This window comes from Myotis daubentonii, chromosome 1 (assembly GCF_963259705.1).
Source record: "Myotis daubentonii chromosome 1, mMyoDau2.1, whole genome shotgun sequence".
Lineage (NCBI taxonomy): Eukaryota > Metazoa > Chordata > Mammalia > Chiroptera > Vespertilionidae > Myotis > Myotis daubentonii.
In genome coordinates, this window is record NC_081840.1 from 202275780 (window position 1) to 202419958 (window position 144179).

The 144179-nt window shown below is 45.8% G+C and overlaps 1 protein-coding gene across 6 annotated transcripts; it reads left to right on the top strand.

Annotated features, from left to right (window-relative positions):
- The first annotated feature begins 16505 nt into the window (after window positions 1-16505).
- On the top strand, window positions 16506-76215 carry USP46 (ubiquitin specific peptidase 46). 6 transcript variants are annotated; one of them, XM_059671342.1, is made up of 10 exons: window positions 16506-16711; window positions 19764-19793; window positions 43802-43909; window positions 48145-48358; window positions 50360-50589; window positions 59868-59944; window positions 67140-67223; window positions 69536-69733; window positions 73210-73288; window positions 74121-76215. In XM_059671342.1, the coding sequence occupies exons 1-10, from the start codon at window positions 16676-16678 to the stop codon at window positions 74220-74222; spliced, it is 1158 nt and encodes a 385-aa protein (XP_059527325.1). In that variant the 5' UTR covers window positions 16506-16675; the 3' UTR covers window positions 74223-76215. The 6 variants fall into 6 exon arrangements, with proteins under 6 accessions (XP_059527325.1, XP_059527342.1, XP_059527351.1 ...); XM_059671359.1 differs by having other exon boundaries at window positions 16507-16711; window positions 43829-43909; XM_059671352.1 differs by lacking the exon at window positions 16506-16711 and adding an exon at window positions 19522-19554.
- Window positions 76216-144179: the final 67964 nt, after the last annotated feature.

Genomic DNA, 144179 nt, shown 5'->3' on the forward strand with positions numbered 1-144179 from the left:
GAACCCAAAGCCCCACAATGACCCCAATCAGCTTGAAGCAGCCAGAGCAGTCTGCCCAGAAGACCCCAAAGAATTGGGTTCCCATAACTTGTGGGGGAGGGATGTTAGGTAGGAAAGTAGACTACCAGTGGTAGTGGCTCAGCCTCCATCACCTATGTGTGGCCCTGAACAGGAAACCTTATATGCAACTTTTTGGCTACATGACCTGGAAAGTCATTTCTCTTGAGATGTAGTGTAACATACTGAAACAGGTTAGGCCAACTGGGGAGTGGGGGGAGGGGGGGGGGCGAGGACCACAGGGCAGCTATTAAGAATTAAGTTCTTCACAGCATTTACATTGACTCTACAAAAGCTCCAAAATTTGGCCCAAATGGAGCATATGTCAGCATTTTTTAAAATGAATATTGCATAATGTAAGAAGGGATATAAAAGACAGTGGTGCTAAATAGAATAGGAAAGTACTGGTGGCGATGGGGAAAGTTTTCATAAGGGAAGAAATGTGACTGCAGCGAGATGAAGACAGGCAGGTGTGTGCTAGAAGTCCTTCCTGGTGCCCAGCTTAATGTCAAACTGGTTTTCTTAAAATCTCTAATAAAGGTATATAATAATCCACTTTGGAGTCAGTGTTTGTTTCATAATGCCACGTTTTTGTTTTCTAAATTTCATTTTTTTGATTTTTCCATGTTCTATGAAATCCAGCCTTATAACTTTGTAATTTTTTGTTCGTTCATTGCTTGTACTACCCTATTTTAGTTCACAAAGAGTTTGAATGTAGTTTACAAGAATATATTCCAATGAAATTCTAAAAACAGGAAATTGTAGTATAGGGGAACTAAGGTAAAGTCCGGTGTGGCTCTGCTGGAGCGTTGTCCTGTAAACCAAAAGATAGTGGGGTGTATGAGGTGGGAGGCAACAAAATGATAAAGTCCAAAAGACCCCAAAGTACAGAAAATTATAGTGCATTAGGTTCTGTATATTGCTAGGAGGTCAAAAGATTTGCTGAGCTGCCCAACAGTCAATGCAAAAATCAGAAATAGAAATGAGACACCCAGCCCTAACCTGTTTGGCTCAGTGGATAGATCATTGGCCTGCGGACTGAAGGGGGTCCCAGGTTTGATTCTGGTCAAGGGCATGTACCTTGGTTGTGGGCACATCCCCAGTAGGGGGTGTGCAGAAGGCAGCTGATTGGTTTCTAACCCTTCCTCTCTGTAAAAAATCAATAAAATTTATTAAAAAAATGAGATACCCAAAAAAAGAAATCTTGAAATTTCCCCTGGATCTTCATAAAGAAGGTACTGACCAACCTCAGTGTCAGTAACCTAAAGAGTGCTTATAATCTTAAACTTCCATGTGTCCACGGTTTTTGATGCTCATGCAGAATACTTCCTAGCCAAGGTGATTTAGCATACTTAAACTCAATTTTTTCCAAAGTCCTAGTTATGTGGCAAGAGGATTATCAGTTTGCACATGTGACATTGGGGAGAAAAGGGTTCTGGTTATCAAGCAGACAGGCCACACTTGACTGATGCTGAAACTGACTGCACACAGACGGTATGCTCCAAGGATTGAGGGGGAAAGATGAACATTGAGCCCAGTGCTTTTCTACTCTGTCTATTAATTTCTCCAAGTCAATGGGAATATAAATTCTGACATTTTTCTGCTGATAGTTTAAGGACTTGCCTCTAGCACTTGCCCTTTAATCTCACCCTAACATTTCAGCTACAACAAATCTTTGGAATCTAAACAAATTAAGACAATCAAGAAACCTTAAATTTCTTTATTCTTAGAGCTTATGAAAATTACCAAATATGCATGAAGATATAATTCAATAAGGCCCTGTGTATTAAGTTTTCTAAAGAAAACCCAACATGTATTTCATCACTAAATATTTCAGTATTCATGTCAATAGAAAAGAATCATACCTGGCAACAATACCGGTAGGATTGCTAAGAAAATAATTTTAAATCCACACTCAGTTTCCTCCATTGTAAAAAATAAGAAAAATCATATTTTACAGTGTGAATCAAGATTCAAATAAGGTAAAATACTTTTATTGATTTCAGAGAGGAAGGGAAAGGGAGAGAAACCTCAATGATAAGAATCATTGATCAGCTGCCTCCTGCATTCCCCACATGGGATCCAGCCCACACCTGGGCATGTGCCCTTACTTGCATTTAAACAGCATAATATATATTTTTAAATTATTGATTAAGGTATTACATATGTGTCCTTATCCCCCCATTACTCCCCCACTCATGTCCTCACCCCCCTGTTGTCTGTGTCCATTGGTTAGGCTTATATGCATGCATTCAAGTCCTTTGGTTGATCTCCCCTTACCCCCACCCACCCCTACCTTCCCTCTGAGGTTTGACGGTCTGATGGATGCTTCTCTGTCTCTGGATCTAAACAGCATAATATTTTCAATGCCCAACAAACAAGAGCAGTACTATGCAGTGCTGGGGTGTCATTCCTCTTTGTGCCTGCAGAATATCCCATTGATTGGATGTCCTGAATTTGTTTATCCATTTATCAGTGGGTATGCCTTGGATTTTTTTAAAACCATGTTATGTCTGTTGTCCTAGAGCAGGGGTCCTCAAACTTTTTAAACGGGGCCAGTTCACTGTCCCTCAGACCGTTGGAGGGCCGGACTATAGTTTAAAAAAAAACTACGAACAAATTCCTATGCACACTGCACATATCTTATTTTGAAGTAAAAAAACAAAAGGGGAACAAATACAATATTTGTATTTGCATGTGGCCCGCGGGCCGTCGTTTGAGGACCCCTGTGGAGTTTCACATGCTGGCTGATTGCTTACTCCGTATACTGTTTCATTTGTTTATTATCACAGACTTGAGAGGAACCCCCTATTCTTGAAAAATTGGTTGTCAGACTTTAGGGTGTGGAAGAACTACCTGGCACGACTGCTAAGGGTGCAGGATTTTAGGCTCCATCAGTGGCGAGTTTGATGTAGACAAGAGCGGGCCCAGGAATCTTTTCAATAGGTGAGTCAATGTTGATGCAAGTATTCCGAGAAGGCGTTTGGAGAAGCTCTGACTTTAAACCTGGATTTTGCTGACATTTAACATTTCATAGGAAAGCCCAACAAGCAGCTGGTAGGTCATTGCCTAAGGCTTGTTAGAAATATTACTTACAGAATTATTGAAAGGGGTCTCAGTTAATGGGTGATGTCTTCTGGGTTGGAGGTAGACATTTGAAGGAATGATGGATTGCCCTTGCCGGGTAGCTCAGTTGGTTAGAGCATCGTCCAGAGATGCCAAGATTTCAGGTTCAGTTCCATGTCAGGGCACATATAAGAGTCAATCAATGAATGCAACAAACCGGTTTCTCTCGAATCAATACAAATTTTTAAAAAGAAGGAATGTTGGGCAAGAGAATTGTATGGTGGATGCCAGTCACCCTGGAGTGAGTGAAGTAGCCAAATGTAGCTTGAGAGGTAATGAAGCTAAATAGCTTCCACGAATTAAATTACTGCACAGATAGATCTTTTACAGTATTGACCTCAACATTCACAGATGCACTCAGATTAATTAATGACAGTACTTTTGAGTTCGGGAAATCTTAATTCTTAACCTGAAGCCATTTTCTTTTAGGCAACCAAGAACAAAGTAAGTTGCAGATATTCAAAGAGAGCAATCCTTTTACTCTAGAAATATGCTACAAGGAAGTACAACCATTTTTGCTTCAACACTTTTTCATTATATTTTCCATTATCTGAATAGAGTACTTTACAACACCAAGAACTCCTGAGTAGAAAGAGTTGTTTTCCCTTAATTTAATGACAAGAATTTGCTTTCACTTAATAGATGAGTGATGCTTTTAAGGGTCTTTTAATGGTGTCAGAGCAGCCGGAGCAGCAAATGGAGTTCCATTTACTCTGTGTGCCTCATTAAGCTATCACAGAAGAGGGTAATGTGGCCGAAGGAAAAAACCACCACCAGTGCTTTTCCAGGCTTTGAGGGAGAAAAGAAAGATTTTAAGATATGAAAACAGTTTTGACGTCCCTATGCCTTTCCAATGACGTTCATAGGAGAGCCATCAGGGGAAGGGAATCTTTAATTCTTGAGCAGTAACCTCAACTTCTTGAACTCATTAGCCTGACTTGTAAGGGGTGAGTGCTTACAGCAACAGTATATTTTAAAAAAACATTATTAGGTAACATTTCAAACATACCCCCAAATAAAGAGAAGGCTGAAGCTCCACGTACCCAGCATTGAGCTTCTTCAATTAGCAATAGCTTGCCCATCTCATTCATCTGACCACTTACCTTTTTTTGTGATCATTTTCAAGGAAATTTCAGACATTGTGTCATCATTTCACCTGTAAAAAGTTTTCGTTTGTATTTCTAATTGATAATATTTTAAAACATAACTATATGTCATCACACCTAATACATTTTTAAATTTTTTATTGAGAGGAACCATCCATTTGCGGTTCCACTTATTCATGTATTCACTGGTTGCTTCCGGTATGTGTCCAGACGAGATCAAACCCACAACCCGGCATATCAAGACGATACTCTAACCAACTGAACGACCCGACCAGGTTAACAATATATATTCTTTAATTATCATTCAAAACCTGGTCCATGGTCAGATTTTCCCGATGGTCTTCTAATCAGAATCCAAACAAGATCTACACATAGTATTTGGTTATGTCTTTAAGTCCCGTATTTTGTAATAATCCCCCTTTATCTGGCCACTGGTTTGTTGTAGAAATTGGGTGATTGTCCTGTAAAATGATGCACATTTTGTGTTTGTCTTTTTGCTTTCCCTTAGTGTATTTTATTTGTTTCTTTATTTCTTAGAAGCTGGCTTCCCAGTGCATCGTATCACCAGGCACAGAATGGCACAACCCTCCCATCTTTCTAGGCTGCACTAGGGGTTCAGGGGTGTTGGTCTGATTTCCCCATTTCAATGTTAGCCATCACCCTTTCACGGAGTGTCTGTCTTCCCTTTATGTTCATTCCTTACACTCTTTATCTCACTAGTAGCTGTAAAGAAGTAATTAAATTTAAGAATCATTCCTTCTGCATCTAATAGCTAGACTTCCACAAGGAACAACGTTCCCTCACAGACTATTTGGTTACTCCATAAATGTTTATACAGGGAAGGCTTCTTCCTTTCCTTTCCTTATCCAATTTCAGAGTAATATAATCTCCAGTAAGGATGGGGAAGTTCCATGTTATGAATTCAGGATTTTTATATGGCTTACATTTCATCAGAAGTATGTTTTTAAAATTGGTGCTGGAGATGGGATCATGAAATGTTGGCATCCGCTTTGTGAGACAGTTACTCAAAGTCTGACCACAAACCATGTTTATGTCAGAACCCCCTGGGGGCAATGGTTAGTGTGTAAATTCCTGGTCCCCACCAGGACCTGCTGGGTCAGTCTTTGGGAGTAAGCCCTGGGATGTGCATTTCTAACAAACTGCTGAAGGGATTTCTAAAATAGCTATGGAATGAACACTCTTATGGGGCAACCGTCTCAGAGCTTGGGGAGAAAGCACCAAGTGGGTACACACCTGAGCATTACTCCAAAGAAATTAACTCCCGGTAACTCCCAAGAAACGGGGGGCGGGGCGGGGGGGGGTGGATACACTAGCTCCTTTAAGAAGGCCTACGTGGCGCCATGCAGTGCTGGAATCTCTAGGTTCAGGCACAATCTAGGTTCTGACTACCCCCCATTGTCATTAAAACTCTGGGAAATTTTTACAACAGTAAATTCTGTACAAGGTTCTGCAGGGCATTGAACTGATCTCTCTTGTGGATTCCCACACCCATAGCTTCAGATCCTGCACAGCTGCTGTCTGCTGGGCCCAGAGGTTCCCACTGCACCACTATGTCACTTCAGATAACACAGCTCCACCTCCATTTAAGACGTGGAGAGCCATTTGCATTTGAAGGATCAATTAGCGCTGTTACTCCTTCTACTTTTGAATTGCTCATTACCTCTAGGGAACTCACTTTCAGTATTTTATTAAAAAATCCTCTAATGCTTGACATTTTGAGCAAAACATTTGTTTAGTTGATTTTCCATAAAAGTGATGATCCATTTTTGTAATTTCATTTGCCTTTATTTATTGAATTTTAAATAGCATTGTTGTATATACTGACTCAAGAAAAAATATAGATGCTTAAAAAAAGAGCCAAACTTGCAGATCTTGTCAATTGAATGTTTTGCAGATTAGGAAAAGCTAAACTACTTCTCTCAGTTTAAGAGAGAATGGGAATCAGGTTCCTGAGGTGTAACGGAGCCCCTGGTCTCTGGATGGATGCAGCCACATTATATGCCAGTCTCGTTCTGTGTAGTGCCAATATCCAGCCCATAGAAAGGGCATGGCAAGGACAGGGCTGGGCACTCCAGCAGAGCCCTCAGGGGACCAGAATTACATGCAGCCTGTTTTGAGATTCTTCAAGTTGCTGGGGAAGTCCTAACACTGTTGCCTTCAGCAGAAACCTGGCCTTCAGACTTCGGCTAGGGCAGGGGTCATGAACTCTGCCTGTGAGGCCAGGACGACAGCTCAGAGGAGTGAAGAGGCTGGTGAGTTAGGGAGACACATCCCCACCAAAGGAGGCCACCCCCACTCAGCTTCTGGCGTTTACCAGGACTGTGGACCCTGAATAGCTGGGGCTTTTGAAGTTTTACGAGATGCTAATAATCTGAACTTGATGTGAGTGCTCTAGACATCAGATGTTTACAGTAATTCAAACGGACTTTAAATACAGCCATGATTCCATTCAATGTCTGTGGGCCACTGTTTTGGGGCTTGTGATTTAGGGGATACAGTACTTTAATACCACGATGAAATAGAAGGGAACTTATATTTTCCAGGTCAAAAGGAGTGGAAGTTAGAGTCCACGGCTGGTTTGCTGATGCTGTTAACAGAGACTCAAACCATAAACCTTGCAGGGATAGACTAGCTATATTCTTTAGCCAGAGGTTAGATGTTTGCTGTTGTGTGCCATCTGTCACCTAGATGCTCTGGATGAATGCATACTGATCAGGGCAGAGTCATAACTCAGAGTCCACGCTCTAGTGATTGTGGATAGTGGTGACACCTTCCTCTAAGGATGCGATCACATTACAGAGCTAGGCCCCCCCCCACCCCACCCCAGACTCCTGCCCCCCCATCCTCAGAGGAAAACAAAGCAGAGTATTTCCATGGATCGCCTTATAAAACTCTAACCCTGACTTTATGGCAAAGAAGGTGGTTGGTGGGAATTGAGACGGACTGCTTTTGCCTTTCTGAAGAGCGATAGCCAGATAGCCTGCTCTGCTGGGGTTGGATTTCAGTGTCAAGTTGTCTTCTAATCAGTCAGAGGGAGGCTGGCTATATAATTACAGCACACGGTCGTGGTGACACTTCATGCTAAGTGCACCTGCAAAATTCACCTGAACTTTGGGAAACTAAATCGAGTTCAAGGAGAAAGTTTAGATGTAAGAAAGTACATTGAATAAAATTCTGTATCCTATAAAAGGCTAAGTGTGGGTGGACTACACTTCTGGTTCTGGCTCTGTCTGCATCTGGTATGGATCTTCATCATTTAACCCCTCCTGGCTCCAAGTTGGTTGAATTAGAGTAATCGTTATATTCCATTATTTTACAACTTACACTTTATTTTTTTTAAAGCTGGTTATTTTCCTGTTATTATCATCATTTACTCTTTGTTCATTTCTCTGTTTTGTATTGAGGCGATATTAGGGGAATTCTTCTGTTTGCTAGAAGTTTTAGAGGGACCTGTCACATGTCTGTGTTATTTTTTTTTATTTTATTAGTTGGGGCATGGACTGATTATAGATGATGCGGACTGATTACCAAAAATATTTTAGTGAGTATTATAAAGTCATATATGGTTGGTTCTCTCTGTTCTGCTATAAAAGGAAACACAATTAGTTGTTTATTAAAATACCACAGTGAAGTACCACTTATACATATAATGGCTAAAGTTGAAAAGCCCGATAATACTAAGAATGGGGAAGTCATAGAGCGGCGGGAACTCTGACGTTTTGCTAGTGGGAGCGTACATTAGTGTGGCCACCTAACCTGTTGGCATTATGTCCCCAGGTTGGACATATGCATACCCTGTGACCCAGCAAGTTATGCCTAAGTATATTCGCAACAGAAATGTGCCCACATGTCCACCAAAGGACATGTCACAAGAACGCTCATAAAAGCATTTTTGGCAATAGCCTCCCACTAGAAGCAATCCAAGTGCCTGTCAATGTTGAATGTGTAAATACATTGCGACAGCTTCTTACAATGGAATACTATACAGCAACAAGAACTAACAAACTACTGATTTTTATGAGCAACATGGCTGAATCTCATAAACATAATATTGAGAAGAAAAAAGGCAAAAAAGATTACATACTGCCTGATTTTATTTATGTAAACACACGCATACGAAATCCAGGCAAAACTGAGCTATGGTGTTAGAAATCAGGATGGGGTTACCCTTGGGGAAGAGGATAGAGAACAGGGATGCTGGCAACATTCTGTTTCTTCGCCTGGGTGGGGTTTATATGGGCGTGTCTGTTTTGTGACAAGTCACTTCAGATTTAGACACTTTTCCAAATGTATGTTTTCAAAATGCTAAAAACAGAGGGAAATTGATGCTTTATGTTTAGACATAACAATACCTCTTTTTAAAAAGTTATAATAATCTATAGGAATCAGCAATAGCTGTTGCTGAAACTCATCATTTTTTAACACTAACTCATAACTACCAACTCCCCTCCTAAAAGATAAGCTATCTTCTTGCCCTTTTGATTAAAAAAAAAAAAAAAAAAAAAGTCCAACAATCAAGTACAGGTGCCTAAAATGGCAACATCTTCAGTATTATTGTTTCAAAGGTTCCAGTTGAACCAGAATTCTACCAACAGTGCAGACCATTTGTATTCATTTGAATCAGCTAGAAACTTTTGAATCCGTTCACCTAGTTCATGTGGATCCTGAAAGGCTTATCAAGTGAGGATAGCATTCTGAGTCAGTTCCTCACAGCCTGCCTCTCTTTGGCCCCTGGTGACAGTAAGTGATGGCTGGCATGACGTGTGCAGTGCTTTATAAGATACATAGCACCACGGCCACCACTAGGAGGATGCTGCTCATGTGGCCTTGTCACTATCACCCTTCATCTGGCCATAGGATCTTATTTTCTGAGGAGAAATGAGGTAGAACCTTAACTGGGGACTAAGCTGTACAGGGAGATAGGCCAGTACTGTCTTATCTTTTAAAAAAAATATATTTCTTTTATTGATTCAGAGAGAGGAAGGGAGAAGGAGAGAGACAGAAACATCAATGATGAGAATCATTGATCAGCTACCTCCTGCATGCCCTATAGTGGGGACCAAGCCCGCAACCCAGGCACATGACCCTCCCAGGAATATAACCGTGACCTCCTGGTTCATAGGTCGACGCTCATTCACTGAGCCACATGGGCCAGGCTGTCTTGTTTTATTTTCAATGGACCATATGATTGCCAGCTTTCTAGAAGGGCAGGACCAAAGAGAATCATAGGTGCTTCCCCCTGAGGGAAGTCTCATTCCAGGTGCCACTTGTGAATCCTTGCCCTCCCACCAGGTGGCAGTGGTGGCAGTGTGGTTGGTAAAACTATGGAAGTAATCGCCCTGCGTTGGGAGCACACTAGTGTATTATCTGGCAAGAAATGTAATTCTTCCTTTATTGTACACTAGAAGTCCGGTGCACGAAATTTGTGCATGGGGCGGGGGGGGGGGGTAGGGTGGTGGGGAGGGGTTCCCTCAACCCGGCCTGCACCCTCTCGCAATCTGGGACTGCTGGCTCCTAATTGCTTGCCTGCCTGCCTGATCGCCCCTAACCGCCTCTGCCTCAGCCCCCGCTTTGTCTGGAAGGACATCCGGAATGATGTCCGGAAGGTCATTCGGCTGTCCGGTCTAATTAGCATACTATGCTTTTATTATTATTTGTGCACTCGGGGGGGGAGGGGGAATCCCTCAGCCCAGCCTGTGCCCTCTCACAGTCTGGGACCCCTCAGGAGATAACGACCTGCTGGCTTAGGCCTGCTCCCGGGGGGCAGAGGGCAGGCCCAATCCCTAGGTGCAGCCCCTGGTCGGGCTCAGAGCAGGGCTGATTGGGGAGTTGGGGCGCCGCCCCCTGTCATGCACAGAGCAGGGCGGATTGGGAGGTTGCGATGCCACCCTTAGTCACGCTCCCTTCCTCTCTCTGAATCAAGGCAGGGTCGATGGGGAGGTTGTGGCGCCACCCCCTGTCATGCACAGAGCAGGGCCAATCAGGGGGTTGGGGCGCTGCCCCCTGTCACTCACAGAGCAGGGCCCATGAGGGGGTTGGGGAGCTCCCCCCTGTCACTCACAGAGTAGGGCCAATCAGGGGGTTGGGGCGCCACACCCTGTCACACACAGAGCCACAGGGCGATCAGGGGGTTAGGGAGCTCCCCCCTATTAGGCACAGAGCAGGGCTGATCAGGGGTTTGGGGCGCCTTCCCCTGTCACAAACAGAGCAGGGCAGATAGGGAGGTTGTGGCCCCGCCCCCTGTCACACACAGAGCGCAGGGCGATCAGGGGGTTTGGGCGCTGCCCCCTGTCTCGCTGATCCCGGTGCCGGGAGGCCTCTCAGCTCCGCTGATCCCGGTGCTGGGAGGCCTCCCAGCTCCGCTGATCCCGGTGCTGGGAGGCATATTACCCTTTTACTATATAGGATAGAGGCCTGGTGCACGGGTGGGGGCTGGCTGGTTTGCCCTGAAGGGTGTCCTGGATCAGGGTGGGGGTCCCCACTGGGGTGCCTGGCCAGCCTGGGTGAGGGGATGATGGCTGTTTGCAGCTGGTCACACACCCTTCAGGGTGGGGGTCCCCACTGGGGTGCCTGGCCAGTCTGGGTGAGGGGCTGAGGGCTGTTTTCAGGCTGGCAGGTGACTGAAGCTCCCAACTGCTCCTTTTTTTCTTTTTTTTTTAATTCTGGGCCAGCTTTAGCTCTGGCTCCAGCTCTGAGGCCTCTGCTGCTGAAAGCAGGTATCTGGTTTGTTTGGGTTCTATAATCGAAACACTGTATCAACTCCAGCTCTGAGATCCCGGCGGGCTGAAAGCAGGTTTCTGGGGTTTTGTTTCGCTTCTATATTTGTAACAATGTTTCAAACTGCAAGCTCAGAGGCCGGCAAGGCAGGCGGGGAACGTTGCAAGCAAACCTCATGTTAGCTTCAAGCTGCCTGGCTGCCAGCTGCCATCTTGGCTGGCAGTTAATTTGCATTTCTCGCTGATTAGCCAATGGGAAGGGTAGCAGATGTACGCTAATTACCGTGTTTCTCTTTTATTAGATAGGATAGTGTTTATGGACATGGAAGGAATCTAAATGTCCCCAAAGAAGCCTGTTCTGAATCTGACCAGGCTATTAGAACCACTATCCCCCAGGGAGTCTCTACTTAGAGTTTGTCCAATACTCACAAAGAAGAACATTGATGAGCCAAATTGGCGGGCCGGGGGTGGGGGTGGGGGGGGGGCTTGCAAACCAAGCAAGAGCTCCTCACTGAAAATACTTTTGAGTTTTTTGTTTACTACCCAATCTCTGTTCCCTTTCAAAGCCAAACATCTTTAGTCTGTTTTATCACTTCCCTTTCACTTACAAGCCATTCCAATATGTATTCTACCTTAACCATTCCACACAAGCTGCCTTTGAGAGAATTCAAAGGAATCTTGAGTTAATAGGCTCTGGTGAGATAATACATGAACTGAAGCAAATTAAACTCTCTAAGCCTCAGTTACCTCTGCTCTAAAATGGGCATTATAATACCATTGTCTTCCTCATAGGGTTGTCAGGATGATTAAATGCATTTGAAAGCCTTGCTCAAGAATTGAATGTTGCTACTATTAGTATTTCTTTCTTGATGTCTTAGCTATGTGTGATACATTTGACTATTCACTCCATCTTGAAATACTGCGAAATACATCTTGGCCTTTGTGATGTTTCCTTGCTTCATGAGCTCTGCATTGTTCTTTGGCTCCTCATCTTCCACCTGATCCTTGCATGGTGGAACTCTTCATGACTATCCCCTTGTCAATTCTCATTCTATACACTCTCCCTAGGCAATTTCATCCATAAACGCATGCCCTCCATTGTCTTCTCTATCTTACTTACGCTTAGATTTATCACCAGACATTTCTTTTGAGCCCCAGACTTATACTCGATACAAGTATTCAGGTGCTTCATGTTAATCTCAACACCTCTGAAACCAAACTCACTTCTTTCCAAACACCTACACTGAATGTGCTCCTTCAGGATTCCCTATTGTTAAAAAAAAAAAAAAAAAAAAAAAAAAGACATTCTTTTTCATTCCAGTCGCAACCTTGGGACTTATCTTTGACTCACTCTTGTCCCTCATCCCAGTCAATCACCACATTCAGCTACCTCCAAAAGAAAGTCTTCAATTTGTCTTTGCCTCCTCCTCCTCTTCCATCTCCTCCTCTTCCTCCTCCTTCTTTGTGTTCTTTTTTTCATTGCCACTCCTTACTTAAAACTTAGGCTACTGCCCTAACCAGTTTGGCTCAGTGGATAGAGCGTCAGCCTGGGGACTAAAGGATCCCAGGTTCAATTCTGGTCAAAGGCATGTACCTTGGTTGTGGGTACATCCCCAGTAGAGGGTGTACAGGCCGGGCTGAGGGACCACCTCCCAGCGCATGAATGTCATGCACTGGACCTCTAGTTTATAAATATAAGGTCTATGAAGGGAAGATGAATGGTTCTATAAGAACACATAACAAGGGCATCTCATCTTGTTTTGCATCATTGGAAGGCTGAGCGGTGTTAACTAAGCAGAGAGAGGAAGTAGGAGGGAGCCAGACAGAAAACTGGTAACAACACAGGGGAGAGTATGAAACCACTGGGATATGGGAGTTCATTGGTTGTGGTGGTGGTAGGGGAGAACAACCTGGAAAGGCTTCATGGAAGAGACAGATCTGGAGGAAGAAGAATTCTCTCTCCCCATAGCCCCCCCTCCCTCCCCCCCGCCCCAAGATTGGTTTAGTGAGTAGAGAGGAAAAGGGAACATCATGAATTTGGAATGAACCTAATGAATTCTGGGGGACAGGGACACTGGTTATTAGGATTCTTTCAGTTGTGAATAACAGACACTCAATTTGAACTGGCCAAAGAAAAAGACGCTTAAGATTCCAGAATATAGATCCAGCGGCAAGTGGATCTATTCCATTCTTCAGCTTCATTTTTCTATGTTGGCTTCATGCTCAGGCAGTGGAAATACGGTAGCTCTGGATTTTATCCAATCAGCTCAGCAGACTCAGGAAGGGGTATACTTCCTTGCCCAAAAAACCCAGGTCTGACTCTCATTGCCTCAACTTGGATCATGTGCCTTACTCTGGAGCCAGGGGGCAGAGTCAAGCGCACCTGAACTTTAGGGTCTGAGAATGAGAGCGGGTAAGTTCCCCAAAGCAGAATCTGGGAGGCAGGCAGGGAAACACAGAGGACCCCACCACAAGTGGTTGGCTGGAGCAGTGCTCCTCATGTTTAATATGCACAATCTCATTGGCAGGTCTGACATGGGAACATCTGCACTTCCAACAGGCTCCCTGGTGAGGCCAATGCTGCTGGTTCACGGGCCACCTTTGGGTGGCACACTACCTGGAGTGACTGCCTCCCTCAAATTCATTTAGGCTGTTTAGTGTTAGCCTACAGTCCATCCTCCCATTTCCCTACTTTCCCGGGTCTAACTGTATACTTTCTTTTTCTTTCTTTTTTTAAAAATATATTTTATTGATGTTTTACAGAGAGGAAGGGAGAGAGACAGAGAGCTAGAAACATCGATGAGAGAGCCATCGATCAGCTGCCTCCTGCACATCTCCTACTGGGGATGTGCCCGCAACCCAGGTACATGCCCTTGACCAGAATCGAACCTGGGACCCTTCAGTCCGCAAGCCGACGCTCTATCCACTGAGCCAAACCGGTTTTGGCCTAACTGTATACTTTCACACCAGCTAGGTCCTATACATGAAAAATACTTTTCCTCTAAGTTCTCTCATTAGCTTGGCAACATTTTCATGAATTTACCTCTTATCTCTTGCAAATAACGTTTCCTTACTGAGTAAAGCTAAAGTTATGATAATTCTTCAACTGATGCCTTTTCCAATTTGCATCTGTGAATACCAACCTGGTAGTAGTGTAAAAATGTATTTAATTATTCATAAGCCTGACAAGATCTGCTGTGTTCAATTGATTTGTTGTGTATGTAATTCACTGCCCGAGTTTCAATCTGGATGTTGGTCTACATCGAACACTTCAGTTTTAGGCTCTATGCCAGCCGTGGGCAAACTACGGCCCACGGGCCGGATCCGGCCCGTTTGAAATGAATAAAATTAAAAAAAAAAAAAAAAAAAAAAGACCGTACCCTTTTATGTAATGATGTTTACTTTGAATTTATATTAGTTCACACAAACACTCCATCCATGCTTTTGTTCCGGCCCTCCGGTACAGTTTAAGAACCCATTGTGGCCCTCGAGTCAAAAAGTTTGCCCACCCCTGCTCTATGCTGTTAAAAAAGGATCCTTTTAAGTTGCTGATCTGCCGCTCAGTAATTCGATGATGCTCAGTTTTCATTATGCCAATGGTGTTTCAGTCCTGTGGACTTTGCAATCACTGCCGGCAGAAATACTGAACCCTATTATGGCACAAAACTTCCATTTCATTTAAGGCTTTGGGTTAATGCCTTCATGGTGGGATGTCTAGGAAATTGAGTCCCAGGGCTTGAGGGTTCGCCTTGAGGATGCTCCTGAACTGGTTTTGTGACTTTTCTCAAGTCTTTAAGCCTTTGTAGGCCTCAGTTACCCAACTGGCCATTGTTTGGGTGTTTTGATGTTTCCCTTTTTCAAGGTGTCAGCCAGGTTATGGCACCAGCTTCCTTGGTAATATCTGGGTAACATGATCTAGCCTTATTTTACTGACCTGCAAAAGGTGATACTTGCGTCTATTACCCGAGTTATATGGTGGTGGTGGAAGATCATGAAAGAACATCATGACTAACAATAAGATATCAAAGTTAGCAATCACCACAATAGGGATGTTTGGAAATAAGACGTGGGCAGAATGGCTTACCATAAGCGGGAATTTGCTTCTTAAATCCATTAAAATGTATGGAGCCAATATGACCCCACACAACTCGAGTCAGCAGTTGTCTTTAATTTCCACCCAGGTTCTTGGACTATTAGCAATCAATGGTTCTCAAATCTTGGGTGTATAACATGAAATAGTTAGCGGAGAATGGGAAGTGTGATATTTTCCCTTGGTTAGATAAAAACTACCTTCATGATATTAATTTCTCTTCTAACTCAATTGTCATTAAATGTATTGGCTTACGAATGACCACGTGTTTTCACTTGTGCAACTTTCCTGTTGAAAACATCGAGTTGCTACCGTGTATGCGGCATCGTTTCACACGTTTGAAAACGGGCTCCTACACTTCCCGTGAACATCTCTGCGAAGTGGTGCAGGTTTGCTCTTTGAGCCAGAAGCCACGACCTTCTGTGCAGGAAATGTGTCGAAGCCAGCACAGCACCAGCCTCAGCACCTGAAGACGGATGCCCCGGAGACGGGTGTGTTTTTCTCTGAGATGCGTGCATTTGGTCCTCCTTTTCGGACTCTCATTGCTCCTGAGACAGCCCCTACTCCTCGCCCAGAACCCAGACTCGTCCTTTGTACCGCTCGTATCACCCGCGGCCTGAGCGCTGGCCCGGCCTCCGCCCAGACCCAGACCGCTCTCCCCGCCCAGCGCCCCGCACCCGGCGGCCCGCGCTGGCCGGGGCTTGCGGACTCGCCCGAGTCCGGACCCCATTGACTCCTCGGGCCCCCGCCGGTGCCATCTGGCCGCAGCCCCGGGAAAAAGTAAACGTTGGCCTTAGTCACCCCTACCCCTCCGCGATCTCTGCTGGCCACAACATACAGACCCAGGGTCACTGGGGAACGCGGGGCAGGAAAGAAAAAGTGAAGACAGAAAAGGCCCCTCGGCGGCGTCGGTGCCCGGGACCGGGGCGCAACCCCCCAGCCTCCGCCCCAGCCCCAGCCTCACCCCGCCGACGGGCGGAGTGCGGCCCTTCCGCGGGGCGGTGCCCAGCGCCCGGCGCCGTCCCCGGGTCCCCAACGGCGCCAAGGGCCCCGAGGAGGCCGCCGCCGTCGCATCTGGGTCTGCCCGGGGGACCCGCGCGGTGCGGTGGCCGCAGCCGCGGGCCTGCCCCCGCGTTTCAGCCCAAATAGCGAAGCAGGAAAGAAAGGGGCCGAGCACGGGGCCGCGGCGCGGGCGGAGGAGGGCCGCGGAGCCGGGGCCGAGCCGGGCGCACGGCGGGGGCGCGGGGCGCGGGCAGCACGCGGCGCTCGGCCGCCCTTCCTCCCGCGCCGCCGCCCGCGGCCCAGGCTCCCGGCTCCGCCAATCCCCGCCCCGCGCCGTCCCTCCGCCCCCCGCGGCCCCGCCCTCCCGCCCCCGCCTCCGCCCTCCCGCCTCCCCCTCCCGGCCTCCTCGCAGCCAAACTGAAAGCCGGACCCAGGCCGCCTCCCGCCGCCGCCGCCGCCGCCGCCGCCGCCCGGCCTCCCTGCAGCGCTCCACCATGGACAGTCCTGTTTTCCCCTTGTAAAGATGGCGGTGCGGGGTCGCTGCAACCTTTAGACTCATGACTGTCCGAAACATCGCCTCCATCTGTAATATGGTGAGTGGCCGCCGCCGCCGCCGGGGGGTCGCGCCCGAGGCGCGGGCGGCGAAGAAAGGGAAACCCGAGCCGCTCGCTAGCCCGGCGGCGGGTGGGGGTGGGGGCGGGGGCGAGGGCGGCGGGTCCGCGGCGCCGCTGGAAGTTGCTGGCCCCGGGCTGGGCGGGCCAGCCGCGGCCCCCGGAGCCTCTGGGGAGGGGTCCCCAGCCCCCCGCCGCCCTCTCTGCCCGGGGACCTGGGCGCCCGCCCGCCGGCCCCCGGCCGCGCCGGTGCCTCCGCCCGCGGGTGGCGGTGGAATTGGCTGGGGGGCAGGCCGAACCCGGACGTCCCGGGGGAAGGGTTTGGGGGGCAAGCGGATGGGGGGTTGGGGGGGGCGCTACTCATCCTGCCCTTGAGGCAGAAGAAGCCCTCCCGGCCTCCCCGACCGCCCTCATCTCATTTCGAGTTCACTCCTGAAACTGTATTTAACATTCACTTTGCAAAGGCGAGCGGCGGATCTGGAGACATGTATGTCGTCAGTGTCATAAAGCTGTGAAAAAGTGCCAAATTGTGCTTAGAGAAGTGAACTTCACCTGGTTGGAGACAGCAGCGTCGTTTGTGTTGGGCGCCTCAGTGTCCCCGTCTGTGAAAGAGGCACAGGGTGGTCTGCATGATGGGCGGTGACATCGAAGGCCTGTGGCGGCGGGACTGGGGCGGGACTGGCCGTGCGGGCGGAGGTCTTCGGGGTTCTCCGGCCTGATGCACTGCAGACCCGCGGAGGCTGGTGGGCGTGGACGCAGCAAGGGGACATCCCTAGGCTCCCTGGTGTGGTGGTTGGTGGCTTTAACTTGGGTTTCTCCCGTTGCTTCCCCTTGCTTTTCAGTTTTTGCAGGAGCAGCTTCTAGCCCTTGGGTCCTCAGGGTGCACGTTGCCCACCCCCCCCCCCCCCCCCACACACACACACACACACTTGGGTGCACAGTTTGCTCGCTGGAGTAAGACATTGCCCTCCTGTGCAGGGTGAGAGAGTGTGTGCCTTGCCTTCCTCCTACAGGGTATCCCCCCCCCCAACCCCCCCACACACCACCATCAAAGCTGGAACCCCTGCTCTTTTAATGCCAGGTTGGGGGAAACCTCCCTTGTAGCTGGTAGTACAGGCCCCTACAGGGAATCTGAGGAGGCTGGATGAGAAGTCTGGAGGTAAGGTGATCTGACTGCCCTTCCCCCATCACACAGCCTTTTAAATCTTCTGTCCCACATTTTGTTGCAAGATTAACACATGGCAAAGGAGCATTAAGGAGCCATGTGGCAGCTCAGGAGTGGAATTGAGACCCGCTGGTGCTGGCTTCAGTTTTCAGCACTGTTGGATGTGGGCACTGCCCTGGTCAGCAGAACAAACGCCGGCACTTCCCGGGGTGATGGCTGCCAGGGGATGGGCGCAGGGCCCGTTGGAGGAGGTGGGTGGCTCCTGGAGCATCTCAGTGTCCTCTCCTTTCCTTCCTCTTCACGCAGAGACGGCCTCCCGCCCCTTCCCGTCGAGTGGCATTCGTGTTGCTCGGTGCAGTGAAGAGGTGATGCCAGTCCGCCCAGTGTCTCTCTAGGCCAAGCTGAGCTCCGAGGGGACCTTTGAAACCAGAGCAGCTGACCAGTACTCTTCTTTCAGGCTTGCTGGGGTGGCCTCCGGCCTACGGGGCAGCGAGGTGCAGTCCCAGCCCTGGGTGGTACTCCTGTCCTGCTTGTGTGTGGGGACACCTCTCTGAACTAAAGCAGCTTGGGGACTTGAGAGCTAGTGTGTCCCAAGAGGATGCCCACCTCCAGCTTTTTTTTTTTTCCACCCTCAGCGCAGCTGGGGCTCCTTGGCACTCCGGGGCGGAATGTCACTACCTGTTTCCAGTGAAACTCGGCCAGGGAGGCGGGCGGCAGGGAGGGCATGAAAGGAGCAGGCTAGAGCTGTGTCTGGAGAGTTGACAACCTCGTGTGGAATCTTTAAAGAGGCGCCACATTCGGGGTCATCGCCCCGGTGAGGTGAGGAACCAGTACTTTGTAAGTTGGGAGTTTTATGTTCCTCTTTGGACACTGTTGTCTTCAGCAAGCAATGAAGAGCTTGTGCTCTCAAGTTAGACTTCCTGGGTTCAAGGCCTGGACCTCACACAATCTAGCTTTTTGTCCGTGAACAGGTTGCGCTTTGTCTTTCCTTATCTGGAGAAATGGGACAATAGTGGTGCCCACTTCCTAGGACAGTGGTCAGCAAACTGCGGCTCGCGAGGCACAGGCGGCTCTTTGGCCCCTTGAGTGTGGCTCTTCCACAAAGTACCGCGTGCGGGCGCACATGTACAGTGCGATTGAAACTTCATGGCCCATGTGCAGAAGTTAGTATTTTGTGGAAGAGCCACACTCAAGGGGCCAAAGAGCTGCATGTGGCTCGCGAGCCGCAGTTTGCTGACCACTGTCTAGGACAGTGATGGCGAACCTGACATGCGTGTCAGAGGTGACACGTGTGTCAGAGGTGACACGCAAACTCATTTTTTTGGTTGATTTTTCTTTGTTCAATGGCATTTAAATATATAAAATAAATATCAAAAATATAAGTCTTTGTTTTACTATGGTTGCAAAGATCAAAAAATTTCTATATGTGACCCGGCACCAGAGTTAAGTTAGGGTTTTTCAAAATGCTGACACGCAGAGCTCAAAAGGTTCGCCATCACTGGTCTAGGATGTTGTATTGAGTGAGTTACTAGGCCTAGTACATAGAGGTGAGGTACTCAGTGAGTGCTAGCTCTCGTCCGTATCGCCTCATGTCACCTTCAGGTGCTCAAAGGACAAAGGAAATGATGCCTTCTTGGACCTGATGGAAGAAGCCACTAATGTAAACAGCTCACGTGTTCATTTATGTAAACCAAGCCGAATGGCAGTATACGAGGGCTGGGATGGGAATCCTTAACCCCGCCCCTTATAAAAGGCTGCTCGGGTCACCCTGTCCCTCCCAGCCTCACTTCCCACACGAGAAGGCTAGGTGCTGAGGAGACGGCTGTCTCCGCCTGATCTGACATACATTTTCATTGGACTCCTCTTTAGATTCCGCACGCGATGATGAATTGCTTCCAGGTAGGTCTTCTGGGGGTCTCCCCTCACTGTTCGGCTTCTCTCTGGGGCTCCTATTGGCCCTTCCTTCTCCTAACCCTATTTGGTGGGAACTGGTTGGAGTAGAGATAGAGAGAGCAAGTGAGGATTGCCTTTTTAAACACGGTGATGTTTTTCCAGAAAGGGTATTAATGTCATCCTTCTAGGTAGGGCTTGAACAAACCAAGACCTACCATTGAAAAGTGGATTTGTTTTGTCACCAGACAAGAAAGGACCCAGCAGAGTGGAAACAAAACATACCAAATCCTTCATGTGATTGAGAAATAAACACACACACCCTTTTTTTTTCTTCTCCTCAAACTTCTTGTGCCAGTTTTAGATATAGGGGCCTTGGGAAATATTCACATCCCTCCTCTGTCCCCGTCCCCACTGAAGTCTTATTGTGCACTGGAAATTTAATGCTGGCTCCCATTTGTTTTAATTTCACTTCCATGTGAATTCCTGCCATAATGATTCTTTTAAAAAATATATTTTATTGATTTTTTTACAGAGAGGGATAGAGAGTTAGAAACATCGATGAGAGAGAAACATTGATCAGCTGCCTCCTGCACAGTCCCTACTGGGGATGTGCCCGCAACCAACTTACATGCCCTTGGCCGGAATCGAACCTGGGACCCTTGAGTGCGCAGGCTGACGCTCTATCCATTGAGCCAAACCGGTTAGGGCCCATAATGATTCTTGATCAACTTGCTCAGGGCTTGTCAGCTTAGCCACACAGCGTGTCTGGGTCACAGATAATAAAGCTTGTTTGGCTGGTGTGTTGTAATTTTAAAAATGCACTAGCTGCTACCAAGTATGAGGAAACTTCCCTTGTTGATAATCCTCTGATTTTTGTCCAGACCAATGGACCTAACTTCCTATGTATTCTATGGCCCTACAAATGGAAGGCTTTTGTTTTGGGTACGTTTTCTGTTTGAAGAACTTGAGGAATTTTCTAAAGAGGAAGCATTTATTAGGAGAAAACAGAAGTGCCCTCTAGAAATTCGACTTGGACTGATGCAAATTGGTCTAAATCACCTCATCTTAATTTTACTTGTTAATGGTGCTGTGAGACGCACCACAGAGGAAATGTCATGTGGAAAGGAGATTACATTTCTGTTGCCATAAATGGCCATTTGCTGAGGACCTGCTGGGTCAGTGTTGGCACGTACTGGGTGCAGGTGCTAAATAAATGAAGGAGTTGAGTTCTTATCTCCAAGGAGCTCAGGAGTTTCTTATCTTGTGGGTATAACATTGATAAAGATGAAAATTTTAGTGTGTCCACGCAGAAAGGTTGAACAAAATCTCAGCGGCACTACAGTGGAAAGACTGATGAACACAGTAGAACTTTTTTTTAGTATATTCGCATTTGAGCAAAGTTTGACTATTTTTTTTTAATTTTTTAAAAAATATATTTTATTGATTTTTCACAGAGAGGAAGGGAGAGAGACAGAGAGTTAGAAACATCGATGAGAGAGAAACATCCATCAGCTGCCTCCTGCACACCCCCCACTGGGGATATGCCCGCAACCCAGGTACACGCCCTTGACCGGAATCTAACCTGGGACCCCTCAGTCCGCAGGCCGACGCTCTACCCACTGAGCCGAACCAGCCAGGGCCATCCCCAGTGTATTATTGGACACCTTTGTGAGTGCCAGATTTGAATTCTTTTAAATTAGTGAAATCACCTTGACAAGAAGGGAAAGTAAAATTGGTAAAAATTTGAAACAAAGCTAGAGGATTTTTTATAGAGATCATTTTATTTTGATAAGTCAGTTACTGACTTGAGGCACGTATATTGAGAATCATTGGAAGAAGTTTTATAAAACATTAAAAATCACATAATTTGGGAGAAGAGATAACTTGCCTCTTCCTCTGTTTCTCGTGCTTCCCATTCTCAGAGATAATTGGAGGCTTCTCAGCCGGGTGCTGTTACAATTTCATATGAGAGTCTACTCTGATAGTTGTCAGTTTTTAGAAATTGCTGGGTAAAATGGGTTAATACTTAAAGAAAAATTCTGTTCTGGCCTCTTGGGTGTAATGTAGGCACTTGTGTTGGGTCAGGTCCAAACAATTAAGTCTACTTATTTTTCAGTTTTTTCTTGGAATCCTAGGGTGCAAACAAAGTTGAATGTGAATAGTTAGTTAGAAATCAAGATTGTTATTTGCTGGAAATCAACTTTGTGTTCCAGTTCACTCCTACAGTAAAATCTATTTATTTTTTATTAATGTGGAATTTTGGTATGTTGGGGTTGTACTGAAAGTAATTTTCCATTTTGATTCTCTTAGCAATTAAGAGAAAATTTTCTTGTTCATATGTTCTCCCCTTTCTTCCCTCCAGCCTGCTCTAATTAGTTTGAATGAGTCGAGGTTTTAAGATGGTGTTTAGCCCTAGCCAGTTCGGCTCAGTGGACAGAGCGTTGGCCTGTGGACTGAAGGGTCCCAGGTGCCATTCTGGTCAAGGGCACATGCCCAGGTTGTGGGCTTGATCCCCAGTGGGCTTGATCCCCAGTAGGGGGAGTGCAGGAGGCAGCTGATCCATGATTCTCTCTCATCATTGATGTTTCAGTCTTCCCTCTTCCTTCCTCTCTGAAATCAATAAAAATATATTTTAAAAAATAAGATGGTGTTTAGTTCTGTGGTACCATCAGAAAGGTATATCTTGGTTTTATCTCTAGCCTACCCATGCAGCCAACCCAATGCAAACTGAAAGAGCTGTAAAAGATGGTGCCTTTTAGTTTAGTTAACCCTTCTGGCCTAAAATTTTAATGCAGTTTTACATAATAAACCTTCAGTTGTGCTGAAACCAAATGCTTGTCTAAGGGTTTGAAGAGCCTTGCTGATCTTTTAAGAGAGAAGGCCACCGAAAATGAACCAGCAAAGACTTTCTTAAGGCAAATAAATTCTATATTAGCAACCAACCTCAGCCAACATTTTGGAAAGTTTCTGTTCCGGGATTGCTGCTTAGAATTTTGGGGATGTCATAAGTCCTCTGCATGGAATTTTACTATAATTCCGAGGATTATTTGCTATGGATGGAGTGTGTGTGGGGAAACCCTGTTGGTTCCTAAAGCTTCACTTTCCACTTGTAGGTACAGCCTTCCTCCTGCCCACCAAGTTCTGATGTCTCTTTCAGAATCTGCAAATGCTTTATAGTAGCTCAGATTTGGGACTCTTTTTTCTTGGGACTCTTTCTGGTGGTAAATTTCAGGAAAAATATGGAGAATAACAGAGTGAATACCCATGTATCTACCTCCACATGAAGAAATAAAATATTATGAATACAAGTGAACCTTTCCCCACCTTATTCCCCTCCCCCCCCCAGACAGTGACCACTGTTCTGAATTTGGTACTTATCGTGTGTTTTTATACTTTTACTGGATCTGTATGTATTCATAAACCAGATATAGTATTGTTTCCTCATGTTTTAAACAAGCTCTGCAATACTGAACAACTCAGTTTGCTTTTGTTTACATTGCAATGTTAAGATTTATCCATTAAGGTACATGAATTCATCCAGCCGGCGTGGCTCATTGGTTGAGCATCAGCCTATGAACCAGGAGGTTACGGTTCGATTCCTGGCCAGGGCACATGTCTGGGTTGCGGGCTCGATCCCCAGTGTGGGGCGGGCAGGAAGCAGCCGATCAATGAAATCAATATTACTCTCTGAAATCAATAATAATGTATTTTTAAAAAAGATACATGAATTCTAGGCTGTTTTGACTGCTGTATAATATTTCATTTCATGAATGTGCTGCATTATATTTATTCATTTTATTGTTGATGAGCACTTGGGTTGACAGTGTCTTGTGTGTGCCCTTTTAGAGTGATGAACAGTTTTGAACTTGTTTCCCTGTGCATGTGTTTAGAGGTTCTTTGTGGTCTCTACCTAAAAGGGAAATGGCTGGGTCAAAGGAGCTGGGCATCTTTGCCCCTGACATACTGCCAGCTTCCTCTCCGAAGCAGTTGTGCCAATTTGCATTGCACCCAGCAGCGGTGGGGAGTTCCAGTTGCTCCACAGGCTTACAGACACACCCGGCATGGTCAGACTTGAGGTTTTGCCAGTCTCATGGGTGTGAAATGGTATCTTCGTGATTTAAAATGTGCACTTTCCTGTTGACAAGTGAGGCTGAACATCTTATATGTGTTGATGGCGCTGGGGTTGTTTTTAACCCAGAGGCTTTGGAGCAGTTTTTCAGGGTTTGTAAGTGAGGGTTGCAGGGGTGGTTTTGTGTGAAAATAGGGAAAAGGGTGATGAAGGGGAAGATCAGGAAGACAAAAAAACACCCAACAAAACAGTCAAGGAAGATAGGGACAGAACAGAAGATACAGGTGGGGGATGATAAGATGAAACAGGTGAGTCCTTGTAGCAAAAAGACTATCGACTAGAACAGTGGTTCTCAACCTGTGGGTCGCGACCCCTTTGGGGGTCAAACGACCCTTTCACAGGGATCGCCTAAGACCATCGGAAAACACATATATAATTACATATTTTTTTTATAATTACATATTGTTTTTGTGATTAATCACTATGCTTTAATTATGTTCAATTTGTAGCAATGAAATTGGGGGTCACCACAACATGAGGAACTGTATTAAAGGGTCGCGGCATTGGGAAGCGTTAGAACCACTGGACTAGAAGATACCGTGAGCCTTGAGAGTAAATTCCAGATACATTACTACCCTGGCCAGGCCTCTCAGTTCAAGTCGCGTGTTTTCACGTGTTGCTTCATTGAAGTTGGAGTTGGTGAAAATCATGTCTAGGGCCTTTTCCAGGGAGAACAACAGGAAGGCTGGACTTGTGGAGTTTTCCTGTTCACCCAGTTGCCTTTTGAAGTCCTGCTAGAAAGGCAGTGTGGGATTATGTTCTTCCTCCAGGACATTGTGTGTCCGTCAGGTGAGGTGGTACACTGTGCTGGAAACCAGCTCTTATCAGGATCTGATTGAGGTACTTGTGGAATTACTGTCTCAAATATTTAGAAAACAGTCCCCGCACTTTATTTTGATTTTTTAGAGAATGACAAATGCCATCTTATTGAACACAGGCATGTATGGTTTTAAAAATACGACTGACAGTAGCTTTAAAAATATATTATACTTCAGTGGTTTTTTTGGTGTACCAAGGAATTGTGCCCACATGCATTCTCTCCTTAAAAATTAGGACTCTGGCCAAGCTGGTTTGGCTCAGTGGATAGAGTGTCGGCCTGCGAACTGAAGGGTCCTGGGTTTGATTCCAGTCAAAGGCACATGCCTGGGTTGTGGGCTCGATCCCCAGTTAGGGGCGTGCAGGAGGCAGCCAATCAATGATTCTCATCATTGATGTTTCCATCTGTCTCTCTCTCTCCCTTCCTCTCTGAAATCAATAAAAATATATTAAAAAAATAAATTCAGACTCTGGGTGTCTGTCCCTGGCACCCACGAAGAAGCCTTGCGATGTGCATTCTAAAGTAAGTATTCCCTTCTCCCCACTCCCTCCTCATTCTCTTGCAGGTGAGCTGACAGCCACATTTTGAGAAATAATTGCTTTCCCTGGTTAATAACCTTGGCCTCCGAAAAACATATTGCGTGTAGGAATTATCTGCCATGTTAAAGTTTTTTTAAGTTTATGTAAAATTTTTAAGGTAGTAAACTTTCAAGAGCTATAGATCATTGCCATTCTGTAGATGTATTTCTTGATATTACATAGCCAGGGTTTTACTACTTTCTGCTCCTAGAACAGGGATTCCCAACCCTGGCTATGTGTCACTTCACATGAGAAACTTTTAAAAGAAACATAAAAAAACCGTAAAGTCTTAACACCCAAAGAATATGGGAAAAAACGAGTGTATTTTAATATATTTATATTCAAATACCTACCCTTCAGATTTAACAGATATTAAGATATTAAAATTTAGTCATACTTGGTTGAGATTTTTCTTAGGCATAAAATCTTTTAAAAAATCTGTTTCCTCTCCTTTCCTCCAGAACTAACCATTTTCCTGAAGTTGGTATGTTTACTCAGCATGTCTTTATAGTTCATATTTATGAGTCCATAAGCAGTATGTCAGCATTTGTGTGTAAATACATGCAATCTTTTGCAGCTTTTTCACTCAACAATTATATTTGAAATTATCTTGACACATATAGTTCTAGTATATTCATGCTCACTGCTCGGTAGCCATATTCTTTGACTTGATGATGGGTTACTTATTCATCACCTTATTTAGGGACAGTTGGGTAGGTTCCATAATATTCTCTCTCGAAACAGTGCCACAGTGAATGCTGCTGTTTCTGCTTTCCTTACGCATGTGCCTTCATTCCTCCAGGACATAGTCCTGGAAGTGGAAGTGCTGTTCCCAGATGTGCCTGTCGGCATTTCTTTTAGGTATTGCCAGGCTGCTCCCCAGAGTGGTTGCCACTCAGCTTTTTTGATATGAAGCTCCTAGGGCCCCACTCCCAGAGTTTCTGAGTGTACGTGGGTGTAGATCGGTCTGGGTGGATTTTTCAGGCACTTGCCCTTTTTTTTGTAAATTGCCGAAGTTTATTCTGATGAGCAGGCAAGGTTGAGAAACCTGTGCTAGACTGGCAGCTAACTCCACAGGCAGGAGCTGGACCGATCTTATTCGCTGTCGATTTCCAGCATTCAGCATAGTGCCTGGCACATGTGTGGTGGATGCTCAGTAAATAATTCTTGGATAATGACGGAAGAGGGGTAGCTCATCGAAGGGAAGAATTGCCGAAATTTCAGGAAAGCAGGGCCCAGGAATCGCCCGGGATCTTGTTAAAATGCAGATTCGGTGCAGAAGGTCTGCAGTGGGACTTGGCATTTCTAGCCCCCTCTCTGGTGACCAGGTGGTCCTGGTGTGGGGAGCACACTCACAGCAGCACAGCCCTAGGGAATGAGAGGAAAACAGCGTCCTTCTTCCTCCGGCTCTCGGCTCTCGAGAGGGGGAGTTGGGGGTTTGGGACCTCAGGGCTGGTAAATCTCGGGTGTGTCCCCTCATCTCTTTACAACAGAGCGGCAGAGGATGAGATACCTTCCTCACAGCTTTGTGGAGAATCTCAGGCGGTCCTGCCGACAGAAGCATTCTGTGAGCGGCGATGCCCTCCCGCATGTTACCTTTCAGTTATTCTCATTCTGCCCGTGAATTAATATTTTCCAAAGCACAGAGCTGTTGGTATCGTAGGATCCAGTGGAATTCTGCGTTTATCTTACCCTGCTGTCCACATTCAGTGGGCGTTGGGCAGGAGCAGAGGCAAAGGCACCAGATGGGGTGGTCTGACTGTGGTGCTGGGGAAATGGGGTTCCGTCTCCCTGTTTCTGTGGTACGGGGCGACTGGGGTTAGAGAGGCCCACAGCTCTCTCCTGGTCAGCTCTGCACTGGAGCAGGTCAGGATAGGATCGTAGGGAGACGCTCCGATTTATTCCCCAAGTGAGGCACTTCCTAAGTGAGAGGGGGTGGGTGCTCAAAATAACGATTCGGTACTAATTGCTATGATTTACCCTCTCAGAGACTCGGTTTCTCATCCATAGCCTGTAGGTGATGAGAGCACGTACATCCCTGAGGGATTGCAAGACTTAAAAGGAATCATTTATGTCTAGTGCTTAGCCCAGTGCCCGGCCATTTTATTACTGTTTTATTCTAGAGCTCCTCTTTTTACCACCAGCAAAGGAGTCTGAATGATGTCATTGGAAAGAACCCTGAACTGGGGACCCAGTTCCATCCTGACCCTGATACTTTGTGGCGTGTGGGACCCTGGGCAGTTGACTTAGGCCTCTCTGGGTCTATAGGACGTTAAGAACTGTTCCTCTGGTGAGCAGTGCTGAGAAGATGAGCAGGCGGACACCTTGTAATCTAGCTTCCAATCAAAGACCAGACCAGGGAGGGAAAGTGCTGGAGTGGACAGAAGGAGGAAGAAGCTGTGATTTCCAACTGAGAGGTCTCGGAAGACACGGCTCTGGTGGGAGGCACGGTGCTGGGGAAGGCGCAGCGCTGGTGGTGTGTGGCAAAGCTTTTGTATTCACTCAGGATACAATGTTTTTCCTTTTCCTGATAATGAGGGCACATCATATAGTAAAAGATTTTTAGCCCTGACTGGTTTGGCTCAGTGGATAGAGTGTCGGCCTACGGACTGAAGGGTCCCAGGTTCGATTCTGGTCAAGGGCATATACGTTGGTTGCGGGCACATCCCCAGTAGGGGGTGTGCAGGAGGCAGCTGATCAGTGTTTCTCTCTCATCAATGATTCTACTTGTCTATCCCTCTCCCTTCCTCTCTGTAAAAAAATCAATAAAATATATATTAAAAAAAGATTTTTAGTCATCTAATAAGCGAATAACATACCCTTTTTAAAATTTGGTATATACAGTTAGGTATTTCTACTGAGAAATACACAAAGTAGCTAAGCTCAGTTTCTATCTTTATTTTTTTCAATTACAGTTTATATTCAATACTAGGGGCCCGGTGCACGAAATTCGTGCACTGGGTGTGTGTGGGGGGGAGTGTCCCTCAGCCCAGCCTGCCCCCTCTCACATACTGGGAGCCCCCAGGCGTTGACCCCCATCACCCTCCGATCGCCTGATCGGCCCCTTGCCCAGGCCTGACGCCTCCGCCAGAGGTGTCAGGCTTGGACAGGGGACCCCCATCTCCCCCCGATCACTGGCTCTGACCCCCGCCCAGGCCTGAGGCCTCTGGCCCAGGAATCATGCCTGGGCAGGGACCCCCATCTCCCTCTGATCGCTTGCTCCACCCCCCACCCAAGCCTGACGCCTCTGACCCAGGCTTCAGGCCTGGGCAAGGGGACCATCATATCCCCCCAATCCCCGGCTCCGCCCCCCACCCAGGCCTGATGCCTTGGCCAGAGGAGTTGACCCTCATCACCCTCCGATCACCAATCACCGGATTGGCCCCTTGACCAGGCCTGAGGCCTCCGGCAGAGGTGTCAGGCCTGGGCAGGGGACCCCCAGCTCCCCGCGGTTGCAGGCTCCGCCCCTGCCCCTACAGGAAGCCTCGGGCTGAGGCGTCCGGCCCGGGCAGCGGGGACCCGCAGCTGCAGCGGCCCTGCGATCGTGGGCTCCGCTTTAGGCCCAGGCAAGGGACCCCTAGCTCCTGGGACTGCCAGCTTCTACCGTGTCCAGCTCCCATCGCTGGCTCCACCCCTACTTCCTGCTATCACTGCTAGGGCGGAAAAGGCGCCTGATTCTCTGATCATGGCTGGGGGGCAGGGCAAAGGCGGCCCTGGGGCCGCCTTTGCCCTGCCCCCCAGCTCTTAGCTCCCCCCTGGGTTTCCGATCACTGTCAGTGGCAGGGGGCTTCTTCCTGCTTTCCCTTTCGCCTCCCTGCATTGTGCCTACAGATGCAAATTAACCGCCATCTTGTTGGCAGTTAACTGCCAATCATAGTTGGTGGTTAATTTGCATATAGCCCTGATTAGCCAATGAAAAGGGTATCGTCGTACGCCAATTACCATTTTTCTCTTTTATTAGATAGGATTATTTTGTATTAGTTTCAGGTGTGCAGCATAGTGGTTAGACAATCGTATATTTTACAGAGTGATCTCCCGATATTTTCAGTATCTACCTGTCGCCATACATAGTTATTACATATTACTGACTATATTTCTTTTAACATCCATGTGACTATCTTGCAACTATAATTTGTACTTCTTAATCCTTTCACCTTTTCACCCAGTTCCCCAACCCCTCCTCCTTTCTGGCAACTATCGGTCTTTTCTCTGTCTATGAGTCTGTTTCAATTTTGTTTGTTCATTTATATTGTTTTTTAGATTCCACATATAAGTGAACTCATGATATTTGTCTTTCTCCAACTGACTTATTTTATTAGCATAATGCCCTCTAGGTCCATTCATGCTGTTGCAAATCAGTTTTATTTTTGTGAATAAAAATTTAAAGTTTTTGAAAATGTCATATGAGTTCACATGGTAGAAATTTAAAATTGTGTAAAAGGATGTTTGTTGAAACTATGCCCACTATCCAATTCTTGTCTCTGGCATCAGTCAATATTTGCAGTGTCTTCTGTTTCCACTCAATGGCATATGCATGTACTAGCATATTTGTTTATATTTCTCTCCTAGTTTTTTTTTTTTTTTTTTGAAAGAGAGAGAGAGAAAGAAACATCGATGTGAGAGAGACACATTGATTGGTTGCCTCCCGCATGCTCCCCTATCAGGGCTGGGGATTGAACCTGCAACTCAGGTACGTGCCCTCGACCAGAAATTGAACCCAGGACCCTTCGGTGTGCAGGCTGACGCTCTAACCACTTAGCACACTGGCCAGTTTTTGAAAACAGAACACTGACAGCATATTCTGATCTGTCCATATCTGCCCCTCGCTTTTTGTATCTTAGAGGTGGATCTGTGCTAGCATGTGAAGAGCCTCCTCATTCTTTTTTTATAGCTGCAGAGTATTCAGTTGCTCTAATGTATTGAATTCACTTAACCAGCCCCCCCCCCCCCCCCTTGCCAATGGGCACCACGGTAGTTTTCCAGTCCTTGGTTTTTTACAAACAAGGCTGCAGGGAACAACTTTATCCATACATCATTTTACGGGTGTGGGGGGATGCCTGTCAGCTGACTTCTTAGACATGGCTTTCCATTTGTAGCTGGTGGGTTGTGCCCATTGCCCTCCCTCCGCCGTATGTGGGACTTGTTGCCCACAGCCTTGCCAAGCAGCCAGCTCTCCAGGACCCTTTTGGTCTTTGCTAGGCAGGGGGAAATGGTGTCTTCGTGTATTTTTTAGTTTGCGTTTCTCTTCCTAGGAGTGAGTTTGAGCAGCTTATTCACACGTGTAAGAAACAAGCTCAATTTCATTTAACTGCTTTGCTGTTGGCAATTATTTTCCAAGTCTGTAGGGAAGGACCCGTTTTATTTTTATTTTCAATCTGTTGTAGACTGATATTTCTGTAAACTACAATAAAAAAGCATTATGAGCGAAGTGGAATAAAAACCCCAACGATACATAAAACACAAGCCCCAATTTTTTATTACTAATCTCAACAGATACAAAATTACTCATTCATTATACATGTTTTCAGTTTCCAGACGTAGCTGTAGCTCACGGTGGAGTGGTAACAGGGAGTGAGACTGCTCTGCAGAACTTGCTCCATCTCTTTTCCCTCGTTGCCACCCCGCTTGGGGATGGGAGCAGGGAGCGCAGAATTTTATGTTTTGTATTTTGCAATCAGTACATGACAGGATGTTTTTGTTACATTGGAGTAAAAGATCCCCGATGGTGCAGAGGGCTTGGTTCCCGAGGGGAGGGCGGTCCCATAAGCACCTTCGGGCAGTTCTCCCATCCGTGAGGCGGGGACACTGGTGTCCTGGTTTTTTGCGATGAAGACCTTGAGCTTGACCTAGAGAGAGAGGGTTGAGGAAGGAATGCTCGGCATACCCTGTTAGTCAGCTTGGCAGAGTTGGCCTCTGACTTGGGGCTTTGCCAGGATCCCGTGCCACCCATGCTGCTTCTCCGGGAAGTGACGGGGAGGGGAACGCAGGTGCTTACGAGACCTGTCATCAGGGTGGCCTCACGGTGCCTGCGCAGAACATGGGATTGGGAATGAGGTTCTTGTAGCTCACCGAGTGCGGTGAGCGGCCGTCACTATTTTTCCGTCCTCCACCTTCAGCTGGAAGACAGAGACAGACCCAGGGCCGTTGGTCCTGCTTTTGAGTTGAAATTTGATCTTTGCATGGGAACTGGGTTATGCTGCCTCTAGACACGCGGAGAGTTGTTTTACAAGCCAGAGTCCAGCTGCTCTGTGCTGTCCCTTCCTCATGACTTGGGATCACTCTGTGTCCCAGGGTCATCTGTCTTCATTAACAGATGTTTTTGCTTCTGTGTTATGATCATTTAATGAAGTCATGTCGAGGTCCTTTGCAGAGTTATTTCTCCCCACCCACTATCTAGATGGCATGGAAATGACATGCTATCATGGCGCAGAATGAAAAGGCTCGTTAACCGCCTTCTTGTGGATGCCTGGCTCCCGTGGAAGCCGGAAAAGGAAGGGGAGGCGATGAGCCCGGTGGAAGCAGGAAATGGGTTGTAGTGTAATGGTATTAAGATTGCGGGCTCACAACTGACCTCTGCTTCATACTGACACTTGACCTTGGCGAGTTACTTCACCTCTGCTAACCTTTCTCTCACCTGTGAGATGGGGCTAGTGAGTCCCTGTTGGTGACTTACGGGAGGGAGAGTGGGCCTGGGCGACGTGTCTACAGCCTAAGCAGGACGACATTCATAGCCACTCCGAGGGTGGCGCGCCTGGTGGTTGGCTAACGTGTGCCTGCCGGCAGCCCAGGAGGACATGCTGAGAAACAGCTGGCTCTCTGCCCAGTCGCTACATCTGCAGCTGAGGAATTACTAAAAATATGAATGAGAAGATCATCTTGCCTGGCCGTGGTCAGGAGCTCAGGCTCTGGAACAGAATGGCCGAGCATGGAGACCTGGCCCGGCCTTTACAGCCAGAATGAGCCTTGGCAGGCTCCCTCCAGTTCATGATTAAACAGGAATAGCAAGTGTCATCGACCTTGGGTTAGTGCACGAGATTAAATGAACATACAGATGTGGGGGTCTCTTGAACCAGGAGCACATACTACCTACCCTTCCCACTTCCCAGGTTTCTTCATCACTAAACTTATTAAATGCCTTTCACATGCCAGGTCGTCTGCTAGGTCCTGGCAAGCCAGTCAGAGGGAATCCCTGCCCTCACCAAGCTTTGTCTATTGTAGGGTTGGCTAGCTTTTGCTAAATGGCTAGATGGTACATATTTTAGGCTTTGTGAGCCGTAAACACTCACTTCTGCTATTGTATTGTGAAACTGGCTACAATACGTAAATGAATGATAGTGGCCGTGTTCCAATAAATCTTTATTTACAAAAACAGTCGGTGGGCCAGATTTGTCCCATAGACTCATCTGCCAACCCATGGTCCAGCAGGAAGACAGATGTTGAATAATCACAAATAAGTATGGGGTTACAAATGATGATTAAGTGCTATGAAGCTACCCATAGGATTCTGTGAGAGGGAAGGGTCAGGGAAGATAGCTTTGAAGAAGTGACATTGAAGCCAAATGATGATGAGGCGGAGCAGGAGGAGGAGAGGAGGGGGAGCCCTGTGAAGGGCCAGAGAACTGGCCGCATTAGGTCTGAGCCAAGAGGTTCAGAATTGCAACCTGCATTTCTGTCTTTTAGAGACACAATAGGTATTTTACAGCTTTCTTTGGATAAAAACACAATGGTGCTCTGGCCAGGTGGCTCGGTTGGAGTGTTGTCTTGTACACCAAAAGGTTGTGGGTTCGATCCCCGGTTAGGGTGGGTACGGGAGCAATGGATCGATGTTTCTCTCTCTCTCTCTCTCCCCCTTCCTTTTTCTGAAATCAGTAAAAAAACATCCTCAGATGAGGATTAAAAAAACACACACACACAACAAACCAAACTAACCAAACAAACAAATGAAAACGTAGTGGTAATTTTTTCCCTGATCGATAATTCATGCCAGTTCTCTACCCTCCCCCCCCCCCCCAATAATCCCAGCACTGAGATGAGCTGTGTTAATATATTAACACATTTTGTTCAGCATACTGATGATAGGCTCCTTTTCTCTCTGCCCATTGTTTTTATCATAATTTATACATGTCAGAAATTAGGGCAGCAAGATTGCATGTTCGTTATTCCATTATCCTGTATAACAGGGGTCCTCAAACTACGGCCCGTGGGCCACATGCAAGTACAAATATTGTATTTGTTCCCGTTTTGTTTTTTTACTTCAAAATAAGATATGTGCAGTGTGCATAGGAATTTGTTCATAGTTTTTTTTTTAAAACTATAGTCCGGCCCTCCAGCGGTCTGAGGGACAGTGAACTGGCCTCCTGTTTAAAAAGTTTGAGGGCCCCTGCTATATAATAATATGCAAATCGACGGAACTGCAGAATGACTGGCTGAATGACCAGTCGCTATGATGCGTACTGACCACCAGGGGGCAGACGCTCAGTGCAGATGCGGCCTGCGGGCCCCAGACCAGCCAAGGCAGTGCAAGTGCCCCCCCCACTCCCCCCTGTTGCCCCGCAGAGGGAGGCGGCCAGCGGAGGTAGCAGTGGGCAGGGCCGGTGAACGGGCAGTGCCAGGCTGGTCAAGGCGGGTGTAGGCAGGGGTCCCCAATCACCCTGCCAGTTGCCCCATAGATTGGCCCTGATCACTGGCCAGGCCTGTGGACCCTACCCATGCACGATTTCGTGCACCGGGCCTCTAGTTAGGTATAAAATGATTTACTTTTTAGAGCTCATGTCTACTTGATGCTGTTTTCTCTTTCTGGTTTTTTAAACAGTATGTTATTCTCTTTTTCTATCTGGCTCGCTAGACAAAGATCTGTAGTTCTTGAAACTATTTTGAAAAAGAAATTAGTTTTCACCGAAACCAGCTTGGCTCAGTGGATAGAGCGTTGGCCTGCGGACTGAAAGGTCCCAGGTTCGATTCCGGTCAAGGGCATGTACCTGGGTTGCGGCCACATCCCCGGTAGGAGATGTGCAGGAGGCAGCTGATCGATGTTACTCTCTTGTCGATGTTTCTAACTCTATCTCTCTCCCTTCCTCTCTGTAAAAAATCAATAAAATATATTTAAAAAAAGAAAAAAGAAATTCGTTTTCCTGTTTTCCCCTTGTGTTTCTCCTGACGTCCAACCTCAGTTTTACAATTCCTTTCACCAGGTCGCAGTATTCTGAGGAGATTGTACAGAAAAGGACATGTGTGTTCCCCATTCTAGAGTGTTTTGAGGCATGCCTCAGCGGTAGGGGGTCACCTGTAAAGTTGTGAGCCCCTTGAGTTCATCAGTTCTTCCGTCATGCAGTTCTGTGGCGCCGGTCCCGCCTCCCTGGGAGTCTGTGGTGGAGTGGTTGGGAGCACACACGCTGGAGGCACTGTGTGAGTGCAAACCCACTCCTACTGCCTGAGAGCTGTGTGAACTTAGAGTTACGTGCCCTCCTCGTGTCTCAGTTTTCTTATCTTTAAAGTGAGGAAAAGAATGGCATCCACCTCATAGGATGATTCTGAGGATGCACGTGAATAAAACACACATCAAGTCTTAGAGCAGTGGCTGGACACAGTAAATGCTATTTATGGATTATCTATTATTATTATTGCTAATTACATCTGGGAAACTAGTGTCTGTAATTCCTCTGTAACTGTCCTAAATTCAGGCCAGTGGCTTCTGACTCATCCTGAGTTCGTGGCCTGCATCAGTTCATCTTTGCTTTACTTTCTCTGTAAGGCTGCAGGAATGAACTTTTGTTACCAGAAGGCTGGGAGAGAAACATCAACGATGAAGGAGAATCATTGAGCGGCCGCCTCCTGCATGCCTCATACTGAGGATTGAGCCCGCAACCCAGACATATGCTCTGGCCAGGAATTAAGCAGTGACCTCCTGGTTCATTGGTCCATGCTCAATCACAGATTTTTTTTTTTTCATCTGTGAAATGATCTCCAAGGACCCCTCCTGGCCTCTGGGTTTGGTTTGGGCTCCCCATATGATGACAGTGTTGTCCTTGGTTTTAATAGACCTTGCAGTGCCATTGTCCTGATCATATCCTCCCTCTGTCTCACTTTTTCGCTCCCAAGGAAGACATTCTAACATCTTTTTCTCATACATTGCTTTTAGAATTGCTTTATCCTGGCCAGGTGGCTCAGTTGGTTGGAGTGTCGTCTGTACACCAAAAGGTTGCGGGTTTGATAACCTAGGTTTCAAGTTCGATCCCCATTCCGGCCTGTGCAGGAGGCAACCGATCAATGTTTCTCACATTGATGTTTCTCTGTCTCTCTCTCTCTTTTTTCCTTTCTAAAATCAACAAAAACATATCCTCGGGTGAGGGTAAAAACATTGCTTTAGGAAGAAATGCCTTTCTATACCTATCCCATGCATTTATGATTCATCCTTCCCGAGTTGTTGTTGTTTGTTTGTGTTTTTTAGCACCCCCAGGCAGTCGCAGAATTGCTTTCAGAAGTGCTTTGAAGAGCCAGCATTGCCGTCTTCTTGCTGGAACTTGTCCCAGCCCCGATTCTATTTTTAATAAAGTGTGGTGCATTGTTTTTCAAAGGTTACCAGGTTTTTTATTGATGGAAATGAGAACTCTGTTACTTAGATCGGCAGACCCTGTGATTTACTGCCATGGACAGTGTTTTGTTCAGCATCTGGTCATGTAACAGTTATTTTCAATGCCTCTCATTTGCCTTTTGTGTCATGGTGCTGGGTGCTAGCAGTGGAAGGTCAGGCTCTTGGATTTATAACGCATCTTACAGTTTACAATTTACATCATCCCTGTTTTGCTTGATTCTCTCTGCCACCCTGAGCAAGTAGGCAGGCTGGATATCAGCAGCCAGGCTTCAGCCAAGAAACGAAGAACAAGAGAGCAAGTGACCGAAATCAAAGGCAAATTCATACTGAGGAGAAAAAAGAAGAGGCCAGTCCAGATCTGAGGTGTTCTCTGTGGGCCTTAGATAACTGGTCTGTAGGATGTTAGTTTCCTAACTTTTTATTAAAAAAAGACCCCGAATAGCTGCAGCAATCCTGAGAAAGAAGAACAAAGTAGGTGGGATCTCAATACCAGATATCAAACTGTATTACAAAGCCACTGTTCTTAAAACAGCGTGGTACTGGCACAAGAACAGACATATAGATCAATGGAATAGAATAGAGACCCCAGAAATCGACCCAAACCACTATGCCCAATTAATATTTGACAAAGGAGGCAAGAGCATACAATGGAGTCAAGACAGTCTCTTCAATAAATGGTGTTGGGAAAATTGGACAAATATATGCAAAAAGATGAAACTAGACCACCAACTCACACCATACACAAAAATAAACTCAAAATGGATAAAAGACTTAATTTAAACGTAAGAGGGGAAACCATAAAAATACTAGAGGAATCCACACGCAGCGAAATTGCAAACATATGCCGAAGGAATTTCTTCTCTGATAATGCTCCTAGACCTAGGGCAATGGAAACTAAAGAGAAAATAAACAAATGGGACTACATCAAAATAAAAAGCTTTTGCACAGCAAAGGAAACCATCGACAAAACAACAAGAAGACCCGCTACATGGGAGGACATATTTGCCAATGATACCACCGATAAGGGTTTAATCTCCAACATTTACAGGGATCTCATGAAACTTAACAGAATGAAGATAAGCAATCCAATAAAAAAATGGGCAATGGAGCTAGATAGACATTTTTCGAAAGAGGACATACAGAAAGCCGAAAGACATATGAAAACATGCTCAAAGTCACTAATCATCTGAGAGATGCAAATCAAAACGACAATGCGTTATCATCTCACACCTGTCAGAATGGCTATCATCAACAAATCAGCAAACAACAAGTGTTGGAGAGGATGTGGAGAAAAAGGAACCCTTCTGCACTGCTGGTGGGAATGCAGACTGGTGCAGCCACTATGGAAGGCAGTATGGAGTTTCCTCAAAAAACTAAAAATGGAACTCCCATTTGACTCAGTGATCCCACTACTAGGAATATATCCCAAGAAACCAGAAATGTCTATCAGAAAGGATATATGCACCCCTATGTTCATAGGAGCACAATTCACCATAGCTAAGATTTGGAAACAGCCTAAGTGCCCATCAGCAGATGAGTGTATTAGAAAACTGTGGTACATCTACACAATGGAATACTATGCTGCGGTAAAAAAGAAGGAACTCTTGCCTTTTGCAACAGCATGGATGGAACTGGAGAGCATTATGCTAAGTGAAATAAGCCAGTCAGAGAAAGATAAATGCCACCTGATCTCACTTATTTGTGGATTATAGAGAACAACATAGACTGATGAAAAGGGACAGATCCAAAGACTGAGAAACAGCGGTCAAGCTATCAATCTGCAGAAGGAAAGTAGGGGAGGGCGGGGTAAGGGGAAGAGATCAACCGAAGGACTTGTATACATGTATATAAGCCAAACCAATGGACATGGACAACAGGGGCATGGGAGCATGAGTGGGGGGGGGGGTTGGGGTTAATGGGGGGGATGAGGACACATTTGTAATACCTTAACTAATAAAAAAAAAGTAAAAAAAAATATATATATATATGTATATATATATATGTATATATATAAAATGAAGTTCAGTAATATGTTTTCACAAATAATTCAGTAGGTAAACTTGAAGTAAACAGTGTGAAAGCCATGTGTCATATGGAAATGTTTAAATAAAGTATGAGATCGTCATACAGTGAAAAAAAAATTTTTCATGGCAAAAATAATGATGTATCCTCATAGTAGAAAAATGCAAACAGTTGAGAAAAAAAAAGGTGGTTGCCCTGCTAGCATGGCTCAGTGGTTGAGTGTTGAGCTATAAAAGAGGTCACGGTTCGATTCCCAGTCAGGGCACATGCCTGGGTTGTGGACTTGATTCCCAGTGTGGGATGTGCAGGAGGGCAGCTGATTAATGGTTCTCTCTCATCATTGATATTTCTCTCCCTTCCTCTCTGAAATCAATAAAATCATATTTAAAAATAATCCTGTCTAATAAAAGAGAAACATGGTAATTGGCGTACGACCGCTACCCTTCCCATTGGCTAATCAGGGAAATATGCAAATTAACTGCCAGCCAAGATGGTGGCCAGCAGCCAGGCAGCTTGAAACTAACATGAGGCTTGCTTGCTTCAGTGACGGAGGACTCCAATGTTCCCTGCCTGCCGCTGCAGGCCTCTGAGCTGCAACTCTAAGCAACTATGTAACAAATATAGAAGCTAAACGAAATCCCAGAAACCTGCTTTAGTCTGCCGGGCTTCAGCCAGCAGAATCGCAACATTGTAAGCAAAGGCCAGAAACCTACTTTCAGCAGCGGAGGCCTAAGAGCTGGAGCCAAGCCTCAAAGCTAAAGCTGGCCCAGAATAAAAAAAGAAAAAAAAAGAAAAAAAGGAGCGGTTGGGAGCTTCAGTCACCCCCAGCCTGAAAACAGCCCTCAGCCCCTCACCCAGACTGGCCAGGCACCCCAGTGGGGACCCCCACCCTGAAGGGTGTGTGACCAGCTGCAAACAGCCATCATCCCCTCACCCAGGCTGGCCAGGCACCCCAGTGGGGACCCCCACCCTGATCCAGGACACCCTTCAGGGCAAACCAGCCGGCACCCACCTGTGCACCAGGCCTCTACTCTATATAGTAAAAGGGTAATATGCCTCCCAGCACCGGGATCAGCGGAGCCGTGAGGCCTCCCGGCACCGGGATCAGCGTGACAGGGGGCAGCGCCCAACCCCCCTGATCGCCCTGCGGCTCTGTGTGTGACAGGGGGCGGGGCCACAACCTCCCTATCCGCCCTGCTCTGTTCGTGACAGGGGAAGGCGCCCCAACCCCCTGATCAGCCCTGCTCTGTGCCTGATAGGGGGGAGCTCCCCAAACCCCTGATCGCCCTGTGGCTCTGTGTGTGACAGGGTGCGGCGCCCAACCCCTCTTCCCCCCATGGGCCCTGCTCTGTGTGTGACGGGGTAGAGCCATAACCTCCCCATCGGCCCTGCCCTGAGTGTGAGAGTGGCGGCGCCCCAACCCCCTGATCGGCCCTGCTTTGTGGGTGATAGAGGGCGGCGCCCAACTCCCTGATGGGTCCTGCTCTGTGCGTGACATGGAGCAGCACCCCAACCCCCTGATTGGCCCTGCTCTGTGCGTGACAGGGTACAGAGCCCCAACCCCCCTGATGGGCCCTGCTCTGTGAGTGACAGGGGGCAGCAACCCAACCCCCTGATTGGCCCTGCTCTGTGCGTGACAGGGGGTGGTGCCGCAACCTCCCCATCAACCCTGCCTTGAGTGTGACAGGGGACGGTGCCCCAACCCCCCAATCGGCCCTACCCTGAGCGTGACTGAGGGTGGCATCACAACCTCCTGATCTCCCTGCTCTGTGCATGACGGGGCGGCGCCCCAACTCCCCAATCGGCCCTGCTCTGAGCCTGACCAGGGCTGCACCTAGGGATTGGGCCTGCCCTCTGCCACCCGGGAGCAGGCCTAAGCCAGCAGGTCGTTATCTCCCGAGGGGTCCCAGACTGCGAGAGGGCACAGGCTGGGCTGAGGGACCTCCCTCCCCCCCTGAGTGCACAAATTTTTGTGCACCGGGCCTCTAGTCTATAATAATAAAAGCGTAATATGCTAATTAGACAGGATGTCCTTCCATACGACCTCAGGACGAAGCTGGGGCTGTAAGGGAAGTCCGGGTGCCAGCAGCTGGGGGAAGGAAGGCCTACTCTTGCATGAATTTCGTGCATCGGGCCTCTAGTTATATAAATAACAGTTGGAATAAATACGATAAGGAAGACATGCAAGATGCTATGAGTGGGGAATAGATAGGGTGTGTGTGTGTGTGGGGGGGTGTGTGTATTAGTTTCCTGTTGCTGCTGTAAAAAATTACCACAAACTTGTAGCTTAAAATAAAACAGATTAGTTTTCTTAGCTCTGGAGGTCAGCAGGGTTGCACACCTTCGCCAGGCTCCAGGAGAGAATGTGTTTCCTTGTCTTTTCCAGTTTCTAGAGGCTGCCTGCATTCCTTGGTTCATGGCCCCTCACTCCATCTTCAGGTCCAGCAGTGTAATATTTTCAAATCTCTCCAGCTCTGCCTCAGATGTCCCATCTCCTCACTGACTGATACTTTTGCCTACCTCTCACAAGGACCTTGTGATAACACTGGGCCCACCCACATAATCCAGGACATTCTCCCCATCTCTAGATCCTTACATTAATCATACCTGCAAAGTCCCCTTTGCCATGAAAGGTAACATAGTCACAGGTTCCAGGGGTTAGGGTGTGGATGTTTTTGAGGGGCCATGATTCAGTCTGTCACAGGCGACCCTAATCTAGGATTGATCAGGGAAGAATTCCCAGAGGATGATAGGTACAGGCAACTGAGGAAGGAGGAAAGAGCCTCAGGTGATGGGTGGGAGGGAACTTGAGATATTTGAGGGACAGGATGAAGGCCATTGTGACAGGTCCAGTGTAGGAGGCAGTGACTGGCCAGCGAGAGACGCAAGAGATGTGGTGAAAGTCACTGGAGGATTGAAAGGCAGATTTGTATTTAAAAAGAGCACTTTTGCTGCTGTGTTGACAGCGAGGTTAGAGGTGAGTAAAGTGGATGTTGGAGGCCACTTAGGAAGCTATTGTAATTCAGAGGAGAGATGCTGGTAGCCTGGCCTCGCTGGTGGCTGGAGAGTGAAAAGCGAGTGGACTTGGGAGATTTAAGGAGAGTGAGTCAATAAGACAGTGTGAGGGATGGGTGCAGAGTGCAGAGGGGGATGTCGGGCACGACCCCAAGGTTTCTAGCCAGGAGGAGGGTGGCATTGTCATTTACTAAGTGGAGAAACACCGGGGAAAGATTGGATTTGGGGGGAAGGAAAAGTGCAAGTTCTAGTTTTGGGTAGATTGATTTTGACTGCTTGTGGAAATGTCAGTATTCATCCAGTCTGAATGAGCTTAGAAGGGAGGTTTCTGGGATGGAGGTACAGAGTTGGAAATGGTTGGCACTTGGCCACTAAATGAAGCTATGGAGGTGGTTAATGCCTAGACCAGGGGTGGGCAGACTTTTTGACTCGAGGGCCACAATGGGTTCTTAATGGAGTGTTTGTGTGAACTAATATAAATTCAAAGTAAACATCATTACATAAAAGGGTAGGGTCTTTTTTTTTTTATTCATTTCAAACGGGCCAGCTGGAAGGCCCATGGGCCGTAGTTTGCCCAGGGCTGTCTTATATGCATACTAGAGGCCTGGTGAATTCCTTCACCGGTGGGGTCCCTCCACCTGGCCTATGGAGATCCTGCGAAGAAACCGGCTCTCCAACATCCCCCGAGGGGTCCTGGATTGTGAGAGGGCCTCTAGTTATTTTATAAGTATTATTTTAAAAATTTAGCCTTGTATTTGGGGTTGCATTATTGTGAAGGCAGTTAAAACCCCGCATGTGCTCATGTGCGTGCACACAAGGCGGGAGTGAAACTGCTGTGCACAGAGATGACCAGACAATTCCATCCTAGTTGAAGGGACGGGAATGTGGATCATGGAGCAGCATGTGGACCTAAAAAACAAGGGAAAACAGAATGTTATGATAAGGGGCTGGCGTGTGCTATTTCTGCTGCTCTTCTTTGCATAGAATTGGGTTATTTTGCATTTAATGGTGTTTATTGACATGTGACCATTTTGACTGGTTCTCAGCCCACTTTTTGACCATTTCTTCCTGTGACCGGAGATGATAATTACATTAATCCAGAATAAGTAGCAGCAGCAGGTTTACTTTTTTAATAAAACATAACAGTCTCTTTTTCTCTTCCTTTTCAAAATATCTCCCTCCTAAGTCTGAGATTCTGTGAACCGGGGTCCTCATGACGCCTGAGAACATGAGAAGGTGGTAGGATGGAGCCGCCGTGCACAGGGCGCTGATCCTGCCCTCTGCCCTCAAACTCCTTACCTTGGTGGCGCTGAACTTTGCTTGAGTTTTCCTGAATCCCAGCACTCACCCAGGCCCCGGGAGGAATGATAATCAAGGTGGTAATGCTGGTGCCCCCTGCCGCTTAGTGGGGCTCAGTAAATGGTGGTGTTTATCAATAGGATTGCTCTGCGTAGCATTTGGTTAAGCTCTCGGGCTCCTAAGTCTGACTCCTGGTTCAAGTCCCAGCTCTGCCACTGTGGTCCTCGGATAGGTTTTTAACCCTTCTGAGCTATCTGGTCTATCTGTTAAATGCGGATTATAGTCGTACCTATAGGATTGTTGTGAGAATAAATAGCGCAATCCCTGGCACATGGTAAGACCTCCCAGGAACTGTTACTATCATTGTGTTGGAGAGTTGGTTGGGTTCATGTGGCTTACCAATTTGATGCATTTGGGAATTGTTAGTTTTTAAATCGTACTCCTCCATTATCCACAATATTCCTTGGACATTTCACTTTCTCAGTCAGGCCTTCCCTGACCACCCTACTTAAAGCTGCAACTGTCCACCTTCTGCCACCCACTTCACTATGCCTCCCCTTCACCCCATCCTCCCTGGCTCCCTATCCTCATTTCCTACTTTGTTTTTCTCCACTGCGCTTACCACCTCTGTCCAGTGTATTGGCTTTTTCTGTCTTCATCCACTGAAACGTGAGCTCCATGAGAGCAGGCACCCAAGTCCACTTTGTCCACTGTGCCATTGGGAGAGCCTGGAATGGTGCCCGATCTGTGGGTGTGTGACCCATTTATCAGAATGAAGACATTGACTTTTAAAGCGATGGCATGATTCTAACCCAGCCGTGGGCAAACTACGGCCCGCGGGCCGGATCCGGCCCGTTCGGCTGTTCTATCCGGCCCGCGGAGCCGAAAGAGCGGAGGGTTCTCTTGCTCTTCCCTCCGCTCCTTCACCAGCAGCAGTGTTAACATGGCAACGTCGGGAAACACGGCCGCAGCTCCTTCTTCTGAGTCCAATTTAAGAACCCACTGTGGCCCTCGAGTCAAAAAGTTTGCCCACCCCAAATCTAACCACTAAAGATTATTAAAGCGGCTGACGCTATCTGAGCTTAGAAGGTTCTCTTCAGCAGCCCTTTAAAAAAATGTCTATTGATTTCAGAGGAAGGAAGGGGAAGAGCTAGAAATATCAGTGATGAGAAAGAATCATCATTCGGCTGTCTCCTGCACGCCCTCCCCTGGGGGTCGAGCCCACAACCCCGGCATGTGCCTTAACCGGGAATCGAACCGTGTTCTCCTGCTTCATGGGTTGGCGCTCAACCACTGGGCCACACCAGCCAGGCTGTTCAGAAGCTCCTAGTGACAGTTTGCTCATTTGCTTGTCTCGAACCTCCTTTCTCAGTAGAAGAGAATTGAAGTCAGGAAGAACAGATCTGAGGGACGATTAAGTTAGACGAAGAGGATTTACGGCTGCTTTACTTCTGACCCCTTTTCTTTCCGCATGAACGTCGAACACCAGGGCAGCCAGGGGAGATGCTTGTCTCAAGTGGCCTCTCAAGCATCATTTTACTTTCTTGTCTCTTTTACATGCAGCAGAGCTCTCGGTGTTTTCTCTTGCAGGGCACCAATGCCTCTGCTCTGGAAAAAGACATCGGCCCAGAGCAGTTTCCCGTCAATGAGCACTACTTCGGATTGGTCAATGTAAGTATTTAAAAATGTATTATTATTTTATTGTTTAATTTATCTTCATTGTTGAAACTATTATTTTTATCAAATATTTTAAAATACTTGAAGCAATTTCACTGCCATTTTCGTTTTTAAAAATAATTCTTTATTATTGAAAGTATTACGTATGTCCCCCTTTCCCCCCCCTCCACTCACCCCCTCCAGCCCACCCCCACAACCCAGCCCCTCACCCCAGGCCTTCAGCACCCCATGGTCTGTGTCCATGGGTTATACATATACGCATACAAGGCCTTTGGTTGATTGTCTCTCACCCGCCCACCCTCTCCTGAATTCCCTCTGAGATTCTGCACTCTGTTCTGTGCGTCCATGTCTCTGGATCGCTCTGGATCTGCTTTGTTCATCAGTTTATTTTGTTACTTAGATTCCACATATGAGTGTGATCATGTGATACTTGTCTTTCTCTGATTCTTTTTTTTTTTTAATCCTCACCCCAGGAGTGTGGATATTTTTTTTAGAGAGCGAAAAGAAGGGCGGAGGGAGGGAGAGAGAGACTGTGAGCGCAAGCGCACGAGTGCGAAAAGCATCCATGTGAGAGACACATGGATTGACACATAGATTAGTTGCCTCCTGCTCATGCCCAATTGGGGCCAGGGATTGAATCTGCAACCAAGGTATGTTGGTTGCCCTTGACCAGGAATTGAACCCGAGACCTTTTGGTCTGAGGGCGGACGCTCTAACCACTGAGCAAACCAGCTAGGGCTCCACTGCCATTTTCATAAAAAATTTTTAGATAATTGTTCATGCTCTTTAGTTACCAGAAGTGGCAAATGTTGGGGAGGGGGAAATTTAGTCCAGATTTTGAAAATGTGAGTTATCTCAGAAAGAAGGGTTTTACTCAGTGGTTCTCAACCTGTGGGTCGCGACCCCTTTAGGGGTCCAACAACCCTTTCACAGGGGTCACCTAAGACCATCGGAAAACACATATATAATTACATATTGTTTACAGTAGCAAAATTACAGTTATGAAGTAGCAACAAAAATAATTTTATGGTTGGGGGTCACCACAACATGAGGAACTATATTAAAGGGTCGGGGCATTAGGAAGGTTGAGAACCACTGGTTTAACTACTGCATTATTGTGTCAGGTTCTCATTTTCCCCCACCCATATTTTAAAGCAGTGGTCGCCAACCTTTTGGACCTCATGGACCACCAGTGGTCCGTGGACCACCGGTTGACGACCACTGTTTTAAAGGATTTCCACTGTACACATACCTTTGTGAGGAGATTTTATTAACTTCTGTAGCGAAATCTGCTTTCATATGCTCTCTCTCTGTCCTCTGGATGTATAGACTCCTCAGGCAGTCTGTTTCAGATACATCAGTACAATTGGAGTTCGGAGTTTTCTTTTTTTAATATTTTTATTGATTTTTTACAGAGAGGAAGTGAGAGGAATAGAGAGTGAGAAACATCGATGAGAGAGAAACATCGATCAGCTGCCTCCTGCACACCTCCCTACTGGGGATGTCCCTGCAACCAAGGTACATGCCCTTGACCGGAATTGAACCTGAGACCCTTGAGTCCTCAGGCCGACGCTCTATCCACTGAGCCAAACCGGTCAGGGCACAATCGGAGTTTTAAAAGTGTTTCCAACTCATCACCAGTAAGTGTTTAACAATATAACTTGGTGGTGGTACCTGAAGCACGGGCAGGGGGTGGGGGACCAGTTTATCTCAAAATTCCTTGGCTTCGTTTCATCTGTGCTCAGCACTGCTCCCTTGTTTATGGCCCGACTTGCCAGGCTCTGCTTCCTTGAAAAGCTGATTATGACCCAGTAGTGAGGCAGTATCACCCACCACCCTCGTGAGCGTCCTTCTGAGGTGGAGCTGTAAGTGACACCAGGTGTTAACTCACAAGCACCCGATTTTCTGGAACAACTGCTCTGAGCACAGTCAGTCAGTACTCAGGTGGGATAGGCAGTCATTTCCACGGAGGAGGCTGGAAATATTCTCTGTAAGTGAATGCTACCTGTGATGATAATAGAATGGATATTGGCTTCAAAGTAATACAGGCCCAAGTCTGAGCTCTGCCTATGCCTTTCGCTAGCTGCCTGGTCTTGGGCAAGTCATCTGACCTCTCTGAGCCTCCTTTCTCCATCTGTAAAGTGGAAACCAATGGTTTATAGTGAAGGGTCAGTCAGAGCTCCCGTTGAAGACGTTGACATGAGGCTGCAGTACATTGTGGACACCTGGTGAATGTTAGTTCCTTTCTTCTCCAGGAGTTGTCCATTGGATCAAGACCAAGTGTTACGGAGGGTATTTGGGTAAAGGCAACACATTGCGTAAAAGAGAAAAGAATGGAAGGAGGAAGTACGGGGGTATAGGGCATTGTGCTGACGAAATGTTGACTTCTCATTTTAATACAATTTATTGTTTAGCCATTGTGCACAGGCCTCTGCTTATGCTCTCTGAAGATATCAAAGTTGTGGGAATTCTGCCCTGGCTAAGGAGAATACAAGTGCAGACTATGGGGAAGAAAGAAGTAAGGCCAGGTCAGTGATGGCGAACCTCTGACATGCGTGTCAGAAGTGACACGCAAACTCATTTTTTTGGTTGACTTTTCTTTGTTAAATGGCATTTAAATATATAAAATAAATATTAAAAGTATAAGTCTTTGTTTTACTATGGTTGCAAATATCAAAAAAGTTCTATATGTGACACGGCACCAGAGTTAAGTTAGGGTTTTTCAAAATGCTGACACACTGAGCTCAAAAGGTTCACCATCACTGGTCTAGGTTGTGGGAGCATTGTGAGACCTAAATTCATTAATAGCTGTATGTTCACTTAGAACGGTAATTCATGGGCAGTCCAGCTTTTCTTTAAAAAGAGGTTTGTCTCACTCTGGCTGGTGTTGCTCAGTGGTTGGAGCATCGGCCTGTGCACTGGAGGGTCGCAGGTTTGATTCCGGTTAAGGGCACGTTACCTGGGTTTGCAGGTTCCATCCCTGGCCTGGTCGGGGTGATTGTGAGAGGCAACCAATTGGTGTGTCTTTCCCACGGTGATATTTTCATTCTCTCTCCCCCCCCCCCCATATCCCCCCTCTCCACTCCTTTTCACTCTCTCTAAAACGCAATGGAAAAAATTTCCTTTGGTGAGGATTAACACACAAAAAAAGTTTGCCTCCTATTACATAATTGTGTCCAAGTAGATTAAAATATGTAAAAATAGGAGCTGTTCTATCTTAGCATACGTAGAAATGTCACGGTAAGCATGGCGGAGCATCTGTCTGGCTGCTGGGTAAACGGCACGCAAGCCAACAGCCAGTCCTGAGAAGATGCTCATGTTCTATTTCAGTCTTACACAGCATTTTGCTATCAAATGGTTTTAATCTTGTTATTTCCTTAGTTTTTTCCCTTTTCATTTTACGTGTAGGAAAAATTCTAAAGTGATCGTCTTTGCTGTGCTCTTATAGAGTTGGTTTTCCAGTCAGCAAAGCCAGCGAGATGACGACTTTTTCCCTCTTTAATCATCATCTGCGTGTCTGTGGGTTTTGAGAGGCACCACATACTCCTGCAGGGGCCCTGATCTGACTGCAGGAGACCAAGAGCTGAGGGCTATCGTATCGCCATCTTGGCAGAAGCAAGAGCGAGGGTGATTGAGGAGTTACGAGGGAGGAGGCTGTGGGATGACTGAAGGAGGCACCTCCTTGCGTATGTTGCTCTGGAGAAAGCGAGGAAATGTGGTCTGAAGCCAGTGGGCAGGCTGCTAGCATCTTGAGAGAGAAACTGAAATAAGTCCCATTCAGTTCAGGCTGTTTCATCTGAGGAAGTGGCTCCTGGTTCCTGGGTTTCTTTGTGATTGGGGTTTTTCTTTTTGCTGTCAGAGGAGTTTTGATGTGCTGCGGTGTAGTATCTCTTATTTAGCCAGCCGCCTTTCTGGGCCTCCGTGTTATGTTCAGTTTTTTTAAGCACCAGAAGGTCTCATTAGAGTTTTTTTATCCAGGCAGAGTGCTTCTGACCTTTTAAGAGATGGTAATGGGCTAGAGAGGCACCAGGCTATGCAGACTGTGTTCATTCCCTGCTGGTCAGCTGGTCCCCGGTGTTTACTCGTCCTCTGGCATGGCGAGCAGGACTCTGATGCAGGGACTCCAGGCTGGCTGGTTCCTGGAGGGGGGCCTTCTCCCTCTCCCGACCCCTTCCAGAGGTGGCGTGTCCTGGGCCGTGATCTGAACCAGACCTGTTGTCCTTTGGCAGTTCGGGAACACGTGCTACTGTAACTCTGTGCTTCAGGCCTTGTACTTCTGCCGGCCGTTCCGTGAGAATGTGCTGGCATACAAGGCCCAGCAAAAAAAGAAGGAAAACTTGTTGACGTGCCTGGCAGACCTTTTCCACAGCATCGCCACGCAGAAGAAGAAAGTCGGCGTGATCCCACCAAAGAAGTTCATTTCAAGGCTGAGGAAAGAGAATGGTGAGTAGTGTGCAGATGAGTGTGTGTCAGGGTCTGAAATGAGAATGGTGAGTAGCGTGCAGATGAGTGTGTGTCAGGGTCTGAAATAAGGAGAATGGTGAGTAGCATGCAGGTGAGTGTGTGTCAGGGTCTGAAATTGGAGAATGGTGAGTAGCGTGCAGATGAGTGTGTGTCAGGGTCTGAAATAGGAGAATGGTGAATAGCGTGCAGATGAGTGTGTGTCAAGGTCTGAAATAAGGAGAATGGTGAGTAGCGTGCAGATGAGTGTGTGTCAGGGTCTGAAATAAGGAGAATGGTGAGTAGCGTGCAGATGAGTGTGTGTCAAGGTCTGAAATAAGGAGAATGGTGAGTAGCGTGCAGATGAGTGTGTGTCAGGATCTGAAATAAGAGAATGGTGAGTAGCGTGCAGATGAGTGTGTGTCAGGGTCTGAAATAAGAGAATGGTGAGTAGCGTGCAGATGAGTGTGTGTCAGGGTCTGAAATAAGGAGAATGGTGAGTAGCGTGCAGATGAGTGTGTGTCAGGGTCTGAAATAGGAGAATGGTGAGTAGCGTGCAGATGAGTGTGTGCCAAGGTCTGAAATAAGGAGAATGGTGAGTAGCGTGCAGATGAGTGTGTGTCAAGGTCTGAAATAAGGAGAATGGTGAGTAGCGTGCAGATGAGTGTGTGTCAAGGTCTGAAATAGGAGAATGGGCAGTTCTCTGTGTATTCCCCCAGGGGGAAGTAGTATGGCCAACTACTCAAATAAAGTTTTTTAAAGAAAATATATTTTTCTTTTCTACCCAGTATACATAAAACAAAACTAGATTAAAAATATGCTTTAAAAATTCAGATTTGCCATTTCACTTTGGAATGGTCTTTTTATTTGCTTCATATTTGGAAGGTACGATCACTGTAAGAGGATAATTTGCCCCAAACAGCCTTCTAAGCAGGACACTGATTGGAAGAAATAGATTGATGCAATAATTGAATGAAATAGTACTATCTTATAGACTTGTTGTAAGTGATTAAAGTAATGCATATTTCCTAATCAGGGCCTCTGCTATTTAAAAATAATACCTCTCATTTTTATTTACCTAAGACAAAGGGTATTAAATTGATACCTTTCTATGATAAAAATGTCCTGCTGTCGCCTGATTTTTTTTCTGCCTTTTCTGTCATTTTGGCAGGGCGGGCAAGTGGTGGTAGAGACTAGGTTATTCCAGAAGTTTTGCATTGGTAATTTTTATGACTATAGAAATATTTGATATGGCAACTTGTGATTATCCTAGATTTCAGCCTTACTCCAACAGATTTGCAGAGTTAATCAGATGTTTGTTTTATAAAGTCTCATTTAATTTGATTGCTGCCTCTTAAAGGTGTTGTAGCTTATGTGCACCAGAATAAAAGTAACCTGAGGAGGCAGCAGAGCGTGCCTGCGTCTCGTTGTGAGCATGATTGATAATGAAGTCTCACAGCTGCACTCATCTCTAGATTGTGTGTCCGTACGGCAGGGACCAGCAGTTGGTTTCAGGACACTGTCAGGTAGACTCATTCTCACATACATCCCTCGTCTCCTGTATGTGCTCAATGAAGCTGCTTCCAGGCTGGTCCAGGGTTCAGTGTGATCTTTGGGAAGAGACTCCGGTTGCTCTGGATAAATTACAGAATGAATAATTGATCATTGGTGGTCACATCATATTAAATACTGATATTTTATCAGGAAACATCAAGTAATTTCTACTATTTTTTTTTTTTTTGTAGAGTAAGGAAATTTTGCTAGTTTTTTATTTACATGATGACTTTAAGGAAATACATGAAATTCAGTTCTTGGTGGGCAGTAAAAAATGAACATGACCAAAAATCCTTTCAAACTTACCTATTGAAGTTGCCAAAAGAGATGAATATATTGCATACCTGTTCCCCCTTTCAATATAAAAACTGAAGTGTCGCCTGTAAAATTGAGCATTTTTGTTTGCTTTTTAAGGACCAGAGACTGAAATAATGGCCCTCTCTTTTCCAGATCTCTTTGATAACTACATGCAGCAGGATGCTCACGAATTTTTAAACTATTTGCTAAACACTATTGCGGACATCCTGCAGGAAGAGAAGAAACAGGAGAAACAAAATGGGAAATTAAAAAATGGCAACATGAACGAACCTGCAGAGAACAACAAACCAGAACTCACCTGGGTCCATGAGATTTTTCAGGGAACGCTCACCAATGAAACTCGATGCTTGAACTGTGAAACTGTAAGCATTGATTGGGCTCGCATGTCGTAAGCTCGTATGTATTTGTAGAGGCCAGGTTGCGTGTGAATGCAATGTGGTATAGTGTCAACATTTGTCTTCAGTACATGCAGACACTTCTACCTATGTATATGAACCTCAGGTGCAAAGGTTTGTAAGCATATCTCCATCTAAGTCAGTGGTTCTCAACCTTCTGGCCCTTTAAATACAGTTCCTCATGTTGTGATCCAACCATAACATTATTTTTGTTGCTACTTCATAACTGTAATGTTGCTACTGTTATGAATCGTAATATAAATATCTGATATGCAGAATGGTCTTAGGCGACCCCTGTGAAAGGGTTGTTCGACGCCAAAGGGGTCGCGACCCACAGGTTGAGAACCGCTGATCTAAGTTGTCTCCACTGGCTAAAGTAGAGTGACTAGGGCACTTCTTAGCAACTGGATTGCTTTGCATCCTGGGCAAATTTTAGGGCCCACAGATTGAACTGTTGTACCAGACCTCCACCAGTTATCTTGAAAAGATTTTGGTTCCAAGGAGGCCATGTGTGACTTAGACCATCTCTCTGACTTTAAGGGAATCAGCTGTGTGGTATGGTGAGCTTGAAGTCAGGAGACTGCAATTCCCTTCCATTGCAGTTGTGAGGACCCAGTGAGCTTAGTGCTTGGATGAGTCTGGCACATGGTATGTAGGCACGTGGTGTTAGTTGGATCTGAAGATGTGATCTCCAGAATATGATTCAGGATGTTATGTTTGCTTGGTATACTTGATTTACGTCTGTATGTGGCTGCAAAATATGGTAGGTAGAACCCAGCTCTGCAGCCAGGTCGCCAAGTTGGAATGTTGGCTCAGCCACTCGGTAGCTGTGAGACCCTGTGCAAATTATTCCACCTCTCTGACCTCACTCTCCTCATCTGTAAATTGGGGATGATGACAGTGCCTATCTCATAGGGTTGCTGGGGGATTAAATGAGTTAACATTTGTAAAACACTTGGAACCATGCTTGGCACATAGGAAGTATGCAAAAAATGTTAGATATTATTAGTTATTATAATTACTAACAGCATAGGAAGTCTATGGGTTCCTCGGGGATCGTCGAGTTTCTTGACATTGCATGAAAAATTCTGTAGGATTGTGCATTTTCTCTGAGGAGATAATAGCTTTCATCAGATTTTGTAAAGGGGCTATAACCCCTGCCAAAACATTTTCTACACAGAAGTAGTCAAGAATGTGGATTTTAATGGAAGGCTCTTCGTTTTCAGACAGTCTTCCTTCTGTCCTTTTAAACAATTTTGGAATTAACATTCTGATTTGTTCATTGTAAAAAAAAGAAGAAGAAGAAGACATAGCTAAGCAAAAAGAGACTAAAGGTTACCAGTAATCTTCCCACTCAGAGATGCCCACATTAGCCCAGAGATAACAATGGGACATTTTGGAATACATCCTGCCAAAACATTTTCTACAGATACTTATCTATCTAGATAGCTGTCTTTCTTCCCTTTCTCCTTTCATTCCTTTGTATTTTGCATTCCAGTAAAATTCATATGAATACAGCATTAGAATAGTATAATAAGTCCCATGTGTGTATTACTTGGGATCAGTGATTGTTAACACATTGGCCCATCTTGTTCATCTCTTGTTCCATGCACCCTCCCTCATCATCAAATTGGTCTATTTTTAAGCAAATTTTAGATAACATATCATTTTACTTGTAGTTTCTTCATTATAGTAGGTCCTCGGGTTACGTCGGAGACCGTTCCTACGGCGCCACGTAACACGATTTTCGCCATAAGTTGGAACCCACCTACGTCACTCACATGGAGCACAGACACAGCAGTAATGAAGTGATGCAGTAAAAGAAATTTAAAAGAAAGATAACAATTCCTGACCTTTACTTGTGGTAAATCAATAATAAAAAACATAAAGCACAAATGTACATATGTCGAAATGACGGAACTTTTTTTTGTTTATAAATAGATGGGAGATGGCGACGTAACCACAAAACGACGTACGTCGAGTCCGACGTAACCCGAGGACTGTCTGTACTTTGTTCTGTATCTCTAAAAGGAAAGAAATCTTTTTATTTTAAACATAAGTACAATTACTTTTAAAATCATTTCTTTAAACCATTATTCACTCAGTTTCTCTGGAATTTTTTCATCTCCTATATATTTTTTTAGCAGTTGCTTAATTCAAATCAGGATTCATACATAGTCCACACATTGCATTTGGTTAGTCTCTGTCTTAATCTATAGGTTACCCCACCCCCCATTTTTTTTCCTTCCGGTTTATTTGTTGAAGAAATCAGGTTATTTGTCCCGTAGAATTTCCCACATTCTGGAAACATCTGTGGTGGTGTTTGAAATGCGTAGTAAATGGCAGTATGTTTTTACCATCCTACTCTTTGTTTTTATTTAACACACCTATTTTATATTTTGTTTTCTCTCTTGCCTGCTTTTGGATCAATGAAATGGTTTTATTTTATTTTATTTTTTTAAATCTTTGAAATAAACACATGACTAAATCCATCTTCCAGTGTCTGAATTTTCAGGAAGGCTCAGCTGGGAGGCTCAGTTTTATTTATAGTTTCTTTGTTGTCTGTGATCCCAGCAAATGCAAATATTGCATCTCAAATATTTGTATTGAAAAAGCTATCACCTAGTCTGTTATTTCTGCAGGGTCACCATAGAGGGGAAACCTGAGCCCAAAGATTTCTCTGTAGATTTTGGATGACCCTGTAGAGTTTGTGATAATGGGATTCCAGCCATTTATGTTTGGTTTGTGGGAGTGAATGAGAGTATGTGGGGATGTCTTTCTGGGGCAATCAGATTGATTCTTACATTAATTCCTCCCAAATGAGTACTAGATGATTTGAGGCAAGAGTGTTTTTCCCCTGGATTTTCTGGGATAATCACCTCCATTTTCTTAGGTCCTTTAACTGAACAGGATCCTAGGAGTCACCTAATCCGTTCTCGCCCTGTGCCCCAGTCCCTTCTGTGTCGTCCTGGCCAGTTGGTCATCTACTGGCCCCTGTCCAGAGACAGGGAACTCAATCTCCGGAGGAGATGCATTCCATTTTTAGAAAGCTCTCATTGTTAGAAAGCTCTCTACTTTCTAAGGAAATACATACCTGCAGGCTTTATTTTTTTGTCCTGTAAAATGTTGAGGACTTGGAGCGAAAGAACACTTAGGGTTTTAGCTTTCCTGCTCAGGATGAGAAACGCAGGCCCCCTTCCAGTAAGGTCCTCTGCTCAGGGCGGGCAGCCTGCAGAAGGCGCTTCCGTCAGAATTGCCAGGCCCCACATGTGTGAAATCTCGCAGTGGGAAGAAGCTGCACCAGATCCCGAGCAGCGAATTACCCCCCGGGGAAGCTCGCCATTGTAGCTGCCTGGCTGCTAGTTCCTCCAGTTGTGGAAAACTCTTTGTGGGAGCCTTCATGCTTTCAGAAAACAATCATTTTTTTTTTCTGGGTCTCACCCTTTGTAAATGTTGCTTGTGATTGCTGTACAAATGTCAACTGCCGATTTATGGAGACAAACAGTTTCATTCTGCAGTAGACCTGGAGAGACTTGTTTTAAGGGGGTAATTCAGTGCTGACTTCCCTGGGTAACCTGGAGCAAGGCTCTTCAGAACTGAGGCGTGGGGGTTTTACAGAGCAGCCTCAGCGCTGCCTTGGCGGTTCTTCGCTTGGTTCCTAAGATTTGCAGGGCCCGTTGGAGCTCAATTTTGTTGTTAATTTTCTTCCTTTCCATTAACATGGAGTCTCTGCTCTGCTAACTGGTGGTTTTCAGTGCTTCTCAGTGGCTTTAAGACACATTTCTGTCTGTTACTGGAGCCAAAGATTGTCTACAGAACCGCTTTATTAACTACCGATAGTACAGCTCCTTCTTGCTTTGTTTGCAGGGGTTAAAATTGATCCAGGAGCGGGGTCGGTGTTGCTCAGTGGTTAGCGTCGACTCGAGAACCAGGAGGTCACCATTTGCTTCTCTATCAGGGCTTGATCCCCAGTAGGGGGCATGCAGGAGGCAGCCAATCAGTGATTGTTTTTCGTCATTGATGTTTCTCTCTCTCTCCCTTTCCCTTCATCTCTCTGAAATCAATAAAAACATATATTTTTAAAAATTTCTTTTTTGGTTAAGTATTACAAATGTGTTCTCATTCCCCCGCCCCCCCCCCCCCCCGCCCCCTCAAACAGATTGTCAAACTGCAGCGGGAAGGCCGGGGAGGGTTGGGGGGCAGGAGGTAGGGGGGTAAGAGATCAACTAAAGGACTTGTATGCATGCATATAAGCATAACCAATGGACATAAGACACTGGGGAATAGGGGAGGCTAGGGGACTGTCTAGGGCAGGGGGATAAAATGGACACATATGTAATACCCTTTGTAATACTTTAAGCAATAAAAAAAGAAAAAAAAATTTCTTTATTGGTTAAGTATTACAAATGTGTTCTCATTCCCCCGCCCCCCCCCCCCCCCCCGCCCCGTTAACCCCTAACCTTCCCCCCTCCCCCCACTCATGCTCTCATCCCCCTGTTGTCCGTGTCCATTGGTTTGGCTTATATGCACGCATACAAGTCCTTCCCCTACTTTCCCTCTGGGGATTGATAGCCTGATCGCTGTTTCTCTGTCTTTGGATCTGTCCCTGTTTTTTGAAAAAGAAGTTGATCCAGTAGAGCTTCTGAGCTCTTCACAGAAGAGGAGTGGGGTGGGTGGTGTGGCCAGGTGTGATGGAGTCCCTGGGGTCCAGGTGGGTTGTCTTGCCACTTGTCCCAAGTCCACCGTATTGGCACTGCTCAAGGCCAGCGCATTTTCAGGTTCTGGCTGAACAGCATGGGGCTCCTGCCTGGAGTCTCTGGATTTAAAAGCACATTTGAATATGATTTTTATGACTCAGAAACTTAGCAAAGCTTGTGATTTATATGTCTACCCTATAAATTAATATGTTCTATTAATTTGTAATTATTACTTTGGAGAAGAGCAAGTAGGGTATCTTCCACCCTTCTTAAACTAGAGTTTTTAGGAACCCAGTCGGGGGAAGAAAGGAGAATAAGATGTAGCCTGTACTTGCTGAGAGTATTGGAGTCTTAGTGATATCTGTGTTTCCGTGGAGACAAGCTGTATTTTCATTTAGACCAGAATGAGATCCTTGTGCGTGGGAAGAAAAAGGTTTTCTTTTCTGGCAGCTTTCTGGGAAGAGAGAAAGGAAAAAAGATTGCTGATCACTCGTTGCTTTTGACTGTCAATCTGGGCAGGGAGAGAGAGAAACCCAAGTGGGAGGGTTTATGCGTGTTTTGATATTCCCAGCGGGGTTGATCCACCTGAGCAGTGCTTTCTCACAGTCTTAAATCCTGGGAGCAGTTCGCACTGGGAATTGAGAAAGTTACAGTAACTTTACCCAGTTAGTTAATTAAATTTTTACCCCCCCACCACCCCCCATCTCCTAAAATGAGTAGAGAAAAAGATTTCTGCCTAACAGGAGAAAACGTTTCTTTGTTTTTGCTCCCTTCCAGCTGTAACAGTTTTAGTAAAACCTGATCCTAGCTATCTAAATTATGTATGATTTCAGTTGGCTATACCCCTCTTTCTCCCCTCTCCTCCCCCCCACCCCCCCTGAGAAGGGCCATTTGGTTCTAGAAAAAGTTTTTGTTAATTAAAAAATATAATACCTTTGGATTATTTTAAGAAAACAGAATGTAGCCTGGCCAGATTGCTTAGTTGGTGGAATGTTATGCTGTATACCAAAAAGGTTGCCGGTTCGATTCCCACACAGGGCACATACCTAGGTTGCGGATTTGATCCCTGGTTGGAGTGTGTACAGGAGGCAACAGATCGATGTGTCCCTCTCTCTCCTTTACTATCTAAAATCAATAAAAAACAATATCCTCAGGTGAGGATTAAAAGAAAAAGAAAGAAAACAGAATTTATAAAAAGAAAATTATTCATAATTCTGTCACTTGATGTCTCTTGGAATTTAGATATCTTTTTACTTGTTCATTCTTTTGTTATTTATTCATTCATTTAGTAAATATTTATTGGGTACCTACTAAATGCTGAAAATTATTTTAGGTATTAGGGCTGTAGTAATTAGACCAACAGAAAAGATAGTCCCTGCTCTACAGTTTATTAATATATGCATTTTAAAGCTATAAAATTTCCTTTAAGCACTGCTTTAGCTACATCTCACAACTTTTGATATGTGTTGTCATTAGTTCAAAATATTTTCTAATTTTCTCTTGTGATTTTTTTTCTGTGATTCATACATTACTTAGCAATATGCTGTTTAATTTTTAAACATTTGGGATTTTCCTAGATATTTGAATATTATTGATTTAGAATTTAATTCCATTGTGGTTAGGGAATATCTTCTGTATGGTTTCAATCTTTCTAAATTTATTTTGACATATTTCAAATCCTAACACATGGTCCAATTTCTTAAATGTACTTGAAAACAGGTTCTCTCAACCTTGGAACTTAACAGTTAAGATCAGATAATTCTTTGTTGTGGATGCTGCCCTGTGCATTATTGGTTTTTTAGCAGCATCTCTGACTTCTGCCTGCTGGATGCCGGTAGCATCCCCCAAGATGAGACAACAAAAATGTCTCCTAACATTGCCTGAAAACCCCTGGAAGGCTGTTACCCTTGCTGAGTCGAAAAGAATGTATATTTTGCAGTTGTTGGACATCCTATATAATAAAAGGCTAATATGCTGCTGGGGTCTGGCCATAGGGACTGGGCGAGAGAGGCCAGACATGCTCTGGAGCCCTCCTGACTGGCCAACCTCCCACGGTCCCTCCCCGGCTGGCCGGCCCCGAACAGCCCCAACTGGGACTGGGCAGGACAGGCCGGACACGCCGTGGATGAATCCGTGCACCGGGCTGGTTTCGGCTGATTCCCGCAGGCCAGGACGAGGGACCCCACCGGTGCACGAATCCCTGCACTGGGCCTCTAGTGTATAATGAAACCAATTTTACCATTGGCTAATTGATACAAATAAGAGTTAAGTTCCTCTGGCATCTCATCAATGTCATAACAAAACCACATTATTCAAGGACCTGCTGTAGTTGTACTGGTTATCTGTTGCTTTGTTGTGAACCACCCTAAAAGTCTGACCTAAATCAATTATGATTTAGCATTATAATTCATGCATCTATGGACTTGGCTGAACTTGTGTGTTTGTATTTTATCTGGCTCACTCGTGTGTCTGCAGGCCAGCTGGGGTTTGGCTTGAGGTTGGGCCTGGCTGGGCACCGATGTGAGAACAGCTCTGCTCCCTGGGTCCCATCATCCTGGGAACAGTGGGCCAATCCTCATGGTGATGACAGAAGGGCAAGAGAGCAGTTTCACAAGTGCTTATTCAAGCCCCTGCTTATAACACATCTTCTAACATTCCACTGGCCAAAGCATATCACATGGTTGAATGCAGAATCAAGGGCTGGGGAACATACCCCTTGATAAGAGATCTGTAAAGTCATGTGGCAAAAAGGCTAGTTTAGGCAATGGTAAGGATTTGGGGCCTTTCATGCATTTTACCATGGCAGTAATAAGTGCCATAAAAAATTAAATTAGGATGATAGAGACGTGTGTGTGTGTGTGTGTGTGTGTGTGTGTATGTAAATATACAGGGGTGGGTAAAAGTAGGTTTACATTTGTTCATATGGAAAATAATACAATAATAAATAAATAATAATACAAGAATTAACCCTGTGTTTTGTGTATTAAAAATTATAAACCTGCTTTTGTCCACCACTATATATAGGCCTTTTAAATACAAAATTGGAATTAATTCACATAATTGGATAGTCAACTTTTTCATTTACTGTGATACCCATAATGTATGTAAACTGTTTCCAACTTCTTGACCATTTTAGGCCTTTTAACATTTTCTACTCCTCATGATTTGTTGAATGTTTATCTCTTAAGGCACTTAACATGTATTATTTATATCATCTTTAGAAACAGCCTTATGAAATAGATACTCTTACTGTCCCCACTTTACAGATGAGGAGCTGAGGTACAGAGAGGCTAAGTATCTGGCCATAAGTCATCCACTTTAGTAAGGGGCAGAGACAGGATATGGCGCTGGGCAGTCTGTCTCAATACTTCATCTTGTGTAGACTTACACAAGTATAAAAGATGTATTCACATCTCTGAATAATTCTCTAGGTAATTTCCTAGCAGTGGAGTATTGGGTCCCAAGGTAATTGTCACACGTAAACGAATATTATTTTCATTTTGTTGCCACTTGACTGATTACCGCAAGGTTGTTGCAGGAATAATTGGTCCCTCCCACTCCAAGATGGTAAAATGCTGGTGAACTGCTGGAATATACACACTTCCTCGGAGAGCTTCAATAAGTAGGCCCGGAATTGGATCTGTGGAGGGCTGAGAACTAGCCCGGGCCAATGAGCCGTCCTGCCTGAGAGCAGGCCAGAGTGGCAGGCAGGCCGGTGCGAGTCTCGGCTCCACGCCAGCTCCGGGTCCAGTTGTTATCACAGACAGTGCAGGGCTCTGCACATGGTGGCCACGTCTTGTATCAAAGGACAGCTGCACCTGGAGCCGGTGTGACTCTACCGCCCTCGCGCATTAGGCTCCCTGGTCCCTCATGCGGTTGGGGAATGAGCAGACATGGGAAGAAGGGGGTGATTTCAAGGGATTGGCAGAAAGTGCAGACAACTTAACGAAGGGCTGACCCTCAGAGTAGCAGGTTTTCTACGTGTCTCGTCCTTTCTCCATTTTTGTTTTTATCATCCTGCCAGTCTGAGCTATATGGCTACCTGTCTGATACTTCCTACTTTGGAACAGTGGAGGAAATGAATGGAGAGGAAGAGAAATCTGGTAGAGTTTTCATTATTAAGAGTTCTAGCCAGCCGGGTGGCTCAGTGGATCGAGCGTCATCCTATACACCAAGAGGTTGCTGGTTTGATTCCCGGTCAGGGCGTGTGCCTGGGTTATGGGCTCCATCCCCAGTAGGGGTGTGTAGGAGGCAGCCGATTGATGTTTCTCTCTCATCTATGTTTCTATCTCTCTCCCTCTCTCAATAAAAACATTAAAAAATAAAAAGTTCTGAATCAAAGCTGGGATAGAGATATGATTAAATTGAAAATTTGGGATTTTCTGTAGATTGGGTTTCCAAGGTTACTGATTGCCAGTGAATATGCAAAGCCACACACTACTTTTACTGCAGTTATGGTTCTTGGTTACCTCTAAGTGTTCAAGATAATATGTCTGTTGTGTATTTTGTGCCTAAGACTTTTTTTTTCTTTTTTTTTTTTTGCTTCAGGTTAGTAGCAAAGATGAAGATTTTCTTGATCTTTCTGTCGATGTGGAGCAGAATACATCCATTACCCACTGCCTAAGGTAACCTCATGAATTCTGAGTGTGGTCTGAGCTTTTGATCAGGCTAGTAAATAAGTGGGGGAAATATCCCATATTTCTTTAGGAAATAATCTTCCTTTCTGTTAAACCCATACAATACCATTTCCTATTTCTTTTTTTCCAAGAGAGATTGAAAATAAGGGTATGTGGTCTGGAGAAAAGTCCTATGGAGAAGAGGGAGGATCAAATGGAAGCTGTTAGTCATTAAGTTTTTAATCTTTATTACAGATGTATTAAAGGGCTTTCTTCTCTCTCTCTCTCTCTCTCTCTCTCTCTCTCTCTCTCTCTCTCTCTCTTTCTCTCTCTCTCTCACACACACACACATACACACATACACATACACACTCTTACACAATTAATTGCTATAGATGCCTGCCATTCCTTTATTTTTCTAAGCTAATCTATTCTGTTTTTTTAAAAAATCATGCACTTTTGAGCTGAGAACCAAGGAGGAAATTGCCTTTTCCTCCAACTTCCAGCATTGTATGGAGATCATTCATGGGGAAAATGGCCCCTCACTAGGGTTGAGTGGAGGTGAGGAGCCCGGAGTGTGAGAACAGTACGTGCGCAAGATCGCTACAGGTATTGCATGCTTGAGCTGTGCTCCAAGTTGCTGTAAAGACATGGCTTCCTTTTCCCCTCCTCACTCTCCTCTTTCTTCTCCTCTTTCCAACAAGAGGTCGTGAGTGCTCACAGTGAGCCAGGCCTTGTGTGGACACTGGAAAGAGAGGAATGAGCACCAGATACGCCTGTCGCAGCACTTACATGCGGTGGGATCTAAAGATGGTGATCGGTGCTTTGAAGGAAATGAAACAGGTCTGGAGAGTGAGGGAGCCAGTGTAGACTGTGTGGGCATTGCCCAGGTGCTGCAGCTCAGGCGCTTTAAGGTGTCATCACGCGGCAGTAGGAGTAGGGTGGCGGACTTGTTCTTTCAGGAGTGCGGGTGACTTGGAGACGCGGATTAAAGAGACTGCTGTGGCGGTTAACTGTCAGAAAGTCACCTTATGTGGAAGACCTTGATTCTTCTGGGGGTTAGGTATTGTGAGAGCTGGGGGTGGATTGCTCTCCCATCTCCCAGGAGCCTGATGCCACTGCACACACCGCCCTCCCCCCCCGCCGCCCCCCAACACTGCTGATGGGTACCTCAGCGCTTCCTGTTGGTTTGGCATGTCAGCCCTTGTCTGCAAATGCCTTAGGTCCTGGGGTCTAGGAAAAGTTTACCTCCTTGCAAAGAGAAGGATGGCCTCTTTTTCTTCCGAATGGTCCCATTTATGACATGGGTTCTTAATCTTCCTGTGAAAATAAGCCATTTTTTATTTTCCCAAGGTTTTATGACCTCAGGGAATATAGAAACAATTGAGGCTGTGCTAACATTAGTCGCAGATGAGGGGGATGGGAGAAAGGGTATTTGTCCATACCCTGTCTTTGAGAAGGGGAGTTAGGGAGGTTGACTACTCCCCTTCTTAGCATGATCTGGGCTGTTCAAAAAGGCAGACGGCGGTGGCCTTAGCTTTGAGGCCACCCAGGTAAAGGGCCAATGGTTAGTTAAAATTTCAACCTTTGGGAACCCAGATTTGTGTATTCATTTTTTTTTTTTTCTGGAGAAATGTACTTATTGGCCATGCATACCCGAGGAGAGCAGGCTAGAGGCATTCGGAAATATTAAAGCTGGGAAGGGTGAGTACGAAGTAGCCTGGGAAAACCTTTCATCCAACATGAGATTCTCATTTGATGGGACTGTGCAGGCTGATATTCCTGAAATGCCTGCCCGTCCTCATTTTACATCCTTAAACTAGACCGTGACTGACTTAGCTGCACCTGCCCTCACATACGCCTAAGACCTCACCTCCCAACACCTGCCAGGTGTTGTCATCACAGGGCTCTGCGATGGGCAGCAGATTCCCAACCTCCGCGAGAGGGACGTGCAGGAGGAAGGCCAGCTTTTTCCATCTGAGACAAAAGATGAGGAGTGATTCTGATCTATTTTTGGCCCTTTTCATGGTTTAATTTGGTTTGCATTCTTGAAGGCTTGTTTTTAAAATTAGAACTCTGAAGTTTTTTTTTTTAACATCATGACTCCATTTCTCTTCTGATGTGATATTTTTATCTTTCATTTGATGATGCAAAAGTAAAAAAAAAAAAAAATTCAAGCTAAAATTGTGGTATTTAAATGTCATATTTTTGCCACTTCCTTCCAGAATGGTTTTTGGTGATCAGTTACAAGGTGTGTTCAGTGAACTTTTGTCCCAGAGAAATGATGGTATAAAATGGAGTTAAGTTCAGGATACAGGATCCATATTGTCGCTGGGCTATAATTCTGATACTTCAAATCTCAGTACTGTGTCTTAGGCAAGGTGAGCCCTCTTTACCCTAGGAGGATACCAAGTAAGTTTTTTTTTTTTCCCTTTTGAAAAGTTAAGGGATGGCCTCAGGCAAAAACTTAAAATGCGTGAAGTTCATCTCAGTTAACCTCACGCGGCCTTTTCTACTTTTGTGCCTTAGCCCCTCCTGTGGCTCCTTCACAGAAACTTACCGTTGTCCTCAGAGTGCTCCCCGTTCTGAGGCCACCTTCCTCCTCCTCTGTCCTCCTCTCATTTAAATTCCCCTTCTCCCAGGGAGACCAGCCAGGAGGAAAGGAGCCTTTTAATACTCCTAAAACTCTATTTTAAAAATTAATCTTAGTTTTTAAAATTCCTTTTCTACTTATTTTGAGAAATTTCTTTCATGTACTAAGTTCATAGAAGTCCCACCTCACTTCCTTTGGCACACTCTTATCTCTGTTTTACTGTCCTGTGTTTCAGTTTTGGTTGTTGTTATATGGTGTTTTCTAATGTCTGACATACAACTTTTTCTCATGGATTTCTATTTTTCTTTTAAATATATTTTATTGATTTTCTACAGAGAGGAAGGGAGAGAGATAGAGAGTTAGAAACATCGATGAGAGAGAAACATCGATCAGCTGCCTCCTGCACACTCCCCACTGGGGATGTGCCCGCAACCCAGGTACATGCCCTTGGCCAGAATCGAACCTGGGACCCTTCAGTCCGCAGGCTGACGCTCTATCCACTGAGCCAAACCGGCTTCGGCATGGATTTCTATTTTTAATCTTTTTTTATATTCTAGTCAGTGGTTTTCAAACTTTATTGTGTCAGATTCACCTGGGCAGGTTGGTACAAATCAAGGCCCAGGCCATATTCAACTTCGGCGAGCCTGGGCCCCTATTTTTAATTAATTTCCTGGTGATTCTGATACCACCAAAGTTTAAGAACCACTGCTCTAGATCTTTGCCCCTCAAACAGGGGTTCGTGGGCTTGCACCACTGTTGTTACCTGGCATCTCATTAGAACCACAGCATCTCAGGTCTCCCCCAAGAATGAATGAATGAATCAGAATCTGCATTTGGACTAGATCGCCAAGAGATTCAAATGCATGTGAATGTTTGCAGAGCAGCACGTTGGAGCCACCTGGGTCGCTTTGAGAACAATGCCTGGGTTCTCCCTGGAGAGATTCTGACGTAATTGATGGGGGGCAAGTGAGGGGGCTGATATGGAGATTGAGATTGTTTTTAAAGTTCCCCAGGTGATTCTAAGGAACAGCCAGGAGAACCACTGCTCTCGGTTCCAGAACAAAGCTTCCCAGTTGGTGTGCATGGTAACTGGGTCGCAGGGGTGTCATGCCTCCGCTCCTAGCAGCCGAGCAGAGCCACAGGAGCAGCGCACCAGGCTCCCGCAGCTCCTTGCTGTGTAGTACCATTTCTCTGTGCGCCACGACGTGAGCACTATCCGGAAGCATTGCTTGAGAATTTTTTAAAAACCAATTTTTGAGCTATTGTGTTGAGTGGGAAAGTAGTTAAGATTTTAATGAAAAAAATGTGTTAAATATAGACATTGCCTTGGACACGATAGCCATCTTTACAAGTATATAACATTCTCATCCATGAACATAGTCTTTCTCCATTTTTTTTTCAAGTTTTTTTGTATACATTTCCATAAGATTGTATAGTTTTTTTATTTATAAAGGTGTGCATTTTATATTAGATTTGTTCCCAAATTGTGTGAGTGTGTGTATATATATTTAAATATATTTTTATTGATTTCAGAGAGAGGGAGAGAGACATCAATGATGAGAGAGAATCATTGATTGGCTGCCTCCTGCAGGCCCTCTGCTGGGAATCGAGCTTGCAACCCGGGCGTGTGCCCTGACCAGGAATCAAACTGTGACCTCCTGGTTTGTAGGTCGATGCTCAACCACTGAGACACACTGGCGGGTCCCCAAAGTATATTTTTAAATAGTGTTTTACTGCCACTATGACTCTTTTGAAAGAAATACAAAGAGTTTTGTGCTTTTTTTTCTAACCTTGTCTCTGCTTTAGTAATTGATCTGCTCTTGGAAAAAGGTCTCTGCTCTTTCCTTCCCCTCTGACTTTGTTATTGCGCAGTTTCCTCACCTTTGTTGCCTGCTTTTGTTCCAGCAGTTATACAATAGCAACTGACAGGCCTGGTCTGCCTCAGGGTTTCCTGCTGGTAACCTCCTTTCCTCGCCTAGCCTCACTTCTCACTTCTCAACTCACAGACCCCCTAAAAGCATGACCCTGTCCTCATGGCAGCAAGCTCCCAGCCAGCTGGTGGTCATTTGTAAAGTGGGCCCTTAAATTAGGTACTAACTTCTGCTGTATTTCTGCTATCTGGGCCTACACATATTTCAGGAAACTGCCTTCGAGAAATACAGTAAGCAGAAACCCCTGTCCATTGCTCTGCCTGCCTTGGTTTTCTGTTCTCTAGCTGGATACAGAGGTTTGTCTGTGGTGGATGTACCCAGGGTGTGCATCTCCACTGCCACCATTGACACCTCTCCCTCTCCCAGCCCCCGCCTCATCCACCCCGTAAGCCTGTGCAGGCCAAGCACTGCTTTCACATCCGCTCCTTCTCTGAAGAGTTGCCTGTATTCATTCAGCTGAATGTGAGACTGTATTATGCACCAAGCACTTGAAATCGGGATGGAGTGTAATTGCCTTCTAAATTGTTTCCTGGCCTTCGACCCCCTCCGGTTCTTCCTCCGTGGTGCTGCCAGAAGTGGTATTTGTAGAAAGCACCGCATGATTATGTCTTCTCTTTGCTGAGACTGGTTAGTGGGGCTCCAGAGCCGCAGGGTCCACGCCAACTTCTAAGCAGCGTACTCGCCGTGCCTCCATGCCTCTGTCAGCGTTCCCTCCATCTGCAATGCTTGACTCCTATCCCCCCAGCACTTTTTCCCTCCGACAGCCTGACTCGGGCATCGCCCCCGGGGAAATGTCCTGAATGACCCCAGTTCAAGTTCATGTCTCCTCCCGTGCTTTCCCTGGACTCGGTGCACACTCCTCTGCTTTTGTTCATCCGGCTGCATTATTGAGGGCCGTGAGCATTGTTCTCCGTGCTTGGCTACAGCAGTGAGGCAGACGGGGTCAGTGCCCACAAAGAGGAGAGACACGTACTAAATGAATGAGAGGATGATTTCAGAGAGCAGTGAGTGCTCCGAAGAAAACCAGACAGCAGCGGGCTAGGGCTGGGCTGGGTGGGTCTGGAGCAAGTGGACAGGGAAGTCTTCTGGCAAGAGGTGACATTTACATCGAGCTCCGAATGAGCGAAGTAGAATGGAAGCATCTGGAAAGGAGTACCTGCAAGTGCCAAGAGGCAGGGAGAGCGTGGAACGTGAGCTACAGGAGAAGGCTGGCCTGTGTGGCTGGAGCAGAGTGAAGGGTGTGGGCAAGGCCGGAGATGAGGTCAGAAGAGCTGTCAGATCTGAAAACGGCTGGCCTGTCCCATGGCAAGGAGTTTGGATCTTATTCACAAGTGCACTGAGGAGCTGTTGGAGGGTTTAGGGGAATCAGCGGTGTGAAGTGATTTATGTTGGACCTGCACTGAGCACCAAATGTCTGCGACTCACCTGTGCACGTCTCTGTAGGCTGAGCTGTGTGAGGGCAGGGACTCTGCGAATCTCTGGCACCTAGTCCCAAGCACTGTTGGTAAATATTTGGGAATTTAATGAACAAACAATCCATGTTTTCTTTTGATAAGCTCTGTTTAAGTGGTTGAGTCTTTCACTTGTGAATAATAGCATTTTCGATTTAAAAAATATATATTTTTACTGATTTCAGACAGGATGGGAGAGGGAGTGAGAGAGAGAATCATTAATGATGAGAGAGAATCATTAATGATGAGAGAGAATCATCAGTCTGCTGCCTCCTGCACACCCCCTACTGGGGATCGAGCCCGCAATCCGGGCATGTGCCCTGACTGGAAGTCGAACTGTGACCTCCTGGTTCATAGGTCGACACTCAACCATTGAGCCACACTGGCTCGGCTAACATTTCAGTTTAGTCAAATGTGACCGTTCTGGTTCTGGGACACTCCCCGTGCATAAGGAAATGTCACGGAGCTTTTCAAGACTCTGGGGTGTTATTATATTCTGGATGTTCTTTCTGCCTTTGAAGTAGTACCACAGGAATGTTAAATAGAATCTCAGGGACCAGAAAGAATGAAAAGCCATGACATTTAAAAAATGAATCTATCAGTAGGCTATAAGTCAAATGCAGACATAACATCACAATGGCATTTGTTCTCAAAAGGAGGGAGGCCAACGTTCATGTCATCCAGGGTGTGGGGCGACGGGGAGCAGGGCTGGGAGGAAGCCGTCACATGCTGATCATTGGGACTTTCTTGGTTCCATATAAGGACAGTTGTATATGGTTTCCATGCCCTTATCTTCACTTTTAAGCTCTTAGGAAATACAGACCTGAGATGTGCCATTTATCATTCCTGTACAATAGTCCCAGTAATTTTATGGGATTGACGTTTTTGGACTCAACTTTGCGGTGGGCATTTAATATAGTTAGTATTTTTCTATTATAATTTGTATCTCCAATTTACAGGTGTTCTTTGTTAAACACTGAGTTTTTTCCGAATCAGTTGGAAACATCTGTCTGTGTCCCATTAAATAAAGCTATAGTTGAACATCTCTCCTGGTGGAATCACAGTCCAACCCAGTAGACTTGCTCTAGTGGCATCATACTTGTAAGAAGGATTTTTTCTTCTACCTATGCTCAATTAAAGATTACCCTACAGGTGATAGAGCGTTTAAAACTCAGTACACCAAGCACAGTTTGGACTTCTTTTTAAGCTGTAAATATTTTTCTCTGCAGAGACTTCAGCAACACAGAAACACTGTGTAGTGAACAGAAATATTATTGTGAAACGTGCTGCAGCAAACAGGAGGCCCAGAAAAGGTGCGTAAAGGACTTAGCTCAAGAGGCTGGCTTTGTGTCTGGAGGGGGAGCCAGCTTGGGAAGCCTGCCAGATCTGATTTTGAATCCCAGTTCCGTAGGCTCATAGCCAAGGAGCTTTGGGGAAGTCATTTGCCTTTGTCACGGGTAAAAGTAGTATAAGAATGCCCACCGTGGAGAGTTGTCCATTCGTATGATTATTTGCTCATTTGGTCACTCATGCATTCCTTCCACAAATATTAATTGAGTGCTCCTGTGTGCCCTGGGTAAACAAGTGGTCATCAGATACAGTCACTGTCGTCTTGGGGTTAAAGGCAAACTATTAAAAGGACCTAGTAGAGCACATGATATATAGTTGTCACTCAGTAATGTTGTTAGTATTGCCCAAACATTGGAACTTCTTTTTGTTTTAATCCTCACCCGAGGATATGTTTATTGATTTCAGAGAGAGTGGAAGGGAGGGGGGGGGGGGGGAGAGATATCTGTGTGAGAGAGAATCATCCATCCGCTGCCTCCTGTACACACCTGACTGGGGATCGAACCTGCAACCGAAGTACGTGTGTTGACTGGGAATTGAAACCGCAACCTTTTTGGTGGACAGATGACGCTCCAATCAACTGAGCCACCCAGCGAGGGCAGAGCTTCTTATTTAGAAGATATGAGGTTAAAAAATTAATTATTTGATAAGGAGTCATGCGGAAATCAGTAACACATCAATTATATGGATAGCTGATAGGAAAGTTATCGCATTCTGAATTGATGTGGGACCCAAGGTTGCCCATCCTTTTCCCACCACCAGTTACAGCTCTTGGACAATCTGAGATAACCAGTGCTTCCCTGTTATTTTCCCCCAGAAGCCAAGAAACTTGACATTTTAATTATCCTGTGAAGTCTCCCTGTGAGTTAAATTTACCCGGCCCTGGTTGTGGAATGCTCTCAGTAACTCATAGATGCTCATTACTGCCATCTAAACCCTCAGAGGCCCGAGGCTGAGGATGAAATAATTCCTCTGCCCAGCCTCCCAGCCCTTCTCATCTTTCCTTGCTGCATCTAAACGTACAGAAGGTTAGTCACTGTGGCAGGTGGAGCGTGGGTGGTAGGCACTTCTCTCTCCTTAGTGGTCAGGGAAGCTCACCTCTGCTCCCATCCGTATACCTAGGCCAGCCCAGGTCTTCCGATGTGGCAGGAAGGTGATTTCTGTGCAGCCCTGGAGGTCTCGCACATTAGAATGTCATGTACTTCTATAAAATAGGAGGTTCCCCATAATTCATATGTTTCTGCTGATGTTATTTTGCTTACATTTTTATGAACAGGGTTTTACCTTAAAAGATTCCTGAATAGTATTCTCTTAAAATTTGTCCCTTTCTAATAATATGCATCAGATGTGTACACAAGCTGAGCAGGATGTACCCAAATTCAGGACATTCCTACACAGGGCCCTGGAAGGTGCCCGGAGGACACTCTGTCCTACCAGTGCTCACTACAGAGACTTGTCTTTGTGACTTTCTACCAAGGAATATTAACGGCCCTCGGGTGAGAAAAGCTTTCTGTGTTTATATAAGTTTGGGAAACGCTGCATCAAACAACAGAAAACCGTTCCTTGAGTGTGGATTTCTCAAAACCACTGTGCTAAGGTGCAGGGAGGAGCTTCAAAACAGTGGCATTGTCCAAACTGGGTCGCAGAAACCCCTCCCTGTTAGCGTCTCCAGGGCGCTGAGGAGCCCAGTGTGGGAGATGGAGCGCTGAGCCAACCCCTGAACGAGGACACTGAGCCAGAGAAGGGAAATGACGGGCCCAAGAGCACAGAGGGAGTGGGAGTGAGCCTGGCACATTTGGTTTCCTGATGCCAGTGGCTGGCAGTGGCTGTTCATCCCTCTGGTCCTTGGAACCTGGAAGTCCAGACCACACCCTTCTGCTTGTCCTTGCCCCAGCGTCCTCTCCCCAGAGCTGACACCCTTCTGTCCAGGATCTCAGGAAGGGACTGGGGAGGGGTACCCAGGTGCTGTTCCTCCCTCGCAGGCTGGGCAGTGACAGAGAGCGATCGCACTCCCTAATTTTATTGGTACAGAAGTTCTGGAATGTCTCCTCTCACTCCACAGCGCCCCAGGCTGCGTTTTTCTCTGGCTGACTGTGCTCAGTTAGCCGAGGATGTGGGAGAAGTCAGCTCTACACAAGTGAGCAGACTTTTTACTCTTATGAGTGGTTCGTCATTTGCAGTTGGTTAGACCCCTCCTGCTCTCCATCTGCAGGCAACAGTGGATTCTGTTTCCCTAACGGGTCGGGTACAACTGGGTTTCTATTTCACGGTTCCGTAGGATGAGAGTGAAAAAGCTGCCCATGATTTTGGCCCTGCACCTGAAGCGGTTCAAGTACATGGAGCAGCTGCACAGGTACACCAAGCTCTCCTACCGCGTGGTCTTCCCGCTGGAGCTGCGGCTCTTCAACACCTCCAGCGACGCTGTGAACCTGGACCGCATGTATGACCTGGTGGCCGTGGTGGTGCACTGTGGCAGGTACGGGCCAGCGGCAGCGGGGTGCACGCAGAAGTTGGGGGGTCATCCCTGTGCCAAAGCAGACCCAGCTGGGCCTTTCCTGGGCTGTGAGTCCCAGTAATAATGGGACTATTTGTGGAATCTCTTCCAAGCTCTTGTATATATATCATCTAAAACAAATATAAATGTGTCTACATGCACACATAAAGTGAAATCTGCATTATGATAAGATAATCTAAATGTTTTATCACAAGGGAAATAATAAATCTTTGGTTATAAATGATGCTTGGGAGGAGTTTGAAATAACTTGAAGGCATAAATGGTTATGCTATGATTTTAATTTTTAAAAAGTCAAGTTACAGGTTATGTGATTTCAAAAGTATTTTAAGATGTATGACTAAAGACGAAGCAGTAGATCAGAGTTCAGTTTTCTGGCATTTTGAATGATTGAAAATGTACTCTTAAAAAATATTTATGTATTTCTCAGTCTTTGCCCAACATTCCATGAGAAGTATATAATCAGGCCCTGGCTGTGTGACTTAGTTGGTTTAGGAGTCACCCCGTAAACCAAGAGGTTGCTGGCTCAGTCCCCGGTAAGGGGCGTGCAGGAGGCAGCCCATCAGTGTTGCGCTTTCACATCGATATTTCTCTTTCTCTCTCCCTCTCCTGTCCTCTCTCTCTAAAAATCAGTAAATTATTAAAAAAAAAAAAAACACCACAGCAAAGTCCATTTTTAAAAAGTACATAATCAGAAGAGAAAGAGAGAGAAGGCCCCTAGATAGAGAAGAGCAGTGTTTTGCTGAAACTCCTTTGATTAAATCTTTTTTATAATTAAATCTTTTCTGTAATTTGGAGATGTCTGAGCATGGAAAGGCTACTGAGGCCCTCTTGTTTTCCGTTGCTCAGCTGGGGTCGGTGTGTGCCCTCTTCCTGGGAGGGCACAGCTCTCCCTGCCCTCGCGGGTTCTGGATTGGGATGAGCCGCAGTGCGGGTGTCTCTTCCTCTGCATCTTGCCTCGGTCGGGCTGTGGTGCACGGACTATTCCGGGAGGTGCACACCTCCACGTGGAGGAGTGGATGGATGAGCTTTTAATCCTGTGTTGGGGTGGATGGTATCCTGAGCTGTCACGTCACATCTGAAGCACCCCTGTTTTGTCCTGCACATATTGACCAACTTCAGGTCACTGGATATTTTGTGTTCTCAGTTATATTTCTCAGGCAGTGATAAGCCGGCTTTGTGTTTTCGCTGAGGAATAGTTCTAACAGGTCCCTTTGAAGAACCCAGGGGCCCAGTGATCTGGAAGCTGGCCAGGGACACTAGGTGGGACCCCGGCAGGGCTTAGGAAGAGGAGGTTTTGGGGAGGCAGAGCCTGGTACCTGGAGGGCATCGTGCTGAGGCGGGCAGTGTGATGGGGAAACAAGCGCTCAGATTTGTAGGCTATGCATGGGTTTTCAGTGGGATCTCTGCGAGTGCCAACTGTGATCCTGGGAGCACTGGGGAGGGCACGGCGGAGACCCATTGAGGAGACAGGACGAGCGGGAGACCGGGCTCGGGACAGTCAGCCTCTGTGATGGGTGCACGAGGTCAGAGCAGCCCTGGCAGCAAGGGCGAGTGGGTGCTGAGCCACGCATGCTGCTCACTGGGATTCTTTACATTCTTCCCACCAGAGGCACATTGTTCCGATACGCAGAGCAGGGCTGGCTGGGGGCACCGGGAAGCTCTGAGGTTAGGGAGCTGAGCCCTTCTCTGTGCCAGGGCCTCCTGGCTCACCGTGGCAGTGGGTGCACAGCCTCACTCACTGATATCTGCTGCAAGCTCTTTTGAACCCTTGTTTCCTGGGTCCCCGGGCAGGATCTGAAGGTACAGAACACTTTATGATTTTGATTCATACTGTGAGGAATGAACCAAGCAGGTGGTGAAGCAAGGGGAGTGATCAGCAGAGATGTATCTGCCCAGGTGACCTTTTAGCTGAGGCCTCAGGATAACATGGGCCAAGAGTGCAAACACTGGGGGAGGATCGTTTCAGGCAGTTGCAGCGGGTGGAAGGCTCGCATGTGAAGGGTGATGTGTGTGAAAGCCGAGGAGAGCAGTGGGCTGGAGCTCAGGGAGGGGGCAGAGGGCTGGGTGAGGTTGGAGAAAGGCAGGAACAGTTTGTGTGGGTCATCTTGTATTTAAAGAAAGTAACCATAGGGAAATAGCACTTTTTAGCTTTAATGATGTATTGCACAAAACAAAACTCTAAATTCAGGATTAAAATCTCATTTGTGCAAATCTTAACTACAGAGTAATAGCTGTTTAGTTGTTCTTTCTACTATTTTTATCTTCTATACTAATAAAAGGGTAATATGCTAATTAGACCAGACATCTTCCAGACATCCATCCAGACAAAGCGAAGGTGGTAGGGGCCGAGGTAGAGGCAGTTGGGGGTGATCAGGCCGGCAGGGGAGGGCAGTTAGGGGCAACCAGACCAGCAGGGGAGGGCAGTTAGGGGTGATCAGGCAGGCAGGCAGGCAGGTGAGTGGTTAGGAGCCAATGGTCCAGGATTGGGAGAGCGCAGGGATCGGGCCTAAACTGGCAATCGGACATCCCCCAAGGGGTCCCGGATTGGAGAGGGTGCAGGCCAGGCTGAGGGACACTTCCCCCCCTCCCCCCCGCACAAATTTCGTGCACCAGGTCTCTAGTTGTGTAATATATACCTTTTTATTTTAATGCTTGGTATTATACATTGTGGTTTAGTAACATCTTTCTGAAACTTAAATCAACTCCTCAGAATTTCCCAGGGATCTTCCTGGCTCACTCACAGCAAAGTCCAAAATCTTAGCCATGAGAGCCCCTACCCCCTTTGGCTTTGGCTGCCCCTGGCGCTCTCAGCTCTGGCCTCCTTGCTCTTCCGTGAACACAGCAAGAACTGTATCCCCCAACACCTTCGCACTTGCTGCTCCTTATTCCTGATGCTTCCATCAGGAATAGTCCATGGCTTGTCCCACAGTCCTTTCCTTCAGGGAAATTTTCTTCTGCTCACATCTCATGTTATCAGGCCCCTTCCATCCCTTTATATCAGAGAATGCTGTCCCTCTCCACTCACTATGCCATCCATCGGCTTTATTCTTCATGGCCTTTACCACCACTGCCGATGCATCTACATTTTAGTTTGTTTATTCCCTATTCAACCCCTAACCCCACAAAAGTGGGACTTGGTTTTGTTCACGGTGTTTTCCGCTGACAGCCAGAATAGGGTCTGGCACATAGTAGGTATGCATACAGTGATTATTTGCTATATTTGTCGAATCTGAATGTCTGTTTTCCCCTGGATTGTGAGTCCTTAGACGCCAGATGTCCACTCATCTCTGCACTCCATCTGCCCAGCATAGCGCCAGCACCTGTTGCTCCTCTGTGAGCCGGTCAGGCCAAGTTCTGCCCTGATGATAGCTTTCGCTAGTGAGTTGCTGCTTATAAAGAAGTAAATGTTAATGGGCTACTTTTTCTGTCTTTTCCAGCGGTCCTAATCGTGGGCATTATATCACTATTGTGAAAAGTCATGGCTTCTGGCTTTTGTTTGATGACGACATCGTAGAGGTGGGTATGCAGAGTGCTCTGTGGCAGGGGTGGGGATCACATTTTGGGGAACGTGTGGGTGTGGATGTTTTCTAGAAGAGGCCTGTTTTCCTACCATCTGACCTTAGAACGACGTACATTTCTCTCAGAACGAAATCCTGCTGCTTCCCATTCTCTATGGAGGGAGGAGGGGTGTGACCATGGCCTCCTTAACACTGTCTTCTGGTCAACTCATCAGCCGTGGACATGGGAGCTTTATGCCACCATCAGTCATATTTATAATGAGTTCTGCTGCCTCACGTACTATAGTCCTCTCTGGTAAAGACCAAATAATGCACTTCGAAATTCTGTTAAAATTTTCTCATTATACCAAATTTTTCTTGTATTGGTTATTAAAAACTTTATTTTTCAGTCTGTTGGACCTGGAAAATCTTTATATTATACCCAAGTATTCCAAATGTTGATTTTGTTGTAGAGGCATAGTAGCTGGAGAGAATTCACGCTCAAAGACATGGTCTAGTTTAGCCCATGGGATAAAAAGAAAGGGAAAGAATCATGGTGACTCCCCAGGCCCCCAGTTTGCCATTAGAAAGACAGAAGTCCTGGCTCCTCCAGCGTGCCCACATGTGGCTGCTGCTAAATTCGAGGGTGGCTTTCTCCCCAGAGATGTGCAGTTCATGCAGTCGTGTCCTCTGCCAAGTCTGTGGAATTGCCGGCTGCCATCGGAAGTTCCCAGTTGTGATTGTATAGCCAACAGTGTTCCTGACACTGACCTCGTGCATTCCATTAGTTCTGTCCTCCTCCCAGTCGTCACGTTACACAAGTATATTGTTTTATTTCTCTTTTGTTGCAGAAAATTGATGCCCAAGCTATTGAAGAATTCTATGGCCTGACGTCAGATATATCAAAAAATTCAGAATCTGGATATATTTTATTCTATCAGTCACGAGAATAACTTAAAGGACCGTGGGACTAACTCAAGAGGGGGAGTGTTCAAGCACTGTTACTGGGTTCTCTGCGGACTTGCTTCTCCCCGCGGACCACCAATGTATTACTGCGAGTCTCAATGATCTGGCTGTGTTAGTCTCTCTCTCTCTCTCTCTCTCTCTCTCTCTCTCTCTGTTTTTTTTCTACATGCAGCACTATTCGTGGTCTTATTTTAGTCTGAGGTAGAAGTTAACTGCAATCAGATTGTAGTAAGATTTATATGAATAACAGTTGCTAATTTTAGGGTCGGGTAAACATTATGCCACTGGCTGTCTCTGGCTGGATTAGAATGACATGTCCTAGAATGTCTGCAGTCTGTGTGGAGTCTTTGCTGAGCTTCCTAAATGGTTTCCAGGGTCTCCTTTCAATGCATTCCTTTACCAGGTCCCTGGAAACGTTGCTACCCATGTTTAGCTTCTCTGCCTGGAAGGACAGAATTGGGTAGATGTTCACCTTTAGGGCTGCAACTATAGCTTTAAGTGTGTGCAGGTGAAATTGTTTAAAAGTGAGTAACCTCAGATACTAAAACCATCCTCCAGGTGGGACAGGGTGAAGAGCTGTTCAAGGTGCCAGTGTGTGCCCAGGCTGTGCTCACCTTGAGCTAGAATTCCCTGGGGCAAAGAGGGTGGGGAGCTCAGAGCAGGCAAAGCCAGGAGGAGGAAGCTTTCATGGGGAGAGAAAAGTTACTTATCTTTCTACCAAAACCACGTTCAGGAAAATAACTCTCTGCTGTGTGTTCTTAGTGCCACTTTCTTCCGCAAGGTCCGTGCGTCGTCTCCCTCCTCTGTCTGGCACTGCTAAGCATCCAGGGCACCTTCCCAGGCCTGGTGTTGGCCTTTCGCAGTCCGTGGTCGCAGGGCTGGGACCCCGGTGGCTGCCTCCGGCGCAGCGCTCCTGAGCAGTCAGACCAACATCATTCTGTGCCCGGGAGAACGAGGGCACTGCCCCGTCCGGACCAGCTGCGCGCTGGGCCGCTGTTCACTTTGAGGCAGCTCAGCCTGCTCGCTGAGGCGGTGGCAGCCCAGGCCAAGGTGGCACCTTCCCTGGAGGGAAGGCCGGAGTTAACTGGCGTGAAGGTGGGTCGAGGGAAGTGTCGGGGTGGGTGGAGGAGGGAGCCACATGGCGGCATTTCTTTGACTCAGGCTCCTAGGATGCTTGACAAGACCGAGTTTTTTGGATGAACCTCATCTCACCCTAGTTATTTTTTCACTTTTGTTATATATGTATTTATTAGATCATTTGAGTATTGGTACCTTTTATTAAAGGGGTTGATGTGTTTTGCCGTGGAGCTGGTTTTTGGTTTCCTACAAATGCTATGAGTCATAGACCTTCCTTCGGGAAGTCGGTTGGCCTCCATACACTATAATATACTGTGAACACATGGTCTTGTTATCTAATAAATCAGCGAACGAACATGCAGGTGTTTGGCATAATGTGAACTAAAACTGAATTGGAAAATGTTAGTGGCCATTTTGCAACCAGTAAGAGCATAGCACTTTATCTAGATGAAAACTGGATTTCTTATCTTTGAAATATCGTGAACTGTTTATTGCTCAGAACTTAAATAAGCATGCTGACACTTCATTTGTTCATGCTTGAAGTGAAATGTTTTACTTTTCACTGGAGAAGACAAAACAGGGTGATCTTCACGTTATTGTTTTATACGAGTGACAAAAGTATACATCGCCTTGTTTAAAGGCAAATTCATATTTATAAATATTTTGTCTGTTTTTTCCTCCATGAAACGTATGCAGTGATCACTTACCGGGAAGGTGAGTTTTTATTCTGTTATTAAGGAGAGATACTTTCCAATTGAAGGTGATTGCTGTAGGGAACTGTTTGTACTATATATAACCCATATATTTGACTGCAGGTTGCAAAGTTTAAGAAAATGATGGTTGATATCTAATATATTTGGAACTGATTCATAAGAAAAACTATTAAAATTATCTTTGAAATGACTCTTGAAGCTAATTTATTAGAAAAAAAATGTTTCATTTGGAAGCCTGTGTAAGTAATATCTAAATGCAAAATCATAGATCAGGATGCCTTTTTTTTCTTATAAAGAGTTTTTCCCCAGTGACTTAACTGAAGTAATTCCTTTTAATAGAAAGTGTCAGTTAAAATTCAGTTTTCATGGATAGATTTTTGGAATAAAAAACACAAGAGTGGGGGATGATGCAAAGACATGGAAATGGTCGTGTGATGCAGGAAAAGATTGGGAAAATGCACTTATCCTCCAGCACTCCATCGGGTTTTTAAACTTTAGAGCTATCGGGTAATTTCTCCCTTCTCTTCAATTAATGAAACAGACGCTAGGCAGCTACTTCCCCCGGGTCATTTCACGTTCTGTAAAGACAGCAGCATGCACACACTTTTATTTTTCATCCCTCATTCATCCCCCAGAGCAGAGATTGTGTGGGAAACGCCGGGCCGGTCGGAGGCCAAGGATAGCACAAGGCTCAGCAGTGCCCCTGCGTGGCCAGGGTGTTTACGTGTCGTTTTCGGGAGGAAGGCCTGCTGTATTTTTTTTCAACTGCTGGGTTTTAAAATGAGTTACCATGTTTTACATTTGACACGAGAAGAAATACTTGTTTTACTGGCTACTTACTAGCTTAGCATCTAGATTATGGTGCAGTATGCCGAAAAGGTAGTGTCTGGTAAAAGGCCGACATTAGCCCTGGATGGCGATGCGTTTTCCATTCTGAGGCTGCACCAAGTGGCCTGGCCTGAGGCAGCCAAGGAGCAACGCAGAGGGTGCTGGTCGGAATAGGCAGCCGGCTGGTTGTGTAGCTGGTGTATTTTGGATGTCAGATGAAGTGGGGAAAGAAATGGCCGAAATGGCCCCCAGGCGTTTATTTTCCTGGGTACCCTAACTTCATGGGCATGCCTAACAATGAACTATGCTCTAACTGGAGCTTAGGGCTTATTTTCGATACTGGAGTGTAGCTTTATTACAGATGGACTTTATCTTTAAACATTGCATTTTGATCAACTTTGTATAGTCCATGTATTAAAATATTGTGCACTAAATGTTTTGCCTTGTTTTGCTCTCCTGTGGTCAAGGCGTTTATCAGCACTGTTGTGATTCACTCTGTAGATGGCATGGGTCAGGGAAAGGGTTTCCTACTTTCCTGCCTAAGTAAGTTTCTGTTTTCCAGTATTACATTAATTTATTTTTGGCTTCCATTACTGTGTAACCAAAATAGTTACTCTGTGTGTGTGGATTCATAAGACTTTGTTGCTAAAAAACAAAAAACAAATAGTTTTCACTTAAAATAATCTGTACCTTAATTTTTTTAAATGTAACCAATTCAAGCACTTTAAGCAATAATGTCAATCTTGTGAAATTTCAATCAGTTTAACACCCTGCCTCTAAAATTGTTTGCAGAAAATAAATAAAAAAATAATAGGAATTCTCTTCCTAGAGAAGTATATCTGGGTAATGTTATATACATTATGTTATAAAAATGTGAGTCATTGTTAAGTCTCATATCTAGGTAGTTATTCTGGACTTAATTTCATAGCAGTGGGGATGTAAAGAACATTCTGGTCATTGTAATAGATCGAGGCAATGCTACTGTCAAGGTTGATAAAGTCACTGTTCTGGAGGTAACTTATTATTTTTGAATGAAGAGGCCAACAGAATTAATCCCCTGAAATCTGTATCTGGGGAATAGCAAATTGAGCATATCGGTGGGAGAAGAAAAAAAAAGAATTAAGGATTGGTAATTAGGCATCACCAAGAATTGCTTAGCTAGGGACTTTGCGTATGAAATCTACTAGTTGCAAAATAAAAGATTTATTCCCCAAAAGGAAGTGGCTGCAGCTCTGGGATCCCATCAGCATCTGGCTTCTCCCTGCCTGCTCTCGGTGTTGCCTGCGCTTGCCTGTCAGATCCTTCTAGAGAGCACGCAGTGTTTCAAAAACATAAATCCGTTACATTGCATCAAGGACTTGGCATCTTGCCTCTTAACTCTCACATTAAAAGAGCCGGCGTGTTGAAAGTCTTAACACTGGATTTTATGAATCAAATATCTAAACACTTCCTTTACATTATCCTATATAATAAAAGGGTGATATGCAAATTGACCCTAAGGGCAGAACTACCAGGGAATGACTGGTAGCCATGACGTGTACTGACCACCAGGGGCCAGACGCTCAATGCAGGAGCTGCCTCCTGGTGGTCAGTGCGCTCCCCCAGTGGGAGCTCTGCTCAGCCACAAGGCGGGCTGACAGCTGCAAGCAAGCCTCTCCCGCTGCCTTGGCAGTGCTAAGGATGTCCGACTGTGGCTTAGGCCCACTACCCCTGCTCCCCAGGAACTTACATCCCCCGAGGGCTCCCAGGCTGCCAGAGGGATGTCTGGCTGCCAGCTTAGGCCTGATCCTGTAGGGAGCAGGTCTAAGCTGGCAGGTGGACATCCCCCAAGGGGTCCCGGACTGCAAGAGGGCACAGGCCAGGCTGAGGGACCTCCCCCCCCGCCCCCCCCCCCCACACACACACCCTGGAGTGTTTGAATTTTTGTGCACCAGGCCTCTAGTTATCAAAGAATTAGAACCAGTCATTCAGGGCATGAGAGTTTTTAAGCTGTGTGACTATTTTATTGGTTTATCAACCTGTCTTTCCTTTTATAGTTCCCTTATGGTTCAACAGTGCTTAAAAAAGCACATTAGGAATTTACAAACAAATGAAAAATGACTTCATGTTGGTTATGAGGCACCACAATCAGAAATGACATGAGATTTTATAACAAGGATTCCTAACTTTGTGCTCATTTCCCACATGGCGATTCATAGTAAAGTGTTTATTAACAGCCTTGGGTAGCATATTCACCTCAGTTACACGGACCACGTTTGTGTGAGGGCGCAGGCTATATCAGGGTGGTTTGGAACCCCACAAAAACCCTTTGTGGGGAGGTTGGGCACTTATGTTGTGGGTTGAAATTCTATTTTGTTCTTACCTCCTTAGTGAAGTCTTGAGTTTTCTTCAGAAGAAAACTGAGACTTACAGATTTGACTTGGATGGAAGCAAAATAATTTGATGGTTGAAGCCACCATTTCTCGATATTTAACCAAGTCCTTTGCTCCAATTCATCTGTAATTTTATTTCAGCGTCTGTCTTAATTGACCTTGCCTGACAGAACATTCTGTGCTGAGACAACTGAAAATAAACACGAGACATTTTAAAAGTGAGCCATCGTACCTCCTGAGCAAGCTAAGCCTTTCACTCCAGAGCTCATCTCCAAGTTGAGTTTTATTTACTCGTTTCCCAAGCGAAAGGATAGAAAAATATTTTGTAAGGACTTAACGAAACCTGTGTGAAAAGATTATCCCATTGGCCTCCTCGCATCTCCACCCCTAGGATGAATTTTTTGAAAAGTCTTTGAAAAGAAGTTATTTCTGCATATTTCTCTATTTCTGCTACCCCCAAAACCCAGAGAATACAGATAAATTGCTAGCCTAGGTATGTTTTGTGTCCCCTGGACTTGGAAGGCTTCAGCAGAAGTTGGGGTGAAGGCTGTGGAATAGAGAGAAGCCCTCTTCCCGGATGTTCATTGATAGACCTGGGTCTTTAAACTTTGTCATCTGAGGAGTTGTGAAGGTTTATGGGGAACAACCTCACCGCAGACTCTGTCCTTAGATGGGAATTTGTACAGAACATAGAAGAATGAGGGGGTGTGGATCTCAGGAGTAAGAGGAGGGGAATAAAGTTAAGATCCTTCTAGCATTACTTCTTAGCTTCTCAGCCTTGGTCCCCAATCTGTGCACTTGGCCCTGCAGGGTTAGATGGAACCCCAGTGAGCCCCACAAACGCCTTTAGCTGATGGATATGCAACCTACAGATTCTGTGCTCTTTGCTGTTGCCCCGACCTTGATCTCTGATGGGAGAAGTTTAGACCCAATTCAATAGAAGCCTGAAAAAGCTCTACTGGACTTAGTCCAGGTTCCAGTGTGGGCTGGTTGCCAGCTGGTGCCATCGTCAGCATGTGGGGAAATAGAGGATCAGAAGGCATAAGAGTTCAGGTCCTGACTGTGGCTTCCTGGTTCCTATGAAGTTAAAGGTTGGTTCGACCTAATTTGTTGGGGTTACCGTGCTCATGCATGGTGTTTGGAAAAGGGGCTCTTCTCCATGGGTCTTTGAGGAGATGCACAACTGTCAAAACAATAGAAAGCATAGACTAGTTACGTTACGTAAACATTTCTAGGGTAGTACTACGCTATATGGTTCCATTTCATCTAATCCCCACGACATTCTCCACGACATTGTCATTCTCAAGAGAGGTGAGAGACAAGCAGCCCCTGACAGCCAGGCACCAGCCTGAAAAGCTACGCCTTGGATGTTGTTGGGGGCTGCTCGGCACGCACAGCTGGGCCGTGGTGTGTTCTGGCTGGAGTAATCTCACAGAGATCAGCCTCAGACAGGGTCATGCTGAGACCCTGATGAAGTGAAACAAAAAATAAGACAACTTTATAATCCTGTCTAAGCATAGACAAAAACAGGGTCACTGCGGCCACAAACACCAAGCATCTCCTCCCCCCAAATCGGAGTCACTGCTTCACCCAGGACAGTGTTAGCTCTCATCGGTCCTAGATGAGGTTTCAGATACACGGTCAGAGAATTGTCCCCACTGCTTGACCACACCCAATCCAGATGGAACCCCTGTTCCTTGAGCCCTCCCCTAAATAAGCAAACCAAAACCCCAATCCTATACGTTCTCTCTCTCCCTCAGCTTCCCCACGGTGTGTGGCCTCACTGCTGTGAGGGTTACACGGTGTGTTCTACCACAGTTGTATGCCTGGTGGTCTGGCGGGAGAGGATCGACAGAGGAGTGTGCTAAACCGACAGACACGTCACTTCCTGCGGTCAGCCTGGGCTGCTGCCTCGCAGCCGGAAGGAGAAGGAGCCACACATGGTCCGGGCTGTCATCAGTCCCCCATTCGTCTGATTTGCAGTAACTCCTGCCCAGAGGGCACGGTGTTCGGACTGGATGCCAGTAACTGGATGCACCTGGGCCTCGGTTTTCCCTAACCTGTCAAATGCAGTGAGAATGGGGTTGTGAGGTGTAGAAACTTCTGGAAAGCTCAACAGGTATAGAACGTGATGATGGTAAGTGGGATACGGTGAGACCAACAAGCTGTGTACATTGTGTGTGGCTTCCTGGCACCTCCGCACCTGCCCTTAGAATCTCTCAGGCCCAGGTGTGCCTGTCTCTGGAGACCGGGAGCTCTTTCGGGGTCAGACCTCAAGGTGGGGTCTGACGACAGGGATGGGGCCTGAGCTCCACCTGTCGCGAGGGTACAGTCTGCTTTGAGAATTCCAGTGTTCTCCACAGAGGGTTCTGGTTCTGTCTGGGTCTTGTTACATGTGAGCTTCTAAGCAGCAGTTCTCAACCTGTGGGTCGCTAACAATGAAAATACATCCTGCATATCAGATATTTACATTACGATTCATAACAGTAGCAAAATTACAATTATGAAGTAGCAACGAAAATAATTTTATGGTTGGGGGTCACCACAATGCCGGGAGCCGGTCCATGCTTGCTGTTTCAAGGGACCTGGCATTTTTGGCATACTGTTCTTAATATGTTTGCTCACATTCTTGGCACTATGTGTTTTAACCAAGGTCTCTGAGAAAGGTTTTTTCCCCAGGTAAGGATTTCCCCCTGAAGTTAGGGAGGGAATAAAACCTCTTAAGTAAGTGCCAGGCAGGTAATTAATCACTTTAACTACGAACAATCATGCTTAAGCTACATAATCTTTACTCCCTGGAATGGAGATAAGAAACGCCCTAACCTTTGTAATAGAGATTGATAGGATTGAATCAACTGGTATAAATACAGATGTAACAAGACAGCAAGACACAGAACTTAGAACACAGAACTTAGGAGACAGAACTTAGAAGACAGAACCTATACAGAACCTAGAGACAGAAGAACTTCACTGGAGAGAACATGGCAAAAGATCCTGGACTGAACCTGACTACAGAAATTGGCAAGAGAACCTGACTAGAACCTGGTGACTGAACCTGGCTGGAGAACCTGGACAGAACCTGGCTGGAGAACCTAGCGAGGGAACATGGACACAGAACCTGGCTGGAGATCCAGAGCAGAACCACTCGAGATCCAGACCAGAACTTGGCTGGAGATCCTGGCTGGAGATCCTGGCTAGGCTGCTGATCAACTGAACACTGTCTCCGTGTCCTTCCTTCTTCGCCGACTCCGTCTACGCCTTTGGGGACCCCTGGACCTGCTGGGGTTGGACCCCGGCACCACAACATGAGGAACTGTATTAAAGGATCGCGGCATTAGGAAGGTTGAGAACCACTGTTAGAGCCATAGGGCTGGGGTGGAGTGAGGGTCGGAGAGGGGTGAAGGCGGAGGGTCAGTGGGATGATTGGGGACATAGTGCACAGCCTAGTGCCCTCTAGTGGGAATAGCCTAGAAATAGCCCCCAATTTTTCTCAACTGCTGCACACATCTCGCTCTATTTATATATATTTATATTTATATGTAATTTGCTCATGGGTTTTGTTAAAAACAAACCCAAGACCTGACAGTTATCTTGAAGCCAAACCAGGGCTTAAATTAAACAGGCAAGATGGGGCCATGAACACAGGATCCCAGAGTCACAGGAGAGAAGAACACGCCTCCCTGATGACAGTGCTCTGGGTCCCTCTGAAGGTTTTGCTTAGAAGGGGTGGCTGAGTGAAGTCAGGGCCTGCTGCCGGCAGGGCTGGTGTGGAGGAACCTCGTCAGAGGAGGACAGCTGGTCCCTTGTTAATGCTACAAAGAGGGAAGGAAGAAAGGGCAGGAAGGAAGGGAACAAACGCGGCACCTTTGAGAAACGGATGGAAGGGTTTAAGTCAGAGGCCTGAGAGCCACTTTCTTATTGGAGGAGGGTGAGGGACAGTGCCCAACAGCAAGCCGGCTGAGGTGGCAGGGCTGCATTTTATTGCGCATAGTCCTACCCAAGGGCAAATATGCTGTTTTTGTTTCTGTTACTCGTGTTTTGGTGAAAATTCTTTGTAAGCTATTGATTTTGGGGGGCACAAAGATCAAGAGCTCCCCAAAAGTGATACAGAATAGAAGACTCGATTTAGGATTACTAGAAAATTATCTTGCATTTTGGAGCAGTTTTACATTATTTTTTCCCCTAAAGGCATTTATTTGTAATTTTGTCTGCTGACCTCAAACTCTAGGACATACAATAGAACTTTAATTACAGTGGGTGCAGGATTTTTCTCTGCTCCATTTGTACATATGGGGGAGTGAAGTGTGGGGCAGAGAGTCTATTGTAACATCTGAGAACAGGAGCTGCAAATACGTGAGTGATGGACGGGTGAGAAGAACATTCAATAAAGAAAAATGGCTAAGGATAGCTTGAAGGAATAGAAATCATGCGCCATTCTTAGGCGTGGCTGGCAAGTATGTGATTTCTGTCACGCTAAGATTTGGATGAAGCTGACTGAAAGCATCTCTTTTAAAATAGATTTCAGGGAAGGCAGGTATATTTTATTTTTAAAAACTTTATTATGGGAAATTTTAAACATGTACAAAGGTAGAATAGAGAATACTGAGCCTCCATCAACCCACGACTCCGCTTCCACAGTTAACTGTGGCCAGCCTTGTTTGGACGGAGAGAATTTTCAGATAGCCCTGGAAAGGGGCTCACGCTTCAGGGGTTGAAACCCATAAGGGATAAATGCATGGGGTGTTAGTACAAGGTAGATAAACAACCAGCTCGAAGGGACTGTCCACTTGTTTTGTCATTAACTTGAAATAATGTGTCATTCCTCTAACTTGAAAGGTTTTCTTATAAACATCAGAAACACTTTTGCAATACAGAGATTTTATGGTTGGAATAGATGTAATTTGTATCATGGATACTGTGAAATATGAAACTGAAGTGCTTGATGGTAGCTACATTATTTTGGAAAATTATATGAAAACTAGAGGCCTTTTGCATAAAGAGATTCGTGTAATAGGCCTTCCTTCCCCTGGCTGCTGGCACCAGTTTTCCTCCAGCACCCGGAACCCAGGCCTTCACTCCGGCCGCAGCGGAGAAGCCAAGCCTGGAGGCTTCTCCGCTCCGACCACAGCAGAGAAGGCAAGCCTCTTCAGTCTTCAGTCGTCATCGTCTTCAGTCTTCAGTCTTCGCTCTGTGCCTGCATATGCTAATTAACCACCATCTTTGTTGGGTTAATTTGCATACTCATCCTGATTGGGTGGTGGGTGTAGCAGAGTGACACCAATTTGCATGTTTCTCTTTTATTAGTGTGGACTAGAAGGCCCATGCACAAAAATTTGTGCACTGGCAGGGAAGGGGGGTCCCTCAGCCCAACCTGTGCCCTCTCACGGATCACATGCCGCTCGCCCTGCCCGCCCCGCCCACCCCGCCCAAGACGCGGCAGGCCTGGATCCCTTGCTGGGGCGGACAGCAGCTCTGATCACGCTGCCGCCCGCCCCGCCCACCCCGCCCAAGACGCGGCAGGCCTGGACCCATTGCTGGGGCGGACAGCAGCTCTGATCACGCTGCCACTCACCCTGCCTGCCCCGCCCAAGACACTGCAGGCCCAGATCCCGCCCTGGGGCGAGCGGCCGCTCAGATCTGCTGCCACTGGCCGGCCACCCCGCTCACCCCGCCCAAGACATGGCAGGCCCGGGATCCCGCACTGGGGCAGACAGCAGCTCGGCTCCTGCTGCCGTCTTCCCCGGCCACCCCGCCCAAGACATGGCAGGCCCGGATCCCTTGCTGGGGTGGACAGCAGCTCTGATCACGCTGCCACTCGCCATGCCCAGCCCACCGACCCCACCCAAGTCAGGGCAAGCTAGGATCTCGCCTTGGGCAGCGCTGGGGGATCTGCCTGCAGTATGCAAATTAGCTGCCATCTTTGTTGGTTAATTTGCATATCTTGCTGATTAGCCAATGGGAGGCGTATCAGAAGTACGGTTAATTTCAATCTTTGTCTATTATTAGATAGGATAATGACCCTGTACATGAGTTATCTCCTTGGGTTCTCGCAACAACCCCTGAGATGGGATCTAATATTATCATGTCCATTTAGAGATGAGAAAACTGTTTGGTACTTCCAAAGCTTGCAAGTCCCTTTTGGAGCCCTTTGTTTTGGCACCACCCAATTTACCTGGTTTGAACTCCAGGTACTAATGGTGAGGTGGTTTAGAACCAAGATTTTGTTCATTTGATCTTTCCCCAAATACACAGATGTAAGAGCACAGACTTTGAAATCAAATTAACATAAACTGGAATATAGACTCTGCCACTTTCTAGTCGTGTATTCTTGGTCAATCTCAGTTTGCTCATCTGTGAAATGGAGATGAAAATAAAAGTATCCCTGTCCAAGTGTTGTTGTGAGGATTAAATGTCAGGCACATAACACAACGCCTGTCACTGTGTTCAGTGCACTCAGTACTTTTGCTGTTGGAATGTAAGTGTTCAGAATGTATTAGCTATTATTTTATCTTTATTAATTCATTAATAGACCTGGACTAGCTGAACACAGCGGTCCCAAGCAAATCTCCTTAAATACATATTTAAAATAGGACTAAGTGAAGTTGCCTGGGTTAATTTGAGAAAAGAGGTGAGACCACGCAAACACAATTAAGCTTAATTCTTTATACTTTGAAGGTCTGCCTCTCTACGAGACACCAGCTCATGTTCAGTCGCCTCTGTGGCCTAGTTCTGAAGTTAGCATGTTATATCATCTTTTCCTTTAGGCAACAGTGTCCACAGATTGGGGTTTCAGGCATCACGGATGCTGTTGTGGCCAGTGGAAGAGAGCAGAAGGCTGACATCACATCATCAGTCTTGCCCTTTGAGCAACTTAGAGAAGTAGTTTTGCGAGAAATTTTGCCCGCAGAGCTGTTCCGGCCACTGGTGTCTAATTAAGTTAGCATTTGCTGCACTTGCTGAAGGACACCACTGCTGGTTGCGGGCCTTCCTGGGGCGCACACTGTGGGGCTCAGCAAGGGCAACCTGTGCTGGCGGGCCCCACACACAGAGGCTGCAGTGTCTCCTGGGCCTGAAGGCACAGCTGTGGGCCCTGGTGAAGGCTTCCACTGCCTGTGTCCGCGGAGGGCTGGCCCAGCATACCAACTGCGCAACTTCATAGCCATTTGAGAAGCCCTTTCCTGAGCCATCAGGGACCTCCTACTGGGCTCTCTCACTCAGAAACACTTGATTCCCCTAGGGGTAAGACAACACACTTATCTCGCACGTTGTATTACTGCAAAAATAATAGTAGTAGATGCTCATTGTCCACATTAGGAAAACATAGTAGAAAAAGAAGAATCTTCAGAATGCTTTTTTGCCATTTTTTGGGGTGGGTAAATAGGACTTCCACACATATGTTTATAAAATTAAAGGTGATGCACAAATCATGATTATTGTTAAAAATCCCAAAATATCCAGTTAAATAGAGTAACAATTTTCTTTCTCCCAACTCCACTTTCTTCCCCAAAAGTAACAAATAATGAAAGTTTGTAGGAGACCCCTCGATACCTATTTTTGCATTAACACACACACACACACACACACACACACACACACACACACACTTATTTAAACACACACACACATTTAGTTTTGATTTTTAAAAATAAATGTTATTCTGCAACTTGCTTTTTATTCCCAACTTTATAGTCTTGAAGTTCTTTCTACCCTAGAGCTACTTCATTAAAAAAACAACAAAAAAATCGTATGTCATTCTGTATGTACCATAACTTACTTTTTTAAAAATTGTTTTATTGCTTAAAGTATTACAAAGAGTATTACATATGTCTCCTTTTTTTCCCACCCTTAACAATCCCCCGGCCTCCCCTACCCCCCAGTGTCTTATGTCCATTGGTTATGCTTATATGCATGCATATAAGTCCTTTGGTTGGTCTCTTACCCCCCTCCCTCCCGCCCCTAAACCCTCCCCAGCTTTCCCGCTGTACTTTGACAGTGTGTTCGAGGCAGCTCTGCCTCTGTATCTATTTTTGTTCATAAGTTTATAATGGTCTTTATTATCCATGAGTGAGTGAGATCATGTGGTATTTTCCCTTCATTGACTGGCTTATTTCACTTAGCTCTCCAGTTCCATCCAAGCTGTTGCAAATGGTAAGAATTCCTTCTTTTTTACAGCAGCATAGTATTCCATCATGTAGATGTACCAGTTTTCTAATCCATTCATCTACTGATGGGCACTTAGGCTGTTTCCAGATCCTAGCTATGGTGAATTGTGCTGCTATGAACATAGGGGTGCATAGATCCTTTCTGATTGGTGTTTCTGTTTTCTTAGGATATATTACTAGAATTGGGATCACAGGGTCAAATGGGAGTTCCATTTTCAGTTTTTTGAGGAAACTCCATACTGCCTTCCATAGTGGCTGCACCAGTCTGCATTCCCACCAGCAGTGCACAAGTGTTCCTTTTTCTCCGCATCCTCTCCAGCACTTGTTGTTTGTGGATTTGTTGATGATAGCCATTCTGACAGGTGTAAGATGGTACCTCATTGTTGTTTTGATTTGCATCTCTTGGATGATTAGTGACTTTGAGCATGTTTTCATATGTCTCTTGGATTTCTGAATGTCATCTTTTGAAAGGTGTCTATTTAGGTCCTTTGCCCATTTTTTGATTGGATTGTTTATCTTCCTTTTGTTAAGTTGTATGAGTTCCCTATAAATTTTGGAGATTAGGCCCTTATCAGATATGACATTGGCAAATATGTTTTCCCACGCAGTGGGCTTTCTTGTTGTTTTGTTGATGGTTTCTTTTGCTGTGCAGAAGCTTTGTATTTTGATGTAGTCCCATTTGTTTATTTTCTCTTTAGTTTCCAATGCCCTAGGAGCTGTATCAGTGAAGAAATTGCTTCGGCATATGTCTGAGATTTTGTTGCCTTTGGATTCTTCTAGTATTTTTATGGTTTCCCGTTGTACATTTAAGTCCTTTATCCATTTTGAGTTTATTTTTGTGTTTGGTGTAAGTTGGTGGTCTGGTTTCATTTTCTTACATGTATCCGTCCAATTTTCCCAACACCATTTATTGAAGAGACTATCTTGACTCCATTGTATGTTCTTGCCTCCTTTGTCAAATATTAATTGAGTATATTGGTTCGGGCCGATTTCTGGGCTCTCTATTCTATTCCGTTGATCTATATGTCTGTTCTTGTGCCAGTATCAGGCAGTTTTGAGAACAGTGGCTGTGTAATACAGCTTGATATCTGGTATTGAGATCCCACCTACTTTGTTCTTTCTCAGGATTGCTGCAGCTATTCGGGATCTTTTTTTATTCCAGATGAATTTTTGGAGGGTTTGTTCTAGGCCTGTGAAATATGACTTTGGTATTTTAATGGGAAGTGCGTTGAATTTATAGATTGCTTTGGGTAGTATGGACATTTTAATGATGTTGATTCTACCAATCCAAGAACATGGTATATTCTTCCATCTGTTTATGTCAACTTACTTACTTTTTAAAAATATATTTTTATTGATTTCAGAGGGGAAGGGAGAGGGAGAGAGAGAATTAGAAACACCAATGATGAGAGAGAATCATTGATTGGCTGCCTCCTGCACACCCCACATCAGGGATCAAGCTCACAACCCAGGTGCGTGCCCTGATCAGGAATCCAACCGTGACCTCCTGATTCATAGGTCCGTGCTCAACCACTGAGTCACACTGGCTGAGCTCTTAAAAATAACTTATTTAAAGAACATTTAGGTTCTTTTTTTTTTTTTTTGCTATTACAAGCAACTTTGCAATGTGTACCCTTGTACAGATAGCTTTGTGCATGTAGCATTTTAAAATTTAAAACGTGACCCCTTAGGCAGGAAGGATTTACACTAAGAGGTTCAAAAGGCTTAGCCATATCTGCATGCAAGTGTTGGATTAGTCCAGGGAAAGTAAGCTAATCTTCCAGACAAGAGGTAGCCCTGGCCTTCAGAACGGTTTGGTTTTATGGATGCCAAAAGAGGTCTTTTATGTTCACAGTTATTGAACGTATGCAGACCCCAGGACCCTCACCTGAGGATAATAACTGGAGACAGGATTGTAAGGGTGCCGGGAGACAGCAGTGGACTCGGTGTCTGTCCTCATCTGGTCTTTGGGGTGAGCCTCCTGGCGCCACGAGAGGCTTGGAAGGTGCCGTGTGTGTTTTCCACTGCTGCCCTTTCGGCAGGTCTAGCATTGCCAGTTGTGAAACTTCTCGCTGAAATGTTTTCCCTTGATTTAGGCTTGTTTTGTGATTGTTGCCAAAGGCACGCGATTTAAATTGTAAATGCTACAACATGTATTCTGATCCTGTTATTCTTGAGATAAAATTCAGAAGCCTGGAAGCTGAAGGGTGGGGCTTGGAAAGAGCACGTAAGAAGCTGCCATTTCAAACGAAGTCCTTAATGAAAGTGATGCCATCACCCCTGCCTTGACCTTAAGTTCTCGGAAATGATCTCGTTTGTCGGTCAGATAATCCCTGGGACAGTGGTTCACAAACCCACTCTACCTGGCGGGGGGGGGGGGGGGGGGTCTGCTCTGAAACGCGGAGAGAGGCCAAGCGCCGCAGGGGCAGAGACTGGAACCCAGACCCCCGAAGCCCAGAGTCGTGGTTCCCCAACCCCAACCGAGCGTCAGAACCCGGGGAAGCTTTCAACAACGGTTTCCTGGGTCTCCGCCCACTGCTTTCCCTTCCTCCCCAGCCCTTTCCCTTCACCTCCAAGGCCTCTCTTCATGTCCATGGCCAGCTGCCTTGTCCGAGCCACCTCTCCTTCTTGCTTGGACCAACCTTCTTTGTTGCTCCCTCCAGTCACTTCATGCCCAACAACCTGAGGGGTTTCTTTTACCTTTTGATTTTGAAAAGTTACAAACCTGCAGAAAAGTTGCCAGAACAGAATAGACACCTGTACATCCTTTACCTAGAGTTGTCGATTGTGATATTTCGCAACACCTGCTTTATTTCTCTTTATATATGTGTATATCATTATTATTGTGATTGTAGTTGCTTTTGCTGATCCATTTGCAAGTATACTGGAGACATCGTGGCCCTTCATGTCTAAATAGTTCAGTCTGTGTCTTTTAAAAACAACAGCATTCTTTTGCACAACAACCACCCTGCAATGATCAAGACATTGATTGATTCAATACTATTATTTAATATACAGTCCATATTTACATTTTGCCAATTGCTCCCAAAATGTCCATTATATGTGTGTGTGTGTGTGTGTTTTTTCTTCCAGGCGCCAATCCCCAACAGACATCTAGTTGCCAGGTCTTTAGGCCTTTTAAATCGCAGGCTTCCTTTGTCTTTCATAACATCAGGGTTTGGAAGTGCAGAGCAGTCATTTGTAGCACACTCCCTCCTCCCTTTGGGTTCATCTGAGGTTTCCTCACGAGGAAACACAGGCGGTTCACTTTCGGTCGGGTCCTTCTCAGAGCATCCGTCAGGGGTGAGGGGCTCTTCTAACCCCGGGACGCAGTGCTTCAGCTGGCTGTATAGCGTCCAGCGGTTCTCAGCGAACTGGTGACTCCACACCATGCCAACAAGGCCGTGCAGGCTGGCCCTGCTTCTCTCCAATGTGTCTCCTGCCACCTTCTCTGCACTTCCCTCCAGCCAGTCCAATCTTCTCTCTGGAAAGCTCTTTCCCCCTCTCTCTCCTCCTCCTTTCTCATCCTCTTCCAAGTGTAGTTGACATAGAATAGTATATTAGTTTCAGTTGTGCAACATAGTTATTCAACATTTATACACCTTATGAAGTGATCACCAGGGTAAGTCTAGTCATCATCTGTCACTGTACAAAGTGACTATGCTGTTATTGACCATGTTCCCCGAGCTGAGCATTGTATCCCTGAAGCTTAGTTATTTTATAACTGGAAATTTGTACCTCTTAATCCCCTTTACTGTTTTTCACCTATTTACCCTCCCACTCTCCCTTCTGGCAACCACAGTTTGTCCTCTGTATCCTTGAGTCTGTTACTGTTTTGTTTTGATTATTCATTTGTTTTGGGTTGGGTTTTTTTTTTTTTTTTTTTTTTAGATTCCACACATAAGTGAAATCATATGGTATTTGTCTTTCTCTGTCTGACTTATTTCACATAGCATAATACTCTCCAGGTCCATCTATGTTGTTGCAAATGGCATGATTTTATTCATTTTGTAAAAATTCTCAGGATATATTTTTATTTTTTTAGAGAGAGGAGGGGGAGAGAGAGAGAGAGAGAGAGAGAGAGAGAGAGAGAGAGAGAGAGATGAGAGATGAGAGAGAGGCGAGAGAAACATTGATTGGTTGCCTCCTGCACATGCCCTGACAGGGATCAAACCTGCAACCTAGGTATGTGCCCTGACCGGGAATCAAACTCACAACTTTTTGTCTTACAGGACAAAGCTCCAGCAAACCGAGTTACCCAGCCAGGGCAGAATTCATTCATTTTTAGGGCTAGTATTCCATTCGAGTTCCACTTGCAGTGGGTTGGTCTGTGCATTGCAGGAGTTCAACTATGGACGAGAGATAGAGTAAGGAATTGCCGTCACCTTGGAATGGAATCGCTACAAGGTGATTTTTATTAAACACACATCACCTCCCTAAGGCTGCCTGCCTTGTGTTTTCTTCACTGTGTCCCTTTTAATGCTGGACCATTCAGAAGTCAGGATAAGCCGCCACGGGCACTTGGCACAGCCCCTCTAGCACGTGACAGGTTAGGTCTTGTTTTTGTCTTTTAAAGATTGTTGCTATAACGGATTCTAAACGTTAGCATTTTAAAAGTAAACTTTTGATTTTAGAATACTTTAGGTGTACAGAAAAGTTACAAAAATAGGACAGAGTTCCTGTGTAACCCCTCCCCCCTTCCATGACCTTGCAACAGTTGTCAAACTGAGACACCCAGATCGGTCCATTCTCAACTAAACTCCAGGCTCTATTCAGATTTTCCTAGTTGTCCCGCTGCTGCTCCCTTTCTGTCCCAGGATCCAGTGCAGGATGCAAGGTCACCGTTAGTTGTCACGTCTCCATAGTCTACTCTGCGCTGGGACAGTTTTGCATTCTTTTCTTGTTTTTTTTTTTTTTTTTTTTTCATTCAACAAACGTATTTTTTTAAAGATGTAGAATCTGGTAACATATGCATGCATTGTGAAATGATTAGCACAATCAAATGAATTGCCATGTTTTTCAAGATCTTGACAGTGTTGAGGAGCACTGGTCAGCTCTTGTATGGAATCCCTTCCATGTCCGTTTGCCTCATGGTTTGCTCATGACTGGATTGCGCTTAGGAATTTTTGGGAAGAACTCCACCGAGGCGAGCTGCCTCTCCTTGCATCCAGCCCGCAGGCGCACGCTGCCCACAGGGCTTGTCACTGTGGACGTTAATGCTGGTCCCTGGCTAAGGCGGCATCTGCAGACGTGGCCACTGTGACGTTACTGTGTCGCCCACTCCACACTTTATTCTTTGGAAAGAAGTCACTAAGTCCAGCCCACATCTGGGGGCAAGAGCCTGTTTTAAAAAAATTTAGGAAATACATTCGTTTTGAGATTTAGAGTTTAATATGGTTTTTCTTTTCAGCTGCTTCTGGGGCAGAGAGGCTATATTTCTTTAAAATGTCTTAATCAGACCTTGTTTCCATACTTCTCTAACATTAACGCAAAGGCCTTGATATGGCATGGCATTTCCTAGCTGGCTCATAGCCGGAATAGCAAGGAGTTGCTAGGAAGTATTATGTTGGAAATATTTTGAATTTTATGAAGAATCACTGATGTTCATGTAAATATCAGTAGATATTTATTGAGTGCATACTACGTGCCCAGCAGGGCCGGCTTCCATGAACATATTTCTCCATCCTGCAGTTTGAGAATAAATCTAATCGCTTGCTGAGTGCCTGTGATGAGCTGGACACTGGGCTAGGTGCTCAGTATTTATCGTTAAATCCTCTTGGCTGTCCTGCAAAGGAAGTTTTTACTGTCCTTATGCCATTTTATTTTAAAAATTAATTTATTTTTATCAGAAAAACTCAGCGTCAAAAGATCTGCAGTGACATATAAGAGTTCATCCCCCATAAGCCACATGACCCCCCAGAAGTAGTCCCCCTCACCTGTTCTAGCCATTTCTCCTGGTGTTTGCTGCTGTGTTTGTCAATTATATGCTTAAATTATTCTTAAATTTAAAAATATGTTTAAGGTAAAATAAAACATGTGCAGAGCCCCCCACAAAGCCAATGAATGGTTGAGTGGGAAATTGTGAGCCGAGGGCCACAATGGGTTCTTACACTGGACCGGAGGGCCGGAACCAAAGCATGGATGGAGTGTCTGTGTGAACGAATACATGTTAACGCTGCTGCTGGTGAAGGAGCGGAGGGAAGAGCAAGAGAACCCTCCGCTCTTTCGGCTCCGCGGGCCGGATAGAACAGCCGAACGGGCCGGATCCGGCCCGCGGGCCGTAGTTTGCCCACGGCTGGTCTTGATCATTTAAAAAAAAAAGAGTATGTGTTTTAAGTCTTTTTTCATCTATGGGTTTCTTCTCATCCTTTTTTTTTCCTTACAAAATCTACAATCTGAATTTTCCTGGGTTTAGTCTTGCAGGCTGTGTTAGCTGCTCAAAGCTGGGAGTCCCTTATATACTGGTAGACATACAAATAGAGACTGCCTGCCTCAAATCATTCTTACCCCTGTCACTTTTTTCTTTTTGAAGAAAGACTTTGAGTACAGTCAAATGGTTATTTTGGAAAGTAGGAAGATGAAGGGCAAATAGAAGTGTGGGTGCTTGGTAGAGGCTAGCAGGGTTTTACCTTTAGCAGAAAAATAACCATGGTTTTGTAGATAGTTTTGAAATAAAGAAGGCTTTAGAAATTGCATATTGAACGACAGGAAGTGCTCTAGTATGCGCCTGAGTTCAAATCCTGACCCACTACTTTGTGGTTTTGTGACCTTGAGCAATTACTATCTTCTTGGTGCATCAATATTCTCTTTTGTGCCCTGGCTGGTGTGGCTCAGTGGCAGAGCGCCGTCCCAAGCACCTCAGGGTCTCGGGTTCTATTCCCAGTCAAGGGCAGGCATTTACCTGGGTTGCAGGTCGATCCAAGGTCCTGGTTGGGGTGCATGTGGGAGGTAACCAATCGATGTGTCTCTCTCACATCGATGTTTTTCTCTCTCTCTCTCTCTCTCCCCCCTCCCTTCCACTCTCTCTAAAAATCAATGGGAAAAATATCCCCGGGCAAGGATTAACAAAAAAAATTCTCTTCTGCAATATGGGGGTGGTAATCGTCATAGGGTTGTTGTGGGGCTCACATGAGATATACATGTAGACAGTTTTGAATAGTGGTTGGCAAGCACGAAGTTAATACTCAGTATTTAAGCTGTTATTGTTCTTTGCAATGGGGAATAGAGTGAAAAGGATCAGCTTAAGTTGGATATCCATGGCTAGGATTTTTGATTCGTTTGTTTGCTTTTCCTCCTGGTACGTTTCCAACTCTCATTCACGTGATTGGGGACAAAATTAATTCATCCACAGCTGTTCTCTAATCTCTGGTTATTTTCTGACTCTCTGGCAAATAAATTATTAACCTTTAAACTAAACAATTAGTCCCAGCTTGAAAGGATTTGTATATATCTCCAAAGACAGCCACAGTGAAACGAATGCTTTGTTTCCTCTGTTGATACATAAACTGCGGGATGTAACTACTAAAACTTCTGCTCTCCTCCACGGCATTCAGTGAAGAAAAAAGGCTATAGTAATTCATGGTTAGCAACAAAGACAAAAACGGGTGTTTCTATATAAATTCTTAAAACACAAAAATCTCATTAAATCTGTTTTCTGCAATTATATTTTCTGATATGAATAGTTAGTCCTATGTAGTGGGTTGAATTGTGTCTCTCCAAAAGATATGTCCGAATTCTAATCTTCTGGTCCCTGTGAATGTGAATTTATCGGGTCTGAGCAGATAGAATTAAGGATCTCAGGATGAGATAGTCCGACAGGTAGAGGGGGCCCTGGGTCCAATGACCGCTCCTACTAATGGACGGAAACAGAGACACCAGAAAAACCCGGTGAAGACTGAGGGAGGGATTGGAGTGATGTGTCATAAGTCAGGGAACACCAAGACCTGCCAGTGACCTCCAGACACTCGGGGCGGGGCACGTGGGGTGGACTCTCTCTCAGGGCCTCGAGAGGGAACCTACCTCCCAGCACCTTGATTTCGCACTTTGGTGACTGTGAGAGGATACATTTCTGTTGTCTTAAGAGGCGACATTTGTGGTGATTTGTTATGGCAGCCCCAGGGAACTACTATTACCTTTATGATAGTAGAGTACATTCTGATTTTTTCCCTCAGAAACTGGAGAAATTAGAGGGTAGACCTAGACATTCTACGTCTGCCCGTACAAATAGCACCCCCTTCTCGCACACACGTTGTATTTATCCTAAACTAAACGTAGTTGGGGAAAGGGCAAGTTCTGGTTGACTACCCTGTCCCACACCAGTGTCCATGTCTGTAAGGAATCCAAACCTTTGAACTGCGGTGCACATGGAGTGCTCATTCTTAGAAGCTTCAGAGGGCACTGCGGACCTTCAGAGGCTGGGCCTGCGCCGTCCCCGCCCTCACCCTGACAGCCAGTTAATCAGCAAGTGCTACAAACGTGATCTTCTAAATGTCTGCTTCTTCTCTTTCCTCTGCCCCTCCCATCCCGGCCGCCACTCCCTCTCACCCTGACTACTGCGGGCAGGCGGCTGCCCCATTGGTCTCCGTACAGCCAATCACGCACTGCAGCCGCCGCCTTTTAACAATACAGCATGATTTGATGAACAAGAATAGATCCAGAGACAAATGGCAGGGATGAGGGGTTAGAGAGCAGCCAAAGGACCTGTATGCATGCAAATTAGCATAACCACTGGACACAGACACTGGGGCGGTGGGGGCTTGCCCAGGTGGGAATGGCTGGTGTGGGAGGTCCATGGGGGGTGGGGGGAAAGGAGACATCTGTAAAACTTTAGACAATAAAAGAAAACGACAACAATAAGCCTGATTATGTGATCTCCTCCCTAAAATCCCTAAAAAGGGCTTGGGCTCTTTTTTAACAAAGATCAAACTCCTTGCTAGAAGAGACTTGGTGTCTCCGCTGTTGCAATGCCTAACACAGTGCATGGAACACGGTAGGTGCTCAGTAAACGTCCATGGGATGACTGACTTAAACCCACGATACTCTGCGAAATCTAGCTCACCGTCTAGTCCAGCCCTTGAGTGTCCTGGCTGTGTGACTTTGGGAAAACCCGTGAAATTCCCGTTTTCACTCCGGATCCTGCTCCTCTTTGCTCACGGGGCCTTCTCAGAGGGCCTCGCAGGGCTTGGCATATATTCAATTTCTTCCTTCCTCCAGGGTTTTGACCAGGCTGTTTCCTCCTCCTCCTCAGACCTCGTCCCTTAATTAGCATCAACCTACCAAATGCCACTTCTTCTGTGAAATTTCCCAGGTGAGTTGACATTCTCATAGGACTTGATACATCTCCTCCCCCCGCATCTGACTCCGTAATGATATTTATTCAGCAATTACGTGTTTACTCCCGGTCTTCCCCACTGGGCTTCAAGCTCCCTGAGAAGGGTGACAGGCTCTACCTCACTCACCAGTGTCCCCAGAGCTGGGCGCAGCGCCTGCTCCGCACCATTTGCTCCATAAAGGTTTGTGGGATGAGTGACGCGCCTGTGGTGTCTCAGCATTGCCACCATGTCTGTCAATGTGCAACATGTAAAAATGGGCTGGGCTTTCTGGCTTTAGGGCTCATGGTATCTGGGCATTCACAGCAATATTCACAGGGGACCGCAGGTGGGTGGAAGAGCCCATCTGATGGGAGTTCTCCCCTGGGCAACACTGCTGGGATGTGGTGGGAGGAGAGAAGAGAAGCCAGAGTGCTGACTTAGAGTATGGGCATAGCAGAGACCAGTGACAGGCTCACCAAGCCCACACCCTCGTCCTGTAGACAGAGCAGGCCCGCCTTTCCCAGCCTCCTTGCAATGTCCCTAGATCAGCGGTTCTCAACCTGTGGGTCGCGACCCCTTCGGGGTCAAACGACCCTTTCACAAGGGTCGCCTAAGACCATCAGAAAACACATATATAATTGCATATTGTTTTTGTGATTAATCACTATGCTTTAATTATGTTCAATTTGTAACAATGAAATTGGGGGTCACCACAACATGAGGAACTGTATTAAAGGGTCGCAGCTTTAGGAAGGTTGAGAACCATTGCCCTAGATCGTCATGCACGCCCTTGGCTCTCCCTCCCTGCCTCATCTGCTGGCCAGCTGCAAGGGCCAAGTGACAACAACCCAACCCAGGGCTCCGCTAGAAGACAGTGACCCCGCCAGGCGGCCTGCCCCAGAGTCATCTGAGCTTTGCACAAGCGAGAAATAAAACTGTCTCACGGGAGGTCACTGAGATTGGGGCTATTTGTTGGAATAGTGAGTGCACCCTAATAGAGAAGATGAGACTATTTGCTTAATTTTCTTCTCTTTAGTTTTATTTTACTTTTTTGCTCGGACCAGGTAGAAGTCACACCCTGGAATCTGAGGGTACATCAGTGGGTAGAGAATGCGTTGCTGAAGTTGACCAAAGATGGAATTCTGTTCCATATTGTTTAAGTTGGCAAACAAGCCAACAAGTAATTTGCTGTCCCTTTAACTTCATTTTCTAAAAAATTGAAAAACAGGATTTAAAGAATAGGAACTCTTTGAAACCTTGGGGATACATTCCCTGGTAGTAATCCGTTTTCCCAAATCTCATTATCCCATGAAGAATCCCCGACAAAGTCTATAGGAGCTTGAGCTCCACTTAAAAGCTGAAAAGTGCAATCATCTCCTCTGAACAGAGGTTTCTCCTGGGGCTGTGGGGCGTGTGGAATGTGGTTTAAGGGCAGCTTTTGCAGCAGGAGTCTTTCATATGAACGGCGATTACTCCCGTGGCTAAGCCCCTCTAGAAGGTCACCACGATCAGCAGCCCAAGGAACCATGCCTGAGCCTGAAGGGAAAGGATGAAACCTGCCCCTCCACGTGGGGTTGGGTGCAAGGCCAGAACCAAGGGTCCGGAATTTCAGCTATCGAAATGGCACAGCAGCCCGGCTGGTGTGGCTCAGTGGTTGCGCACTGACCTTTGAATCAGGAGGACACGGTTCAATTCCTGGTCAGGGCACAGGCCCAAGTTTCAGGCTCGATCCCCAATAGGAGGCATGCAGGAGATAGCCGGTCAATGATTCTCTCTCATCATTGATGTTTTCATCTCTCGTTCCCTTTCCCTTCCTCTCTGAACTCAATTAAAAAAAATATATATATAGTCACCACAGCAGCCTCTGAAAAGCCAGGAGGGGTTCGCTGCAATATGTGGGGGGGCCTCTGCATGTCTGTAGCCCTGTGGTGCTTCTTATGGACTGAATGGGTGTGTCCCTGACCCTCCCCCCACCCCGACTCTCAACTTCATATGTTGGTAATTAGGAGACAGAGCCCGAGGGAGATAATTAGGTTCAGATGAGGTCCCGAGGTGGAGCCCATGATGGGATCGGGGTCCGTAAGAGAGGAGGAGGAGACACCAGAGCTTCCTTTCTCTGCCACGTGAGGACACAGCGAGCAGGCAGCCGCCTGCAAGCCAGGAGGAGGGCCCTCACCAGAGCCCCGCCGTGCTGGCTCCCGGACCTCAGCCCTCCTAGACTTCAGAGCTGTGGGAAACAGGTACCTGCTGGTTGAGCCACCAGCCTGGGGTGTTCCGTGTAGCAGCCCGGGCTAAGGCCGCGGTGTGCTTTGTATTTCAGTTTAAAAAGAGTCTCTGGGGTTTGCGATGCAGGAACTGGGTTCCCCCCTGATCCAATGATCTGTGGATGAATCCATATGTTAGACGCTTATAAAAATCACTTCTTTTCTGGAATCTGGGAGATCTAAGAAATCGACCCCAATCTAGGCAGTTTGCTGTCCTCCTAATTGCAATCACTCAAATCACATGTCCTCCCTAAGTGCACATTCAAAGGCACAATCTTGCATGACACAGAGCGCTATGCTCTTTCCAAGCTCTCAGCATCTTCGATCCAGGAGGACGACCAGGTGGGCCTGCTGCTTGCGTGTCTCTCCCATCCAGTCTGCTGGTCCTGGGCCTGTTTTCCTTCAAGTCACATCAGCAAGGCACCCTTTCCCCCTTACTCTGTGCTGACAGCTGCACCTGTTTACCAACCATGCTTCTTTCTTTGCAAGCGGTGATAAACGTAATGCAATCTGGCCTCAGTGGAAATGGGAGATTATTGCTTCAATAATTGAAAAGACTAGGGTCTACCTCCAGTTTCAAGCAGAGTCTGATCCAGGAGCCAAACAATATCACCAGGATCCAATCTCTCTTCCCGCTTCCCTCCTATACCCGTTGTCCCTCCTTTTTGCTCTCACTCTCTCAGCTCTATGCCCTCAAGTTTAGCTCTATTCTCAGTGCCCACCTGGTCCAGTATCTGAGGTTCAAGGTCATCAGGAAAGAGCGCTTGCTTCTATCCTAGCATTTCCACAGATGGTCTTGTTGGATTTTCCTGGCTCTGATGAGAACATGTTGATACCTCAGGCCAGTCGCCATGGGTGGGGAGTTTAATGAGCTGCCTGGCCGAGGTCACATGCTGCCTCCTTTGTGTTTTGGGGTGTGATGGGGTGGGGAGAAGGTGAGGGGTGCAATCGGAGTCACGTGGTACAAGAATACAGGAGAGTGGATTCTAAACGAAATTGAGAACAGGGCCTGTTACTGGATGCTGGACAACCCCAAATCAACAAATCTCCATTACCAGGCCTGCCTACACCTAGGCTCTGCATGAAAATAAAAAACAAACAAACTTTAATTCCCTAAATAGTGAAAGAAGACCCATTTTCCCCAATGTTTTTGCTCAGGGCTGCACGAGAAATTTTATCTAGAGCAAATCTCAGCTTTGAGGAAACAAAGTTTCAGACAAGAGGGGTGTCTCTGGGAACGTACGGGCACACTGTCAGCTCAACAAGAGGGGAAGGACTGCTTATTTCAGCAGCTGTAACATCAGCACTTCCCCTTTGAGCACTGTGCTCAGCACTGTACATGCGTTTGTGTCTAATAAAGACAATGCTTCATTAAAGATCAGAATGTTAGGTTAGCAGCTTCCCAGGGGATGGAACAGGGACATCCAGTCCAGACCCAACTGCGGGCTGGGAACAATGCTGACTCATTGCGGACCCACGGCTTGCCTCCACTCTTTTGAGTTTATAAAGATCTCTTGTTTCTGAAGATTGAGAAGCCTCAACGGGCCACATATTTATTTTTCTTAGCAAATTAGAATGAGTGGGTAGGTTTTTCCTAAAATTGGTCTTGCTGCCTTTACATGTAAGCTCCGTTTAATTCCCACCAAACTATAAGCTCCATGAAGGCAGAGATTTTTATCTTATTTTTAATCTTGTTGTATCTCTGGCATGTAGAATGGTGCCTAGCACAGAATGGGCAGCCTTCCCCAACCCCCAAGTTCCCTCACCTTCCTGGGTTTGAATCTGCTTGGGGTCACCTGGAGGGCTGTCACTCTGAGCACGCTGGAAGGATTCTCTAGAGACGGTGATCACAGAGACCGGTCCCCCGAGCAGCCCCTAACCTGCCCTCGAACCTGGAGCAGCCCTTTTGAGGAAGTGGACCGGGACTGTCTGCACGTACCCATTCCTCTTGCAACAGTGGTACCGAAGACTGGGGAGTCCCTAGTGATTGGGGGTGGCTTAGACCTTAAATGGCAAGCACGGTGTACGGCCCTTTCTGGGATGCTCAGTGATGGATCCTTTAAATCCTCTAGGAAAAGCAGTGGTCGGCAAACTCATTAGTCAACAGAGCCAAATATCAACAGTACGTCTTCAAAATAGACTGGCCCAGGCCGAAAACCGACTTCTGCGCATGGGCCATGAAGTTTCAATCGCACTGTATGTGCGCCCGCACGTGGTATTTTGTGGAAGAGCCACACTCAAGTGGCCAAAAAGCCACATGTGGCTCGCGAGCTGCAGCTTGCCGACCACGGTACTAGGGTAATATGGTCCAAGGAACCATAGATAAGCTGATGAATAATGGCTTAGTTTTCAATAGGGAACGTACAGTTGAGGGTTCCCAGATCACGTGGCCACATGACATTCCCGCTCACTTACAGGGGCCCACGCCTCCCCCGCATCACGGGGAGGATGTGCAATTAATCCAGGTAGGTTGAAAACACATGCTTACCTCAGTCCACCACCCACCCCCATCACCGATCTCTAGTAAAGGGACAGCTAAAGGCAAAATCACAGGAGGACACCAACTGAACAATGCATACTGTCTTCCCTGAGTCTCCTTTCCCTACGTGTTCTGAAAACACATTTAGACAGGAAATGAAGCTCTATATCTCTTTCCATCCTAGCAGGATTCCTGGAGGATTCATCTCTGGGAAGATCAGTTAGCCCAAGAGAAAAGAATAATAGTATTTAGCCTGATCATGCAAAGAATTAGTGACCTCCGGCCCAATATCCCACCAGTTAACAAGTCCTGTGCACAGTTTTTTTTTTTTTAATCACTTTGTTCCTAAATTAATGTGAGAACCTATGAAGTTGAGACATAAATGGTGTCAGCAAAGAGACTGTGCCTAAAACATAAAACTCACACTTGCCAAGGACGGGCCACTAAATTGGCTCACTCTTTCAAGAGCCAACTCCAAAAAGGAAAGGGGCAGTTCCACACTTTGCAATATCCACAGATAAAAGCCAAGCTATACCCTTATCCCCTGGTGATGGTTACCATGGAATCTTCATCTGGACTCCACTTCTGTAGATGTTGTGTCTGTCCTGGGGCTGTCTCAGCAGAATTCTAGTAACCTTGGCTTTATTTGAACTGAAGTCACCCTGATGTGTCTGTCACTCCATGCCTAGCACACACATACATTTCCGTTCTCATAACAGCTGAGGAAGATACCTCTTGGGGTAATTTTGTCGTGGCTTTTGACTTGTAACCCACCAATCCCTTAGGTTTCTAAAGAAGATTAAAGTGATGATGGAGATTAATTTTTTTAAAAGAAAGAAAAAAAATTCCATTGTAAGGGCTGACTTGTCAAGCTAGCCGTCTGCTTCACCACAGGGCTTGTTGTGAAGGATCATGCTTTGGAACTTCTGAGGGCCTTTAATGGAGCAGTCACGAGATTAAACTCAATTCGGGGCGTGCCCCATGATCTGCAATTTCCTACAAGGAAGCAAAAAGAATAGATTTTTTTTTTCTGAAAACATGAGGACACCCTTTCAGATGCCCCCCAACAGCATCTGAACAGCCCTATATGGTTAACAGTCATCTTTTCTGGCTCTAAAATGTCCTGGCAAAGCAGAACTTTATCCCATTATTAAAAATGGACAGGACAAAGAACCCTGTGTACAAATAAGATATTTCTTAGTTTAGATATTCTATTGCTCTTACTTGCAACATATATTGAATATCTACTATGTCCCAGGCAATGAATGAGCTAGGTGTTGTGATACCATAATAAGTAAAATTTTGCCCTCCTGAATGGGTTTGTGATTTAGTGGGGAAATAGGTGCATACTGTACAGAAACTTCACTAGAATATCTTGGGATCAGTGATTTTAAGTAGGTATGTACAAAACTATGGAAGTATGTGAAGGACCAATGAATTCTTTCCCACAGGGCTGGGGGCGGGAATGAGAAAGGAGGGATGCTCTTAGGGGAGATGTGGTGAAGCCATGCTTATCTTTTCCCATTTATAGAATAAAAGAAAAAGAATGGCCAAACTAGTTTAATTTGAACATCCACTGAATGCTGGGTAGTGGATATAAAGAAAAATAAGATGCAATTCTTGATCTTGAGAAATGTCATATTTCTTTTGGGGCTGAAATTTACTTGGTTGCCGGGGTCCAACCCCAGCAAGTCCAGGGGTCCCCAAAGGTGTGGACGGAGTCGGCGAAGAAGGAATGACATGGGGACAGTGTTCAGTTGATCAGCAACCTAGCCAGGATCTCTAGCCCGGATCTCCAGAGAGGTTCTGCTTCGGATCTCCAGCGAGGTTCTGTAGCCATGTTCCCTCGCTAGGTTCTCCAGCCAGGTTCTGTCCAGGCTCTCCAGTCAGGTTCAGTGTCCAGGTTCCAGTCAGGTTCTCCTGCCAATCTCTGTAGTCAGGTTCAGTCCAGGATCCCTTGCCATGTTCTCCCGCTAGGCTCTGTCTCTAGGCTCCGAGGCCAGTCCCTCTCCAGGATCCTCCGGCATGCTCTCTCCAGCAAAGTTCTTCTGTCTCTAGGCTCCGTGTAGGCTCTGTCTTCTTGATTCTGTTCTAAGTTCTGTGTTCTGAGTTCTGTGTTCTAACTTCTGTGTCTTGCTGTCTTGTTACATCTGTATTTATACCAGTTGATTCAATCCTATCAATCTCTATTACAAAGGTTAGGGCGTTTCTTATCTCCATTCCAGGGAGTAAAGATTATGTAGCTTAAGCATGATTGTTCATAGTTAAAGGGATTAATTACCCGCCTGGCACTTAGTTGAGGGGTTTTATTCCCTCCCTAACTTCAGGGGAAAATCCCTACCTGGGGAAAACAACCTTTCTCAGAGACCTTGGTTAAAACACATAGTGCCAAGAAGGTGAGCAAACATATTAAGAACAGTATGCCATATATGCCAGGTCCCTTGAAACAGCTAGCATGGACCGGCTCCCGGCACTTGGTTTCCTATAAACAGTATTCACTAGGAAAATACATGCTTTATACATTTTGATAAGTATCTATTTTATAAAGACTAAAGAGGAGATGGTTTTGTCCAGTATGGGAAGGGAGGATGCGACTCTACACCTCAGGTGTGATTGATGGACTAGGCAGGGCTGTTTTCTGTGCAGCTCAGCAAGGCAGACTGGGGCCCAAGGGTGCAAATTACATAGAGGCAGATGTGAGCCCATTTTAAGGAAGACTTGTTTTTCTGATACCTAGAACTCTCTAAACCTGCAACAAGCTGTCTTGTGGGGGTGGTGAAGACTTTGTTTAATCAAGAAAAGCGAAGGTGACAAAATGATTTTCAGGCATTATGAACAGTTAGACAGGATTTATTTATTCAAGAATTAGCTACCATGTGCTCAGCATTCTGCAGGCTGTAGGTATTTAATAATGAGGAAGGCATAGGTCTTGCCTGTCCAGGAAACAGACAGGCCTATAGGCAAGTACGTATAGTACGATGCTGGTGGGGATTACGGAAGGCTTCACAGAGCGGTTCCTTTTAAGCTGAGATCCAAAGGACAAGAATACAGCCCAGCCAAGGCAGTGGTGGGGTGGGGGCAGGGGGGGGGGGAGTGCCAGGAAATAACTTCTAAGTCTAATAATCCATGCAAATGTATTGGCCAATATAAGTCCCCCCCCCCAAAAAAAAAATCTATGCTTCCCCTTTTCAGTGGAGCAGGAAATACACAAGATCAAGTTTATTAGGCACCCTCAAACATTTTTAATTAGCCAAATCATGTGGCTTATAACTATATGCAAACTGGAAATAGAAATTCGTGGAAGGTTGGCTATATATACCCTTACTCTCCCTGCTGCCCAGTTGTGCTACTACTTAATTGTCAACACCACCTGCTCCCAGAACCTCTCCCCTTCTCCGAACCATTGGGTGGGGGTGGGGCGGTCAGCATGGAGAGCTGAAGGGGAGCCGGGACTGATGTCCAGGGCTGACTCGCCCCTTATTTGACTCCTCTAAGCAGGGCGAAGAATTTTACGCTCCCTGAGTGACTACTCCAGTTACCGTGTCTGTGGGACCATCTACCCCAAAACTTAGTGGTGAAAATAACCGCTGATTATGCTCTTGGGGTCTGTGGGTCTGTAATTTGAACACGGCACAGTAGGGACGTGGTCTCTGCCTCAGCTGGAAGACTTGAGGGCAGGGCTGGGTCCTCTGATGACTTGTTCACTCACTTGGCTGGTGGTTCAGGTTGGGAGGGGCCAAGCATCTGGGGGCTGGATGGCTGGGGCTCCTTGGGCTTCTCTCTCCATGTTTCTGTTGTTTCCCCACACGGTCTGCCCAGCATTGCAACTTCAAGGTAGCTGGGCTTTTTGCAAGGTGGTTCAGGGCTCCAAGGATGCTCTACGAGGCCAAGACCTTTACTAACATTGTGAGTCTGCCTCTCCCTAGTCTAGGGGGAGAGCAGATTAGCAGGTGGGACAGGGGTGGCTATTGGCCAGGACTTGCTTTTCTACCTGTTGGGCTCCATAGCAGGGCTGCCCTGTAGAACTTTCTGGAATGATGGAAACACTCAGTTATCTGTGCTGTGTGCTATGCCACATGTGGCCATTGAGCACTTACCATGTGACTAGTGTGACTGAGAAAACGAATTTTAAATGTTAATTACTTTGATTAATTTTAATGTAATGCTAAAGAGCACATGTGGCTGGTGGCTATCATATGAGCAGCTGAGCTCTTGAGGGTCAGATTTGGGCATTCTGTACTTATTTGGCAGGGACAAATACCACTGGCCTTTCTTTTATTATTTTTTAAAATTCTTTATTGTTTAAAGTATTACATGAGTCTCCTTTTTTCCCCCATTGACCTCTCCCCCGGCACCCCCTCCCCCAAACACAAGCCCTCACCACCCCCTACTGTCTGTGTCCTTTGGTTTTGCTCATATGCATGCATACAAGTCCTTTGGTTGATCTCTTACCCCCTCACACCCCCTCCCCCACCTTCCCTCTGAGGTTGGACAGTCTGTTCGATGCTTCTATGACTCTGGTTCTATTTTTGTTCATCAGTTTATGTTGTTCACTATATTCCACAAATGAGTGAGATCATGTGATAATTATCTTTCTCTGACTGGCTTATTTCGCTTAGCATAATGCTCTCCAGTTCCATCCATGCTGTTGCAAATGGTAAGAATTCCTTCTTTTTTACAGCAGCGTAGTAGTCCATTGTGTAGATGTACCACAGATTTCTAATCCACTTGTCTGCTGATGGGCACTTAGGCTGTTTCCAAATCTTAGCTATGGTAAATTGTGCTGCTATGAACATAGGGGTGCATATATCCTTTCTGATTGGTGTTTCTGGTTTCTTGGGATATATTCCTAGAAGTGGGATTACTGGGTCAAATGGGAGTTCCATTTTTAATTTTTTGAGGGAATGCCATACTATTCTCCACAGTGGCTGCACCAGTTTGTCTTTTCTTATTTTTAAAAATTGAGGTATAATTGACATGCAACATCATAGTATTTTCAGGTGTACAACCAAATGATGTGATATTTGTAAAAATTGCAAAATGATCACTACACTAAGTCTAGTGGACATCTATCACCATATATATAGTTACACAATTTTTTTTCTTGTGATGAGAACTTTTTTTTTCTTTTTTAAAAATTAAATCTTTATTGTTCAGATTATTACAGTTGTTCCTCTTCCCCCCCTCTCCCCCAGAGCTCTCCTCCACCCAGTTCCCACCCCACCCTCTGCCCTTACCCCTCCCACTGTCCTCATCCATAGGTGTACGATTTTTGTTCAGTCTCTTCCTGCACCCCCACACTCCTTTCCCCCCAAGAATTGTCAGTCCACTCCCTTTCCATGCCTCTGGTTCTATTATATTCACCAGTTTACTCTGTTCATCAGATTTTTTATTCACTTGATTTTTAGGTTCACTTATTGATAGATATGTATTTGCTGTTCATAATTTGTATCTTTACCTTTTTCTTCTTCCTCTTCTTAAAGAGCACCTTTCAGCATTTCATATAATACTGGTTTGTGGTGATGAACTCCTTTAGCTTTTTCTTATCTGTGAAGCTCTTTATCTGACCTTCAATTCTGAATGATAGCTTTGCTGGATAAAGTAATCTTGGTTGTAGGTTCTTGGGATTCATCACTTTGAATATTTCTTGCCACTCTCTTCTGTCCTGCATAGTTTCTGTTGAGAAATCAGCTGACAGTCGTATGGGTACTCCCTTGTAGGTAACTGACTGTTTTTCTCCTGCTGCTTTTAAGATTCTCTCTTTGTCTTTTGCCTTTGCCCTTTTAATTATGATGTGTATTGGTGTGGTCCTCTTTGGATTCCTTTTGTTTGGGGTTCTCTGCGCTTCCTGGACTTGTAAGTCTATTTCTTTCACCAGGTAGGGGAAGTTTTCTGTCATTATTTCTTCAAATAGGTTTTCAATATCTTGCCCTCTCCCTTCTTCTGGCACCCCTATAATTCAGATGTTGGTACGCTTGAAGTTGTCCCAGAGGCTCCTTACACTATCTTCATATTTTTGGATTCTTTTTTCTTTTTGCTTTTCCGGTTGGGTATTTTTTGTTTCTTCTTATTTCAAATCTTTGACTTGGTTCTTGGGATCCTCTTGTCTGCTGCTGGATCTCTGTATATTATTCTTTATTTCAGTCAGTGTATGCTTAATTTCTAGTTGGTCTTTTTTCATATCCTCCAGGGTCTCACTAAATTTATCGGTGGTTTCCAGAAAATTTTTGAAAAACCTTATAACCATGGTTTTGAACTCTATATCCAGTAGTTTGCTTTTCTCCATTTCTGTCATTTGTGACCTTTTTCTTTGTCTCCGTATTTTGGCTGCTTCCCTGTGTTGGTAGAGTGGCTTTGTGTGCTAGGTGTCCTATAGGTCCCAGTGGCTCAGCCTCCCCAATTACCTGAGGTGGACACTCTTGGTGCACCCCTTTGTGGGCTTTGTGCACAGTCTTGTTGCAGTCTTATTGTAGTTAAGCCTTGATTGTTGTAGGTATCACTGGGAGGAATTGACCTCTAGGCCAGTTGGCTGTGAGAATCAGCTGTGTCTGCAGTGGGAGAACTTCTGTGCTGAGGACACCTTTCTGGGGCAAGACTTGCTTCAGTGGGGCTTTGGTGCTCACTGAGTCTGCCCCCTGAGTGTGTCCCTTATGGATCTGAGGAGTTGTATTCTGGATGGTCCCACTCTGATCACTGGGTACACTGGCTCTTGGATCTAAGGAGGTGCTAATCTAGCCTCTGCCTGAGGCTACCCAGCAGGAGCTACGAAGAGAACTGCAGATTCCCCTTCCTTTTTTGGGGTTTGGAGGTGCCCAGATGAGGCCCAGCTGTGAAGCAATGCAAGCTGCTGTGGGGCCTTGGGCCTTCTCTTGGAAGTTCTGGGTCTGTCTGGCACAGCTGCAATTTGTTAGGTAATTTTCAGATTACAAAGGGCCAGGGCATTCATATGCAAAAGCCTCTGCCGCAGCCTGGGTGAGGCGGGGTCTCAAGGAATCAACAGGGCAGAGCAAGCAGCTATGGCTGATCCTCAGCCCTCCCCTAAGGGGCCCCGCGTCTCAGTGTCCCGGTAATTGCTGCAAGCACCTCTGAGGGAAAGCCGCCCTGGAGTTCCGAGTTCTGCCAGCTGCCAGACAGTCCATTTTTTCCCCGTATGACCCCTGGGGCCCCAGAGACTTCCCGGAACTGGAGTTCAGAGCAGAGCAGTTGGGAGCTTGTGACTTCCTCCCGATTCAAAAAGACAGGTGCCAGCCCCTTTCCGCGTGCTCGAGCCTCCGTACCTCTGCACTTTACTTCCGCACCTCCTCTGAGTCTCAGTGTGCTTTTCTCATTCCTTCTAGTTGTAGAATTTCCACTCAGCCAGTCTTCCTGTGGTTCTGGATGATGTCCGTTTTGTCTTTTCTTTGTATTTTTGAAGTTGTTGTGGGAGGCAGCAATTCCCGGTGTTTACCTATGCCGCCATCTTGGTTTCTTCTCTTGTGATGAGAACTTCTAACATTTCCTCTCTGAGCAACTTTCAGATATGTAATACAGTATTATTAACTGTAGTCACTGTTACATTCCCAGGGCTGGGGATTTATTTACTTTGTAACTGGAACTTTGTACCTGTTGACCCGTTACCCATTTCACCATACCACCCCACGACCCAACCCACTTGGCCTCCTCTGGCAACCACAGTCTGTTCTCTGTATCTATGAGCTTAGGTTTTTGTTTCCTTTTTTCTTTTCTTTTCTTTTTTTTAAAGATTTCACATAGAGGTGAGATTATATGATATTTTCTTTCTCTGTCTGATTTATTTAACTTAGCATAATACCCTTAAGGTATAGCCATGTTGTTGCAAATGGCATGATTTTTTTTTATGGAAAAATAATATTCTATCATGTATGTATGTGTGTATTCACATACACACACACACACATACACACACACACACTTATATCACATTTTCATGTTCCATTCATCCCTCAATGGACACAGATGGTTGTTTCCATATTTACCATTGTAAACACCACTGCTTTTCTTTCCTCAGCAATAGAAACAAAGGCCACAATGGTTTTTTATGTCCTTCCCTGGCCCCCCCAACAAACACTCCTTTAAATTCCTGAGACAACTCTTGGTTGCCAGTTTCAGCAACTTTCCCCTTTAGTCAAATTTTCTCTTTGTTTTCCCAGTCTGTTAGCCTCAACATTGTAAATGCCTTTTGTTCACATTTTGTTTTCAACCTGGAAAAATACTTCCTCCTGTCTAATCCATATCGCACACACTAACGTAACTATCAGTGCTGAAAGGTTGTTGGTGTTACCTAAGCCAGTTGCCACTTTCATGCACTTTAACTGAACAGCCTTTAAACATTCTTGTTTTGGATTGTGTTCCCTGAGAACCTTTAATCTGGTCTTTCCAGCCCCCTTGTTTAATTCAAGTTGTCACTCTCTATGTGCTTCCTTTTAGCATGTCCTGTTTTTTATTAAGCGTCATTGCAATGTTTTTGCTTTTAATGCGGCTTTCGCAGAGTAACAAGCATTGTCTTTTGGTTTGGAAGGGGGAAGGTAGTAATCTTACATTTATGGACAAAAGTGTGTAGCTTTGGGCCTGGCCGTGTGGCTCAGTTGGTTGGAGTGTTGACCTGTGCACCAAAAGGTTGCAGGTTTGATTTCCAGTCAATGAACATACCTACATGTCGGGTTTGATCCCCAGTTGGGGTGCATACGGGCGGTAACTAGTCAATGTTTCTCTCTCACATCAATGTTTCTCTCTCTCTCTTTCTCCCTTCTTCTGTCTCTAAAATAAATAAAAACATATCCTCAGGTGAGGATTAGAAAAAGCATGTAACTTTGGAACCCTGTTTGAACAATTTGAGAGTAAAAACAAACATGTTTTCTTCCCTAAGCCCAGAGGCTCTGCCACACAGAGAGTTTAGGAAGCATGACTGTGGCTCTGGAGTATTTGCATTTGAAGGGCAAACTTTATTTTCTTTATTATTATTATTTTTTAAATCTTCACCCAAGGAATGAGAATATATTTTTCCCCCATTGATTTTTAGAGAGAGTGGAAGGGGGGGGGGGGAGAGAGAGAGAGAGAGATAGAGAGAGAGAGAGAGAGAGAGAGACATCGATGTGAGAGAGACACATTGATTGGTTGCCTCCTACATACACCCTGACCAGGGGCAGGGATTGAACCTGCCACCCAGTTATGTACCCTTGACATGGAATCAAACCCATGACCCTCCTTCAGTGTGCAGGCCGACACTCCAACCACTGAGCAAGACTGGCCAGGACCAAACTTAATTTTCATATGAACAAGTGTGTAATTGGCATGTGGAGTGACCTGGGGATCTAGGTTTTGCTGCAAAGGCACTTGGGCTGCTCTGGAAAAGAGAAGCCACAGATTGTCCGGGGCATCTCAGGAAACAACTGGAAGTCAGGATGGTGAGCTGATAGCATTATAGCTTACTCAACCCAGTGAATGGCAACTGTAAGCATGGATGGAGAGAGAGAGGGGCAGGGAGAAAGAGAGTGAGAGGTAGAAAGGGAGGGAGGGGGGAGAGAGAGAGAGAGAGAGAGAGAGAGAGAGAGAGAGAGAGAGAGAGAGAGAGAAGACTGTTTTATTCACATTTGCACCACCAGCACTCATTCAGTTAATTAACCAACAAAACAGAGCAAGATTCCTACCATGGTGATGACCTTCTGGCATGAAGTGGGAGTGAGGGAGAAAGATAGAAATAAAAAGCAATAAAGAAATTATAGAGGGAAGGCAGGGAGGGTCGGTGGGTGGGAAGAGATTAACCAAAGAATTTATATGCATGGACACAGACAATAGTGTGGTGAAGGCCTGGGGCAGAGGGCAGGTATGGGCTAGAAAGGGTCAATGGGGGGAAAAGAGGACATATATAATACTTTCAACAATAAAGATGGGGGAAAAAAGAAGTAAATTATAGTATGTTAGTAGGTAACAGACTACGAAACAAGCCAGCAGAGAGCAGATGAGGGATATGGGAAGATTCCAATTTACATGGAAATTTTAAATATAGAGGTCAGGCTAGGTGACATTCCAATGATATGTGAGCAAAGACCTGAAGTACAGATAGACTGTACTCAGAAAATAGTTGTTGAACAAATCAGTAAGTAAACTCTATCTCTCCTTCCATGCAATTCCTGTGTTCTTCGGGTGGCCTTGAGATGGGGTGTGGGATCCTGCTGTCCCCCAGTGAGACTGCGATGTCTGATGACCTCTCCACACCAAACACTCCCAGTTACAAATTCCCATGCACCTCAACTCCTAGTTGTAAGCCAGCAGTTTCATCAGGTATTCAGTGGAGACTTAGTGATGTGTTTCAAAGCCAGAGGAAAAATTTGCCTCACTGAATTTCCTGAGACGTGCATTTATACGGCATCATTATGTCTAACCAGTACCTTCTCAAGGTATGTGGAAGCAAACCCTGCAAAAGACATGTCTGTCTATTGAGCTGAATGCTGCATATGTTAGGTGACGCGGGGGGGGGGGGAGGATTGTGGGGATCTGCAGAACTGGGGTAGGAAAGCCAAGGTCCCCCAGTTGCAAATTTTGCCTGGGGCTGGTCCTGCGGGAGAGAGCTCGTAATGAGCATTCTTCCTGGCTCTGAAATTATTTAATTTCACGGTGAGTTTACGCCCCGCATTTAAAGGCTGGGGGCACCGTGAAAGCGGATCATTTGTCTGGGCTCCTCCGGAGTGAGGGCACTAAAGCCAATAAACAGTTTCATGCTGCCAGAGGCCCACGCTCTCGTGCCCAACGCTAGATCCAAATGGACTGAGTGTAGCGGACTTGGACTTGATTAAATAGTTTATTCATTTATTTGAAAAATATCTTTGAACACTGTGTTTGAGCTTCCCAGGGGCTTCCAGAGAGCCTGGCTTCCTGCTATTGATGTCCTCGTGTGGCAGCTCCCTCTACAATCGCCGGGCTGCCTGGGTGGCCAACAGGACGGCGTGGGAGTGACTGGATGTGACCCCTGAGGCTAGGACATGAAGCACATGGTAGCTGTCATCTCACTTTCCTGAGGCACTAGCCTTGGGAGAAGCCACCCTGTCCTAAGCAGCCCCGTGGAGAGGTCAGAGTGGCGAGACCTGAGGCCACTGGCCACCAGCTTGGCCACCAGGAGAGTGGGCCCTTTTGGAAGTGAATCTTCCAGGCTCAGGCAAGCCTTCAGGTGACTGCAGCCTGGGCTGACCCTTGGGCTGATGCCTGGGTTGACACCTGGGCCGACGCCTAGATTGCGACCTCACAGGAAGACTCCAATCCAGAACCATCCAGGTCAGCTGCTCTCAAATTCCTTGCCCACCCAAACGATGAGATAAATGTTTATAGTTGACCTGCTTTTACTCACCACACTCCTGACACCAACAGCCCATTTTCTGATTCTCTGGGTACCATCTCGGTGTTGAACAATTTGATTCCATTCTCACACTAGCTACCTGGAGTTAGTGTAGACCCCACAGGTCAGCCCCACATGACTGCCTGCATTTCAAATGCCAGTCACACGTTCTGACCAATCGGCTAGAAATCAGAGATTCCCACCCACCCCCCTCGGGTTGGATCATTTGTGAGATGGCTCACTTTACTTATGTTTACCCCGTTTGTTACAGAGAATTCAGCTCAGGGACAGCCAAAGGGAAGAGGTGCATAGGGGAGGGTGTGGAGGAGATGGGGACGTGCGGAGCCTCCAGGTCCCCTTGGGGGCACCACCCTCCCAGCACCTTGATGTGTTCGCTAACCCAGAAGTGTTCTGAACCCTGCTGTTTAGGGGTTTATGGAGGGTCATTACATAGACATGATCGATTAAATTAATGCCATTAGTGACTGAACTCAACCTTCAGCCCCTCCCCGGGGTACGAGGTAGGGATTGAATGAGGGCTGTAGGTGGGAGAGTCTGAAATTTCCAATCCTCTAAACATACCTTGGTCTTTCTGGTGACTAGTCCCTCATATAGCTCACTTTTTATCCTGAAGCCAGCTAGGGGTCCCCAGCCACCAGCCATCTCATCCTATATAATAAAAGCTTAATATGTTAAGTGTCTGGTCAGCCAGCCAGCCATTCAATCAATCAAAGAGTAATATGCTAATGATATGCAAAGGCCGCTCAACCGCTTGCTATTATGTGCACTGACCACCAGGGGGCAGATGCTCCAACCGGTAGGTTAGCTTGCTGCTAGGGTCTGACGGATCAGGACTGAGTAAGATGGGCCAGACTTCCCCTGGAGCCCTCCCGCAGTCCCTCCCCAGTTGGCCAACCTCCTGCATCCCTCCCTGGCCCTGATCATACACCGGTAGGGTCCCTTGGCCTGGCCTGCACCCTCTCATAATTCGGGACCCCTCGGGGGATGTCGGAGAGCCGGTTTCAGCCCGATGGCGGAATGACCATTAGCTATGATATGCACTGACCATCAGGGTGCAGAAGCTCAATGCAGGAGGTACCCCCTGGTGGTGAGCGCAGAGGTGATGGCGGGAGTCTTTCCTGCCTTTGTGGCAGTGCTAAGGATGTCCAACTGCTGGCTTAGGCCCGCTCCCCAGGGAGTGGGCCTAAGCTGTCAGTCAGACATCCCCCCAAGGGCTCCCAAACTGTGAGAGGGCACAGGCCAGGCTGAGGGTCCCCCTTCCCCGCTAGTGCATGACTATCACCTACACTAATAAAAGAGAAAAATGGTAATTGGCGTACGACGATACCCTTTTCATTGGCTAATCAGGGCTATATGCAAATTAACTGCCAACTAAGATTGGCAGTTAACTGCCAACAAGATGGTGGTTAATTTGCATATGTAGGCACAATGCAGGGAGGCGAAAGGGAAAGCAGGAAGAAGCCCCCTGCCACTGACAGTGATTGGAAACCCAGGGGGGAGCTAAGAGCTGGGGGGCAGGGCAAAGGCAGCCCTGGGGCCGCCTTTGCCCTGCCCCCTAGCCATGATCGGAGAATCAGGCGCCTTTGCCGCCCTAGCCAGTGATAGCAGGAAGTAGGGGTGGAGCCAGCGATGGGAGGTGGGCATGGTCGAAGCTGGCAGTCCCAGGAGCTAGGGGCCCCTTGCCTGGGCCTAAAGCGAAGCCCACGATCGCGGGGCCGCTGCAGCTGTGGGTCCCCGCTGCCCGGGCCAGATGCCTAGGCCAGAGGCGTCAGGCCTGGGCAAGGGGCCGATCCTGCTATTGGAGGGTGATGGGGGTCAATGCCTGAGGGCTCCCAGTATGTGAGAGGGGGCAGGCTGGGCTGAGGGACACTCCCCCCCGCCCCACACCCAGTGCACGAATTTTGTGCACCGGGCCCCTAGTTAGCATATAAAAGACATTCTGATCTCTCCAGAGATTCCAAGGGTTTTAGGAGCTCTGTGCCAGGAACTGGGGACAAAGACTAAACATATGTATTTCCTATTATATCACAAGTGTTTTAAGCCAAAATAAACTCTGAGGTAGTGTTTTACTCAGTAATTGATAATGAATCCAGATGTTGGTACCTGGTAGAGGAGAGCTGTCATGATAAAATCATAGGGTGTGATTTTGAAACGGGGTAGTGGACAGAAGGACTTTGTGAGTAGTGTCAGTGAACAGCTAAATAATATTGGAGACACCTGAAGTCAAGCCTCACCGATATTGGGTTGTAACCTTACATTTTAAAAGAAAAATTTCCACTGAACTCCAGATGCTGCTCCTTTCTCCATGGCCCCCGTATTTGATCGGAAAAAAGCTTCCTTAGGTAATTTCCAGGATTTCCAAAAGAATGAATCCTTAGCACCAGGAATGGTATGAAGCCATTTTTGTTCATTCATGTGTTCAACAAATAATTACTGAGCATCTAACATGCCAGAGACTCTCTTAGGCACTGGAGGTAGATGTGACCGAGACCGATAAGGCCCCGCTTTCATGAAACATACATTCCAGGGTGGAGAGGGAGAATAAATAAGTAAACAAAGTAACGAACATGATAATTTCCAGGGATGGTGTGTTTTGAAGAATTAAAGTCTAAAATAAGAATAACCCTGATAAATAGTAGTGCTCTTTGATTTCTGAGGACCCATTCATTTCACACTGTTACAACGTCTAGATTCTAAGCCTTCTGCCTATAGCTCACTTTTTATCTTACAGGGCCATAATTGCCCAAATTTGGAAACAACTAAAATGTCCTTGGCCATAAGAACTTTAACCATGCAAACTGGGAATGAAACTCTTGACTTAGCTGATTCTTACAGAAGTGGCACACACCCAAAGCAGATAGAAAAACTTGGCCCTAAGTCATGAAGGGGATGAATGGGGAGGTACCAGGGACAAGGCACCTAAATGGCTTTACATGTAGCCTATTATGTTAAACCCCAAGGTTATTTCAAAAATTAAAATATATCGATTTTTTTAAAAAAAATTGTTTTTTTTACAGCAACTTATGTTCATAGTAAAAGTGCGTGGAAGGTGTAGAGATTTCCCTTGTACCATCTGCCCCACACATGCATAGCCTCCCCCATTATCAACAGCCCTCAGCGGGGTAGTACATTTCTTATACTGGATGAACCTACACAGACCATCATAATCACTCTAAATCCATAGTTGTACATTCTATGGGTTTGCACAAATGAATAATGACATGTATGCACCATTATAGTACCGTGAGAGTAGTTTTACTGCCCGAAAATTCCTCTGGGCTCTGCCTATTCTTCCTCCCACCCTTTTCCTCACAACCCCTGACAACCACTGATCCTTTTACTGTCTCCATAGTTTTGCCTTTTCCAGAATGTCATATAGTTGGAATCAAACAGTATATCGTCTTTTTAAACTGGCTTCTTCACTAGGTCATAGGCATTTAAGGTTCCTCAATGCCTTTTCGTGGTTTGATAGCTCATTTCCTTTTAGCACTGAATATATTCCATTGACTGGATGCACCATGGTTTATATTTCCAACCACCTACTAAAGGACAGCTTGGTTGCTTCTAAGCTTTGGCAATTGTGAATAAAACTTGTCTCCACCATTATCGTATCATACAGTGTGCAGGTTTTCGTATGGACGTACATTTTCAACTTTTTGGGGTAAATACCAAGGAGCATGATCGCTGGATTGTATGGTAAGAGTATCTTTAGTTTTTAAGAAACTGCCGAATCATGTTCCAAAGTGTCTGCACCATGTTGCATTCCCATAGGCAGTGAGTGGTTTCTCCGTACCTTCTCCGGCATGTGGTGGTGTCAGTATTCTGGATTTTGGCCATTCTATTAGAGTGTCATGGTATCTCAATATTTTAATCACCTTAACTTAGAAAAAATTAGTATAACTTATTTTTTAGTATACCTTAACTTTTAATTCACCCCCTACACATTTAAATGCCTTTAATGTGTATGGTAAGCACTCATGTTTCGCTTGATAGGAGATAAAAGGAGTCCATGGGGCAAAATCAACTTAAAAATTTAGCTGGAAAATTAAAATTTTCTTCTCTCTGTGCCTCAGGTGCCCTCCTCTGCAAACAGGATAAATGATCAAAGAACCTGTCTCAGAGGCCTACTGGGAAGACTAAATTTTAGACTTTTAAAGACTTGACAGAACAAAGAGAGGGCTCATTGCACACGGGCCCTGCACAGTGGTTTGATTCATGCTGGTGACGGCTGCTTCCTGGGATTAGTGCGTGAACACAGGGGCCGAGAGCTGCTTTCTTCTGCTTGGAACTCTTTACATGACCAAGAGTCCTGCCTCTTGCCCCGCTAACTATTACAATCTCCAAAGCATATGAGGAGGTTAAAAACAAACAGTATCATGCATAACAGTATGCATAGCAAGTTGACATGTGTATAAAATGGGAGAAAACATTTATGCTAGTACATGGCTGTTTGTCCATTCCTCACATTGGTGAGTACTACGGTGTAATAGGCCTTTTGCTACGTGTTCAGGATGCAGGAGTAAACAAAACAGAGGAAATGGCTACTTTGACACTATTAGTGTAAATGAAACTGATTTATGTGTTTTAGACACAGCACTTTGGAGTATGGTGCCTACTTTTTGAGAACGAAATAAAGGAAACTTCATTAAATTGGGCAAACAAGGGGAGAAGATCTTTTAGAATTAATGAAATAAAAGATAGTGATGCTACTTTTATGAATGTACAGGACTCAACTAAGTGGGAAAAATAACTCAAGCTCTCTCACCAACAATATCAACAAATAACAACTGGTGGGAGAGGGGAATTCAGTGGAATTTTCTCAGAACTGAAGGAGTTGAACAGCCAATCCTGAGGACCCTGTGGGCCAGCTGGCATTAATAACGAGACTCAACTCCCAACTCCCAGTCTTTGTGTCTCACCATTTACATTTTTTAGGGAAAAATCATTACACTATGAGTCAAAGCAAGACTGGCCTGATTGCTTAGGAGCTGGCTCCCCCAGTTCCTCAAGAGAGAGTAGGGTGACCCCCACTTTCTTCCATCATGAAGAAGGGATAAGGTGGGATCTGTTGGCCTCCTTTTAACAATCCTAATCCTTCCACTCCCTGCCCTTTTTTAACAAGAGCTGTGCAGAATGGCCCTGTCCATTTCTTCCTGGCTCCACACAGAGCCCAAGGTGGTTAAGGGCAGTGCTGGGCAGGGGCTCAAGTGCCTGCTAACCTCCTAGATCCCTTTGCCACTCCTGGTGCTCACCTGGCTCCACCGGTGCAAATGGTTAGAATTACTCCCTTCCAAGGGCTAATATGATATACTAGAGGCCCAGTGCATGAAATTCATGCATGGGTAGGGTCCCTAGGTCTGGCTGGTGATCGGGGCTGACCAGGGCCTTCCTTCATTCTGTGCTGTCCCCTGGTGGTCAGTGCATGTCATAGCGAGCAGTCGAACTCCTGGTCGGTTGAACTCCTGAGGGGAAAATTTGCATATTAGCCTTTTATTATATAGGATAGTCAACTACACCAAAAAATTATGCAGGCCTTGGGGAGTGTGGAATGGTAAACTAGCCTGTCCTGAATTTTGGGAAGAATGATTTAATTTTAGAGAAGTTGAACGGTTTGGATACTGGAGCCAAATAGCAGTGGGTTCAACCAATGATTGAGTTCTACCAATGATTAGCTGTGTAGCCCTAGGGTTTTGTGACCCCTGTATGTTTTCATTTCTTCAGGTGTAAGTTCAGTATGGTCAGTTCAATTGCCTCATAGGATTGTATAGCAGACTCATCCTTGATCTCAGACTTCTGGCCTCCAGAACTGTGAGAAAATATTGTAGGTTGTGCAATCCACCCAGCCTGCGGTTTTTGTTCCACCAGCCCTAGGAAACTCATCGTGAGTAAAGCACTTAGAGCAGAACTGGAATTACTATTATTAGAAAGGGCATTATATGAGTGACTATAGGGAACTAGTGGGGAATCGAGGAAGTGGTCAGTGGATGTCAAACATTATTTTTAGGACAAAAGACTCAGAGGCTCCGCATGACAAATATCCTGGTTCCAGATTCTTCCCTACAATGATCCGTCCATAAATAAAGGGGAGACTCGCCTCTGGGTAGGGTGGTGGCTTATTTTACTTTCATGCAGTTACGAGGAGACTGGGTCAAAGTTTGTCAGCAGCTCTGCTCACTGTTCGGTGAGAAACACTCAACCTCAGACTGTGGGGCTGCAAGGAAGACAGAGCGGCAGCAGCCCCTGGGTGTGGGGTGCACGGGAGCTGGCCCTGTGACTATGTGCCAGGCAACACTGACAAATCTCAAAGGCTGCTGGGAGAGCCGGGAGGGAAACACCACTCCCCAAAGGGCCAGGGAGGTGTGCCTCCACCTTTGCTGGAAGCAGGGACCTGGGCACTCTCTCACGCCTTGCTGTGTGGGCATGGCCGGGACTGTCCTCCACTGTGATGCTGAGTTCGAAACCGCTGTCTTTGCCAGATCATTTAAAAAGATGTATATTTGTATTAATTTCAGAGAGGAAGGGAGAGAGAGAGGGAGATAGTAACTAACATCAATGATCAGAGAGAATCATTGATTGGCTGCCTCCTGCACACCCCACACTGGGCATCAAGCCCCAACCTAAGCATGCGCCCTGACTGGGAATTGAACCATGACCTCCTGGTTCATAGGTCAACGCTCAACCACTGAGCCACTCCGGCCGGGCTTTTCCAGATCATTTACAAGTGACTCGAAATCCTGGAAGCGATTTGCTCTTCTTGGCCGCTGTTGTTCAGAAGGAGCCACTTGCCTGCGTGCTTGCCTTGTCCTCAGTTGGCACACTGTGATTCCAGCCTGCGTCCCCCACCAGCGCCTGTAACAAAGAGGGGGAATGCGAAAATTGTCCACAGTGTTTCCAACACTGCGGGCGCAGGGGGAGAATCTCCATTTGTTCTCAGCAGGCTGGCTGATAGCTTAGGAAACCCTCCTGGCCATGGACTGCAAGCCCCTCTGGGAGGGGGCAGGACAGCCTTTCCCACCAAACTCCCGTTGGCATTGGCCAACCATGTCCACTTTAGCTCATTGTTTAAGAATCATAACAATGCAATTATTATGGGTCCTTCTGGAGTTCATCTGAGGAGGGAAGGTAAAGTTAAAAACAGGTTATTTTGAAACAGGAAGCTCTTTTTGATCAAATGGTATCAGCCCATATTAGTTCTACAGAAGAATTCTCCAGAGGGCTCGGGGTGAGTGCGGGAGGGGTGCCTGCGCAGGGCATCCTGCAGACTTTGCAAGGTCCGGATGGACCCCTTGTTCAGCTCTGCACCGTCCAGCATGGCCAGTCAGTGAAATGATTACATAGTGAAATGATATGTTTGATACGTGGGTTAAATATGAAAGTACTATTAACAAAAATTTCACCTGCTGCTTTTCACCTTTTGAGAAATTTCTGCAGCCATTTTAACATATACATTTGGGGCTCACATTACCTATTCCACTGCACAGTGCTTGTTCAAGTCACCTCTACAGTGTGTCTTACAAAGGTTATGCGGGTGTTCTGGTAAGTTGTTTGCCTATTAAAAGTTTAGTCCTGCCTTTCAGCAAGTGATAACCAACGCCTCACTCAGATGCATTGTCTCTCCTGATTGCTTTTTATGTTTGGTTATGATAATTTAGCAATTTGCTACCAAATATTGAAATATATATTTGAGTCCAATTCTTTATATATTTATTTCTGTTTTGCTTTGTTAATCTTCACCTGAAGATATTTCTCCATTGTTTTTTTTTTCTTTAGAGAGAGTGGAAGAGAGGGAGGGAATGAGGAAAAGGGGGGGGGGGACATCGATGTGAAAGAGACACGTCGATTGGTTGCCTCCTGCATGCATCTCAGGGCTGAGGATTGAACCTGCAACCCAGGTACATGCCCTTGACTGGAAATTGAACCTGAGACCCTTCAGTGCCTGGGGATGATGCTCTATCCACTGAGTCACACTGGCCAGGTCTATTTCTACGTTTTTGAACCAGAGTGTTGGGAGTGATCTAATCCTAGAGCCTCCTTCTGGTTTTAGGATTTTATGATTCTGTTTTAAAATTTGGGCTTTTAAAAAGGAGGAGAAAAATCTAGATTAATCTTACAGCATCTTGACATTTGAAGCGTGATGGAGTTTTCCAAAGATAAAATCTTTTTTTCAATTCTATTCCTGCAGTGACGGAAGCCCGGAGTCAGCCTGTGGAGAGGCCAAGGCCGAGCAGGCAGAGGGGCAATGCTGCCTCCTACTGGGCTGGAGGGGAGCCACAGGCCCGCAGTGGGTATCTGCATAGGCAGGCGGTGCTGGTCCTAGCTGAGTGAGGCCAACAGCCCAGGCAGCCGACACAGTGTGTGTGTGTGTGTGTGTGTGTGTCTGTGTGTGTGTGTGTGTGTGTGTGTGTGTGTGTGTGTCCTGACAATTCCTCTGGAGGTCTTGTCCAGTCTGCCCCACACCCCTCACCAGGGATCTACTGTTTGATGCAAACAGGAACTGACAGCCCCCCCCCCCACCCCCCGCTCGCTCTAAGGGTGTCTGTGGTCTGCGATGGTGAAGCTGCGAGGATGTGAACGCAGGAGCTGCCCCCTGAGGACTCCAGCCTCATGGAGACCACAGGCTGTGAGAAGGTGCCTGGTAAGCCAGGAGAGGTAGACTCTAGAGGTCAGCCCAAACGGGGCTTCTGTCCCTTTCCACCATGGGCTTGAGCAGGGCAGTCCCTAAAGCAGGTCTTTATAAGAAGGTGAGCTGACTTTCTAAGTCAATACAACGATGCATCAGTAATGAAGGAAGAAGGACATGCATCCTTTCCTCCCTCTACGTGATGTATTTAAGAGGAAGGGAATCTGAGGGACACATAGTGCCACAGCCCTGGTGTCGGACTAAAGTGGGCAGAAGCCCAAATGAGTTTGTCCATTCCTGTTACTCCCATGGCCAGACTGTCTGACCCTGTTACATCCCTGTCTGCCCACGCTTATCACTGCTATGCTGCCCTCACCATCCATTACACAACACATTGTACAGGTACATACATGCACACTGTACACACACACACACTGCACTCCTTGGTAGCAAGCAAGGACTTGTGTCACTCCAAGTCATGCGGGTATTACTAGCACATACGTGGAATAATGAAAACAGGAATCTCAAGCTTGTTGCCAGGCCTCTGGGGAGTTGGGGGAAAGCCACACAACTTCCAGAGAAGAGTGAGACCCACAGGACAGCAGAGCGTCACAGCCCAGGATGAACGATGGCAGTGGAAGGTCCCTTCGTATCCAGTGTCCCAGAGGCCAGTTACCTTGCTGTCTGTCCCATCTCCCGTCTTCCCCTCTCTCTTTCTCCATTTTGCCTTCTTGAGAAAGAGAGTTTGATACCTTCATCACCATCATCTCTGTAGGGCAGTGATTTCTCACCAGGCTATCTCATACGCTGCTGGTCAACCCTAAATGGGCTACCCTTGGGTTGGATGTCCATCTCTGATTCAATTAACTGTGGTGACAGGGGTGGGGTCACATGGCAGAGAACATGAGCATTTATGGTCATGGGACAGAAGTTTAGGGAAATGAATGACCCTGAGTATAACCCTTTATGAGTAGCCAGCGAGGGTGGTGAGTTCTGAGACTTCTCCTTGCCCATATACTGCCTCCAACCCCCCACCTACAATGATGCTTTGCTGTCTATTGATCATCTTCTTGGCCTGAGGTTACATTTTGTAGAGTGCCACCTGCCTACTTTTACAAAGGTTTTGTCTTTTCACCATGAGAGTAAAAAGGCAGGGGAAAGCTGGTATGATTTTGCTTTTTCTTCTTTTTTTATCCTCACCTAAAGATATGTTTATTGATTTGAGAGAGAGAGAGAGAGAGAGAGAGAGAGAGAGAGAGAGAGAGAGAGGTGAGTGAAACATCCATCAGTTGCCTCCTGGACTTGCCCCAACAGGTGATTGAACCTTCAACCTAGGTTTGTGCCCAGACTAGGAATCAAACCCGCAAACTTTTGGTGTATGCACAACACTCCAACCAACGGAGTCACTGGCTAGGGATAATTTTGGTTCTTTAATCAAAAAAGACCTTGAGAAAGAAGGAAGTGTTTCACCGTGCTATGTAACAACACACACATCTCATGCAAATGCAGTTCACTGGGACTCTTCCATTTAGATGCACTTTGGGGGAACAAGAAGAGCAGTGGGGTGGGAGTATTTGAAAGTAACCTGGGGCATCTGTCCAAACACTGTACTTGTCCAGTGACCACTGTCGGGCCTCTCACCCTGGGACAGGACCCGCTCTGGGCCACATGACTCAGTCAGCCTTTTAATTTAGTCCTTTAGTACAAACCTAAGATTTCCCCCTCCACCTATGCAGCCTTAATCTTCTCTTTACATATCTGTCCGTGATAGTGCAAAGAGATCGATCTTCTCAGAGTGCAGCTGCCCTTGTCCTACTTAAACCTCTCTGTTACTATTGTCTCTGGATCTGGACCCTCTGACTTATAAGATTTGAAGAGAATTGGAATTGGGGAAGAATACATTCCATTTTCTTCCCCCTGAAAGTGTCCTCGTGCTTTAGAAAGGTGGACAGCTGCGTCCATCTGCCGTCCCAGAGCCTGTCTCCTGCGTGTCAATAAAGCCCCTTACTCTGCTGTTTGAACAGCAGGCTGTTTTCTAGTAGAACTTAGGGTTCTGAGGGCAAAGTTCTGATCTGCACCAAGCACTGCTGTAGGAACACTAGGCGCCTGATGATCAAGACGGATCCTTTGGTGAGGTAACTCTAGAATGTGGAGCAATCACGCTCATGAATGTGGACGGGCTCAAACATTAGAAGTTTACTCCTCCCTCACAGGAAGTTCCCAGTGGGCATTGCTGACGAGTGGGCGCCTCACCAAGCAGAAATGTGAGAACCTCGGTTTCTTCACCTTGTGGCTCTGACAGCCTCAACATGTAGCTTTCAAGGTCTCTGTGGAGGATGGCGGATTGCCTGTGGGGCCCCAGAGGACAGAGCAGAAAAGTCTACCTGGGGCGGTGGTTTAAACATGTTAAATAATTAAATCCAGAACCATGTTAAATAATAATAATATTACTGGGTATCTTTTTCACTCCTTGAATTTAATATTTACATCACCAGTATTTCACTGTTAAATATTTGTTCAGATGGTCCCTTTCTCCTACCTTCAGAGAGCATCTTTGTCATCCTTGGCTGTTTCTGAAGAAGATAACTGGAATGGTGATTGGAGGATGACAGGCAGCAGCCAGTGGCAATAGGAGGACAAGAACCAAGCTGCTGTCAGGCAGGGGCTAAGGGATGGGGCCGGACTGGGCCAGGGGACCTCTGTGAATCCCAGAGCTTGGTGAGGACGTATGAGGGTTATGGGTGTCCTTACAGTGTCTACCTTGGGAGATGGACTCCTACCCCACCATGGAGGTTTATTTTAACAACTGTCTCATCATTGTCTTAGGAATTGCCTTGTGGGCTGTAATTTTTAAAGGCAATTACAAGAGCTTTGCAGCAGCAACTCTTAAAAAGTGCTTTTGCACTGAAAGGCACACAGAGCTTCAGGACTTTCAGCATTTCATGATCTGTGGGACAGCAGATTGGAACAGACATAGAGCATGAGAAATAAGATTGTGTGTTCGCTTGTAGGGCTGCCATAATAAAATATGACAGACTGGCGGGGTGGGGGTGGGGGATGGGGGGAAGGCTTGAACAACAAAAATGTATTTTCTCACAGTTCTAGAGGCTAGAAGTCCAAGATCAAGGTGCTGGCAGGGTTGGTTTCCTCGGAGACCTCTCTCCGTGGCCTGCAGAAGCCATCTGCTTGCTGTGGCCTCCCATGGCCATCCCTCTGGGCACTCGCTCTTTCCTCTTCGTACGAGGACATCAGTCATGTTGGGTTAGGGCACCACCCGAATGGCCTCCTTTTAAATCAATCACCTCTTAAAAGACTCTGTCTCCAAATACAATTATACTCTGAGATACTGGGGTGGGGACTTAAACATATGAGTTTTGAGGCATTACAATTCAGCCCATACTAAGTGGTAAAATCTGTCTGGTTGAGGCTGCAAGCCTTCTTGACTCATCTTTCTGCTGTTTTGGTGAAGAGGAGTTGCCAGGTATTGGGTTGGCCCACCAACCTTAGCACCCAGACTGGGCAGGCAAGGTAGAGTGTCTACCCACAGAGACCATTCTTAAAATTTTATGAAAAGGCCACTTAGAATTATTATGTCATCTGGACACAGGCACAGCCAATCTAAGATATCATGGCTTTAATGTCAAAACCAACGGGTAGGTGAGGAACATAAATATCCAAAGCAATGAAGGGGCATCGGTCTGGTTGTTGGCGTTGGCGTAATGGTTGTTGTTTTATGGAGAAAAACTTTTCTGTGGGGAATGGCCAGTCAGCAGGACCAGAGGAGGATAATTAACTTCCTGTGCTGAGGCATCGCTTCCCAGAATTCTGGGGATTTTGCCAGAGTCCAGCTGGTTCTCGGACAGGGTCACTGGACTTCTTGAGGGGAATTGTCAAAGGTTTCCTTCTAACTGCTGTGCGGCCTGAGCCAACGTGTTCTCTGCCAATCTCTGCTTCAGATTTATGAATGATGAGAGGAAACAGTTGAGTCCAAACCAGCTAAAACATAACCTCTGTTGCCCTAGCAATGCCTCTAGGGCTTCTGATGATGGACTGTTTTACTCGGCACTATTTACTTTGCCTGTCACTCTCAGCTGCCAGGAGAGAGCTGGTGTTAAGAGAGTTGTAAAAAAATTGAAGTTTGCAAGGAGCAATGGCCTCAAGTCAGAGTTAGAATGACCAATGTATTTATTCATTTATTTACTGAGCACCGACTACAGTGTCAGCTGTTGTTAGTGGAGGTAGGGACACACTTCTGGTAAAGAGACAAAAATCCCTGCTCCCAAGGGGCTTTCACTCTAGTGGGCAGAGACAGACAACAAATAAAAGCACTTACGTGAAATACATCTTGTGCCAGATGGTGATATACATTTAGAGAAAAATGAAGCAGGAAGGGAAGTGTCCCAGGTGGTGAGCAACGTTGCAGTTGAAAAGAGTGACCAGAGAAGGCCTCATGAAGAGAATGACATTTGAGCAGAGTCTTAAAGAAATTGAGGGAGCCGAAGCATGAATATGTGGTGGGTGCCCAAAGGGAAGGGGGTGGGGGTGACTGGATAAAGAGGTGAAGGGATTAGCTAAAGAACATATATATGCATAACCCATAGACATGGACAATAGTGTGGCAATGGCCAAGGGAGGGGGCCGGGAGGGAGGGTGGAGGTGGGAAAAGGGGGGCATAGGGGACATCTGCAATAGTGTCAACATTAAAAAATTTTAATAAAAAAAAGAAAGTGAGGGAGCAAGCCATGCAGTTATTTGGCTGAAGAATGTTCCAGGCATAGGGAATGACTAGTGCAGTGCCCCGAGATGCATGTAGGAAAGCAAGGGAGTCAGGAGGGGTGAAGCAGAGAAAGCTTCAGGACGAGAGTGGGAGGTAAGGTGAGTTGGCAGGGCTTTGCAGGCCATAAAAGACAGTCACTTTTACTTTGAGACAAATGAGAAGTATAAATGACAAATAAAACCATAAGATATTTGAAGTTACAATGTGATGATTTGATATACATATACATTTCCCTCATTGAGTTAATTAACTCATCCATCAATGTTAACTGATACCAGCCATTATACAAAGCAGTCTGGAGGTTCCTCAAGAAATTACAAGTAGAACTATCATGATCCAGCAATCCCATTGCTACATGTATATCCAAAGGAAACAAAATCCTTATCTCAAAAAGATATCTACACTCCCATGTTCATTGCAGCATTATTCACAATAGCCAAGGTATGGAAACGACCGGTGAGGGTTTTGAGCAGGAGTGGCATGACCTAACAACTTTGTAAGAAGTTGAGAACAATTCCAAGGGAGACAAGCATGGAAGCGGGGAGACCCGTGCAGAGGCTACTGCAACAATCCAGGCAAGAGATAATGGTGGCCAGGACTGGGAAGGCAGCACTGGGTTGTTGAGAAGTGGTTGGATTCAAGATCTGTGTTGAAGGTAAGCTCATTAGGAGCTACTGACAGCTTGGATGTGGATTATGAGAGGAAGAGAGGAGACAAGGTCGACCTTAAAGTTCCAGGCTCATAATCACTAGAAATCTAGGACTAAAGTAACTAGAAGTATTATCAGGAGGTATTTCTACTCAAATGGATAGACTTTGGAATATCTAATACTCAGACATCACTCTCTACACTACTCTATGATGTCGAAGTGTATCAAATGCTAAAATCCCCCCGTATAGCTTTGCACTACTTGATACCTCCAACTCTTACACTTACTCCCTTATTTATTTACTAGGGGCCCGGTGCACGAAATTCGTGCACTGGGTGTGTGTGTGTGGGGGGGGGGGGGAGTGTCCCTCAGCCCAGCCTGCCCCCTCTCACATACTGGGAGCCCTCAGGCGTTGACCCCCATCACCCTCCAATCGCAGGATCGGCCCCTTGCCCAGGCCTGACGCCTCTGACAGAGGTGTCAGGCCTGGGCAGGGGACCCTCATTTCCCCCCATCACTGGTTCTGCCCCCAGCCCAGGCCTGATGCCTCTGGCCCGGGCATCAGGCCTGGGCCGGGGACCCCAGACCCCTCCGATTGCTGGCTCTGCCCCTTGCCCAGGCCTGATGCCTCAGCCAGAGGTGTCAGGCTTGGACAGGGGACCCCCATCGCCCCCCAATCACTGGCTCTGGCCCCCGCCCAGGCCTGAGGCCTCTGGCCCAGGAATCATGCCTGGGCAGGGGACCCCCATCTCCCTCTGATCGCTTGCTCCACCCCCCGCCCAAGCCTGACGCCTCTGACCCAGGCTTCAGGCCTGGGCAAGGGGACCATCATATCCCCCCAATCCCCGGCTCAGCCCCCCGCCCAGGTCTGATGCCTCGGCCAGAGGAGTTGACCCTCATCACCCTCCGATCACCAATCACCGGATCGGTCCCTTGACCAGGCCTGAGGCCTCCGGCAGAGGTGTCAGGCCTGGGCAGGAGACCCCCAGCTCCCCACGGTTGCAGGCTCCACCCCTGCCCAGGCCTAACGCCTCTGGCTGAGGCGTCCGGCTCAGGCAGCGGGGACCCACAGCTGCAGCGGCCCCGCAATCGTGGGCTCCACTTTAGGCCCAGGCAAGGGACCCCTAGCTCCCGGGACTGCCAGCTTCGACCGTGTCCAGCTCCCATCGCTGGCTCCACTCCTACTTCCTGCTATCACTGGCCAGGGCGGCAAAGGCGCCTGATTCTCCGATCATGGCTGGGGGGCAGGGCCCTGCCCCCCAGCTCTTAGCTCCCCCCTGGGTTTCCGATCACTGTCAGTGGCAGGGGGCTTCTTCCTGCTTCCCCTTTCGCCTCCCTGCATTGTGCCTACATATGCAAATTAACCGCCATCTTGTTGGCAGTTAACTGCCAATCTTAGTTGGCAGTTAACTGCCAATCATAGTTGGCAGTTAATTTGCATATAGCCCTGATTAGCCAATGAAAAGGGTATCGTCGTACGCCAATTACCATTTTTCTCTTTTATTAGTGTTGATTCCCTCATTCATTCCATTCATTCACCAGCCTCATCTCAGATGGTATACAAGAAGTCTCTATTCCTTGAGACCTACAGGAGATTTGTTTGAACACACCCATTCCAGGGTATGTGGAGGTCCAAAAGTCTCCCAGGGATTTCCATCACATACCAGGGGGACTCAGGTTCTTCCGGCCTCTATATTCTGGACAGAAGCTGCCACCAATGCTGCCTCTGTTGTGCCTTCACACCAAGCATCCATGGGTGTTGGACACACTACTGATGATTTGGGATGGGGCACCTATTTCTCCTCTTTCTCTTTCTTTTCCTTTTTCTTCTACCTCTCTCTAGCCCTTCTTCTCCTCTTTTGGCTTTTACTTCTTTGGAATAAATGGTGAAGCATTTTTCAGTTCGATGAACTACCATTTACCACTTGGGTGCATGGGATGTTTACAACCAGTAGTCAAATTTGAAAGGAAACCCGTGCTTGCTTCTGTCAACTCACCATTTTTAGGGAGAGGTCAAGGTTTCAGGGTTTTGCTGATCTTGGTTTATTGTGGGAGGAGGGGCGGCAGCAGGGTAAGAGAAAAGGAAGGTTGCAAACTAGACGGCAAGCACTTTGGCTTCTTAGCTCTGCAATTAAACACCAGGCCCTTGGTTGGATTGGGACATGTAACGTTTCCAAATGAAGCAGAGCCCTGGCTCAACTGTAAACCTAATTTTTTCTTTGTTATCAGTGAAGAAGCAGGCAGAAACAAGAAGGTCAAAGCAAGACACCGCCTCTACTGGGATTGTTGAGAGCTATTTTCCCATAATTACCGTGACCAAGACAACAAACAAACTCTATTGAAGTCGACAGCCACATTACTAGGAGATCAATGCAGCTGAATTTCTGTAGGCTTTTCCTGCATGTCCCCAAGAGAAGCAAAGCATGTTTGTACAGAGCAATCGGGAGCAGATAATAGACTCTAATAACGCCAGAAGAGCTGTTGTGATCCATTCTGCCAACGTGAAAAGAAATGCATTTCATTTAGGCTTGTTTTGAAAGTAGCAAAACATCACCATATTGGGGAAAGAGTCTATTCTCCATTCAACATCATGAGAAGCTCAGGAGAGTTGAAAAGAAATGTGCTTTCTATTTAAACGAGGCTAGCTTACAGTAGGGTAGTCGAGATGACTGTGACACTACCCTAGTTGGGGGCCATGAAATAGACATTCATGTTTTTCCTTCCTCTTTCATGGCACACATTAAATAGTGGCTGCTCAAGGAGTGTTTTTTTTTTGTTTGTTGTTTGTTATTGTTGTTGTGTTGTTGTCTTTTTTACATTGCATTGAGTTGAACTAATTTCAGTTATCCAAAAGTTCTCTCTTTTTCACTGGAGAAAAGAATGGGGGAATTCATGGCCATATTTTTCACACCGTGGCACCTTCATTCTTGAAACCCATTTCATCATGGCTGTTTCTGTGATAGAACGGAAGTCGCAAGCCAACCAGGCCCTGGACATGGATGCAAAAGCTCCTGGAACTATTTTCTCTCTCTACTTGATTGGCTCATAGACTCCTGAGTGGATCAATGGGGGCAGGCATGAATATACCGCCTATGCAATTTTTTTCTGAGTAGACTTTCCTAGCTTACTTATCATTGGCAAATTTCCTTCCACAAAATAATAGAAAAGCCTTAAAGATCAGTCAAAGAAGCCATCAGTATTAAAAAGATGTTTCCATCTTTCACCATGAAGAGCCCCTCGGAATTTGCAGCACATAGAATTTATCTCCCCAGGAACCCAATTTAGGAGGAAACCATCCTATATGCTCCATCACTGAGAGAACTGGTTTGTTTTGAGGTATTAATCAATAGACCACTGATATTTATTGAATACTTACAGCTTGTCAGGCATTGTTATAGATGACACAAAGATGCATGAGATAAAGTCCCTTTTTATGGAGCTTGAATTTTAGTGAGAAAGACAATAGAAAACAAACAATAAATGTATAATATAATACTAAGTGGTGAAAAATCTTATGCAAAAATAATGCAGAATAAAGGTCAAGAAATGACAGGACTACCAGGAAGGTGTCCTTGAAGAAGTGACATTTGCACTAAAGAGTATGAGCAAAGGCAATACAAGAGCTTGGCTTATTCAAGGAATAGTCATGAAGCCAGTGTGGCTGGAAAAAAAAACAACACCCAAAATTTGCTGAAAAGCATTAACACACAGAAGTGGCTGAGTTTCCTATTAGACATGAAAGTGAAGATGTCGAAGTGATATGTAAGCTGTATCAGTGAGTCTAAAGTGCAAGTCGGTACTGGAATCTCACATTTGAGAGTCATTGTAAAAGAGATGGTATTTACACCCATAAGACTGAATGAGTTCACGTAAGTACAGAAAATAGAGAAGACATCTAAGGACCAAGTCTTGAAGAGGCATGTCAACTCTCAGAATTTGGGACAATAAAGGGAAACCAGCAAAGGATATTGAAAATAATCACTTGGTGAGATCTGAGCACAATCAGGAGGATGTAGAGTCAAATTAAGGAAGTATTTCAAAGGACAGAATGATCACGTCAGATTCTATTGAGAGATACAGTAAGGTGAGGGCTTAAAAACTGCCCATCAACTTTACCAAGATGGATGTCATCGGGAGCTTTAAAAGAGAAGACACATGAGAATGGTAGCATGCATGCCTGATTGGAGCTGTGAGGAGACTATATGAGTGGACAGTAAGCACGGACACAGTGGGACTGGGACGGTACAGCGTGCACAGGTACTGTTCCGGCAGACTGGGATTTTCTGTCCTGAAACCTTACTTTGTACCCAAAGTTAAGCAGACTTTAGTGCAATAAATAAAGGTCAATTTATATAACTCCTTGTGGTAGGAAAAAAAGGAAAGACTCTTTCCAGAAGCTGTGTTTCTGTGTTGCTCAGATGGGATGACATAGCTGCTTCTTATATCTGAACAGTGATTGTGGTCTTGGACACTGTTATTTAGGGAGAATGTACTAGAGGATGATAGTGCTGGAAGGGGAATTAAGAACCACATCCTCCAGTGATTTAAAAAATATATATACATATTTATTGATTTCAGAGAGGAAGGGAGAGGGAGAAGAGATAGAAACATCAATGATGAGAATCATTAATTGGCTGCCTTCTGCAAACCCCCCCACCAGGGATTAAGTGCCCATCTGGGTATGTGCCCTGACCAGGAATAGAACCGTGACCTCCTGGTTCATAGGTCGATGCTCAACCACTGAGCCATACCAGCTAGGCTCCTCTAGTTATTTTTAAGAGTTCTGACAGAATCCATAGACAGGACAGGATTGGATGGGTTCACGTAGTCACTTTGGTCACACAAGTACTTTAGTTCCTTTCCACATTGATATTTTTAAAAATTGGTTTAAATTTATTTAGAGAAGAAACCGAGCCCCATCCAGTGTGTGGGAGGTTGGATGACTAATAGTCATCCTCAAGCTTTTCTCTTTTGAACCAAGCAGTCTAGCACTGACCTGATGTTCCCACCTTGCAGACGTAACGTGTCTCCAGCAAGCATGCTCTTTATTAAGGACCTCATTTCTCTACTTTAATTATTCCTTCTAAACACAATTTATTATTCCCCCTTAGAGAAATTCTGATAGATTCATACTTTCTGATGGGGTAGAAATTCAACTCCATGTAACAGAGACACAAAATAGCAATGGCATGTGTGAAATAGTGGTTTCTTTCTCACACACATATCCAGGGCCACAAATCCAGGACTAGATCTAGTCTTCTAACAGCCAAATTCTTTTCTTGTCTTTCGGGCCACATTGCAGATGAAAAGACATTGCGTTTGCCCTGGCCAGTGCGGCTCAGGTGGTTGAGTGTCGTCGTGTCTTGCAAGGTTGCCGATTTGATTCCTGGTCAGGGCACATGCCCCGGTTGCAGGTTTGGTCCCTAGTCAGGGTGCATTTGGGAAACAACTGATCGAAGTTCCTCTCTCACATCGATGTTTCTCTCTGCCTCTCCCTTCCTCTCGCTCTCAAATTAGTAGAAACATTTTTTAAAAGAAAATACGCTGTGTTTTACTAAAAGGCATATCCACATACTGCTTCCCAAGTACAGTTGATCTTGTGTTTCCTATTATTTGAACAATCTCCATAGAAACTGTAAAATAAAAGTTCACTTTTTAAATGAATATTTTCTGAGGCTAAAATGATGTGGGAAACAAACACTATTTAGCTATTTTAATGGTCAGCCCTGGAACAGAACATCCTTTCAAATCTGTCTGGTAGCTGAACTGGTGATTGAATTCCGCAAGCAAAGGCCAACAACACCAGCGTGAAAGCACGAGTGTTAGAGATACACTCTTCATTAAGGCGACTAGAGTCCAGGTTTGACTTGTCAAAGCTCAGAAATAAATTAACCGCTTGCTGGGCAGTTTATATAAATAACACCATGCCCCATTCTGCTTTGTGTGTGGGTGAAAAGAGAAAACTGTTAGTCTCTCTGGAACAGACATTGGGGAGGATCATAATTTCTATGCAAACAATGACAATATTTTCTGTACCCAAAACTAGGTCATGTCAGCAATGGCTTTCTGGAAGGACTTAAGGAAACTCTAATTTGATAATGCCTGAAGTATTCTGGAAATTTGTGTCAATTATTATATTTATACTAGAGGCCCGGTGCACGAAATTTGTGTACTGGAGGGAGGGGGGTGTCCCTCAGTCCGGCCTGTGCTCTCTTGCAATCTGGGACCCCTTGGGTGATGTCCCACTGCCGGTTTAGGCCCAATCCCAGCCTGGCCTGCAGGGATCGGGCCTAAACCAGAAGTTGGATATCCCCTGAGGGATGTAGCAGTGCACCAAGTGGCAGGTGGCCAGGGAGGAGCCAGAACCGGGGCTGGGCGCCATGCCACTCATGCTCACCCAGCCCACTGCGCCTGCTATCGCTGCTTGGTAGTGCTGCTGCAGAATCAGGAGAGGCTTCCGCCGCTGTAGCTGCGCTTGCCAGCCGTGAGCCTGGCTTCTGGCTGAGCGGCACTCCCTGGGAGCACACTGACCACCGGGGGCAGCTCCTGCCTTTAGCGTCTGCCCCCTGGTGGTCAGTGCGCATCATAGCGACTGGTCAACTGGTCGTTCCAGTCATTCTGGTAGTTCCATCATAACAGTTGCTTAGGCTTTCATATATATATATATATATACTATTAAAAGGTCCATGTTTTTTGGAGACATGTGTCACATAACATAAACTTCATCTAATGAATAATTCAGTGCTTTTAGTATATTCACATGTGTTTAGCCATCACCACTAATTCCAGGGCACCTTCATCACCTTATCTATTAGAAGTGACTTCCCACTTCCTCCTCTACCCGGGCCCTGAAAATCACCACTCTACTGTTGTCTATATGGATTTGCCTATTCTGAACATTTCATAGAAATGGAATCTTACAGTATGTGGCTTTTTGTGTCTGGCTTCTATCATCAACACTAATAAAAGAGAAAAATGGTAATTGGCGTACGACGATACCCTTTTCATTGGCTAATCAGGGCTATATGCAAATTAACTGCCAACTATGATTGGCAGTTAACTGCCAACAAGATGGCGGCTAATTTGCATATGTAGGCACAATGCAGGGAGGCGAAAGGGAAAGCAGGAAGAAGCCCCCTGCCGCTGACAGTGATCGGAAACCCAGGGGGGAGCTAAGAGCTGGGGGGCAGGGCAAAGGCGGCTCCAGGGCCCCCCAGCCATGATCGGAGAATCAGGCGCCTTTGCCGCCCTGGCCAGTGATAGCAGGAAGTAGGGGTGGAGCCAGCGATGGGAGCTGGACACGGTCGAAGCTGGCAGTCCCGGGAGCTAGGGGCCCCTTGCCTGGGCCTAAAGCGGAGCCCACGATCGCGGGGCCGCTGCAGCTGCGGGTCCCCGCTGCCCGGGCTGGACGCCTCTGCCGGAGGCCTCAGGCCTGGTCAAGGGGCCGATCCAGTGATTGGTGATCGGAGGGTGATGAGGGTCAACTCCTCTGGCCGAGGCATCAGGCCTGGGCGGGGGGCGGAGCCGGGGATTGGGGGGATATGATGTTCCCCTTGCCCAGGCCTGAAGCCTGGGTCAGAGGCGTCAGGCTTGGGCGGGGGGTGGAGCAAGCGATCAGAGGGAGATGGGAGTCCCCTGCCCAGGCATGATTCCTGGGCCAGAGGCCTCAGGCCTGGGCGGGGGCCAGAGCCAGTGATCGGGGGGAGATGGGGGTCCCCTGTCCAAGCCTGACACCTCTGGCGGAGGCGTCAGGGCTGGGCAAGGGGCCGATCAGGTGATCGGAGGGTGATGGGGGTCTACGCCTCTGGCTGAGGCATCAGGCCTGGGCAAGGGGCCGATCCTGCAATTGGAGGGTGATGGGGGTCAACGCCTGAGGGCTCCCAGTATGTGAGAGGGGGCAGGCTGGGCTGAGGGACACTCCCCCCCCCCCCACACACACACCCAGTGCACGAATTTCGTGCACCGGGCCCCTAGTTTAATATAATGCTTTCAAGGTTCATCCACATTGCAGCATGTATCAGAATTTCATTCCTTTTTATAGCCAAATAATAGTCCATTAAATGGGTATACCATATTTTATTTATCCATTAATCCAATTTGCGTTGCTTCCACTTTTCAGCTGCTATGGATACTAATACAAGTTTTGTGTGAATATGGATTTTCAGTTCTCTTTAGTATATACCGTAAAAATCTAAGTGTAAATGTCAGATCATATGGTTCCTCTATGTTTAACATTTTGAGGAATTACTAAACTGTTTCCCACAGGGACTGGGCCATTTTACATTTCCACCATCAATGTATGAGGGTTCTAATCTCTCCACATCCTCACCAATACTTGTTATTATATCTCTTTTTATTATGACATTCTAATGTGTGTGAAGTGGTATCTCATGGTTTTGATTGCATTTTCCTAACAATTAAATGATGTTGAGCATTTTTTTTACTGTTTCACTTCATTACTGCTGTGTATGTGCTCCACGTGAGTGACGTAGGTGCTTATGTAGATGGTTCCGATTTACGACGAAAATTGCGTAACCTGAGGAGCTACTGTATACATATCTGATATTAGTATATTGACCTTGTATCATATAATCTTATTAAATTCACTTAATTGTTTTAACATTATGTATGTTTATTAGGATTTTGTACATACTCAACCATGTTGTCTATAAATACAATTATACTTCTTTCTTTCCAAATTTTTGCCTTTATTTCTTTTTGTTGCCGTTTTGCACTGGCTAGAACTTCTAGTATGATGTCAAATAGAGATACTTGCATTGGGCATCCATGCTTTATTCCTGAACTTAGAAGGAAATAATTCATTCTTTCACCATTAAATATCATATTACCTGTTGATTTTTCATAGATGCTCTTTATTGGAATGAGGAAATTCCTTTCTATTTCTGTTTTGTTGAGCATTTTAAACAATGAAATCATGTTGAAATTTGTCAAAAGTTTTTTCTGCGTCTATTGTGATGGTCATATGATTGAATTCTTTCATTAATATAGTAAATTAAATTTGATTTCAGATGTTAATTCTATCTTGCATTCCCATTATAAACCCCACTTATCATGATGTATATTTCTTTTCACAAATTGATAATATTTTGGTAAGAACTTTTACATATATGCTTATGAGAGATATAAACCTTACTTTTCTTATAATAACTGTAAGATTTTTGACATCAGGTTATGCTGGTCATATAATATAGAATGAGTGTTCTCTCTTCTGTTTTCCGAGTGTGTGTAAGATTGTTATTATTTCCTTGTTAAAGGTTAGAATACACCAGTATGGCAGGTGGATTCTCTATAAGCAAATGCTGAGATGGAGTTTGAGGGTGAACAATGTCTAATAGTCATCAATACCTATATTGGGAGAGAGAAGTGCATAGGTTAAAGGCAGAAGTTAAATTTCTTTTTTTAAAAAATATTTTGTATTGATTAAAATATTACATATGTGTACACTCTACCCCCCCCCCCCCGCTCATCCCCTCACCCCCCCCCCCGTTGTCCGTGTCCATTGGTTAGGCCTATATGCTTGCATATAAGTCCTTTGGTTGATCTTTCCCCCTTGCCCCCACCCTCTCCTACCTTCCCTCCAAGGCCCGACAGTCCACTCAATGCCTCTCCGTCTCTGGATCAGTCCTTGTTCATCAGTTTATGTTGTTCATTATATTCCACAAATGAGTGAGATCCTGTGGTATTTATCCGCTCTCCAGTTCCATCCATGCTGTGGCAAATGGTAAGAGTTCCTTTTTCTTCTTCCTCTTCTTAAAGAATACCTTTCAGCATTTCATATAATGCTGGTTTGGTGGTGATGAACTCCTTTAGCTTTTTCTTATCCGTGAAGCTCTTTATCTGACCTTCAATTCTGAATGATAGCTTTGCTGGATAAAGTAATCTTGGTTGCAGGTTCTTGCTATTCATCTCTTTGAATATTTCTTGCCACTCTCTTCTGGCCTGCATGGTTTCTGTTGAGAAATCAGCTGACAGTCGAATGGGTACTCCCTTGTAGGTAACTGACTGTCTTTCTCTTGCTGCTTTTAAGATTCTCTCTTTATCTTTTGCTCTTGGCATTTTAATTATGATGTGTCTTGGTGTGGTCCTCTTTGGATTCCTTTTGTTTGGGGTTCTCTGCGCTTCCTGGACTTGTAAGTCCATTTCTTTCACCAGGTAGGGGAAGTTTTCTGTCATTATTTCTTCAAAAAGGTTTTCAATATCTTGCCCTCTCTCTCCTTCTGGTACCCCTATAATTCTGATGTTGGTACGCTTGAAGTTGTCCCAGAGGTTCCTTACACTATCTTCATATTTTTTGAATCTCTTTTCTTTTTTCTTTTTCGGTTGGGTATTTTTTGTTTCTTTGTATTTCAAATCTTTGACTTGATTCTTGGGATCCTCTTGTCTGCTGTTGGATCTCTGTAAATTATTCTTTATTTCAGTCAGTGTATGCTTAATTTCTAGTTGGTCCTTTTTCATGTCCTCCATGGTCTCACTATACTCCTTGAGGGATTCATTAAATTTATCGGCGGTTTCCATAAAATTCTTGAAAAACCTTATAAACATGGCCTTGAACTCTATATCCAGTCGTTTGCTTTCCTCCGTTTCTGACATTTGTGACCTTTTTCTTTGTCTCCGCATTTTGGCTGCTTCCCTGTGTTGATAGAGTGGCCCTGCGCGCCAGGTGTCCTGTAGGGCCCAGTGGCTCAGCCTCCCCAGTTACCTGGGGTAGACACTCTTGGTGCACTCTTGGTGCCTTGGTTGTTGTAGGATCACTGGGAGGAATTGACCTCCAGGCCAATTGGCTGTGGGAATCAGCTGTGTCTGAAGTGGGAGAATGGTCCCCCTCTGACCACTGGGTACAGTGGCTCCTGGATCTAAGGAGGTGCTAATTCAGCCCCCGCCTGAGGCCACACAGCAGGAGCCACGAAGAGGCTCAGCTGTGAAGCAATGCAAGCCGCTGCGGGGCCTTGGGCCTTCTCTTGGAAGTTCCGGGTCTGCCTGGCTGGGCTGCAGTTAGGTACATTCACATGCAAAAGCCTCTGCCGCAGCCTGGGTGGGGCGGGGTCTCAGGGAGTCAAAGGGCGGTGAAAGCAGCTATGGTGATTCTCCGTGCCCGGAGCCGAGCCTCTCAGTGTCCCGGTAACGGCTGCAAGCACCTCTGAGGGAAAGCCGCCCTCAAATTCGCCCGCTGCCGCCTGACAGACCAGCCTCTCCCCGTATGAGCCCTGGGTCCCCAGAGACCCTCTGGAACCGGAGTTCAGAGCAGTTGGGAGCTTGTGATTCAAAAAGACAGCCGCGTCCTCAGGTGCCACCCCCTTTCCGCATGCGCGAGCCGCCGCCGTACCTCTGCACTTCACCTCTGCAGCTCCTCTGGCTCTCAGCGTGCCCCTCTTTTCTTCTAGTTGTAGAAATTACACTCAGCCAGCCTTCCTGTTGTTCTGGACGATGTTTGCTCTGACCCTTGCGGCATTCTTCAATTGTTGTGTGAGGCGACAATTTCCCGGTGTTTATCTATGCCGCCATCTTAGTTTCTCCCAGAAGTTAAATTTCAATGAGGTCCCAACAAACCTTGGCTAATCGGGCAGGCAGGGAGCTCTGGGGCCAGCATTACTCATTGGAGTTTCAGGGCCAGCCTGTAGACTTTGCCTTGCAGGTTGCTTCAAGAAGGCCATGACAATGGGAGGGGCAGTACTCTGCAACTCAGGTGGGCCCATCAGTCCTAGCCAACTCAGTATCTGAATTCTCACCAGGGACGGCAGCTCTCTGAGATGGCCAGTCTCCATTAGCGCCCTGCCCCTGCACCACAGTCCAGAAAATGTGGGGCTGGTTGTAGGCTCACCTCGGTCGCTTCCCTTCACTCAAGGATCCCAGTTCTGCACTTCCACTAGTCCCAGAAATTAGGCTTTTCCAGTTTTATAGTTGCTTTCAACAGAAGAGCTGGTTTGAGACCAATTACTCCATCATGTTGGGAAGAAAAGGAATCTCTTCGTTTAGCCTTTGGCAGCCAGTTTCATAGACATTATTTTCATTGATTTTTTTTTGGTGGGGGGGGCATTATTTTTGACACAGCATTATCATTTTAAGGTTTCTTTTTCCTTCGCTGACTACAAAAGCTTAAAGATCTTAGAAACACAAAAGGCAGCAATAAAGCCAGATGACAGCTCAGAATGTCCTGCTAATGAAGGCCTCTTTTTAGATGTTCACTCCTCCCCCTACCATCATGATAATATCCTTCTTTTTATAAAAATAAAATCAACCATTTAAACAAGTTTTATGGTGGATTTCCAGACTCCTCAGCCAAAACAGAAGGGCTCCCTCATATTGTCTTCACAATCCAGTTCTGCTCCTGGGCCATCTCAGTGAGAATCCTCACACGCCTGCGTGGCACTAGAATAGTTGTCATGGGGGGCCCTGGTGGCCACTCCTCGGGCTATCTGGGTATTTTCTTTTTTTGTGCTTTGTTGTTGTTGTTGTTAATCCTTGCCTGAGGATATTTTTCCACTGGTTTTTAGAGAGAGTGAAAAAGAGAGGGAAAGACAGAGAGAAACATTGATGTGAGAGAAACACATTGATTGGTTGCCTCCTATATGTGCCCCACCAGGGCCCTGGCTGGGGAGGAGCCTGCAATGGAGGTGTGTGCCCTTGACCGGAATTGAAGCCGGGACCCTTTGGTCCACAGGCCGACGCTCTATCCACTGAGCCAAACCGGCTAGGGCCCAGGGTATTTTCTATCTCCACATTTCGGTGGGCTGGAAAGTCAATCCTGGGAAGCTTTTAAGGTTCATATTTTTTCAAGAAAGAATATTTGGGATGAAAATTGATTGGATAGAGTGAAAGGAAGCAGGAGATGATGTAGAGAAGACAGGAGCTTTAGACAAATTTTAATTTTTTAATATATTTTTACTGATCTCAGAAAGGAAGAGAGAGAGAAAGAGAGACAGAAACATCAACGATGAGAATCACTGATTGGCTGCCTCCTGCATGCTCCAACTGGGGATCGAACTCACAAACCAGGCATGTGCCCTGATCGGGAACCAAATCGTGACCTGCTGGTTCATAGGTTGACACTCAACCACTGAGCCACATGGGCTGGGCCAAATTTTTATTTTTTGTACACTGCTAGGTATATAATAGATATGCATACAGACCATAGACACTTGGTTCTTGGTTGATGTGGACTTTCAATATTCTGCATAATTGGTACTTTTCCTTTTTTAGCAGTCAGCTCATTTTCAGCCCTACATTTCCCTATGGAAAGAATCATTACTATATTTTGGCACTTCTGAAATAATGGCAGACATTGTGGATGCAGGAGCAATAGCAACGGAATGGCAAAGAGTGATCAGCAAGCAAGTGAGATTCCCAGTGTGGGTGTTGAAAAACTAATGAAATGCTGCATTATTGAAAACTAATGAAATGCTGTGTTCTGCTCCAGAGAACTTTCGATATTCTTCTTTCGTTAAATTTGGCTTTATTGGTACTTATTGTTGCAGAAATGTGGAGAATCAAAAGCGCAGAGGACCTTTGTGTTCCAATAGAGTGCAACTAAAAAGTCCCAGGCAAGCATTAGAAGTTGCCGAGACCGGTTTGGCTCAGTGGATAGAGCGTCGGCTTGCGGACTGAAAGGTCCCAGGTTCGTTTCCGGTCAAGGGCATGTACCTGGGTTGCGGGCATATCCCCAGTGGGAGATGTGCAGGAGGCAGCTGATCGATGTTTCTCTCTCATCGATGTTTCTAACTCTCTATCTCTCTCCCTTCCTCTCTGTAAAAAATCAATAAAATATATTTTTTTTAAAAAAAAAGTCCCAGGCAAGCATTAGAAGCTCACAAACAAGAGAACGCGCAAGAAGAAGACCACACCAAGAAGCAAATGCCGAGACAAGCTATTACCTGCCAGGGAGGAGAAAGGCAGCGGAGACTCAGAAAGAGAAGGAAAAGAACAGTTATGAACATTAATTAGCAAATGGGGGCTCCCAAACGGCTGCAATATTAAAAAAGGCTGAAACTTTGTTCGGTTGCAACAGAGAAATTCCAGGCAGCGACAAGCTTTTGAACTTACAATGAGGATTGATGAATAGAAGAAAAATAGTACTGGGATATTTCAGGGAACAAAGACATAAATGAATCCAGGATACAATTTTTTAGAAAAAGCTCCTGGGCATGTGACCGTGCATAGTAATGAAACGGGAAGAAAACGGCTGCAGCCACTGTGCCGCCAGAGCAGCCGAACTCCTTGAAATTCCTCACGCACAGAATCGCTCCCACCAGCAAGACCCTCATTCCAGCTGGTGCAGAGATAAGTAGCCGCCTCCAGCTGCAGCCCGGTCCTGCAGCATTATCCACTTTCTTGTGAGAAGATTCTGCACATGTAAGGATCAGTGTGGTCTGCTTTCCTGAGGCTTCACAGAAGCCACCGGGGCGGTGTTAGCCTCGTCTGATCTGGAGGGGCCACATGCACAGTGCCTGAACCCATGAGGTCAACAGTTCTTGGTCTTTTACTTGGAGGAACTACCCACGTGTCATCTTGGGTGGCATAACTCTCAGACCATTCTCTCTCCAAGTGCTGCTTCCATTTGAAGACCTGTTTCTGATCAACAGAAGAGTAGCTGTGTTCCTGATGGGCCTCATCTATTCTTTTTGAGTAAAACACAAGGCCAACGTGAAAAGCAACGAGATCTGCATTGAGTAGTGAATGGCAAAGACAGAGAAACTGGCCCGGCCAGTGTTGCTCAGTGGTTGAGCACTGACCCAGGAACCAGGAGGTCACGGTTCAATTCCCTGTTGCAAGCTCCATCCCCAGTAAGGGACATGCAGGAAGCAACCAATCAATGACTTTCTCTCATCATTGATGCTTTTATCTCTCCCTCCCTCTCCCTTCCTCTCTGAAATCAATAATTATATATATAGTTAAAAAAAGACAGAGAAACCAAATTCATGCAGAATATATGTTGGAACCAATTGAATGATGAGAACAAATGCAGGCAATTTTTATGTCCCACCTGAAATTCTAAATCATTGATAAGAATTACTGCAAAAGAAATAGTGGATTAAATGGCTTTTGTGCTATCAAAATAGTGAGCATTATGCAAAAAATCTCTTTGTTATATGATTCTTATACATTTTTATGTAATCTGAGGTTGTATCATCAAAATAGGTAAATATTATTAGTACCATAACTCCCATGCACTGTTTGTCTCCCTTTCTCAGGATGCATGTGGCAACCGGGGGTACACATGGAATTATGTATGTGCATATATGTTGGATTTGCATGTGGCAACCGGGGGTACACATGGAGTTATATATGTGCATATATGTTGGATTTGCATGTGGCAACCGGGGGTATACATGGAATTATGTATGTGCATATATGTTGGATTTGATTCCATCCTCAGATGAAGTGCTTTCAAACTCCTCAGTGTTATAAAGCTGCTCACTTAATGAAAGGTAAAGTTGCTCTGAGCAAGATTGTGTTGTTTTGGTTGATTAACTTTTCTTGGCTAAATTAATTGAATTAGATATTTAAACAAGTGTAATTTTCTCTCTAGCCAACAAAATTGTCAAATCTGAATCTCTTTCAATGAGCAACAGAAACTTGTAAGAAATGAAGGACAAAAATGGCTTTTGCTATTTAAAAAATATATCAATTATATCTTGAGAATCTCAAGCTAAAGAAAACATATTCTTTATTTATTTATTTATTTATTTATTTATTTATTTATTTTTATTGCTTAAAGTATTACAAAGGGTATTACATATGTATCCATTTTATCCCCCCGCCCTAGACAGTTCCCTAGCCTCCCCTATCACCCAGTGTCTTATGTCCATTGGTTATGCTTATATGCATGCATACAAGTCCTTTAGTTGATCTCTTACCCCCCTACCTCCTGCCCCCCAACCCTCCCCGGCCTTCCCGCTGCAGCTCGACAATCTGTTTGAGGCAGCTCTGCCTCTGTATCTATTATTGTTCAAAAGTTTATAATGGTCTCTATTGTCCACGAATGAAAACATATTCTTTTATATCTTCTTTTTTTATTGTCTAAAGTTTTACATATGTCTCCTTTTCCCCCAATTGAGCCCCCCGACCCCCTGCCATTCCCACCCCCGGGCAAGCCCCCACTGCCCCAGTGTCTGTGTCCATTTGGTTATGCTAATATGCATACAAGTCCTTTGGTTGCTCTTTTATATCTTTTAAGAGCCTGTTTTCTTGTGCATTTTATTTAAATCAAACTTAAAACAATTATATTGGTGTAAGGCCATCTTAAAGGGGAAAATTATCAAGTAATTGTATATTTAACAAAATAAAAATTTATTTTGGGAGGTATGTATCTAGTTTTCTGTGTCTATGTTTTACTTGGAAAGTGTGTTTAATAATTTTATTATTAAAATTACATAATAATTTTCTTTTATATGTCTCAGTTGAATTGAGATTTATATGAGCAGTTAAAGTTGAGAGAGGTGGTAAGATAATTCTAATGAGATAAAAAATACATAGTGGCTAGATTGATTGAATAGAACACTTTCATCTTTCATTTCATGAACATGTAATGTTTAAATTCGAATAAAGGAAACTAAAAAGGACTATAAATGATAATGTCCAAGTAAGCTTTAAAATATTAAAAGCCATCCAAATATAAAAAAGAAGTTAATGAAGTAATTAATCTACTTCTCTGGATTTGTATTATTGAAACTATCATCTTGGAAATCTATACTGTTTATTTAATACAAGACAATTGTACATAGAATATGAACCCTCACTACTACAGTACTTCTTGCTTTTTAAAGATATTACATGATACTATAACTTTGAGAATTCATTCAAGGGTGTGAAACCACCATACACTCTGGCTTCATAAAATAAGTGTTCTAATGTCACTTTATTAAAAAAAAAACCTAATGAAAATGTCTTCTTTTTATTCTCTTAACCCAGACACATGTATGCACATCTTTTGGGATTTTATTCTTGTTATTTGCACAATGGAACCTGGAGTTGATAATAGCCCAAATGCTTTGACTGAGGGAATGATTAGACTATTCACAATCAGGGAGTTTGTGAAAGTCTTTTTTATTTCACTTAACATTTTATTATGAAAGTTTTAAAAGTACAGAAATGTGAAAGAATTTTAACAGCAATTCCCCACCGCTTTTCAGTATATTTACCAGGTAGATTCTACAATTAACATTTAACTACTAGGGGCCCGGTGCACGAAATTCGTGCACTGGGTGTGTGGAGGGGGGAGTGTCCCTCAGCCCAGCCTGCCCCCTCTCACATACTGGGAGCCCTCAGGCATTGACCCCCATCACCCTCCAATCGCAGGATCGGCCCCT

Bases quoted from the DNA above. Each gene is read 5' to 3' on its own strand.
- USP46 (XM_059671342.1), top strand. From the start codon at position 16,676: ATGACTGTCCGAAACATCGCCTCCATCTGTAATATG. The intron at 16,712-19,763 runs GTGAGTGGCCGC...ACTCCTCTTTAG, and splicing joins TCGCCTCCATCTGTAATATG to ATTCCGCACGCGATGATGAA. The intron at 59,945-67,139 runs GTAACCTCATGA...TTTTCTCTGCAG, and splicing joins TCCATTACCCACTGCCTAAG to AGACTTCAGCAACACAGAAA.